Here is a 122,746-nt window from a genome sequence, read left to right as displayed (position 1 = left end):
ACTCTATATAATATATGCGTTTCACTTTTGTATTGAATTACTGAAATTAACTTTTTGAGGATATTCTAATTCATTAAGATGCACTTAGTCATTTTTAATCATGATTAAAATTTGAAGCTCCTAGACCTGTCTTACAGTTATGAAAAAATATGTATGTTCTTTCTCTGGGAATCCCAAAGGTAAAAATGTATTTCCCATCAATATTCGATCTCTACAATCCCCAATATTTATAAATTGTCTACCTGTGCCAAAAAGCCTGACAAGATCTTTTGACGTGAACATGCTGGTTCCCTTTTCAAGGCTAGTACTCCGCCCTTAAATATACACAATCCAGGCTTCATGTCTTGCACTGGTACAGCTGCTGGATAGCAATTACCTGTCCACACCAGGAGGTCCTGCTTCAAAGGAGTTGGAAGTGTCAGTTCTCCCTCTCTCTTGTCGTAATTAGTTTCTAACTTAGCTATAATTATGAGGCGTCCTATAGATGTGTAATTTCTCTATGACATGCAGCATATTAATTTATGATGTGGATATTATTGCGGATTTCACCTTTTGTGATACAAAATTTGAAAACCAATTTTTTTTTGTTTGCTACTAAAACGATAGAACAAATTTAAAGTATACATGTTTGATATTAATGTGATCATACTAACCTGAAGAATCACGCTGCAAAGTCATTTTTACCATACAACTGACGTTGTAAAGACCAAAACCAAACAACGGTGTAAGTGTGTGTGGATATTTTGTCATCTTACTACACTTGGAATTTTTTCCCCATTTTCACACTACATTATTATTGTAAAATAATGGCGTCACTCAAAATGATAGCTCATCCCACAAAAAACCCCTGAATCCTTAAATGCCTATATTGTATGAAATATAAAAGAAATGACTTGGAAAAAGGAAAGGAGAAAACTAAACTACAAAACTGAAAATTGGCTATGGCAGGAAGGGGGATTAGAGAAATTACAACTTCAGGAATAGAAGGTTGACTACTGCCAGTCATTGTTAGACACCAGCCTTCCGCATTCCTCTTCACCCGACCTCTTACAGATTTATTCTAATTACTTGCTAGAGAAATATCTGAAGTAAATCCCAGCTTTTGTCTAAAGGATTAGAGTCATACAAAAATAAACTGAACGAGAAGCTGCACATGACAGTGTCTGAACATCTGCCTTGCCCATATAGCGATACATCACCCGTGATTGCCTCTTTCTATAAGCAGATACGCTGTTCTCTGCCAGCTGCACAGAATGACCCACTTGCTGACTTGTTTCCATCTCCTTTCCCTGGATTCATTACTCACACTTGCAAAAATTATCTTTACGATATAAGACTGTTGGAGATCCGGTGCCCCCTCCTGATCCACTCCCCAGCTGTTAACTCCAGAAGCCAGTTGTAAACTGTGTATGTGTCACGCACGTGACTAGCAGGCTTTATCCAGTACCAGGTAAACCCCCAGAAGATGTAACGACACACAGGAAACACAGGGGTCACAATACAACGGAGGTCCCTGCCGCTAGGGAGAGGGGTGAGGGCACATCTCCTGAACTCACCTCAAGCTAATTCCTGTGCTCCCTATCATCACAATACAGGTTCTTGCAACCTGTCGCTGAGTCAGATATTTTACGCCTTCAGCTAGCCCTGCTGGCTAGTGAGCAGGCTGACAAAATCACAAGACTCGCCACTACAATACAGAAACACAAGGGTAAGAATACAAACAGGGGAAATAAACATGCAAAGGAAAAACACTCCAGGTGCCTTCAATGCAGGAAACACCACTGCTGAACTCAACACGACAGACTTCTTCCAGAGCAGGTCCTTCCACAGTGGACCACATCGAAATGAGGGATTCAGTTTCTATCACAGACATCATGTGATCAGATCACATGACTTAAATAGGAAAGGGGAGTGATTTCAAAGAGACACATCTGAGATTGGAAGCTACAGCCAGCAGCCTGTCAGGAAAGGGTGCTTAACCCTTACAGCAACACAAGCAATGAGATGTTATCAAATAACAGTAGTGAACCTGACAGTGGCAAGGCGTTGTGACCTTCTGACACCAAATTCACCCAGGGTCTCCCATAGCATAAGTGGTGATGCAGTCTATAGGAATAGTAAAGAATAACTGATTGCATTAATATTTTGTGGCTTCTGTTTAAAAATGCATAATGCTTAACCATTTCCTATCCAATACAATTTCCTGTTTCGCCCATTGAAAACCTATTATAGGTCGTCATCGGTTATATTTATTCCAGCGTTCAGTAGTGAAAACGGAATCTGCTCAAACCCATTGGCAGAAGACAACATTCGTTGCCACCCATCGGCGTGATGTCCCCTGCCTGGGGACAAAGGAGCTTAACGGATTATTTTGAATATCCCTCCTGGGGGGACTCAGGAAAGGAAACAGTTAATTGGCCGCCATAATTGGTCACTGGAGCTGACGTAATATAAGCAATATGATTTCTATTTTACATTCATGCTGACATCTGCATTTACGTCTATATTTTTGGAAAATATGTAGATTCTGTCATCTCTATCTTGGTCTATTTAGCACAACGTCTGCTATACTGTAATGAACTTGGAGCATAATACCCATTATCCCATAAAAAGCAATATATGAGCTCTAACCAGTAAAAAAGTGATTACTGAGGTAACTATGGCTCATTACAGAATAGAGGGTGATATAATCCATGACAATAACGCCATTGTCAGCTAAAGGTAATAATATCTTGTTTCAATGGCCTCTGGTCTAGTACTAGGATACATCAGGCCGCAGGTGACCCGTCACTTCTTGAGACTGATGTGCTGGTCTGGGCTCACAACGGCATTTGGGAGTTTTGTTGGTCTGTTCTGCTTTAGGAAAAAAGAAATTTAAGTCCTAAACTGATCCATGGAATAAATTATTCAAAGCGAAGCATATTAGCCCATTGATTACTATGGGGTCAATTTCAGTTTTCTTATGTGTTATTTTTTAAAATAGAAAAAAAGTTGAATGTGCTATGGAACAGACAAATGATATTTCTGACTGCATGTCTGAACACAGCCTAAAGGCCGCTTTACACCCAACAGCATCGCTAACGCGATGTCGTTGGGGTCATGGAACTCGTGATGCATATCTGGCCTTGGTAGCAACGTCGTTGCGTGTGAAACGTACGAGCGACCGCTAACGAGCAAAAATACTCACCTTATCGTTGCTCGTTGACACGCTCCTCCATTCCCAAATATCGTTGCTGCTGCAGGTACGATGTTGTTCGTCGTTCCTGCGGCAGCACACATCGCTATGTGTGACACTGCAGGAACGAGGAACCTCACCTTACCTGCGGCCGCCAGCAATGAGGAAGGAAGGAGGTGGGCGGGATGTTCTTCCCGCTCATCTCCGCCCCTCCGCTTCGATTGGGCGCCTTCTTAGTGACGTTGCTGTGACGCCGAATGAACCGCCCCCTTAGAAAGGAGGCGGTTCGTCGGCAACAGCGACGTCGCTAGGCAGGTAAGTACATGTGACAGGTTCGAGCGATGTTGTGCGGCTGTGCGCCACATGCAGCGATTTGCCCGTGACGCACAACCGACGGGGCGGTTACGCACGTTAGCGATCTCGCTAGCGAGATCGCAGTGTGTAAAGCGGCCTTAAGGCTAGAGTCACACATACAGGTAATGTCCGTTATTTTCTGTGACAGTACAGAGACCCATAGAGTAACGTTAATCTGTACACTTACTGGTTTTAAAGACAGGCTCATGTTTCCGGTCCGTGAGACTCAGAACAAGTCCTATTCTCATCTGTTTTCCAAACAGATTCAGGCATTAAAGTTTCCAAGCTTATCTAAGCGCTATCCATTTTGTTCTCTGAACTATTTAAGTGTATGTGTGAGTTTGACCTGCAAATTGGATCAAAAATGGACACATGAACGTGTCCATAGTTCTTACTGTATACGTGTTCTGTCCATGAAAAAAATCACCATCGGAGTGACTTGGAGATGGCTGAAATGACTGGTTCAGAGCATCTCAAACTAAGCAGCTCTTGTCGAGTGTTGTTCCTGTTATGAAGTTGTTAGTACCTTCCAAAATTGGTCTAAGGAAGGACACACTGAGAATTGGAGACTGTTTTTATGTGGGTATTGAAGGCTAGCCATTTTAGTACAATTTGTTGAAAAAGGTAACACTGTCTATGACAGACGTGTTGCAAGACACACCACACATCTCAGCCTACTGTGTAGCCATAGTCCAGGCAGTACCCATGCTGACGATCGTCCACTGCTTAAAGTACCTACCATAGGCGTTTGAGCTCTCGGCAAGGTTCTGTTGGGAAACCTTGGGTCCTGGCATTCATGTGGATGTAACTCTGACACGTTCCACGTACTTAAATATGGCGGCTATACTCTTTTCGCAAGAAAATACTCCCTACAATCCTATAAAGATTTTGAGATGTGTCCTGAGAAATAAGTTTGTTATACTTTGAAGTGCGTTGACCAACTGCATTCCTTTATCTGAGTTTCTGGTATCTACATCAGCAATTTTGGGAACGCAAAACATCAACCCCTTTCTTCCTCCTATTTTTTTGTGGACATCTTTGTGGGTCTGCAGCAGTCATATCATACTATCTTCATGTTGTGTTATAACAGGCTAACTAATCGCGCAAGTCCCTGTATACCTATACACTGACATCTTGTGTTATTGGATTAGACACTATTGTGTCATTATATCCTTATACTAAAGAATACCAGTCACCAGTGTGGGGGTGACCTTTTTATATAATATAATAGTAGGCAACCTCAGATTGTTGATTTTTCTAGTGGTCACAATTGCCCCTAATGACCCAACTTTTTAGCAAAAGTCAGGTCCGAACTTCCGAGTTGTTGGATATAGCCCTCGTCTCTGTGATAGAGCTAAATCTCGTGTTATCTCGAAATCTTTCTCCTGGCTCCAACCCTTCATGCCGAATCCTTTACTAGGCGATGTTACAGTTCAGTAACCACTTATGCAAAGAGGGAGATCTCGTGATCTAGGTGCGAATATTTAGAGAAATCACTAGTCTGAGGCTGCCCACTCTATAAAAAGGGCAATCACAGACTGGTGGATCTATGCAATATGACGCAAGTGCTAGCAGATCAGTGTACGTTCTCGTCATTTATTACCAAGCTGCCTAAAGAGAAAACAAGCATCCACAAGTACATGGTAATGGTGACTTACAATTGTATTGATCTAAGTTTATGGCTGTTAAACAGGAAATCTTGTAGATAAGAGGTCAGTACCCTGGAATTTACGATTTCCGTATAAAAATAACACTAAAGCTTGTGATATACAAGAAAACAACAGGCCGCAGGTGCTGCTCCACATATGTGATACTTTGTGGGGAGGTAAGGAGACAAAACACAATGTAAAAACTACTCTGAAAGGTTTAAAGGGATTGTCCCGGTTTGGCATGAAGGTCTGCAGTCACTCTATGTGACTGCAGACTTGTGAGTCCTCACAGCATACACTGTCAAGATCCACCAGTGCCAATATGCATACTCCCAGCCACAGTCCGACAAAACGTAGGTGACCTTACTTAGTACTAGTGAATTGAGCAAGGCCATGCACATGTAATTTGAATGTGGCCGGAGTTTGAGCATTGTGTGCGCTGTCAGGATTCTCTATGTGAAGATTCACAAGTTTGCAGTCACACAGAGTGACTGTAGACTTTTGGGCCAAACCTGCACAACCCTTTCAAGAAGAAATTCATATCTTAGGCCTAATACACATTACTCCATACTAATATGTATCTGATTTCATAGAAGGATTTTTCTTTAGGATTTTACATGAATTCAGAATCTGCTTTAAAGAGGACTTTGTTGGTGTAAGGAGACTTATAGGCCATACAATGCTCTTGTAGGAAATGTAATATGCAAATAATCTGTTCAGAAGCAAGGATACTTAATTTCTGGCACTACCTATTGGATATAGTTATCGTAAAAGTCAATATCAACCCTTTAACAAGCTTTTCATGTTGCTCTCCACAAGAAGAAACATACCTCCTTAGATACTCATTTAGAGGCCTTTAACTATCATGAGTGTGTCACATTTGGCTGAGATCTTTGCGGTATCTGGGATTAGAAGATCATGGCGATGAGCGGATCGAAGGTCCTCTTTAACATAAGTGAAGCGGATTTATTTTCATTTGGTGTTCAAGAAGTTATGAGTTATGAGTTCCTTTTTGATCCTGCTGAGATTCCAGATAGCTCTAAACTCAGCTGCTGCACCTTGCTGCTACTGCCTTTCATTATTTAAACTCACTCTTTACTCTCACATGCCAGTTATAGTTCTTCTATGCTGACCTCCCAGGAGAAGATGTCCTTGTGGAGACTGTGGCGTTCCGTTTGTTGTTTTATTCCCATTTGTTTGTCTCTCTTCCACTGTTGTGTGATTGTAGTAGTAAGACTAGTGTCTTGGTGCCCAACTCACTAGCCAGGGCTTAGTCACGAAATCGAGCACAAATCTCAAATGAATGTTTAGCGGTCACAATTACCCCCGCTCCCTATCATCAGGGCACCTGTGCACCTTTTTCCCTTATTTTGCGCTGCACACTGGGCATCAATTCACCCATTCATGACACTAACCTAGCCAAATCAAATCCCCTGCTTTCCATGGAGTTTCTAGTTTAGATTCTTATCCTATATCATGTGGCAAGGCTTGGTAAGTCATTGATTTTGACTTTTAGGATTATTATTGTATCGTGATACAGGATGGTAGTCATGGGAAAGGTATTTGTCTACTGTACCCCGGCACGTTACATGAAGATGGAGGTCTTAGCTGGGTGTACGGTCTTGCACTACGGAGGTGATACGCTTTTGCAGGCCTCATATTACCAATGGATTCAGCCGGCCATGATCAGATGGTATACAGTTCATTGAGGGAGACCACAAGTTCATAGAAAACACAGTTTTACTGAACACAAACTTGAATACAAAAATGTACATTGGATACCGGACACAAATAGTCTCATAGGTTTCATTGTCACAGAGTATCACTTTAGTAAATCCAACCTCCATAAGTTGTTTATTGCCCAACACTACCCAGCCTAATACTATATCACAATCCTTGAAAATCATTCTCCTCAAGCGGTTCTTTTCCCTCATAGAGGGATGTTGCCAATATGGCTGGACTGAGCTATAAGCTACTGGAGATGCCTAGAGGATACCTACTCAAGACACTCAGTTCCTAGTCCTGCTCTCTCTGTCAGTCCCTTCAGTAAGTCTGCTGCCAAAGTCAACTCTTTCTCTTTTTCAATTGTTCTCTCTTTTCCTCAGTCATACTATACTCTGTAATGGTATCCATGTTGCACAACACCTAGCTTTCCAGTTGCAGAAGAAAATTCACAGAGCAGATTACATGGGATAACAAGCCTTTACTTGTTAGGATAAGGTAAAATATGCACAGTCATACAGCATTGTATCAGGAAGAGAAAACAAAACCAGAAAGAAAAAACAAGAGACTTTTTACAATACAGTGAGTAAGGAAACTACACAACATCGCCATCTACTGTTAGATCAGCATAAAGTCCTTCACACAAATAAATTGTTGTATATACCAACACCCTTTCTCAACAGTAAGGACTTATTCAGTTAAGCCTAATTTCTTCATTAGTCTCTGATGTCTTTCAGCATTCAATGCCTTTGTGAAAATATCTGCTGTCATATTTTTAGTTAGACAATATTCTAATTTCAGGATTCCTTGTTCCTTGTGATCCCTCAAGAAATGATACTTCACATCAATTTGCTTGGTTCCTGGGTTAACTCTTTCCACCTAAGGAAGAACAAGACATCCTTGATTGTCCTCATTTATTTTTGTTGGTTCCAACTGTGGTTGTCCTAGGTCTGTTAGCAATTGTCTTAACCACAGAATTTCTTGACTCGCATGTGCTGCTGCAACATATTCTGCTTCTGTTGATGACAGCGTTACTATAGATTGCTTTTTAGTAGTCCAACTAATTGGTTCACCTGAGAGAAAGAAAAGATAGCCAATTGTAGCTTTCCTGTCAGTTGGATCTCCAGCCCAATCTGCATCAACGTATCCAGTTAAAGTGCATTTATCACTTGTAGGTAGTTTCAGTTTAACGTTGCTAGTTCCTTTCAAATAACGTATTACTCTCTTCACGGCATTCTAATCCTTTTTATTTGGCTTTGACACTTTTCTACTCAGAATTCCCACTGCTGCTGTGATGTCTGGCCTTGTAACAGTTATTAGATACAATAATTTTCCCATTGCCGTTCTGTAGTCTTCATTATTTGGTTCACACATTTTGCTTGCTGTCCATCTCTGTAAGATAATTGGTTTCCATTGGAGACTTTACTGTTTATGCATCCTTCAATCCAAATGTTTCGATTATGTCTTGAATCATGGGATTTTGATTAAGTAGGAAACTTCCATCTTCTTCTCTTTCTATCTGTATTCCTATGTACTGTTTCATATTTCCCAAGTCTTTGATATCGAAATGTTGATTCAGAATTTTTAGTATGTCCTCTATATCCCTTTCTTTTTCAAAACAAACTAAAATATCATCAACATATATGAGTACATAGATCCATCTGTCCATCAGTCTTTTTGTGTATAGGCAAGGATCATTTGTGAGCACTTCTGTGATTTTATCATTCCATGCTTTAGCAGCTTGTTTTAAACCATACATACTTTTCTGTAGTTTACAATCCATGTTATGGTTACTTTTATCTTTGAATCCTGGAGGTTGTTCCATGTAAATATCTTCTGTTAAATCTCCATTCAAAACTGCTGTCTTTACGTCCAGATGCTTCAACTCCATTTGTTTCATTGCTGCAACTGCAAATAAAGTTCTTATTGTAGTATGTTTGACAACTGGAGCAAATGTTTCATCATAGTCTTCTCCATATTTTTGAAAATAACCTTTAGCTACGGGTCTTGCTTTGTATCGTTCGGCTGTGCCATCGGTTTGGTATTTTACTTTAAAAACCTATTTACATCCTATAGCTTTTCTTCCTTCTGGTAATTCTGTCAGTGTCCATGTCTTTGAGTCAGGGATGGATTTTATTTCTGTTTCTGTTGCCTTTATCCATTTAATAGCTTCTTCTTCGAGAAGTCGAGATATGTCTTCCCAAGAGGTAGGCTCATAAATTTTGCTTGTACTTTACTTGTATAAAAGACGTAAGGGTGGTTTTCCTTTGTTTTCTCTTATTGAACGTCTTGGTTCTGTGTCTGTTTGTAGTTGTATCTCTTCATTTTCAGTATTCTGTTTTTATCAATTTCAACTTCTTTTTCATCAGATGTTCTTTCAGCTACAGTTAGGTCCAGAAATATTTGGACAGTGACACAAGTTTTGTTATTTTAGCTGTTTACAAAAACATGTTCAGAAATACAATTATATATATAATATGGGCTGATCTCCAAATCGGAGAAAGGGTTTTGGAATCATAGCTCTGTAATGCATAGCCTCCTCTTTTTCAAGGGACCAAAAGTAATTGGACAAGGGACTCTAAGGGCTGCAATTAACTCTGAAGGCGTCTCCCTCGTTAACCTGTAATCAATGAAGTAGTTAAAAGGTCTGGGGTTGATTACAGGTGTGTGGTTTTGCATTTGGAAGCTGTTGCTGTGACCAGACAACATGCGGTCTAAGGAACTCTCAATTGAGGTGAAGCAGAACATCCTGAGGCTGAAAAAAAAGAAAAAATCCATCAGAGAGATAGCAGACATGCTTGGAGTAGCAAAATCAACAGTCGGGTACATTCTGAGAAAAAAGGAATTGACTGGTGAGCTTGGGAACTCAAAAAGGCCTGGGCGTCCACGGATGACAACAGTGGTGGATGATCGCCGCATACTTTCTTTGGTGAAGAAGAACCCGTTCACAACATCAACTGAAGTCCAGAACACTCTCAGTGAAGTAGGTGTATCTGTCTCTAAGTCAACAGTAAAGAGAAGACTCCATGAAAGTAAATACAAAGGGTTCACATCTAGATGCAAACCATTCATCAATTCCAAAAATAGACAGGCCAGAGTTAAATTTGCTGAAAAACACCTCATGAAGCCAGCTCAGTTCTGGAAAAGTATTCTATGGACAGATGAGACCAAGATCAACCTGTACCAGAATGATGGGAAGAAAAAAGTTTGGAGAAGAAAGGGAACGGCACATGATCCAAGGCACACCACATCCTCTGTAAAACATGGTGGAGGCAACGTGATGGCATGGGCATGCATGGCTTTCAATGGCACTGGGTCACTTGTGTTTATTGATGACATAACATCAGACAAGAGTAGCCGGATGAATTCTGAAGTGTACCAGGATATACTTTCAGCCCAGATTCAGCCAAATGCCGCAAAGATGATCGGACGGCGCTTCATAGTACAGATGGACAATGACCCCAAGCATACAGCCAAAGCTACCCAGGAGTTCATGAGTGCAAAAAAGTGGAACATTCTGCAATGGCCAAGTCAATCACCAGATCTTAACCCAATTGAGCATGCATTTCACTTGCTCAAATCCAGACTTAAGACGGAAAGACCCACAAACAAGCAAGACCTGAAGGCTGCGGCTGTAAAGGCCTGGCAAAGCATTAAGAAGGAGGAAACCCAGCGTTTGGTGATGTCCATGGGTTCCAGACTTAAGGCAGTGATTGCCTCCAAAGGATTCGCAACAAAATATTGAAAATAAAAATATTTTTTTTGGGTTTGGTTTATTTGTCCAATTACTTTTGACCTCCTAAAATGTGGAGTGTTTGTAAAGAAATGTGTACAATTCCTACAATTTCTATCAGATATTTTTGTTCAAACCTTCAAATTAAACGTTACAATCTGCACTTGAATTCTGTTGTAGAGGTTTCATTTCAAATCCAAATGTGGTGGCATACAGAGCCCAACTCGCGAAAATTGTGTCACTGTCCAAATATTTCTGGACCTAACTGTATATCACTGCTGTTTTTCTCATTTTTTGTTTCTAGTGAAATCATAGTGTCTTCATTTAGATCAGAGGTCTCAAACATGCAGCCCGAGGGCCGCATGCGGCCCCTAAGGCTGCTTGTTGTGGCCCCCAGACCTCCTGTCAATCGTGGCCCTATGCCTGGGGCCAGCAGGACGTTACTACAGTTAAATAATTTGCGGTGCCGTGCAGGGGAGAAGTCCGTGTTATACCAATGGCCGCTGCTGCCCGCCAATCAGATGCAAGGAAGTGACATCGCTATATGATGTCACCTCCTTGTGTCTGATTGGCGGGCAGCAGCCATCTCCTCTGTGCGGCACTGCAAATGATTTAATTGTAGTAAAGTCCTGCCGGCACCGGCCCCGGGCATACAGCTGCGATCGTCACGGGCCCTGACAAGCAGGTAAGTGTTCACGATCAGGACCCGATGCATCCTGGACGCGACGGGTCCTGACCTGCGGGGTCGCATGTCTCCTCAGCAGGAGACCGCAGCTGCCCGTGTCCACGATCAGGATTCGGGGTGCTCCGGTCTCCTTGCTGTGTGTGTGTTACTACAAGGAAGGCACAAAACTACTGGGCACACTACTGGGCACACTACAAGAATGGCACAAAACTACTGGGCACACTACTACAAGGATGGCACAAAACTACTGGGCACACTACTACAAGGATGGCACAAAGCTACTGGGCACACTACTACAAGGATGGCACAAAGCTACTGGGCACACTACTACAAGGATGGGCACAAAGGTACAGGGCACAATACTACAAGGATGGGCACAAAGGTACTGGGCACAATATTACAAAAATGGGTACAAAACTACTGGGCACAATACTACAAGGATGGCAGAAAACTACTGGGCACAATTCTACAAGGATGGCACAAAACTACTGGGCACGATATTATAGGGCACAAGGATGAGCACAATAGTACAAGGATGGGCACAATACTACTGGGCACAATATCACAAGGATGAGCCAAATACTACAGGACACAATACTACTGGGCACAATATCACAAGGTGGGGCACAATACTACAGGGCACATGGATGGGCACAATACTACTGGGCACAATACCACAAGGATGAGCACAACACTACAGGGCACAAGGATGAGCACAATACTACTGGGCACGATACCACAAGGATGGGCACAATATTACAGGGCACACAGATGAGCACAATACTACAGGGCACAAGGATGGGCACAATACTACTGGGTACAATACCACAACGATGAGCACAATACTACAGGGCACAAGGATGAGCACAATATCACAAGGATGAGAACACTACTACTGTGCACAATACTACAGGGCACACGGATGGGGGATATTACTGCAGCATGGGGACATTACTACAAGATGTTAGCTGAGATTACTATATGATGCTGCTAATTGTAAAAACATTACAAGAAGGTGATAAAATGTAAAAAAAAATCAAAATAAAGCATGATTTTTTTTTTTCCATTAAAAATGCTTTTTTATATTTAAACTTAACTAAACAAAAAAGTTCAGGTTTGTTATAATAACCAAGCAAAAAATTTCAAAAAAGTAATCCAAAAGGTGTATAGAAAAAAAAACAAAAAAACAGGAAATCATTAAAAATGGCACTCTGTCCTGCAAAGAATGCGGCCCCTCTCAATTTTTTTTTCTATATGCGGCCCATACACCCAGCTGAGTTTGAGACCCCTGATTTAGATCCTCAATGAATGTCACACTGTTACTCACCGTAACTGTCTGTTTTCAGATCTGGGATTTTATATCCTTTGCAATTTTCCCTATATCCAACAAATATTCCTGCTATGGATCTGTTTTGAAGTTTGGAACATTTTTCTGTTGGAATAAATACAAATACTTTACATCCACACACTTTTAAATGATTCACATTTGCTTTCTTACCCTGCCACAATTCATAGGGGTTTTTTTTTCAATTTTCTAGAAAAAAAAGTCAGTTTTGTAGGTAAGAAGCTGTCATTGCTGCCTCACCCCAATATTTCTCTGGTAGTTTGGAATCTGTTAGCATACATGTTATCATGTCAGTCAGCGTTCTGTTTTTCCTGTCTGCTACCCCATTTTGTTCAGGTGTGTATGGAATAGCCTTGTGATGCTCTATACCATTTTGTCTTAGGCCTAAAACACACTTCCGCATAAAAAAACGTCCGTGTGACACGGTCCGTTTTTCGGGTCCGTGTTCCGTTTTTTTGTGGCGTTTCTCCGGTACGTATGGCATCCGTGTGTTGGCGTATGCGAGCCGTGTGTACGTGTAAAATGCCCGTGTATGTGTACGTGGAATGTCCGTGTGGAATGTCCGTTTGTGTGTTGCACAATGTCGTTGATACATGTCGGCTGACAGCAGACAGATTTGCGCGATGAGAATGAACTCGGGTGAACTTTACCCGACTTCATTGTCATGCCGCGGCTCTGTCTATGTGCCGCGTACTGATTAGCGGTCACCTGTGAAGGATTCACCAGTGACCGCTAATCCCCCGAGTGACTGAAGTGATCAGCCCTCTCTCATACTTACCGCTCCCCGATCACCAGCGCGGCGAGGAACAGCTGTGCAGAGAATACCCGTTTTTTTTTAATTATTTATTTTATTTTACTGCACAGGATAGACACGCCCACCGGCTGCTGTGATTGGGTGCAGTGAGACACCTGTCACTCAGCGTGGGGGGCGTGTCTGACTGCAACCATTCACAGGCGTCTGTGGGTGGGGAAAGCAGGGAATACGAGATTGATTAATGAGCGGCCGGCATATTCAAAGTAATTGTTGCCGCGTATTCTCTGCACAGCTGTTCCTCGCCGCGCTGGTGATCGGGGAGCGGTATGAGCCGGGGGAAGAAAAAAAAAACGAGCGCCAATGTAAGTATGACTGAGAACAGCAGAAAAAAAGATAAGTATACTGAATTTAATTTAAAAAAAAAATAAAAATAAGATCGCTAGTGTAAAACGTGCTGAACACGGACATACTCCGTGTGCGGTCTGTGCAGGCACGGACCCATAGACTTTAGCGGGTCCGTGCCTGCGTGCTGCCGGCCAAAAACGGACATGTCGTCCGTGCAGAAAAGCGCACACACATGCTTATCACACGGACACACGTTCCGTGTGATTTTACGTGTGTGTGCCATCTACCATTGAATAACATGTGTCTCCGTGTGTACGTGTCTCCGGTACGTGCAAATACGTACCGCACACGTACAAAAAAAACGGATGTGTGTTGCGGGTCTTAAGGAGTTTTCTATTTTTATACTGTGAATTCACCTCCATTATCACTTCTAATGACAATTGGCTTTCTCTGAAACTTGTTATTCGACTTTGTCACATCGTCTACTAATTTATTGAACACTTCACTTTTGTTCTTGATAAAGTATGTGACTGTGTATCTTGAGTAGTCATCTAAAAAAGTCACTATCTACCGTATTTTTCGGACTATAAGACGCACCGGACCATAAGACACACCCTGGTTTTAGAGCAGCAAAATAGGAAAATAAAATTTTAAGCAAAAAATGTGGTCATGACACACTGTTATGGGGCGAGGATCTGCTGCTGACACCGTTATGGGGGTGATGTCCCCAAATTCTCTAACTAAGGTACCCCATCCTGGTAATGATCCTCCTGCCTTGTATATGATCCCCATCCTTGTATATCTGTATCCCATCCTGGTATATATTCCCATCCTGCTATATACCACCATCATGGTATATATTCCCATCCTGCTATATACCGCCATCGTGGTATAGCCCCCATCCTGCTACATAGCGCCATCCTGGTATATGCCCTTATCCTTCTATATACTGCCATCCTGCTATATACCCCTATACATCCTGCTTTATACCCCCATCCATCCTGCTATATACGCCCATCCATCCTGCTATATACCCCCATCCTGCTATATGGCCTGTATCCTGTGGCACACAAAAAAAATAAACGTTTATACTCACCTTTCCTTGCTCCATGCAGTATCGCTCCTCCTCCTGTCTGTGCCGGCAGCAGCGCCGCTGGAGTGTGGAGCCGTCACCATTGTCTGCAGCATCGCTCGTCCTCCTGTCTGCCTGTCAGCTGACCTGTGTGGAAACTAGCGGTGCGCACAGCGATGACGTCATCGCTGTGCTCACCGCTCTATACACACAGATCAGCTGGCCGGCAGACAGGTGAACATCGCAATGCTGCAGACAACGGTGATGGGTGAGTATACTGATTCACTGCACCCTGCGCTGATGATGATGCGCGGGGGCAGTGAATATAGCCGCACATGATCACTCCAGGCTGTAGTTGCCAGGGGTTATCATGCGGGCCGACTGTTAATTATGCACGCACCCCCCGCCCATCATCCCGCCCACCTGTCATCGCTGGCTTCAGCGCTGAGCGATGATGGGCGGGAGGATGGGCGTGCATATCAAATGAGCGGGCCCATGTGGTCACGGCAGGCTGCTACAGCCTGCTCGTGCCGCCGATGATCCGCTCCACCGCAGCACTCTCATTCCCCACAGCCACATTCAGACTATAAGACGCACCCCCCACTCTCCTGCAACATTTTTGGGGAAAAAAGTGCGTCTTATAGTCCGAAAAATACGGTATCTATTGCCTCCTGATGTTGTCACTTTCATGGGTCCACATACGTCAGTATGCACCAAATCAAGTGGTCTTGTGCTTTTCGTCTCACTTTCTTTAGGTATAGATATTCTTGTAGCTTTAGATTTTATACAACATTCACATCTTACGGTAATTGAGTAAACAGATATCAATAGATCCTTCGTCAATTCTTTCTTTTGTAGCTCCATTATACTTTCAGGATGTCTGTCTCCTAGACGTCTATGCCAGTTATTTTGCTCCCATCTGCAAGATAAATGGCTTCCTTCTTATTTAAATCAAGTTCAGTAAAGACACTTTTATTACTTGTCATATGAGTTGTTGCTCCTGAGTCAAAGCAACCTGATGATGATTTCTTATCAGTTACTTTAAATGTGCCATTCCAATTTTGTACACACTAGAAGGTGGCCCGATTCTAACGCATCGGGTATTCTAGAATTTACGTATTGTGTAGTTAATGTATGATTTTTGTTATATATATAGATGTTGTTGTGTGTAGTTACCAAGTGTTTGTGTAGGGCGCTGTAAATATTCTGGGTGTTGTCTGGGTGGGGGGTGTGTGAGAGCGGTGTTGTATGTGTGTTGCGTTGTGTGTGTTGCGTTGTTTGTGGAGCGCTGTGTGTCTGCAGCATTCTGTGTGTGGTGTGCTGTCTGTGTTGCGCGGTTTGTGTGGGTGTGGAGTGCTTGTGTGTGTTTTGGGGGGAGGTATGTTTTGTGCAGTGTGTGTGTTGCGCGGTATGTGCGTATATTTATGTATGCCGCGGTGTTTGTGTGTTGGGTGTTGTGTGTGTGCGGCGTTGTCTGTGTGTGTGTGCGTGTCTGTGTAGGGCGGTGTTTGTGGTTCCCAGTGTGTGTGTGGTGTGTTGTGTGGGTGTGGCGGTGTGTGTGTGTGTGTTTTGGGGGAGGTGTGCACCCCTCATCGTGCTCCATCCCCCATGCTGTGCACCCCTCATCGTGCTCCATCCCCCATGCTATGCACCTCCCATCGTGTTCCATCCCCCATGCTGCGCACCCCCCATCGTGCTCCATCCTCCATGCTGCACACCCCTCATCGTGCTCCATCCTCCATGCTGCACACCCCTCATCGTGCTTCATCCCCCATGCTGCGCACCCCCCATCGTGCTCCATCCCCCATGCTGCGCACCCCCCATCGTGCTCCATCTCCCATGCTGCGCACCCCTCATCGTGCTCCATCTCCCATGCTGCGCACCCCCTATTGTACTCCATCCCCATGCTGCGCACCCCCCATTGTGCTCCATCCCCCATGCTGCGCACCACCCATCGTGCTCCATCCGACATGCTGCGCACCCCCCATCGTGCTCCATCTCCCCCGCTGCGCACCCCCCATCGTGCTCCATCCCCCATGCTGCGCACCCCTCATCGTGCTCCATCCCCCATGCTGCACACCCCCCATCGTGCTCCATCCTCCATGCTGCACCCCCCCATTGTGCTCCATCCTCCGTGCTGCGCACCCCCCATCGTGCTCCATCCCCCATGCTGCGCACCCCTCATCGTGCTCCATCCCCCATGCTGCGCACCCCCCATCGTGCTCCATCTCCCATGCTGCACACCCCCCATCGTGCTCCATCCCCCATGCTGCGCACCCCCTATTGTACTCCATCCCCCATGCTGCGCACCCCCCATTGTGCTCCATCCCCCATGCTGCGCACCACCCATCGTGCTCCATCCGACATGCTGCACACCCCCCATCGTGCTCCATCCCCCCCGCTGCGCACCCCCCATCGTGCTCCATCCCCCATGCTGCGCACACCCCATCGTGCTCCATCCCCCATGCTGCACACCCCCCATCGTGCTCCATCCTCCATGCTGCACCCCCCCCATTGTGCTCCATCCTCCATGCTGCGCACCCCCCATCGTGCTCCATCCCCCATGCTGCGCACCCCCCATCGTGCTCCATCCCCCATGCTGCGCACCCCCCATCGTGCTCCATCCCCCATGCTGCGCACCCCCCATCGTGCTCCATCCTCCATGCTGCACCCCCCCATCGTGCTCCATCTTCCATGCTGCACCCCCCCATCGTGCTCCATCCCCCATCCTGGGGCCGCCGGGGGCGGGTCCGACCGTGGCAACGTGTGCCGGGGGCGGGGCTGAGCGGGCGAGGCATCAGCGTATGCCGGCTCCCTGCACATGTGTACCGGGAGCCGCTGTACACTGGTAACCATGATACACATCGGGTAACTAAGGGAACCGCTTCCTATAGTTACGCGGTTACCAGCGTGTCCGCCGGGGGCGGGGCCGAGTGTGCCAACGTGTGGCGGGGCGAGCGGGCGAGGCGTCAGCGTATGCCGGCTCCCTGCACATGTGTACCGGGAGCCGGTGTACGCTGGAGCGGGGCTGAGCGGGCGAGGCGTCAGCATATGCCGGCTCCCTGCACATGTGTACCGGGAGCCGGTGAGGCGTGCGGAGGTCCGGGGCGAGCGGCTAATCCATGCGGGGGGGCGGGGCCAGGCCGAGGCGAGCGGCCAATCCGTGGGGGGCGGGGCCAGGCGGAGGCGAGCGGCCAATTTGTGGGGGGGGGGTGGGGCCAGGCCGAGCCCAGCGGCCATTGCGACAGTTGTCACTTTTATGACACTGTCACGGTGACACTGTCACGGTGACACAATTTTGGAGCAAGACAGACAGACAGAATAAGGCAATTATATATATAGATGAATCAGAAATTGTGTTTTTCTCCTTCTGTGTGTTCTCTCTATGGTGTAATTTCTGTTGTTCTGCTTTCCATATAGTACAGTCTTTCTTTAAATGTCCTTTTTTCTTACATCTGAAACATTCTCTTGTCTCTTTATTGTAATGTATCTTTGATTCTGTAGCTTTAAGAGCATTTCCACCATCTTTTTCAGTAGAATCATTTGTTTGCTCTTTCCTTCTCTGATATTTATCTATGAGTCTGGTCTTCACAAACTCTAATGTGATATCTGTTTCAGGTCTTGTCTCTAGTCCTTTTATTAAAGCAGTGTATGAATCCGGTAAACTGCACAATAATATTACTGCTATGTGGCTATCCTTAATATCTGCACCAATTGATCTCAGCTGTGAGATCACTTCCATCATAGACAATATATGCTTCTGCATTTCATTGTCTCCATTTAGTCTCATACTGTAAAGCTTTCTTAGCAGAAATAACTTGTGATTTAAGCTGGGTCTTTCATGTTGCATTCTTAATGCCTCCCACATTCCCTGTGCTGTATCATGTCTGATTATTATCACTGGGTCTATCTGTAGTGATTACTTCCCATAAATCATCTTTAGACAATAACATCTCCACTTTGAACTTCCATAACTGATAGTTCTCATTGTTCAGCTTAGCTACTGTGAGTTTTAGCTCTGTGCTACTCATTATCTTTAACTTGTCTTACTTGTTTGGAGAGAACTGTTCTTAAAAATTCTTCTGCATTCACCAGGGTCTCGCTGAGCTTTCTGGTGTCCTGGATGTCTGGGATCTTGGGTGCCTTCGAATCTTGGATGCCTGGGATCTTGGGTGCCTGGGATCTTGGGTGCCTGGCATCTTGGGTGCATGGCATCTTGGGTGCATGGCATCTTGGGTGCATGGGATCATGGGTGCCTGGGTGCCAGGGATATTGGGTGCCTGGGCCCATAACCTGTTGCACAGCTTCTAGCTTCCCAATTGCATAAGAAAGTTCACAGAGCAGATTACATGAGATAACAAGCTCTTTACATCTCAGAACATGAGGTAAACAATAAATATGCACAGTCATACAGCACTGCATCAGGAAGAAAAACAAAACCAGGAAGAACAAGAGACTTTTTACAATACAGTGAGTAAGGAAACTTTACACAACATTGCCATCTACTGTTAGATCAGCATAAAGTCCTCCGTCACACAAATAAAGAAGTCCTTATCTGTTTCATATACCAACAATATCACGGGCCCTGCTCATCCTGAGCCACTCGCTTTGTGAAACAGACCGCTCAAGGTGAGCAGAGGAGGACACATCATGGGCACAGCTCATCCTGATCCGCCAACTTCATGAAGTTGTCCGTTCAGGCTGAGCAGACGAGGACACATCACGAGCGCAGCTCATCCTGAGCCGCCGGCTTCCTGAAGCAGGACGCTCATGCTGAGTAGAGGAGGACACATTGAGGCCAGCTTGTGAAGCAGCCCGCTCAGGCTGAGCAGAGGAGGACATATGATGGGCGCAGAGATCTGAGTACCGGTTTCCAGACCAGAGCTGGATTTTTTTTAAAAAAATGAGCATGTTTTCTACGAGTCCGCCCAGCTCTAGTTGCTGATATACCACAAAAAATGCTGTAACAAATTAATAAAATGTCATATGTATCCTAAAATGATATCAATTAAAATGCCGTCTCCCCCTACAAACATAAGCCATCATTGTATTTGTATCTTTTAGTTTATGTAGGAATTGTATTTTTTTCTCACAATTCCTCCCCTTTTAAATTTCTTCCCCCTCGCTTTATAGTACACTATGTGATCAAATGAATAGTGTCATTCAACAGTATATCTGGTCCTGCAAAAACAAGCCCTCATATGTCTGAGGACAGAAAAATAAAAAAGTTATGGCTCTGGGAAAAAGAGGAGAAAATAAAAAAAAAAACGCAAAACCAAACATGGCCACGTTACAAAGGGGTTAAGGCTTTAGTCAGACAAACCTATACTGGTGTCTTGGAAATTCTGTTTTTTGTAACACATCTTGTATTGTACCCGAATAGCAGAAAATCGATACGAAGTTTATTCAGTCAGTATTTATAGGGTTTGTTGATGAGGATTTTAGGGCAGAATCTGCTCCAAAATTCTTGTCCCAAAAAGATTGTGTGCACATATTTTTATGGTGTTCCTCCATTACAGAATAGCTTACTCGCACAATTGCTAAATGGTGGAACGAGTGGGAGAAGAAGACAATGTTGCTGCATATTTCATTACTTGGATGGCATTTCAGTTCAACCCACTACCATACTGGTAAATAAACATAGCAGCTTAGGTATCCATGGTTACTACCATTCATATAGTGACAGTTAGTTAGTTGCTCATGGTAATAACCATGGATACCTAAGCAGCAATGCCCTGCACATGAGGTAAGAGGCATGGCTATATTTTCTATTACTATTATTATTACACTTACTACATATTGGGATAGGATATTGCAGATGGGAATACCCCTTTAACATACAGTCCATATGTGTTAATAATATGAGCAATTGGCAGTTTATATAAGGATATAAGGACATAGAGCCCTATAGAGGATATTAAAGGGAACGGGGCGGCATGATATCGTAACTGCAGGTAATACTAGCTACTGCGGGCTTCAGAAACATGGCGCCGGAGATAAGCGCTATGCGCAGGTGCCAACTTCGGCGACATGTTTCTGTAGAGAGAAATTTGAATACAACCAGAGAGAGGGAGGAACAGGCAGCGGGGGGCGGGGATACACGTGCATAACCCGCCCGGACATTAGGAGAGTGGTGCACACGTCAATCAAAAAGTGCTTGATTTTTCAAACTTTATAAAGTTGAATTTCACAGTCTAAACACCCGAGCTGCCCTCTGATGGTCTGTACACACTGTGCATGATAGTGCCAGCACTGCACTGGCTGCACCTTATACACGAAAATCCTGATGTTTGGTTCCCTTTAAAGCAGTTGTCTAGCTCCACTGGCTCTTGTACCAGGTTAAGAGCAGTGCTGATGACGTTGCATCTGTATATAACTGCTTGGATATATGAAAAAATAGGCAGTTATAGTACATAATGCTATTCTAACTAATAGGAGAAATACATGATACCTGCCGATTAAGCACTCGTGCTGATGTGAGGTTATCAGCGCCGTTCACCTCCCAATGTGGAAGTCAGAGGCACTGTACTCATATAACGGACGTCATCTAAATCTAAACAACTCCCAAAAGTCTGGTGTTACCAATGCACCCCAAACAATGCTGATTGATTATACTATAGTGCCACCACCCCCTCAACTCCAGTGAACTGCAAAGTGGGATATTTTTCATTTTTCCATCAATATACCCATGTGAGGTCTTGTTTTTTTTGTAAGATGAGTTTTACATTTTATGATATGACGTAATGGTAAACTGGAAACAAATCCCAATTGTGGCCCTGTGGGCATGATAACCTGCTTTATAACAGCCAGCGTTATGGCAGCGCAATACATACCTGTTAGATTTGAGCTTCTTTGATGTCTGGTGTATGCATCCCAGCTTCAAAAGAGGCTCATTGCCCATGATTGGACATCGTCCGCACTTCCGGTCATGCTCACCACTCGTTTCTAAAGCCGGGACACATACACCTGGCTTCTGAATAGTGCCCATGATTGGAAGTGCAGATGTCTTCCAATCTTGGACAGTAAAGGCCCCGTTACACGCAACGACATCGCTAACGAGATGTCGCTGGGGTCACGGAATTCGTGATGCACATCCGGCGTCGTTAGTGACGTCGTTGCGTGTGACACTTATCAGCGACCGCTAACAATCTGAAAAGTGCCCAAAATCGTTGGTTGTTGACACGTCGTTCGTTTCCCAAAAATTGTTGCTCATTTGGTACGCAGGTTGTTCGTCGTTCCTGAGGCAGCACACATCGCTACGTGTGACACCCCAGGAACGACGAACAACACCGTACCTGCGTACGCCGGCAACGAGGTGGGAGTGACGTTTATGCGGCTGCTCTCCGCCCCTCCGCTTCTATTGGTGGCCCGCTGTGTGACGTCAATGTGACGCCGCACGAACCACCCCCTTAATAAAAGAGTTTGTTCGGCGGCCACAGCGACGTCGTTAGGAAGGTAAGTTGGTGTGACGCGTACCGGCGATACTGTTCGCCACAAGCAGCGATTTGCCTGTGACGCATGAACGACGGGGGCGGGTGCTATCGCTAGCGACATCAATAGCGATGTCTCTGCATGTAAAGTAGCCTTTAGACTCTTTCAAGCCGGGATGCATACACCATGCACCAATGAAGCTTAAAGCTGACAGATACAAAGCCACGCATGCGCAAGGTTTTCTATCACATTGCCATGGTTCTGTGCATTGGAAGTGATAACATGCTAAGTGGGCTGACTAGTCAGGAAACTAACACCTCTACATCTAGTCACTGCCCTAATTAGCATCTCATAAAGATCTTTTCTAAAGATCTGTTCATGTAGGCTACTAGGTGTAGGGACTGTTAGAGAGGGATTATAGATAACTGGAGAACTGCTTGTGGTTCTGAGTGCATAGAGAACCTGGCAGGTTTCCTTTAAGTAGTGAAAAAAGATTCAGAAATTTTGAAAAAAAGAATCTTGTTTGTGTATTGCGACTTTCCATGAACCATAACATTTTACATTTTTGGGAAATGGAGCTGTGTTAGAGCTTGTTTTCTGAGCTGATGTTTTTATTGATATTATTTTGGGGTATATACACAATGTTTTGATCACCTGTTATTCCATTTTTGTTGTTGCAGGGGTTGAAAAACTGCAATTCTGGCAGTTCAATTTTTTTTAATCGTTCTCTATTTACCAATCAGATTGTTATGTTATATTTTGATAGCTCCGACCTTTCTGAACACAGTGATACAAATGTGTTTTTTTATTGTTTTATTTTCAATGGGGAAAAAAAGGGGTGATTTAAACTTTTATTTTTTTTATTTTTTCATATTTTTTAAACCTGCTTTTTACTTTTGACAGTTTTTACTAGTCTGCTTAGGGGACTTGAAGCTACAATCATACAACTGCTTGTGCTGTAAAAAGTAGTGCATCAGTACCGTTGTGTACCATAGAAATAGTGACTTCCTATGAATGCCGGCTCGTAGCCAGTGTTTACAGGTACTTCATCATGACAGACAAAGGGAACATCACCTGAGCCCCACCTGTCATGACAACCCATCGGCATCCTGCGATCACATCACGGGAGCGCCAATGTGCGCGGGTAATGGCGCGTTTTCCCACTTACGTTTGTTAAATTCCGCTGTCAAAGATTGACAGCAGGATTTAACTGGTTAACAGCCGCAGACGCATCTCCGATCCACATCCACGGGCATCTGTTAGAGGCACATGTCATTTTAGAGGCTGATCAGATGCGCGATCCCGCATCAAAGCAAGAGACACAACACTTACGGATATAGCATGTCATGGGTTTTTAAGGGGTTAAACAAGGACGACAATGCAGGCCTTTTTAAAGCAAAAGCGCTTTAAAAGACAAAACTTTCAAAAACTTGCCTGAGAATCTTTTTTGCCATCTCTTCTGTCCTACAGTATGTAGTGTCTTCCTAGTGAAAAACATCTGATGAATCTGTAGCGCCCCTGAACCCCTCAGGGCACTACTAGGTAATGCATCCTGACAAAGATGCAGGGCCTACCCCCAGGGACCTGGAAGCCCAGTGAAAGTACCAACAACACACATAACATCCCCAGTTTCCCACTCCCCATTAGGGATGACTGACTAGTCCGGAACCCAATGGACGGCCACCTAGAGGCGGAGCCAGTCCAGTCCACTAGCCGACAGCCAGGTGGGAGAGGATAGACACAGACAGACACTCAAAGAGGGGAGTCCCGTAGTGACAGTTGAAGGGGACGGAAGTGTCTTCAGACGGGTTCATGTAACGGTGACCCAGGTGGCAAGGAGAGTGGTTGCCAGGGACGGTACGGACAGGTACTTCTGGAACCAGAGCACTGACTGGGCACAGGGCCCTAGGTCAGGCGACAGCTTCACGCAACCTGGCAAATACCTGCACAGTGAGGGAACCTTCATGGACCTCGCTGACCCAAAGAATCCGGGGGCACCAGCAGTAAAGATTGAGCCATGGACCGGTACAGAACACCAACCCTACAGGGTTCACACTGCCCGTCGTATGGACGACAGACTACCGACAGACAGTAAGGGACCCACAAACACTCCAGGCTACAGGGTCCCACCAGCAAGTGAGAGGTGCCGGGGAAAGAGACTACCAGGTCACCACACTGGCACTGGGACAAAAGGGACCAGGGGGCCGTCCTTGAGTCCATCTGTCAGTGAGTAAACAGAAGTTGCACTGCATCCCCACTGTGTGGTCTCCCTTCTTTCTGCGAAGGACCTCTTCATCAATTCCATGGGGCCCACCCCTACTTGCGGAGGGCCTACCATCTTGGCTGCCACCATCAGCCCAAGAGATAATAGACTGTTCAGCGGCGTGCAGTTCCATCACTATAACCGGAACCCGCAAGTGGCGTCATAATACAAACTCTTTTACTCCCCTATATATATACCCCTTTTAAAAAGTGTCCCCAGGTGGTCACGGAAACGGGCATCGGCCATTATACAACTGTGACACAGCATCCCCGTACATATACGGCCCGGGACAGAGTACCCCATAGCCCTGGGCGACACAAATCTTCATGTTACTTTTTTAATCACTAGACGTCTTTGAAAGCCTGAAGTGTTTAAAAGAAGTCAACAAGGATTAAAGAAGTTCAAAATCCTATTCCAACAGTCAAGTTGCTTTTCCATACAATTAATTGAACCATTCTTTTGATAATGTTTTAACACTTTTTTCTGACATTTTTAAAATTGGACCTGCTGAAAAAGCGATGGATAAAGATGAAGCAATAACATACTTGTGAGAGAATTATCCGATAATCGTATCCCACTAATGTATTTTCTCCCTTTATTCTAGTTCGTTAGGATTGACAACTTTCCCACCTTTTTCCCTGTATTAAACTATTTCTGTTACCTTGCACTTTCTGAATTTATATGTGCATAACGTTGACTATAATAATAAACTATAGCAACATTATTGGCTAACAACAAATCATAAATATGACATATAATGCTAGCACGTCAAACATATAAGAATGAATATGAAATCTATATACTAAATTAAACCCGATTGCAATATACACTACTCACAAAAATTGGCTTTCAGGTGAAAGTTATGTTAAACGAAAATAGTTCATGCTACATTGATATTTTATCATAAAAGTAGGGAATGTAAGTAGAAGCATGCAATGGTGATTTCCTCTTCTCAAACAAATTATTGGATCAAAAGTGTCACAAGTGTGAGTCCTCGGAGGGATCTGGGATCAGAAGGTCACAGCGTCATAGTTGATCACAGATCTTCTTTAACCCCTTCAGCCCCCAGCCTGTTTTCACCTTAAAGACCCGGCCATTTTTTACATTTCTGACCAGTGTCACTTTGACAGGTTATAACTCTGGAACGCTTCAACGGATCCTGGCGATTCTGAGATTGTTTTTTCGTGACATATTGTACTTCATGTCAATGGTAAATTTAGGCCGATATTTTTTGCGTTTATGTGTGAAAAGTTTGGCGAACATTTTGAAAATTTCGCAATTTTCAAAATTTGAAATTTTATGCCCATAAATCTGTGAGATATGTCACACAAAATAGTTACTATGTAACATTTACCACTTGTCTACTTTACACCAGCGCAATTTTCGAAACAAATTTTTTTTCCGTTAGGAAGTTAGAAGGGTTCAAAGTTCATCAGCAATTTTTCATTTTTCCAACAAAATTTACAAAAAAAATTTTTTAGGTACCACATCACATTTGGAGTGACTTTGAGAGGCCTAGGTGACAGAAAATACCCAAAAGTGACCCCATTCTAAAATCTGCACCCCTCACACTGCTCAAAACTACATCCAAGAAGTTTATTAACCCTTTAGGAGCTTTACAGCAACCAAAGCAATGTGGAAGGAAAAAAATGAAAATTTTACTTTTTTACACAAAAATGTTACTTTAGCCATAAAATTTAGCATTTTCACAAGGGTATCAGGAAAAATGCACCATAAAATTAATTGTGCAATTTCTCCTGAGTACACCGATATCTCATATGTGGGGGAAATCAATTGTTTTGGCGCACGGCAAGGCTCGGAAGAGAAGGAGCATCATTTGAATTTTTGAAAGCAAAATTGTCTGGAATAATTAGCAGATGTGATGTTGCGTTTGGAGACCCCCTGAGGTTCCTAAACAATGGAGCTCCCCCACAAGTGACCCCATTTTGGAAACTAGACCCCTCATGGAATTTATCTAGATGTTTATTGAGCACTTTGAACCTCTGGGGGCTTCACAAAAGTTAATAACTTTGAGCAATGAAAATAAAAAAAAAAAATTACCACGAAATTGTTACTTCAACCAGGTAGCTTTTTTTTTCACAAGGGTATCAGGAAAAATTGCAACATAAAATGTATTGTGCATTTTCTCCTGAGTACACAGATACCTCATATGTGGTGGAAATCAAATGTTTGGGCGCACAGCAGGGCTCGGAAGGCAAGGTGCGACAATTGACTTTTCAAACGCAAAATTGTCTGGAATCGTTAGTGGATGCCATGTAGTGTTTGGAGACCCCCTGAGGTGCCTAAACAATGGAGCTCCCCCACAAGTGACCCCATTTTGGAAACTAGACCCCTCATTGAATTTATCTAGATGTTTACTGAACACTTTGAACCCCTGGAGGCTTCACAAAAGTTAAGAACGTTCAGCCGTGAAAATATATATATATTTTTTTTTACCATGAAATTGTTATTTCAACCAAGTAGCTTTTTTTTCCACAAGGGTATCAGGAAAAAATGCACCATACAATGTATTGTGCAATTTCTCCTGAGTACACAGATACCTCACATGTGGTGGAAAGTAATTGTCTGGGCACACAGCGGGGCTCAGAAGAGAAGGAGGGCCATTTCACAGCAAAATTGGTTGGAATTATTAGCGTACGCCATGTTGCGTTTGGAGACCCCCTGAGGTGCCTAAACAATGGAGCTCCCCCACAAGTGACCTCATTTTGGAAACTAAACCCCCATGGCATAAATCTACATGGGTAATGAGCACTTTGAACCCTCACGTGCTTCATACATTGAGGCATAAAAACAAAAAAGTACTTTTTTTTTCCACAAAATGTTATTTTAGGCTCCATTTTTTAATTTGTACAGGGGTAACAGGATAAAGTGGACCGCAAAATTTGTTGGGCAATTTGTTCTGAGTACGCTGATACCTCATATGTGGCAGAAAAACACTGTTTGGGCGCACGGCAGAGCTCCAGAGGAAAGGAGCGTCATTTGACTTTTTAAATGGAAAATTAGCTGGAATCGTTAGCCGCACCATGTCGCGTTTGGAGATCCCCCTGATATGCCCAAACAGTGGAGCTCCCCCACATGTGACCCCATGTTGGAAACTAGACCCCCCCAATACAAAGAAATATTAGTTTGGCATAATAAAAAATACAGACGTCAGTAAAAAAAAAAAAATATATGCACCTGCAACTGACACTAAGGCAAGTGCCACACGTGAGAGCAATGCACAAATCTCGCATCGCATCACCCGACACAGCCGCACACTCCTGTCTGGAAGAGAGCGACCGTGCCGGATGATGCGGTGTGAGACTCGAGCATCGCTCTCATGTGTGGCACTGGGCTGACCCTTACAATATTCAGTAAAAAATACTGTAGTTGATGATTACTACAGTATAATTTTACTGGCCCTAAACTAAGTTTATTTGTATTTCTTTCTTAGTTTACAGAAAAAAAAATTAGGACGAACGCACAGATGTACTGCAAAAAGGGGGGGACTAGGTGGGATGGAAAAAAGATGGATGGAGGATAGAAGAGGGCGCAACGGATGCAGGAGCGGCGGAGGATGGGTGAGGGGGCACGGCGGAGGATGGGTGAGGGGGCACGGCGGAGGATGGGAGGGCGTGGCGAATGGAGGAGCGGTGGAGGATGGGTGAGGGCACAACGGATGCAGGAGTGGCGGAGGAAGGGGGGGCGAGGGAGGGTGGAAGGGGAGTGGGAGGTGAGATTGGGGATAGCTACCTTACAGAATGGATCTAGGCAGCAGGATTGCAGCAGATCCGGGAGGGGGGGAGGGGGCAGAGGATTAAGGGGATGAGAGAGAGCAGGCAGCAGATCAGGGAGGGGGCAGAGGCTGATGGGGGAGTGAGGTGGCAGATGCAAGGGCGCAGAGGCTGATGGGGGAGTGAGGTGGAAGATGCAGGGGTGCAGCGGCAGATGGGGAGAGAACTGTGGCTGATTGGGAGAGTGCGGCGGCAGATGGGGAGAGTGCGGCGGCAGATGCAGGGGCGGTGGAGCAGCTGATGGGGAGAGTGCGGCGGCTGATGCAGGGGCGGTGGAGCGGCTGATGGGGAGAGTGCGGCGGCTGATGGGGAGAGTGTGGCGGCTTATGCAGGGGCGGTGGAGCGGCTGATGGGGAGAGAGCAGTGACTGATGGGGAGAGGGGAGCGGCAGATGCTGGGGCTGTGGAGCGGCAGATGCTGGGGCGGTGGAGCGGCAGATGCTGGGGCGGTGGAGCAGCAGATGCGGCGAGAGCAGTGACTGATGGGGAGAGGGGAGCGGCAGATGCTGGGGCGGTGGAGCAGCAGATGGGGCGAGAGCAGTGACTGATGGGGAGAGGGGAGCGGCAGATGCTGGGGCGGTGGAGCAGCAGATGGGGCGAGAGCAGTGACTGATGGGGAGAGGGGAGCGGCAGATGCTGGGCGGTGGAGCAGCAGATGGGGCGAGAGCAGTGACTGATGGGGAGAGGGGAGCGGCAGATGCTGGGGCGGTGGAGCAGCAGATGGGGCGAGAGCAGTGACTGATGGGGAGAGGGGAGCGGCAGATGCTGGGCGGTGGAGCAGCAGATGGGGCGAGAGCAGTGACTGATGGGGAGAGGGGAGCGGCAGATGCTGGGGCGGTGGAGCAGCAGATGGGGCGACAGCAGTGACTGATGGGGAGAGGGGAGCGGCAGATGCTGGGGCGGTGGAGCAGCAGATGGGGCGAGAGCAGTGACTGATGGGGAGAGGGGAGCGGCAGATGCTGGGGCGGTGGAGCAGCAGATGGGGCGAGAGCAGTGACTGATGGGGAGAGGGGAGCGGCAGATGCTGGGCGGTGGAGCAGCAGATGGGGCGAGAGCAGTGACTGATGGGGAGAGGGGAGCGGCAGATGCTGGGGCGGTGGAGCAGCAGATGGGGCGAGAGCAGTGACTGATGGGGAGAGGGGAGCGGCAGATGCTGGGGCGGTGGAGCAGCAGATGGGGCGAGAGCAGTGACTGATGGGGAGAGGGGAGCGGCAGATGCTGGGCGGTGGAGCAGCAGATGGGGCGAGAGCAGTGACTGATGGGGAGAGGGGAGCGGCAGATGCTGGGGCGGTGGAGCAGCAGATGGGGCGAGAGCAGTGACTGATGGGGAGAGGGGAGCGGCAGATGCTGGGCGGTGGAGCAGCAAATGGGCCGAGAGCAGTGACTGATGGGGAGAGGGGAGCGGCAGATGCTGGGCGGTGGAGCAGCAGATGGGGCGAGAGCAGTGACTGATGGGGAGAGGGGAGCGGCAGATGCTGGGGCGGTGGAGCGGCTGATGGGGAGAGTGCAGCGGCCGCCGTGACGCTCTCCTCCCGCTGCGCCACCCCCTGCATCTGACGCCGCTTGCTCTTACTGCTGAGTAGCGGCGTCACATGCAGGGGGAGAGTAGCGGCGTCAGATGCAGGGGCGCAGCGGGAGAGCAGGGGCGAAGCACATGGAGCAGGGCAGCGGTGGATCGGGGGCTGTGACTCACAGATGGGCGCCCGCAGGGATCGCTCTCCTCAGATTCCATGGAGGGAGAAGCTAAGGAGAGCGATCTCCTACAGCGAGCTCACCCGGTTCCAGAGGCACGGTGCTGCTTGGAGAAATCGGTCACAAGGCCGATCTCTCCAATCAGAGCTGGGGGCGGCTGCAGTAAAGCTCACTGAGCTCCAGCCAATGGCCAGTGCTGCAGCTGCACTGACATAGCTGGATTTCAATGCTTCAGCCATTTTCAATGGCTGAAACATAACACTGGCTGTGATTGTCTGACGAACGCCGTTCAGCCAATCACAGCCTCCGTAGGTCCGGGAAGGAGACACCACCCCTCCTGAGGTCAGGTACAAGTCCTCTCCTTCCCGAATCTACAGTTTTTTAAAACCGATCGCGGTGCCCGGTGCTCCGGGGCCGCGATTTCGCCATGACGGATCTAGCCGTCATGGGTCTTTAAGTACCAGGGCACCATGACGGCTAGATCCGTCAAAGGTCGTGAAGGGGTTAAAGCCCGCTCATCGTTTATCTTGAGCAGGAGCATATTTAATTCCATTTGGTGCTCAAGGAGGATAAGGTTTTTTTTCTATCCTGCTAAGATTGACTTGTACCTATTAATCTCAGCTGCAGCCACACCCTTCTATATAAACGCATTCCTTACTCTCTCCTATGTTGGCTATAGTTCATTCTATACTGACCACTTTGAATGTGCCTGTCTTTGGAGAAGCTGAGGTGTTAGTTACAGTTGCAGCTGTGAAGTTTCCTGCTGGAGAAGCCGAGGAGAGATATTTGTTGTGTCTTTCCCTACCTGTTTGTCATACGTTCCTCATGTTGAGTAAGTAAGACTAGTGGTTTGCTGGCCTCCTCACTAGTCAAGGGTCAGCCAGGGCCTATGCATGTGATAGCGCATAGGGGTGGGGTAAGGACCCATCTACGGACAATAGGGATCTCAGGAATCCGCCACAGGTGAAGTAGGCGGTGACCTCTCTCCCCTCTACCTATTGTTAGGACCTTCTTTTTCATTTTCCTTGGTTTTCCCTTGATGTTACACCACTCACCAGGTGTCCTCTTGTACCGGGCGTGACAAAAAGATAGCAACATTAGTGGTGGGCATACCCCCTAAAATGGCACTCTCAATAACTTGTCATATGGCCTTGAGCATAATATACAGCTTGACAACAACATTTCATGCTTTTCATAAGTCGAGTTATTGTTTGGGAAGGCAAGACATCCCATTCTTCTTGAAAGGTGTCCCACATGTCATTGAGGTTTTGGGGTACAGAGTTATGAGCCTCTACATGGCAAATCCGCTGATCCCATAGGTTTTCTCTGAAAATTAGGTCTGGAGAAAGCTCAAGCCACTCCATTTGAGGTACCTCAGTCTCCAGTAGCCATTGCCTAATGATACAACTGCGATGAACTGGAGCATTGTTGTCTATAAAGATAAAATTAGGCCTATGTTGCTCATTCAGAGCCACAATGACTGGATTAATGATTTTATTCTAGTAGTAGGGGCTTGTAACTGTACCATTCACAAAGTGTAGGACAGTTCTGTATTAACTAGACACACCTGCCCACACTGTAACCCCACCACCAAAGTCTCATCTGGTAGCAACAGTGGTTGATACATAGCGCTCTCCTTGACGCCTCCAACATCATGTGTGGCTATCATTTATACGCAGCGTGAATCAACTTTCATCAGTGAACAACACTGAGGCCCACTGGTGTGGTCAGGTACCCTTGCAGGTCATCTAGCACTCAGACCACACTGAAGTAAATAGTTTTGAATGATCTGATGTGACACTTGGGTGCCTCTCACCTCCATTAAATGAGTCTGGAGTTGTGTGTCAATCATCATTTGGTTTGAATGGCATTGTTCTCAATGAAGTGGTCATTGGTGTGGGATGTGGTCAAAGGATGTCCACTCCTTTTGCCTGTCTGTGTCTCTTTCAGTTTCTCTGTATCTGTGCTGCAACCTGCTGATGACACTCTGTGACACTCTAAGCTCAGTGGCCACTTCTGTCTGAGAACATCCTGCTTGAAGCCTCACAATGTTGAGGTACTGTTGCTGAATTATTAGGTCTCGTTTTGGTCTCATGATGTCAAAATGTGAGCAGCATGATGAGGAGGACTGTTTAAATACCAATTCTAATTGAATCCAGAAAATGTATTGGGCGATTCATGGATCAAACACCTGTTGTGAATTTTGCTCCTTGTTAGAGAACAGAAAGTTGTGCAACTAGTACTGAAACACTGGTCAGTTGGACACGTGCATCCAAGAGTTTACAGAAGGTCACATTAACTTCACCTGAAAAGGTTATAGCGCATTTAAGGATCATTCTGACACTTCACCTGAAAGTCAAATATCCCTAACCTTTTGTGAGTAGTGCTTATGAAAACACCAATAAAAATACCTTCACCCACCCATTTCACCCATAAAGACTCACACACTTACAAACACAGGCAGCCTCCCCTCACTTGACAATAGTAACTGTCCCTGCTCCTAAGGGAATATCACACAAAGAGGGTTAGGGGCATAAGAAAGGGGTAAGTGTAAAGTATAGGAAAAGGGCTTGATACCTATGATGATCTGGGTCTACATTATAATAATTAAGGTCCAGTAGGTGGTTCTGGTGGGGGGCAGCACGGTGGCTCAGTGGTTGGCACTGTTGTTTTGCAGCACTGGAGTCCTTAGTGCAAATCCTACTAAAGACAACATCTGCATACATCTGTATGTTCTCCCCGTGTTGAGTTTCCTTTGGGTGCTCCAGTTTCCTCCCACACTCCATAGACATAGAGAATTTAGATTGTGAGCTCCAATGGGGACAGTGACTTTCACATCTGTAAAGCGCTGTGGAATTAATAGCGCTATATAAGTGAGTAAAATAAATAAATACATTTTTTTTTTCTGTGTCTGTTCTTGAGGTCTGTCGGTGACCTAAGCTCCATAGGTGTCCTGTACGCCGTCCAGTTCTCGAGCTCCTGCCTATCTCGTGGTCTATCTTTTTATCTACAGTATATTTCAGTCATTGACTATAATGTGTCCTGTCCGGATTTGTTCCCATGGAATGTATTTGCCTACAGTATTTCTGCTGTAATCCCCCATCATTGTATTCTGCCATTTATGGTTGTCCTCAGGTCGCTTCTACAGGTGGGATATCGGCACACAAAAGAGCTGGTTTTGGGAATGATAACGATCATCTCTCTCTGTATAAGTCATTACAACTTCCTGGCAGCTTTACCTACCTAACTGTGTCATTCCAGTATTACTTGATCATCCTTCTTCCTGGGGCAAATGTAGGAATGTCACTGGAATTCCCGGGAGAGTGGTGGACCAGTAAGAAACAAAGTGACTTTATCCAGGTGGGATGAAAAGGTGACATCATGGACATGAGAACAAATATCTACACACTTTTAAAATAGATCGATGTATTGTACATACATATCAAATTTATATAGAGATATCCCGACCTACATATAAATATTGCAGGCTTCTACACTTTGCCTTACAATACCCTAAAACTGGCCCTACCAGTGACGCACCCTCTAGTCATTGGTGAGGTGCCTCCGAGGAGGCAGTTTTTATAGAAGTGATTATAAGCTGTCCAGTTTCTATAAGTGCAGAAATATTTAGTTTAGCAACATAATTGACTCATTGTGTAATAGTTTATTGGGTTCAGAAAACAAAGGAAAATTTAGAGATATTTTCTAGTATCTATCACAAAGGGTGCGGCCCAGAAATCATCTTTGTCTAGTGAAGCCCCAGTAGAAATCTTTTGAAATGCCCTGCTTTTAGGCATCTGAACACGAGAATTCTTTAATAACTGTCAGCCACCACTTATCTGTGCTTATAATTTGCCCGTTATGGTGACTTCTTGTCCAAAGATATCAAGGAACCACACAGCTGGAAAGCAGAGATACTAAGGGGTACTTTGCACGTTGCAACATCGCTGTGATCTCGTCAGGGTCAAATCGAAAGTGACGCACATCCGGCGCTGGTAACGACATCGCAACATGTAAAGCCTAGAAGCACCGATAAACGATCGCAAAAGCGTCGAAAATCGGTGATCTGTGTAGTGTCGGTCATTTCCATAATTTCGCTGCAGTGACAGGTACGATGTTGTTCCTCGTTCCTGCGGCAGCACACATCGCTGTGTATGAAGCCGCAGGAGCGAGGAACATCTCCTTACCTGCGTCCCACCTACAATGAGGAAGGAAAGAGGTGGGCGGGATGTTTATGTCCCGCTTATCTGCGCCCCTCTGCTTCTATTGGCCGCCTGCCGTGTGACGTCGCTGTGATGCCGCACGACCTGCCCCCTTAGGAAGGAGGCGGGTCGCCGGCCAGAGCTACGTCGCAGGGCAGGTAAGTGCGTGTGAAGTTGCAGTAGCGATAATGTTCTCTATGGCAGCTATCACAAAATATCGCATGTGCGACGGGTGCAGGGACTATCGTGCTCTGCATCGCTACAATTGGCTATCGATGTCGCAGCGTGCAAAGTACCCCTTAGTCTGTCTGGTGAAGCCCCAGTAGAAATCTTTTGAGACGCCCTGCTTTTAGGCATCTGAAAACAAGAATTCTTTAATAAATGTCAGCCTCCACTTATCTGAGCTTAAAATTTGCCGGTTATGATGACTTCTTCTCCAAAGATATCAAAGCGAACACAGCTGGGAAGCAGAAATCGAACCATCTAAAATTTAAATTCGCCGCTTTGACAATTTTTCCCAAAATATTTGATGGCCCACATATCTCAATACTCTAAAGGCCGCTTTACACGCTGCAACATCGCTCACGCGATCTCGTTGGGGTCACGGATTTTGTGACGCACATCCGGCCGCTTTAGCGATGTCGTTGTGTGTGACACCTATGAGCGATTTTGAATCGTCGCAAAAACGTTCAAAATCGCTCATCGGTGACATGCCCCCTTCTTCCCAATTATCATTGCTGCTGCAGTAAATATGTAGTTTGTCGTTCCTGCGATAGCACACATCGCTACGTGTGACACCGCAGGAACGAGGAACCTCTCCTTACCTGCGGCCGCCCGCAATGAGTAATGAAGGAGGTGGGCGGGATGTTACGTCCCGCTCATCTCCGCCCCTCCGCTTTGATTGGGCTGCCGCTTAGTGACATCGCTGTGACGTTGCAGTGATGCCGAACGCACCTCCCCCTTGAAGGAAGGATCGTTCGGCAGTCACAGCGACGTCGCAGAGCAGGTATGTGCATGTGACGCTGCCGTAGCGATAATGTTTGCTACGGCAGCAATCACCACATATCGTTACAATGACGGGGGGGTGCTATCGCGCTCAACATCGCTAGCAATTGCTAGCGATGTTGCAGCGTGTAAAGTACCCCTTAGCCTCTGATTCCCCTGAAAATAGGTGTCTAATACTCGGAAGTCTCCTAGGACTGTATTGAACTGATTTTGAGGGTTATAAAACAAACACAGCCTTATTAATGTCTAAGTGACCTCAACCTATTTGGCTAGGTGAAAATAGATGGTAACCAGTGTTAAATAGTAGGCTATGTAACAACACACAGCCGTATCAAACTTGTTGGATTTCTTACATTGTAGAAACTATATATATATATATATATATATATACACACATACACACATACATACATACATACATACATACATACTGTATAAATTATCCCTTTTTTTTTAGCAGATGCCTGTATTGCTGGTGCAAGTGGAAAAAGCATGGCTTTTTCACATTGGGTGATTTTTGGGAAGGAGAAGTAAAAGGGCTAAATTCTTTTTTATTGTATAGTGATAACTAGCTCAATTTTTTTTAAAAGGAATGGTAACATCCATGGCTTCTAACCAGTGGAATTTAGAAATGAAGCAGCTAATATGGAGGGCAGGATATTTTTGACTTGCACTGAAGCACAGTACATTTCCCAAGCCTAGAATGGCCGATAAGGAACAACAGAATTACTGGTCATCTTTACAAGTGTTCTGCTGAGGAAACTTAAGGCCCCGTCACACTAAGCAACATCGGTAGCAACATCGCTGCTAACGAACAACTTTTGTGACGTTGCTAGTGATGTTGCTGTGTGTGACATCCAGCAACAACCTGGCCCCTGCTGTGAGGTCGCTGGTTGTTGCTGAATGTCCTGGGCCATTTTTTAGTTGTTGCTGTCCCGCTGTGAAGCGCAGATCGCTGTGTGTGACAGCAACAACTGAATGTGCAGGCAGCAGGAGCCGGCTTCTGCGGACGCTGGTAACCACGGTAAACATCGGGTAACCAAGAAGCCCTGTCCTTGGTTACCCGATATTTACCTTTGTTACCAGCCTCCGCCGCTCTCACTGTCAGTGCCGGCTCCTGCTCTGTGCACATGTAGCTGCAGTACGCATCGGGTAATTAACCCCATGTGTGCTGTACTAGGAGAGCAGGGAGCCAGCGCTCAGTGTGCGCTGCTCCCTGCTCTCTGCACGTGTAGCTGCGTGAGCTGGTAACCAAGGTAAATATCGGGTTGGTTACCCGATATTTACCTTAGTTACCAAGCGCAGCATCTTCCACGCGGCGCTGGGGGCTGGTCACTGGTTGCTGGTGAGCTCACCAGCAACTCGTGTAGCGACGCTCCAGCGATCCCTGCCAGGTCAGGTTGCTGGTGGGATCGCTGGAGCGTCGCAGTGTGACATCTCACCAGCAACCTCCTAGCAACTTACCAGCGATCCCTATCGTTGTTGGGATCGCTGGTAAGTTGTTTAGTGTGACTGGACCTTTATACCCACTGACAAACACTAATTAAGTGAACTGGATTACAAAAATAACACCCAATGGAGTGAGGGGTGGAGAATGCACATGATACATGTACCATCTTGGGAGTACCTGTGACCTTGGGCAAAATATTCTGCACACATTACGGCAGGCTTGAGGTGGAAGCTATGACACTGAGTATATTCCTAATTACCAGGCTGAGATCTGTTTATTCTCAGGCTGGTAACTCTAGAACAGCAAAAGGAAGTACCCAAATATAAAAGCTATCAATTTTATTGAATGTGCAGAAGTCATTCTGATAAATGAAAAGAGGCCTAATGGGAACTTGTCATGTTGTACATGCAGTCCGATCTGTAGACAGCATGGTATGCAGAGGGAAAAACTGAGCAGAATTATACAGTGCCTACAAGTAGTATTCAACCCCCTGCAGATTTAGCAGGTTTGATAAGATGCAAATAAGTTAGAGCCTGCAAACTTCAAACAAGAGTAGGATTTATTAACAGATGCATAAATCTTACAAACCAACAAGTTATGTTGCTCAGTTAAATTTTAATAAATTTTCAACATAAAAGTGTGGGTCAATTATTATTCAACCCCTAGGTTTAATATTTTGTGGAATAACCCTTGTTTGCAATTACAGCTAATAATCGTCTTTTATAAGACCTGATCAGGCCGGCACAGGTCTCTGGAGTTATCTTGGCCCACTCCTCCATGCAGATCTTCTCCAAGTTATCTAGGTTCTTTGGGTGTCTCATGTGGACTTTAATCTTGAGCTCCTTCCACAAGTTTTCAATTGGGTTAAGGTCAGGAGACTGACTAGGCCACTGCAACACCTTGATTTTTTCCCTCTTGAACCAGGCCTTGGTTTTCTTGGCTGTGTGCTTTGGGTCGTTGTCTTGTTGGAAGATGAAATGACGACCCATCTTAAGATCCTTGATGGAGGAGCGGAGGTTCTTGGCCAAAATCTCCATGTAGGCCGTGCTATCCATCTTCCCATGGATGCGGAGCAGATGGCCAGGCCCCTTGGCTGAGAAACAGCCCCACAGCATGATGCTGCCACCACCATGCTTGACTGTAGGGATGGTATTCTTGGGGTCGTATGCAGTGCCATCCAGTCTCCAAACGTCACGTGTGTGGTTGGCACCAAAGATCTCGATCTTGGTCTCATCAGACCAGAGAACCTTGAACCAGTCTGTCTCAGAGTCCTCCAAGTGATCATGAGCAAACTGTAGACGAGCCTTGACATGACGCTTTGAAAGTAAAGGTACCTTACGGGCTCGTCTGGAACGGAGACCATTGCGGTGGAGTACGTTACTTATGGTATTGACTGAAACCAATGTCCCCACTGCCATGAGATCTTCCCGGAGCTCCTTCCTTGTTGTCCTTGGGTTAGCTTTGACTCTTTGGACAAGCCTGGCCTCGGCACGGGTGGAAACTTTCAAAGGCTGTCCAGGCCGTGGAAGGCTAACAGTAGTTCCATAAGCCTTCCACTTCCGGATGATGCTCCCAACAGTGGAGACAGGTAGGCCCAACTCCTTGAAAAGGGTTTTGTACCCCTTGCCAGCCTTGTGACCCTCCACGATCTTGTCTCCGATGGCCTTGGAATGCTCCTTTGTCTTTCCCATGTTGACCAAGTATGAGTGCTGTTCACAAGTTTGGGGAGGGTCTTAATTAGTCAGAAAAGGCTGGAAAAAGAGATAATTAATCCAAACATGTGAAGCTCATTGTTTTTTGTGCCTGAAATACTTCTTAATACTTTAGGGGAACCAAACAGAATTCTGGTGGTTTGAGGGGTTGAATAATAAATGACCCTCTGAATAAACTTTTCTCGATTTAAAAAAAAAAAAAATAAAAAAAAAAATGAAATAACATTCTTTTTTGCTGCAGTGCATTTCACACATCCAGGCTGATCTACAGTCCAAATGTCACAATGCCAAGTTAATTCAGAGTGTGTAAACCTGCTAAATCTGCAAGGGGTTGAATACTACTTGTAGGCACTGTATATAGCTTTGTGGGAAAAGATGCAATATAAATTGTATTATATTCATTGACATCCCTGTTGTTTGTATACATGAGTCCAGAGGGCGGTCCTACTAATGATTGACAGCTGTCTCTACATGCACGGTCATATAAGGAAGATAGTCGGTCACTGAATAGGACTATCCAGTGGACATACATACATTATATATATATATATATATATATATATGCACCAGGGACTTCAATGAACAAAATGAAGTTTTTACTGAATCTTTTCCTTCAAGGCCCCCTTCACACACATGTGAAAAAAAACTAACCATTTTTTCACGGACGTATTAAAGGGGTGGTTTGCTCCCCATGTGCCGTGTGTGTGGCACATGCGTGTTCTCCGTGTGTTATACGTAATAACACACGGATAACGGAAAGCCCCGCCTTACCTGTTTCTTCCAGAGTTGTCTGTGGTGCTGAATGACAGCGTCTGGCACAGGCCACGTCCCGCTGACGCTGCTTCCGGCCCCCAGTGAAGAAGATGCGTTGTTCAAATTCACTGGGGGATGGATGCAGGTGACAGCCGCGGCAGAGACTGCAGGGCTGGTGGGGGTATGTGTTTTTTTTATTTTTACAATGACACGTGTCTTTCTCCGGCGCGTGTCACGTGGGACCGCATCCACACTACATCCGTGTGGTACAGGTGCGGGCCGCGTGACACCTGTGTTGCCGGAGAAAAACGGACATGCCTCCATATGGAGCACACGGGCTCACGTCTGCTCCACACAGAGTCACGGGCCATTGGCTGAACACGTGCATGCACATAAACCAATTGATTTTAATGGGTATATGTGTGCCCGTGTGTCCGGTACATGCGGAAATGGACCTAGCACGTACCGGAGACATGTGCGTGGGAAGGGGGCCTAAGGATGTATATCAGCCTGATCAACTCTTCCTGCTCTGTATAGTGGCATGCAAAATTTTAGCACCCCTGGTCAAAATGACTGTTATTGTGAACATTTAGGCGGGCTTTGCACACTACGATATCGCAGGTGCGATGTCGGTGGGGTCAAATTGAAAGTGACGCACATTCGGCATTGCATGCGACATCGTACTGTATAAAGCCTAGATGATACGATTAACGAGCGCAAAATCGTCGTAATCGTATCATCGGTGCAGCGTCGGCGTAATCCATAATTACGCTGACGCGACAGTCCGATGTTGTTCCTTGCTCCTGCGGCAGCACACATCGCTGTGTGTGAAGCCGCAGGAGCGAGGAACATCTCCTACCGGCCTCACTGCGGCTTCCGTAGGATATGCGGAAGGAAGGAGGTGGGCGGGATGTTTACATCCTGCCTATCTCCGCCCCTCCGCCGCTATTGGCCGCCTGCCGTGTGACGTCGCTATGACGCCGCACGACCCGCCCCCTTAGGAAGGAGGCGGGTCGTGCGGCCACAGCGACGGTCGCAGGGCAGGTGAGTGCGTGTGAAGCTGGTGTAGCGATAATGTTCGCTACGCCAGCTATCACACAATATCGTACCTGCGACGGGGGCGGGGACAATCGCGTGCGACATCGCAGCATCGGCTTGCGATGTCGCAACGTGCAAAGCCGCCCTTAAGCAAATTGAAGATGAAGTGATTTTTGAAAAGCATAAAGTTAAAGATGACACATTTCCTTTATATTTTGGGCAAAAAAAAAATATATATATATATATATTTATTTTTTCATATTTGAAATTTTAAAAAGTACAAAAAGCAAAATGGGCCAATGAAAAGTTTAGACAACATTTGAGATTTGCATGCTCAGATAACTTTGACCAAGGTTTCAGACCTTAATTAGCTACTTAAGGTTTTGGCTTCTTCACTATTGTTGTTAGGAAATGTCAGGTGATGCAAATTCCACAGCTTTATAAAAACCCAGCCTTCTCTAATCTTGTGCCAAAAACAGCAGCCATGCGTTTTTCTAAGCAGCTGCCTAGCACTCTGAAAATGGTGGAGGCCCACAAAGCAGAAGGCGGCTATAAGAAGATGGCAAAGTATTTTCAAGTTGTCCTTTCCTCAGTTCAAAATGTAATTAAGAAATGACAGTTAACAGGAACAGTGGAGGTCAAGATAAGGTCTGAAAGACCAAGCTAAGTTTCTGTGAGAGATGCTCGTAGGATTGCTAGAGAGGCAAATTAGAATCCCTGCTTCACTGCAAAAGATTTAGCAGACTCTGGAGTACATTGTTCTACTGTTCAGAGCTATGGCCTTCATGGAAGAGTCATCAGAAGAAGACCTCTCCTGCGTCTTCACCATAAAATTCAGCGCAAGAAGTATGCAACAGAACATCTAAACAAGTCTGATGCATTTTGGAAACAAATCCTGTGGACTGAGGTTAAAATAGGATTTTTTGGGCACAATGATCAAAGGTATGAGTTGAGAAAGAAGGGCACAGAATTTCAGAAAAAGAATATATTGCCAACTATTAAGAATGGAGGTGGATCAATCATGCTTTGGAATTGTGTTACAGCTAATGGCACAGGGAACATTTTACAGCTAGAGGGAAGGGAACGAAATTTCAACAAATTTTTGGTGGAAACATAACATCATGTGTAAAAAAGCTGAAGTTGAAAAGCGGATGGCTTCTTCAAATGGATAATGATTCTAAACACACGTCAAAAAACAAGTTGAAGGTTTTACAATGGCTCTCACAGTCCCCTGATCTGAACATCATTGGAAATCTGTGACTAGACCTCAAAAAAGCAGTGCATGCAAGACGACCCAGGAATCTCACAGAACTGGAAGACTTTTCCAGGGAACAATGGATGAAAATCCCTCAAACCAGAATTGTTTACAAGCTGTGATACTTGCTAAAGGGGATGCTACTGGGTCAGATACCATATTTAACATAACAGGTTCAGTGGGCAGTCCTAATCAGTGATTGACATTTATCTCTGTAATGCACACATACACATGGAAAGCTGTCAATCACTGGTTAGGACCGCCCACTGGACTCATTGCATAAAATACAAGTTACAATGAGTCTTTTCCCTTCCCACAGAACTATATATCAACCTGTTCATCTGCTCCTGCTGTCTATCATGCTGTTGGTAGACTGCACTGTATTTCCAGCTGACAGGTTTCCTTCAATTGTGGCTGTCACTCATAGGCATGTTATGGATGTGGCGTGTAGCCATCCCTCTCCCAAATCTTCACAAGCAGAGCAGGCAGTTGGTAAACATATAACCCACTATAGCAGAAAATATTGAAATCTATAGAATGAAGATACCCCCTGCGTATCCAGGATTGCCTATACCTCAGGACTGGATGTTCTGTAACCTCCAGGTCAAGTTCGTACCTAGTAAACAAATGCAGGTAAATGTAGGGCAGAGGTGGGCAGCTGTCCCGGCTTATGCAGCAGATAGCTTGTAAGGAGTGCTAGTGCTTGTAGTTCTACCATCACTAGTAGTTTACCTAGGTTGATTATATTTACAGAGGAGGCACCATTTAATTATTGTGGCTTTAGGCACCCCGGTGGGCAAATCATTCGATAACTATGCGTTCCTGACTGAAGCGTATAGGCTGCACCCATCACTACTTTATTGAAGGGGATGATCTAACCTTATGTTGGAACTCACCTACCTTCTGGTTTCTAGTTTGCCAGGTGCTGTGCTCCCTTATTGACAATTCTGGAACCAACAGTATTGTCATACTCTGGCCCAAACTGTACATTTGCCCATGCTACCAGTACTGAACATGGCCGCATCCAGTGTTCTGGCCACCTTTAGCTCTAAAAGTAACTTGCAAAGGGGCTTGTTTTACAAGAACTTTGCTATTTTACGGTATATGATGAGAATAACCCTGTAAACATAAAACTGTCACCCTAAATTTGATTTTGAGGACGCAATAACTAAGAAGAAGCAGAGATGCACTTCAATACTATTATATATATATATATATATATATATATATATATATATATATACACATACACAGTGCTGACCAAAAGTATTGGCACCCCTGCAATTCTGTCAGATAATACTCAGTTTCTTCTTGAAAATGATTGCAATCACAAATTCTTTCGTATTATTCTCTTCATTTATTTTGCTTGCATTGAAAAAACACAAGAGAATGAAACAAAAATCAAATCATTGATCATTTCACACAAAACTCCAAACATGGGCCAGACAAAAGTATTGACACCCTTAAGGGTGCTTTACACGAGACGATCTATCGTGCGATAGATCGTCGGGGTCACGGTTTTTGTGACGCACATCCGGCATAGCTTGCGACGTCGAGCTGTGTGACACCTCCTAGCGACGCAGTATCGCTCACAAATCGTGACTCGTGTACTCGTCGCTAGGTTTCATAATCTCGTTTATGAAACATGGCGCCGGTTGTTCATCGTTTCCGTGGAATCACACGTTGCTCCGTGTGACACCATGGGAACGATGAACATCGCTTACCTGCATCACGTGGCTCCCGCCGGCTATGTGGCAAAAAGGAGGTGGGCGGGATGTTTACATCCCGCTCATCTCCGCTTCTATTGGCCGGCGGCCGTGTGAAGTCGCTGTGATGCCGAACATCCCTCCCACTCCAGGAAGTGGATGTTCACCGCACACAGCGACGTCGCACGGAAGGTAAGTACGTGTGACGGGGGTTTACGACTTTGTGCGCCACGGGCAATCAATTGCCCATGATGCACAAACGACGGGGGCGGGTACGATCAATTGTGAAATTGCACAATCGGTCGTCCCGTGTAAAGCAGGCTTTAGCCTAATACTTGGTTGCACAACCTTTAGCCAAAATAACTGCGAACAACCGCTTCCGGTAACCATCAATGAGTTTCTTACAATGCTCTGCTGGAATTTTAGACCATTCTTCTTTGGCAAACTGCTCCAGGTCCCAGGGGTGCCTTCTCCAAACTGCCATTTTGAGATCTCTCCACAGGTGTTCTATGGGATTCAGGTCTGGACTCATTGCTGGCCACTTTAGTAGTTTCCAGTGTTTTCTTTCAAACCATTTTCTAGTGCTTTTTGAAGTGTGTTTTGGGTCATTGTCCTGCTGGAAGACCCATGACCTCTGAGGAAGACCCAGCTTTCTCACACAGGGCCCTACATTATGCTGCAAAATTTGTTGGTAGTCTTCAGATTTCATAATGCCATGCACACTGTCAAGCAGTCCAGTTCCAGAAGCAGCAAACCAACCCCAAAACATCAGGGAACCTCCGCCATGTTTGACTGTGGGGACCGAGTTCTTTTCTTTGAATGCCTCTTTTTTTTTTCCTGTAAACTCTATGTTGATGGCTTTTCCCAAAAAGCTCTACTTTTGTCTCATCTGACCACAGAACATTCTTACAAAACGTTTTAGGCTTTCTCAGGTAAGTTTTGGCAAACTCCAGCCTGGCTTTTTTATGTCTCGGGGTAAGAAGTGGGGTCTTCCTGTGTATCAAATCATACAGTCCCTTTTCATTCAGACGCCGACGGATAGTACGGGTTGACACTGTTGTACCCTCGGACTGCAGGGCAGCTTGAACTTGTTTGGATAACAGAGAACAAATGAGGAAAAAGGGTTTTCATATGCCACGCCAAATGATCACTGGTTCAAGTAGTCCGATTAATGAATCTTTATTTTGCACAGGTCTACGCGTTTCTGGAGGCTCAGCTCCTTTCCTCAGGACCATCAGGCATAAGAAAACATCAAAGATTGAGATTTGATGTTTTCTTGGTCCTGAGGAAGGGAGCAGAATTTCCAGAAACGCGTAGACCTGTGCAAGAGCTGATCCTGTGATCCAGTGATCATTTGGCGCGGCATATGAAAACCCTTTTTCCTCATTTGTTCTCTGTTATCTGCCACGTGGGTTGCTGCTGCCGTGATCCAATATATCCATGCTTGTACAGTAGTTGTGACTTTCACAACTATATCTGGTGAGTACAATTGCTCCCTGTTCCCTTCCCGCACATTATTGGGGTAAGACCCTATTGCACTTGTTTTTCCACAGCTCTTCACTGATTGAACTTGTTTGGATGTTAGTCGAGGTTCTTTATCCACCATCCGCACAATCTTGCGTTGAAATCTCTCGTCAATTTTTCTTTTCCTTCCACATCTAGGGAGGTTAGCCACAGTGCCATGGGCTTTAAACTTCTTGATGACACTGCGCACCGTAGACACAGGTACTTTCAGGTCTTTGGAGATGGACTTGTAGCCTTGAGATTGCTCATGCTTCCTCACAATTTGGATTCTCAAGTCCTCAGACAGTTCTTTGGTCTTCTTTCTTTTCTCTTTTATCTGACAGAATTGCAAGGGTGTCAATACTTTTGGCCAGCACTGTATACCGGTACTTAAGAAAAAGTGGTGCTCAATAGCTGGTCGCTTTTTCTTAAGTATATATATATTGTATTGTAGTGCATCTCTCCTTCTTAATTATGTTCTTTTCCCATATGATTTTGAGGACGCTACACCATAAAAAATAGCTACTGGGCAAAATTTGGTTTTCCCTCAAAATTACTTTCATTTTCTTCTCTTTTAAAAATAAAGTTCATTTTCTTTCACATACTGGTTCACACAACGAGTGCGCTCCACTATGTCATTAAACCAATACGTATGCAGAACTCAGCGGGAAAACCATCACTGTTCCATTCTGCAAACTTATTGAGCTCAGCTTTGTTAGCTCAATTGCTGCCTCTGCAGAGCAAAGCAAAGGAGCTGACTGTTATTGACTGCTGCTCTCTGCACATTGAAAATGAATGTGTAGAGTGCAGCAGCTGGTGATTTGACAGTACTACTGCAGAATAGGACTTCTCCATGAGTGGCCCCAGGATGGCCACCCTCTTTTACTGCATTCGGGCAGAATTATTACCAAAAAATGGAGCACAATTCCAGTGTACATGCTGGTTGAACTTTTGGGGCCAAGACTATTTGCTGTAAAATCTAAATATGGATTTGTAGAAGGTACAACATTTCCTGATGGTCTAAAACAAGGATCGCAAAAAGAAACAGAAGGATTTGAATGATGAGCTGACAGTCCGTCATATCAGTGGAGAAATACCATTTTGACGTACAGTACAACAACTGGATTTTACGACATGGACAGTGTTTTTATTTATCATTTAGTTGTTCCATATTTTGCCACAAAACCTGTTGAAAAATAAACCAATCTGCTAGATATATATAGAAGCTCAATACACAAACGACATTTAAAAGTGGTGGTTGGCGCTAATGAAAATCTATGCGTGTACTCTAAATATAGGAAATTCACAACAAACGGGGGATTTTTTTGTGTCACTTTATCCAGATTTTTCTGTTTTTAATTAATTGCAGCATGCTTTAGGTACAGTCATATGAAAAAGTTTGGGCACCCCTATTAATGTTAACCTTTTTTCTTTATAACAATTTGGGTTTTTGCAACAGCTATTTCAGTTTCGTATATCTAATAACTGATGGACTCAGTAATATTTCTGGATTGAAATGAGGTTTATTGTACTAACAGAAAATGTGCAAATGCCCAAACTTTTTCATATGACTGTATGTGGTTGTTCTCATGTGCTTCTATATTTGATAAAAAATAAATAAATAAAAATACATCTAGAAAAATGAACACTTGTGAAAAGTTCATGAAAATTCAAGGCATTTTTTAAAAATAAACAAATAATGAGTGTAAATGAAGCCAAAGGCGTTTTTCATACATCAGGATTTAGATCCTTTTAGATCCTTTTCTTACATCAGTATTTCTAAGCCAAAACGGGAGTGGGTCAAAAATTTGAAAACGGTGTGTCGGGGTACTATGGCGCATATCTGGTATAGCTGCAGAAAGATGGGGTAATTATGAAACCACAGAAAACTCCTGTTTTCCCGCCTTTACGAGGTCCAATTTCTTTAGACTACTGAGATGGCCCTTCTCTCTAGGCTTCCAGGTGGAATTACATCATATGTTCATGTTTAAACACCTATGAAAAAAAATGGTTCCAGTGTCAGCAGTGTGTCAGTGTTTTTCAAGGATGGATCATTGACTAAATAAATTACAAAGCTTCTCCTATCTTTTGCAATGTTAAACACATACAACACACTGATGACATCCATGTGCTGCATGTGTATTTCACGTACCTATAGATTTGTATTGCCCCTTTTTGTCTATGCTGCTGGAAAAAAAAAGTACGTTTCCATTTGGTTTGCACTAACACATGATCCATGTAAAGGCACGGATATGTGAATAGCACCATATGTTATATAGTGTGGTATCCTTGGAAACCCCCCCTCCATATACTACAAGTACATGCCACATGCACGTTTGAATGAGGCCTAAAGGCTGCTTTACACGATGTCGCTAGCGATAGCACCCGCCCCCGTCGTTTGTGCGTCACGGGCAAATCGCTGCCCGTGGCGAACAACATCGCCGGTACACGTCACACATACTTTCCTTCCTAACAACATCGCTGTGGCCGCCGAACAACCTCTTTTTTAAGGGGGCGGTTCGTTCGGCGTCACAGCAACGTCACTCAGCGGGCCACCAATAGAAGCGGAGGGGGGGGGGAAGAGCAGCCGCATTAACGTCACTCCCACCTCGTTGCTGGAGGACGCAGGTACGGTGTTGTTCGTCGTTCCTGGGGTGTCACACGTAGCGATGTGTGCTGCCTCAGAACGACGAACAACCTGCGTCCAGCACGAGCAACGATGTTTTGAAAATGAACGACGTGTCAACGATCCACGATTTAGTATTTGTGATCATTAGCGGTCGCTCGTAGTGTCACATACATGCAAAGACGTCGCTAACGAGGCCGGATGTGCGTCACGAATTCCGTGAGCCTGACGACATATCGTTAGATACGTTGTTGCGTGTAAAGCAGCCTTTAGGCTAAGTCGATACAGAATCTTTTAGACATTGGTGGCTATTTTTTTTAAAAAGCTTCACTGGTGGTTTTCCAGTTCCTCTGCTGCCGGTGTCTTTCACCCTTTACTTTCAAGAGCCACCTGAACAATGAGTATGTTACTTTCAACCATTTCATGGTTTTCAAACACTGAAAAGGTTAGAAGTGAAATAAGGTGGAACATGTGCACAGCAATGTCGATTTGACACTTCTGTGCATTATGTTCATAACTAGACATAGGCCCATTGCTATCGCATCGGGAGTGCGGTGAAATGAACATCTATGCTTAGTGGTACTGACAGGAGCAGTGGCGAGTAGGACTGGAGGCATACAGATCTGCTGGTGTGGCGGGAGGCATACAGCTCTGGTGCGGGGGGGGGCTGGAGGCATACCGTTCTGGTGAGGGGGGCTGGGGGCATACAGATCTGGTGAGGGGGGCTGGGGGCATACAGATTTGGTGAGGGGTCTGGGGGCATACAGATCTGGCGGGGGGCTGAAATCTGGCGGGGGGCTGAAATCTGGCGAGGGGCTGGAGGCATACAGATCTAGTGGGGGGGGATGGGGGCATACAGATCTGGTGGGGGGGGCTGATATCCCCTGCAGTATTGAGCGCATTGTTTAGTAATGTGCTCCTGCTGGTTTCCCTTCTGTCACCTATTATGCCATGTCTCACTTTTCCTCCGTATCTGCAGTGCCTCCAGCTGCAGCACACAGACCCCTCCGTGATAGCGTACGTTGTACGGAGCGGCTGCTGCAGGATGTTATGGCTTTACTGCAGTTAAATGCTTTACGGCGCCACAAAGCATTCAACTGCAGTAAAGCGCTGACAGCAGAAGCGGCGGTGGCCCCGGACTGGTGAGTATACAGCTGTGTGTCTGTGTTCAGTGTATACATGCATGTGTGCTATGTGTGTGTACGTGCTGTATGTATGTATGTATGTATGTATGTGTGTATGTGTGTGTGTGTGTGTGTGTGTATGTGTGTATGTATGTATGTGGTGAGGACCTGGAAGCTGGAGCATCGTTCGAACTGCGGCTGCTCCACCAGCAGTGGCGCAGTGCACTGAAAAATAAAGATAATGCACAGGAATGTAAAAACAACATTGTTGTGTACATGTTCAGTCTTATGTCATGTCTTTGAGCCTCTTTAGCATTCAGAAACCATGAAGCGGTGATGAAGCAATATATTCATTCTTTGGGTGGACTTCTTCAGAAATCACCTTTTTATAATTGGAATTATAGGGAAAAGAGGCAGACGGCGCCGCTGTTAAAAACCAAAGCACAACCGCCAGCGAAGCCATTCCTGGAAAAAGACCATCTTTGGCTTTGCCATGGAAAGCGGCATGTTAAAGATGAGCAAAGCCAAAAGTAAAAGACCACCTGAAGCGGCATTGAATAAGAAAACCTCCGGGGTCCGCCGATGTCTGAAATATGTTGTGGCACATACCCTAAGTGTATTTACAAACATACATCTCTGAAAAATTTCGTACCTCTAGTTCCTGACTGCTTGCATAACATATAGCCTCAGTAGCCCTCAAGAAAGTGTACAGAATCTCAAATACAGTTAGGGACAGAAGTATTTGGACGGTGACAGGATCTTTGTGATTTTAGCTCTGGAGGCCACTATTTTTGGTTTAAAATGAAACAAGGGGCGTACTAACATGCTATTCAATGCCCATTGACCAGTGTCATCATCAGCAGTGACACGCGTACCTGTGTCTGTTGTACTGCCTCAGAACGCCGGTCTTCGTATCAGTGCGCATGATCAGAAGTCCCTAGACTTCCAGTCATGCACACTACACTAGTTTGAAGCCGTGATGCGTACACCCGGCTTCATAGTGCACATGACTGGAAGTCTGGGGACTTCATGCGCACTGAGACGAAAACCAGTGTCGGCCGCGGTGACAACAGAGAAGTGAGCGACCATGCCTCTGACACTGCGCATTCACTAGCATTTTAGCATGCCCACAATGGAGTGCTTACATGCTAAGGGGGCCGACTAGCCATGGGAAGTAACGCCCTTGCGACTAGTCCCTGGCCTCATTAGCATGTCATATGGGATCTTTAGAAATCCTTTTTCTAAAGATCCCTTTATCTATGCTACTATAGGCTGGGACTGCTAAGGAGGGATTAGAAATAAACACCCAGAACTGCTCGTGGTTCTGGGTGCATACAGGACCTGACAGGTTCCCTTTACATTTTGCATTACGTATGTGAAATGCATTCTCTATGGGGTTGAGATCTGATGATTGACTCGACCATTGTACAATATTCCACTTCTTTCCCTTAAAAAAACCCCCAAAACTCCTGGATTGCTTTCGCAGTATTTTTTGGGACATTGTCCATCTGTACTATGAAGTACCATCCAATCTACCTTACTGCATTTGGTTGAATTTGAGCAGAAAGCATAGCTCTGAACACTTCAGAATTCATCCAATTGCTTATGTCTTAAGTCACATCATCAATAAACACTAGTGACCCAGTGCCATTGGAAGCCATACATGCCCATGCCATCACACTGCCTCCACCATGCTTTATTGAGGTGTGCTTTGGATCATGAGCTGTTCCAAGCCTTCTGCATACCTTCTACTTCACATCATTCTGGTACAGGTTGATCTTTTTTTCATCTGTCCATACAATGCTTTTCCAAAACTGGGCTGCTTTCTTTAGATGCTTTTTGCAAAGTCTAATCTGGCTTTCTACTTTTAAGGCTGATTAATGGTTTGCACCTTGTGGTGAACTCGCTGTATTTGCTCTCATGAAGTCTTCTCTTTATGGTAGACTTAGACACTGAAACACCTACTTTCTTGAAAGTGTTTTCACTTGGGTGGATGCTGTGAAGGGGTTTTCCTTCACTAAGGAAAGGACTCTTATCATCCACCACTATTGTCTTCCTTGGACATCCAGGCCTCTTTGAGTTCCCATGCTCTCCAGTGTGCTCATTTTTTTTTTAGAATATACCAAACTCTTCATTTGGCCACCCATAACATTTCTGCTATCTCTCGGATGGATTTCTTCTTTTTTTCAGCCCAATGATGTTCTGTTTCTTGTCCATTTAGAACTCTTTTGACTGCATGTTGTGGATTTACAACAACAGCTTCTAAAATCAAATTCCACATCTGGAATCAGCTCCAGACCTTTTAACAGCTTAACCCCTTAACGACCCATGACGTACTAGATACGTCATGGATCGTGTTCCGGTAAGCCCCGCCCCCTGCCGCCGGCAGGCGGCGGCGAGACGCGCACATATCAGCTGTTATCAACAGCTGATATGTGTGCCTGCTAGCCGCGGGTGGAATCGCTTCCACCCGCGGCCATTAACCCCTTACATTTCGCTGCCAAAGTCTTGGCAGCGATATGTATATGGGCGCCGCCATGACAGTGACTTACCCCGTCCCCGCCGGAAGTCACGTGACATGATCACGTGACTTTCGGCGGTTGCCATGGTAGCACAGGGTCATGTGATGACGCCTGTGGCTAACATGAGTCACTTCCTCTCAATGCCGGAATACAGCCGGCATTGAAAGTGAAGCAGCAAATCTGCAGTTCTCAGCTCTGTAGCTGAGATCTGCAGATTGTGCAAAGCGATCGGATTGCTGATCGCAATAGCCCCCTAGGGGGACTAGTAAAATAAAAAAAAAAGTAAAAAAAAAAGTTTTAAAAAATTTAAAAAAAATAAAAAAACCTAAAAGTTCACATCACCCCCCTTTCACCCCATTGAAAATTAAAGGGTTAAAAAAATAAAAAATGCACACATATTTGGTATCGCTGCGTTCAGAAATGCCCGATCAAAATATAAAATCAATGAATCTGATCAGTAAACGGCGTAGCGGCAAAAAAATTCCAAACGCCAAAATTACGTTTTTTGGTCGCCGCAAATTTTGCGCAAAATGCAATAACAGGCGATCAAAACGTAGCATCTGCGCAAAAATGGTACCGTTAAGAACGTCAGGTCAAGCCGCAAAAAATAAGCCATCACTGAGCCTCAGATCCTGAAAAATGAGAACGCTATGGGTTTTGGAAAATGGCGCAAAACGTGCGCCACGTTTTTCGGACAAGCTTGTGAATTTTTTTTAACCCCTTAGATACAAGTAAACCTATACATGTTTGGTGTCTATAAACTCGCACCGACCTGAGGCATCATACCCACACATCAGTTTTACCATATAGTGAACACGGTGAATAAAATATCCCAAAAACTATTGAACAATCCAACTTTTTTTGCAATTTTTCCGCACTTGGAATTTTTTTGCCGTTTTCCAGTACACTATATGGTAAAACTTATGGTTTCATTTAAAAGTACAACTCGTCTCGCAAAAAACAAGCCCTCATATGGCAAGATTGATGGAAAAATAAAAAAGTTACGCCTCTCGGAAGAAGGGGAGCAAAAAACAAAAACGCAAAAACGGAAAGTGCCCGGGGGCTGAAGGGGTTAAAGGAAAAGTGTCATCCATAAAAAAAAAATTAAATAACTGAAAAAATGTAAAGTATTGTTTTAATGTTTTGTTTAAATATTATTTGTTTTTAATTAAGCAAAATATAAAAAAATTAAAAAGTTTGATATTTTCCACTGTTAAACACTAAGGGGAGCAGCTTCTGAAATCATACAGAAATCCTACTGTAGAAATAGCCTGGATTACAGCTGCAGTAAAGTGGGCAGAATCTGCTCTCCTGTGTGCGATGTCACCTCCCCCTCCCAACTTGGGTGTTTCCAAGGGATAACAGAGAATGAACTGTAGGGATACAGTGCGGAGCCATTTTGTTGGTGACCAGAAATTTCTAACGTGTCACCAAGGACAGCTGGAGTGTTACACAGGATAGGATTAGATACACAGCTCTGCAGACAGTATCCCACAGGACAGGATTAGATACACAGCTCTGCAGACAGTATCCCACAGGACAGGATTAAATATACATAGCTCTGCAGACAGTATCACACAGGACAGGATTAGATACACAGCTCAGCAGACAGTATCACAGGATAGGTTTAGATACACAGCTCTGCAGACAGTATCACACAGGATAAAATTAGATACACAGCTCAGCAGACAGTATCACACAGGAGAGGATTAGATACAAAGCTCAGCAGACAGTATCACACAGAATAGGATTAGATACACGGCTCAGCAGACTATCACACAGGACAGGATTAGATACACAGCTCTGCAGACAGTATCCCACAGGACAGGATTAGATACACAGCTCTGCAGACAGTATCCCACAGGACAGGATTAAATATACATAGCTCTGCAGACAGTATCACACAGGACAGGATTAGATACACAGCTCAGCAGACAGTATCACAGGATAGGTTTAGATACACAGCTCTGCACACAGTATCACACAGGATAGAATTAGATACACAGCTCAGCAGACAGTATCACACAGGAGAGGATTAGATACAAAGCTCAGCAGACAGTATCACACAGAATAGGATTAGATACACGGCTCAGCAGACTATCACACAGGACAGGATTAGATACACAGCTCTGCAGACAGTATCACACAGGACAGGATTAGATACATAGCTCAGCAGACAGTATCACACAGGACAGGATTAGATACACAGCTCAGCAGACAGTATCACACAGGATAGGATTAGACACCGCTCTGCAGACAGTATCACACAGGATAGGATTAGATACATAGCTCAGCAGACAGTATCACAGAGGATAGGATTAGACACAGCTCTGCAGACAGTATCACACAGGATAAGATTAGATACACAGCTCTGCAGCAGACAGTATCACATAGGAGAGGATTAGATACACAGCTCTGCAGACAGTATCACACAGGAGAGGATTAGATACAAAGCTCTGCAGACAGTATCACCGGTACACACACAGGCCGACAGGTGGCAAGCAGAAGTGGGGGGGATAGCGGGGGGGTGTTATTGGAGACGGTAGCAGCGGCGCTGGTGAGGGGAGGGGCGCCGGTACTCACATGCAGAGGCACCCAAACACACACAGCAGCGGCGGCGGCGGGGGGCAGAGCGGGGGCTGGGTAGAGCGGAGGGAGGGGGTGTCATTGGAGACAGTAACAGCGGGGGGAGGGGAGGCGGCGGCAGCGGTGTGAGGGGGTGTCTTTGGAGACAGACGATCAAGGCGGGGGAGGGGAGGCGGCGGCGGCAGCAGTAGCGGGGGGAGAGCGAGGCTGGGTATAGCGGAGGGAGGGGGTGTCATTGGAGACGGAAACGGTAATGGCGGGGCGGCCCGGTGCCCCGTACTCTCACATCCCGGTGGTTGACAGAAGTAAAGTGGAGCAAACAGCATACGCAATGATGGCGCTGATCTCCTCCCTCTGCTGTGATCTGGATAGCCCAGGGGGTGCGTCCAGGTCACAGCAGATGCCCACTGTAACGTTACTGATGGGGTCGGATCCCGACCACTGTTCTTTATGCACAGGGGCTGCCATAAAGGAGTGAGTAACTGTCGTTTCACACACAGCAAATCCAAGATGGCAGCCCCCAGTGCCTTCAGTAAAATTAGAAATAAATAACTAAATAAGCAGTGATTTTAATTTTGTATTAAAAATACTTGTTTTCATAATCACTATTTTTAATACAAAAATCCACGACACCCTACCTTTAATTGATGATGACTTAATGCGGGAATTGCCCATGTAGCCCATTAAAGAGCTTCTGAGATAATTTCCAATTACTTTTGGCACCTTTAAAAAGAGGCAGCTTCAAGTTAAAGAGCTGTTATTCCTGCACCCTTACTCCAATTAAGATGTGAATACCCTCAACGTAAGGGCTCTTGTTCACTTGTGATTTCCATGTGCGAGTGCGATCCGATAAAAAAAAAAAAAAAAAAACCGGATCGCACTCGCATCAGTGTTAAGCTATGAGGCCGTGTCCTCTTGCTAAATTTTTAACGGCACGACTCGTGCTCTCGGTGAAATCGCAGCATGCTGCGATTTACACCGAGTCTCAGCTCTCGCAAGCCTATGGGAGCGAGAAAAAAAAAAAAAAATCAGAATGCGGGTGGCATACGCATGTCACACAGATCCTTGACACTTGCATACCGCGTCGGACTGGCGACTGGAGGAATCTCCAGTAATACCAGTCCTGGCCGCAGTTGCATGCACTGAACTCCGGAGCTGTCACTTGAGCTCCGGAGTGCAGCCAGGACTGAACCGCGAGCGCCGAGTGATTGATTCCCCGGCGATTGCTGTTCAGTTCAGCACAGCTGCAGACAGACCGGGCTGAACTCCGGAGCTCAGGTGACAGCTCCGGAGTTCAGTGCAGGTAACCGCGGCCAGGACTGGTATTACTGGAGATTCCTCCGGTAGCCAGTCCTACGCTGCTTGCATAAACACTCACATAGCACTTGCATGACGCTCGCATGTCATACGGATGCTCTGAGAAAAAAAACAAACATCATACACAGATCACACGAAGGACACTTGACTCACATTTGTAGCCGAGTATCGCAGTGATTTTTTAACGCAAGTGGACAAGAGCCCTAAAGCTGAGAATATGCACTTACAAACACATTTATTACATAACTGTATGTTGAAAATGTTTTGGTAAAATGTCAAAATTTGTGTCACTGCCCAAATATTTCTGGACCTAACTGTATATATTGGTTAGCGCTCATTCATATGTTCATGTTTCACAAACAGTGACATGTAAAAGTTTGAGCACCCCATGTCAAAATTACTGTTATTGGGAACAGTTAATCAAGTTAAAAATTAAATGATCTTTAAAAAGGCATAAATCAAAAGATTTCCTTCATATTTTAAGCAATAAAAAGGAAAAATGTAAAAGATGAGAATAATTTAACAAAAAAGGTTAATGGCCAATGAAAATTTGGCACCCTGCATGGGTAGTACCTAGTAGAACCCCCTTTAGCAAGTATCTCAACTTGTAAACACTTTTTGAAGCCAGCCAATAGTCTTTCACATCTCGTTGAGGGATTTTCAGCCATTTTTTCTTGGAAAAGTTTTCCTGCAGGTCTTTTACAGTCAAACAGAGGTTCTGATTTTCCTCTCTTCCAGACGTTATCTTGACCTCCACTGTTCCTGTTAATTTCGAACTGAGGAAAGGGTAACTTGAAAACGCTTTTCTATCTTCTTATAGCCTTCTCCTGCTTTGTAGGCCTCCACGATTTTCATTTTCAGAGTGCCAGGCAGCTGCTTAGAAGAACCCATGGCAGCTGTTTTTTGGCACAAGGTTAGAGAAGGCTGAGTTTTTATAAAGCTGTGGAATTTGCATCACCTGGCATTTCCTAACGATGATAGTGAACAAGCCATAACCCTAACTGCCTAATTAAGGTCTGAAACCTTGGTCAAAGTTATCTCAGCACACAAATCTCCAAGGGTGCCCAAACTTATATATATATATATATATATATATATATATATATATATATATATATATATATATATATGTATATATATATATATATAAATCTTTTTTGCATAAAATACTTAGGAAATGTGTCATCTTTAACTTTATACCTTTTAGAGATCATTTAATCTTCAGCTTGTTTAACTGTTCACAATAACAGTCATTTTGACCAGGGGGGCCCAAACTTATACATGTCCTCTTTGTACTTTTCATAGATAGAAAATATACATCACATCTTTTAGCCTTTCAATGCAATTGTTCCGATAAAGGATTTATTTTGAGCTTGCTCTGCTGCCCTGATTACATTTCTTTGCAGATGTTTTGGCATCTAGGTGAGACGTTGCCTCTAGGAAGTGTCGAGCCAATGGTGCGGTAGATGAAAGGACTACCAGGATTACTCATTAAAAAAAGGTAGGAGCAAAAAGGACAGATCTATTGCAGACACTTCTGTGACTTAACTTTTTTTTTTTAACTACAATACACATACAGCTGCACGCTAAAAGTCTAACAATGAATAAGGGTACTCTGGTATTGCATTACTGCTATAGCAGGGGTCAGGAACCTATGGCTCGCGAACCAGATGTGGCTCTTTTGATGGCCGCATCTGGTTCGCAGACAAATCTTCCAGTTTGTAAGAGGCACTTTTTTTCCCCCAAAACTGGGGGAAAAATAAGAATTATTCTTACCGATAATTCGGTTTCTAGGATCTTCCACGACAGCATAGGAGGTTGTCTCTCCACGCCCTAATTGGGACAGGAAGTTCAAGAGGTTTAAAAGGACCCTCCCACCTCCCACAGCCAGTGTCTTACAAAGAATCCATAGCATATGAGAAGTACCACACATTCAGGAATATATGAATACAAAGGGGAGGGAATTACCTGCTGTCGTGGAAGGTCCTAGAAACCGAATTATCGGTAAGAATAATTCTTATTTCTCTAGTCCCTTCCACGACAGCATAGGAGGAATACCAAAGAATTGATACCTAGGGGGGGACCATAGCCTGCAGGACCTTCCTGCCAAAGGCCAAATCCCTGTTGGAATCCAGATCCAACCGATAATGCTTCGTGAAAGTATGGAGCGAAGACCACGTAGCCGCCTTGCAGATCTGCTCAGGGGAAGCCCCTACCCGTTCAGCCCAGGAGACAGAGGTAGCTCTGGTGGAGTGTGCCGTAAATCCGGTAGGTGGAGAGAGATGCTGAGCGAGGTAGGCGTCTCTAATTGCCCGCACAATCCAGTTGGAGACAGTACGTTTAGCTACCTTCCTGCCCTTATTTCGACCAAAGGGCTGGATAAACAGGTTACTATCAAGGCGCCAAGAAGCAGTAACCTCTAGGTAGTGCAACACAGTCCTACGGACGTCCAAAGAATGAAACACTTCCTCACCGGGAGTCCGAGGATTCTGACAGAAGGAAGGCAGGATGATGGACTGAGAACGGTGAAAATCCGAAACCACTTTGGGAAGGAAGGAAGGGTCCAGCCGAAAAACAATGCTGTCAACTCTGACGGTCAGGTAAGGTTCCTGAATAGACAAAGCCTGAAGTTCTCCAACTCTGCGAGCAGACGTAAGAGCCACAAGAAAGCAGTCTTGTGAGAAAGAGAACGAATGGTACAAGAGCACAGTGGCTCAAGTGGTGACTGAGACAGTCCGGTAAGGACCACCTTGAGATCCCAGCGAGGTATCAGGAACCTCCGACGTGGACAGAGTCTACTAGTGGACTCAAAGAACCGACGGATCCAACGATGATCTGCCAGAGCCGTGTTAAAGACTGCACTGAGGGCTGACACCTGGACTGGCAGGGCGCTAGGCCTAAGGCCTAAGGCCAAGCCCCACTGGATGAAGTCCAGGATCTGTGCAATATTAGGCCGAAGTGGGTCAGGAGGCCGAGAACCACACCAGGAGGAAAATCTCTTCCAGATGGTGTTTGTAAATACTATTAGTCACTGGTTTACGGTTCTTCTGTAGGGTAGCCACAACATTGTCAGAAAGCTCTTGGGCCTTCAGTGCCCGGGCCTCAGAAGCCAGGCAGCCAAGGTGAGTTTCTGGGGAGCCGGATGGAAAATCGGACCCTGGGACAGTAAGCTGGGGACCGAACCCAAGAGGACTGGGCAGTCTATTCCTAGAGTCATGACCAGGCTGTACCAACGCCTCCGAGGCCACAGCGGGGCTACCAGTATAGTTGGGACCCCCTCGTCTCTGACCTTCCTCAGGGCCCTTGCGAGAAGAGGAAGAGGGGGGGAACGCGTAAGCGAGGCAAGGACCAAGTGTGGCAGAAAGCGTCTACCCCTAACGCCTAATCCCGCGGGTTCAGGGAGACAAATGTTGCGACCCGAATTTCCTGCCGAAGCAAAGAGGTCTACCTCTGGAGTACCCCACCTTGCCACTAGAGAGCAGAACACCGCTTGGGCCAGACTCCACTCCCCTGGGTGAACATCCGGATGACTCAGGAAGTCTGCTTGAAGGCGTAGGGATCCTTGTAGATGGACTGCAGAAAGGGATAGCAGGGACTGTCCTGCCCAGTGGAAGATCCGGGAGGACACAGACTTCAGGGCGCTGATCTAGTACTGCCCTGATGGCGGAGATGTGCCACTGTGGAGCCATTGTCCCAGTAGACTTGGACGTGAGTGTCCCAGAAGGGATCCTGGGCAGCTAGGAGGCTTCTCCGACCCCCCGAGTTCCCGGCAGTTGGAGGACTGGGCGCCGACCTAAGGGCTCCAGCCCCCCTGAACTGAGAGTTTTCCACCATAGCCCCCCCCGCCCCTCTGGCTGGCATCGGCTGCCAGTGAAACCAGGGGTGATCGGGTCCAGGCAACCCCAACCATCAGGTTGTAGGGACACACCAGAGGAGGGACAAGGAGACGGGTGCCGACAGGCGAACTGGTGTTCAGGGAGGAAGGGAGCCCGACCCAATGAACCAGGACACGATCCCATAGACAACGAGAGTGGGCCGGAGCCCACAAGACTGAGGGATTGCAGGACGTCATAAAACCCAGGGCCGATATAGCGCCTCGAAGGGTCGGGCGCGCCTGTCCATGAACCTCGAGAGTTTGTCCCGCAGCGTCAATCTGTGATCCTCTGGGGGAGGATGCCCGTCAGGGTGAGGCCAACTCCGCAACGGAGGAAGGTGACCACCTCAGCCCTGATCTTTGAAAAGAGTCTTGGAGCCGAAAGAAGCCGAAGGGAAGTACCTGTAAGTGGAAATGAAGCATGGCCCCTCCGTGCAGAACCGCAATTTTGAGGTACTGCCTGAGACAAGGATGGAAGGGCACATGGAACTAGGCGCCCCCAGGGCAATCGAGGCCAACAGGTGGTGGAGACTGAGCAGGGGAACAACAGAGTTCACAGATTCCATTCCGGAACGTCGGTATCAGACCCGCTGGTTGGAGACGCTTCAGAAAGATGAAAAACCGGACGTCTCCAGATGGTGTTTTGACAAGGCAGAAACGGAGTAGCGACCTACCCCTACTTCCTGACTAGGGACAGAGAAACGACCCCCGAATGGATTAACACCCGAATCATCGAGCACAGGAGATCCTGAGAACCCTGGGACGACAGGGCCGTGACGCGGAGACCGGGGGGGGGGGGGGGGGTCTACCAACAGACCCTCTGAGATGAGCTCGTAGGACCCCTGGCAAGGTGGAGAAGGCCCGCCACTGGGGAAGAAAGCAGAGAGCCGTCCCCCCACCCGAGCCGACTCACTGTTCGTCATGCTGAGGACTTTGTGGATGGGAAGGGATGAGAAAGTACTCCCCGCACCCTAAAGGGTAGCTCCCACGGTCAGACTCACCCCTCCCCTTGGGCTGGGAGGCCCGAGGCATCGAGGGACGAAAGGACCGTTGCCCGGAGGGTGTATCCGGTAGGCCTGACGATCAGTCGCCCTTTCCAGAATATCATCCAGGGCAGACCCAACCCTTAAGCACCCCTTAACGGACGGGAGCAAGCCGCAATGTGGAAGTAGAGTCCCCACTCCAAGCCTTAGCCTAGAGCTCGTCTGTCCGAGTTAGACAAGACTGAGGTCCTGGCAGTCAGGCGGACCGACCACACAGAGGTACCTGCCAAACTAGTAGCCTTCCTAAGTAAGGGAAGGGATTCCAGAACTCATCCCTAGGCCCCAGGAAATTGAGCCTCCACTGGTCGAGCCTCCAAAGGAGGGACAGGGGGACCTAAGAGGAGGCAGTATGGGCCCGATGGGAGATGACGAAGCCTCCCAGGACTTCTTCATGAGACTTCTGACCTACCCAACTATCAGATTCCTAAGCTGGTAATCGGCCGCAAGGGGGAGCGCTGTTAGTATAGCGACCTTGGCCACCTGCATGGGAATCTCCCAAAGCAACCCAGAACTCTCCAGGGGAACCGTGCCAGAGGACACTCCAGAAGCTCCTCAAGGAAATCCCATTCTAGAGAGAAGATCCAGGACAGTAGCATGGACAAGAAACCCCCTTGCCCAGTGGTTTTCAGGCCCGCGAACATTTCGCCCTTAACGTAGGGGAGGACTCATCCTCCAACCCTACAGTGCACCCAACTGCTCCATTAAGATCCCCCAATCATCTCAGGGAAAGAAAAGACCGGTCAGGCCCGGAGAAAAACCTATATCGGGACCCACCGAGCCGGAATCAGCCTCAGGAACAGACGACTGGAGGTAACTTTTTCGTGGCAGAAGGGTCAGCAGCAGGGAGGGAGGCTAGCGAGGCCTGAAGCTCCTGTATCATCATGGACCGCAGCTTGGCACAAGGGACGGGCTATACACACGATGCCTGCCCTCTCCACGCAATGGAACAGAGAAGCGTCATCAGACCAGGCAGCCAGCCCATGTCCTGATACAGCAATATCCAGGAGCGTCCCCTGGGATTCAACTCCCAAGCTCACATACCCAAGGCCATAGGCCACCAGTAGCCCATGGAATGGACAGACGTATACTGCTGGCAAGGTTCCTTAGCCTTGCACACTTGTCAGACGCGACACAAATACCAGCAGGAACATCCTCCTGGAAACCACTCACCATGTCAGCCTGAAACCAGGCATAAGGGACCGTCCCTCAGCCTCTTACTGAAGCAGGGGGCAACGCTGGGCTCTGCAGAAGCAGAGGAAGACCTGGCAGTGCACACAGAAGAATCCTTACCGTGGGTCTGATGCCTTCAGGGCAGCCTTCCTGTGGAAAGGCCTGCCCCCCCCAGTGACTGGTGATGTTCCCCGCCTCCTGCAGCAGGTCCCGGACAGGCCGTGTCAGCGTCGGCGTGTCCTCCACGCTGCCTCCGCAAACCGGAAGCGCTCAACCGGAAGTCCGCAAGACCGGAAGTCCCGCCCCCGGGAGCACTTCCGGATCGCTCCGGCAGCGTGCATGCAGGAAGCGGCCGGCGGCTCAGGGAGGACGCCGGCCGGGGAGCTCAACAGCCTGCATCACCCCATAGGAGGCTCCGGAAGGCTGGAGCAGCGGTCCCCCACAGCGTGAGGGAACAGCAAGGGAGGAGCGGTGAAGGCCCGACCGATGCTGTCCGGCTTAAGGTAACAGGGGAAAGAGAAAAAAAAATAAAAATATTATACTGTAGTTCGCCGGCCACCACAGCATAGGAGAAAAATAAAAAACCTCTCCATGCCCCATGGGGACAGGAAAGACACTGGCTGTGGGAGGTGGGAGGGTCCTTTTAAACCTCTTGAACTTCCTGTCCCAATTAGGGCGTGGAGAGACAACCTCCTATGCTGTCGTGGAAGGGACTAGAGAAATGGGGGTACGTCTTACAAACCGCATATGGCTTGCCGGGGTGGCAGTGGTGGTGCAGGGTCAGCGATACTGCAGGCTCGTGGGGTGTCGTGGCAGCGAGCCCACAGTAGCCGATGGGCTGCTTTGAATCTCCCGCAGTTGATGAGATCGACTTCAAGAAAATGGGCGTGGAGGCAGCGCGTGCGCAGATAGGACTCCACATTCACTGCAGTCCTTTTCTTGAAGTCAATCTCATCAACTGTGGTAGATTTAAGGCAGCACGCCAGCAGGTCAATGCCGCCCTCCGCTGTGACACTCCACGAGCCCGCAGCAGTATCGCTGACCCCCGCACACTGACCCTCCTGAGTCGCAACACCCCCTCCTCCGTGCCTGCAGCATCGCCTACCCTTCCTTGTAGGACCTTCTAAGCCGCTCCACCACTGCTACTCCCCCCTGGTAGTATGGCTCTCACGGAATTATATTTTAAAATATGTGACGTTCATGGCTCTCTCACCCAAAAAGGTTCCCGACCCCTGTGATATAGAAATATTTGAAAAAAGAGATACTTAGCTTATGAATTGGCTAATGCATTCGAGCTCAGTAACCAGCGACAAGGTAATCTCTGTATACTGGGAACCTAACTTAAAATGCCTCTATCTGGGTTAAGAACCTACTTGTCTAGGCAGCTAGGCTCCAGCTTAAAGGGGAATGAACACAGCCTTGTTACAGGACAGAGTGCTCAATCAGAAAGAAATGCACTACAAATATACAAAAAAACTGAGCCGTACATCCAACAGGTGTGAACAGGTGCTAGCTGAAAACACATAACTACAAAAATATACCGCTGCACACTAAAATGCTAACAATGAATAAGGGAACTCTGGTATTACATTACTGCTATAGAAATATTTGAAAAAACAAAATTAGATATTTAGCTTATGAATTGGCCAATGCATGTGAGCCCGGTCACCATGGCAAGGTAATCTCTATATACTGGGAACCTAACTTGAAATGCCTATATCTGGGTTAAAAACCTACATTTCTGGGCTGCTAGGCTTTAGCTCTAAAGTAGAATGAACACAACCTGGTTACAGGGCAGAGTGCTCAATCACAAGGAAATGCACTAACTTTTTTTTACTTAGATATACTCACAAAATGTTGGGTATATTTATGCCCCACCCCCGATGTTGCACAGGATTGCCCCCAAAATGCAAATCACAGGGTGTGGTTTAGCTAAACTGGTTGGAAAAACACTGTCCCTGTGAAATTGCGATAATTGGCAAGTGCGTCCTATTTAACTGAAAGGGGCTACCAAAAATCCATGCGCACGGCACAGAAACAGCTTTATTCTCACCATGGAAATGAGTCTCACATACCTGGATTTTAGACAGAAAAATAGGAAGTCCAATGGCCTCATCTGATTAAAACCACTTTTATTGCTGGTGAGTTAAAGTCAGGAGAAAAACTTAATAATGTACAAAAACAATAAAATGGTTACCATAGGCTAAACAAACAGGGCTTCAGTCTGGTAGCAGGACACTCCTTAGGATTATAGGTCATAGTCGTGGTTGAGCGGCCTTGTTTAAATACAGTGTATTTGGCAGTCATCACAAGTCACAGGTCAGGGGCTCGCAAGACGTGGACATGGAACTGGGGAGAAATATAATATAGCTCATTTATTAATCATAGACATAAGTAATAACAAACATATATACTAAAGAAATGGAGACATACAATGCACGTGTACTGCTGAAGCCCGATTACACCATTGGCCTGACAGTCGTTACAATGCACCCTATAGGACTTATGTTGGCCTGTAAGTCGCTCAGGTGTATGGTTAATAGATGCACATTCACACTCAGTATAATACAAAATCATGCGGTGGACAGATAATGCACAGATATAGGCAATATTATATGTAAATACACACACATATACGTGTCACAATCTATACCACACTGACACACTGTCCAACCACAGACACACAAGCAGGATGTTGGGAAATAATATCATTTATAAACACACTTAGGTTTCACCTCTAGGAGAGAATATCTGCACATCGGAGTGTATCATCTGCATGAGCGAGGAACTCATCTCTATTATCAGTGGACACAGGAGGATATTATCTCTATCATCTGTGCATGTGCATCTCTATTATCAGGGGATACAGGGGGATATGTTGTCAGTGCACACAAGAGATACATTACCAGTGCACACAGGAGGTTATCTCTGTCATCTGTGCACACAGGAGGATATTATCTCTATCATCTGTGCACACGGGAGGATATTATCTCTATCATCTGTGCACACGGGAGGATATTATCTCTATCATCCGTGCACACGGGAGGATATCTCTATCATCTGTGCACATAGGGGGATATTATCTCTATCATCTGTGCACACGGGAGGATATTATCTCTATCATCTGTGCACACGGGAGGATATCTCTATCATCTGTGCACACGGGAGGGTATTATCTCTATCATCTGTGCACACGGGAGGGTATTATCTCTATCATCTGTGAACACGGGAGGAAATTATCTCTATCATCTGTGCACACGGGAGGGTATTATCTCTATCATCTGTGCACACGGGAGGAAATTATCTCTAGCATCTGTGCACACGGGAGGATATTATCTCTATCATCTGTGCACACGGGAGGATATTATCTCTATCATCTGTGCACACGGGAGGATATTATCTCTATCATCTGTGCACACGGGAGGATATTATCTCTATCATCTGTGCACATAGGGGGATATTATCTCTATCATCTGTGCACACGGGAGGATATTATCTCTATCATCTGTGCACACGGGAGGATATTATCTCTATCATCTGTGCACACGGGAGGATATTATCTCTATCTGTGCACACGGGAGGATATTATCTCTATCATCTGTGCACACGGGAGGATATTATCTCTATCATCTGTGCACACGGGAGGATATCTCTATCATCTGTGCACACAGGGGGATATTATCTCTATCATCTGTGCACACGGGAGGATATTATCTCTATCATCTGTGCACACGGGAGGATATTATCTCTATCATCTGTGCACACAGGGGGATATTATCTCTATCATCTGTGCATACAGGGGGATATTATCTCTATCATCTGTGCACACGGGAGGATATTATCTCTATCATCTGTGCACATAGGGGGATATTATCTCTATCATCTGTGCACACGGGAGGATATTATCTCTATCATCTGTGCACACGGGAGGATATCTCTATCATCTGTGCACACGGGAGGGTATTATCTCTATCATCTGTGCACACGGGAGGGTATTATCTCTATCATCTGTGCACACGGGAGGGTATTATCTCTATCATCTGTGCACACGGGAGGAAATTATCTCTAGCATCTGTGCACACGGGAGGATATTATCTCTATCATCTGTGCACACAGGAGGTTATTATCTCTATCATCTGTGCACACGGTAGGATATTATCTCTATCATCTGTGCACACGGAAGGATATTATCTCTATCATCTGTGCACACAAAAGGATATTATCTATCATCTGTGCACACGGGAGGATATTATCGCTATCATCTGTGCACACGGGAGGATATTATCGCTATCATCTGTGCACACGGGAGGATATTATCGCTATCATCTGTGCACACGGGAGGTTATTATCTCTATCATCTCTGCACACGGGAGGATATTATCTCTATCATCTGTGCACACGGGAGGATATTATCTCTATCATCTGTGCACACGGGAGGATATTATCTCTATCATCCGTGCACACGGGAGGATATCTCTATCATCTGTGCACATAGGGGGATATTATCTCTATCATCTGTGCACACGGGAGGATATTATCTCTATCATCTGTGCACACGGGAGGATATCTCTATCATCTGTGCACACGGGAGGGTATTATCTCTATCATCTGTGCACACGGGAGGGTATTATCTCTATCATCTGTGCACACGGGAGGAAATTATCTCTATCATCTGTGCACACGGGAGGAAATTATCTCTAGCATCTGTGCACACGGGAGGATATTATCTCTATCATCTGTGCACACGGGAGGATATTATCTCTATCATCTGTGCACACGGGAGGATATTATCTCTATCATCTGTGCACACGGGAGGATATTATCTCTATCATCTGTGCACATAGGGGGATATTATCTCTATCATCTGTGCACACGGGAGGATATTATCTCTATCATCTGTGCACACGGGAGGATATTATCTCTATCATCTCTGCACACGGGAGGATATTATCTCTATCATCTGTGCACACGGGAGGATATTATCTCTATCATCTGTGCACACGGGAGGATATTATCTCTATCATCCGTGCACACGGGAGGATATCTCTATCATCTGTGCACATAGGGGGATATTATCTCTATCATCTGTGCACACGGGAGGATATTATCTCTATCATCTGTGCACACGGGAGGATATCTCTATCATCTGTGCACACGGGAGGGTATTATCTCTATCATCTGTGCACACGGGAGGGTATTATCTCTATCATCTGTGCACACGGGAGGAAATTATCTCTATCATCTGTGCACACGGGAGGAAATTATCTCTAGCATCTGTGCACACGGGAGGATATTATCTCTATCATCTGTGCACACGGGAGGATATTATCTCTATCATCTGTGCACACGGGAGGATATTATCTCTATCATCTGTGCACACGGGAGGATATTATCTCTATCATCTGTGCACATAGGGGGATATTATCTCTATCATCTGTGCACACGGGAGGATATTATCTCTATCATCTGTGCACACGGGAGGATATTATCTCTATCATCTGTGCACACGGGAGGATATTATCTCTATCTGTGCACACGGGAGGATATTATCTCTATCATCTGTGCACACGGGAGGATATTATCTCTATCATCTGTGCACACGGGAGGATATCTCTATCATCTGTGCACACAGGAGGGTATTATCTCTATCATCTGTGCACACGGGAGGGTATTATCTCTATCATCTGTGCACACGGGAGGATATTATCTCTATCATCTGTGCACATAGGGGGATATTATCTCTATCATCTGTGCACACAGGGGGATATTATCTCTATCATCTGTGCAGACGGGAGGATATTATCTCTATCATCTGTGCACATAGGTGGATATTATCTCTATCATCTGTGCACACGGGAGGATATTATCTCTATCATCTGTGCACACGGGAGGATATCTCTATCATCTGTGCACACGGGAGGGTATTATCTCTATCATCTGTGCACACGGGAGGGTATTATCTCTATCATCTGTGCACACGGGAGGAAATTATCTCTAGCATCTGTGCACACGGGAGGATATTATCTCTATCATCTGTGCACACAGGAGGTTATTATCTCTATCATCTGTGCACACGGTAGGATATTATCTCTATCATCTGTGCACACGGTAGGATATTATCTCTATCATGTGTGCACACGGAAGGATATTATCTCTATCATCTGTGCACACGGGAGGATATTATCGCTATCATCTGTGCACACGGGAGGATATTATCGCTATCATCTGTGCACACGGGAGGATATTATTGCTATCATCTGTGCACACGGGAGGATATTATCGCTATCATCTGTGCACACGGGAGGTTATTATCTCTATCATCTCTGCACACGGGAGGATATTATCTCTATCATCTGTGCACACGGGAGGATATTATCTCTATCATCTGTGCACACGGGAGGATATTATCTCTATCATCCGTGCACACGGGAGGATATCTCTATCATCTGTGCACATAGGGGGATATTATCTCTATCATCTGTGCACACGGGAGGATATTATCTCTATCATCTGTGCACACGGGAGGATATCTCTATCATCTGTGCACACGGGAGGGTATTATCTCTATCATCTGTGCACACGGGAGGGTATTATCTCTATCATCTGTGCACACGGGAGGAAATTATCTCTATCATCTGTGCACACGGGAGGAAATTATCTCTAGCATCTGTGCACACGGGAGGATATTATCTCTATCATCTGTGCACACGGGAGGATATTATCTCTATCATCTGTGCACACGGGAGGATATTATCTCTATCATCTGTGCACACGGGAGGATATTATCTCTATCATCTGTGCACATAGGGGGATATTATCTCTATCATCTGTGCACACGGGAGGATATTATCTCTATCATCTGTACACACGGGAGGATATTATCTCTATCATCTGTGCACACGGGAGGATATTATCTCTATCTGTGCACACGGGAGGATATTATCTCTATCATCTGTGCACACAGGAGGTTATTATCTCTATCATCTGTGCACACGGTAGGATATTATCTCTATCATCTGTGCACATAGGGGGATATTATCTCTATCATCTGTGCACACGGGAGGATATTATCTCTATCATCTGTGCACACAAAAGGATATTATCTATCATCTGTGCACATGGGAGGATATTATCTCTATCATCTGTGCACACGGGAGGATATTATCTCTATCATCTGTGCACACGGGAGGATATTATCTCTATCATCTGTGCACACAAAAGGATATCTCTATCATCTGTGCACACGGGAGGATATTATCTCTATCATCTGTGCACACGGGAGGATATCTCTATCATCTGTGCACACAGGAGGGTATTATCTCTATCATCTGTGCACACAGGAGGATATTATCTCTATCATCTGTGCACATAGGGGGATATTATCTCTATCATCTGTGCACACAGGGGGATATTATCTCTATCATCTGTGCACACGGGAGGATATTATCTCTATCATCTGTGCACATAGGGGGATATTATCTCTATCATCTGTGCACACGGGAGGATATTATCTCTATCATCTGTGCACACGGGAGGATATCTTTATCATCTGTGCACACAGGAGGGTATTATCTCTATCATCTGTGCACACGGGAGGGTATTATCTCTATCATCTGTGCACACGGGAAGGTATTATCTCTATCATCTGTGCACACGGGAGGAAATTATCTCTAGCATCTGTGCACACGGGAGGATATTATCTCTATCATCTGTGCACACAGGAGGTTATTATCTCTATCATCTGTGCACACGGTAGGATATTATCTCTATCATCTGTGCACACGGTAGGATATTATCTCTATCATCTGTGCACACGGAAGGATATTATCTCTATCATCTGTGCACACAAAAGGATATTATCTATCATCTGTGCACATGGGAGGATATTATCTCTATCATCTGTGCACACGGGAGGATATTATCTCTATCATCTGTGCACACAAAAGGATATCTCTATCATCTGTGCACACGGGAGGATATTATCTCTATCATCTGTGCACACGGGAGGATATTATCTCTATCATCTGTGCACACGGGAGGATATTATCTCTATCATCTGTGCACACGGGAGGATATCTCTATCATCTGTGCACACGGGAGGGTATTATCTCTATCATCTGTGCACACGGGAGGATATTATCTCTATCATCTGTGCACACGGGAGGATATTATCTCTATCATCTGTGCACACGGGAGGATATTATCTCTATCATCTGTGCACACGGGAGGATATTATCTCTATCATCTGTGCACATAGGGGGATATTATCTCTATCATCTGTGCACATAGGGGGATATTATCTCTATCATCTGTGCACACGGGAGGATATTATCTCTAGCATCTGTGCACACGGGAGGATATTTCTATCATCTGTGCACATAGGGGGATATTATCTCTATCATCTGTGCACACGGGAGGATATTATCTCTATCATCTGTGCACACGGGAGGATATCTCTATCATCTGTGCACACGGGAGGGTATTATCTCTATCATCTGTGCACACGGGAGGGTATTATCTCTATCATCTGTGCACACGGGAGGAAATTATCTCTAGCATCTGTGCACACGGGAGGATATTATCTCTATCATCTGTGCACATAGGGGGATATTATCTCTATCATCCGTGCACACGGGAGGATATTATCTCTATCATCTGTGCACACGGGAGGATATTATCTCTATCATCTGTGCACACGGGAGTATATATCTCTATCATCTGTGCACACGGGAGGATATTATCTCTATCATCTGTGCACACGGGAGGATATTATCTCTATCATCTGTGCACATAGGGGGATATTATCTCTATCATCTGTGCACATAGGGGGATATTATCTCTATCATTTGTGCACACGGGAGGATATTATCTCTAGCATCTGTGCACACGGGAGGATATCTCTATCATCTGTGCACATAGGGGGATATTATCTCTATCATCTGTGCACACGGGAGGATATTATCTCTATCATCTGTGCACACAGGAGGATATCTCTATCATCTGTGCACACGGGAGGGTATTATCTCTATCATCTGTGCACACGGGAGGGTATTATCTCTATCATCTGTGCACACGGGAGGAAATTATCTCTAGCATCTGTGCACACGGGAGGATATTATCTCTATCATCTGTGCACATAGGGGGATATTATCTCTATCATCTGTGCACACGGGAGGATATTATCTCTATCATCTGTGCACACGGGAGGATATCTCTATCATCTGTGCACACGGGAGGGTATTATCTCTATCATCTGTGCACACGGGAGGGTATTATCTCTATCATCTGTGCACACGGGAGGAAATTATCTCTAGCATCTGTGCACACGGGAGGATATTATCTCTATCATCTGTGCACATAGGGGGATATTATCTCTATCATCCGTGCACACGGGAGGATATTATCTCTATCATCTGTGCACACGGGAGGATATTATCTCTATCATCTGTGCACACGGGAGTATATATCTCTATCATCTGTGCACACGGGAGGATATTATCTCTATCATCTGTGCACACGGGAGGATATTATCTCTATCATCTGTGCACATAGGGGGATATTATCTCTATCATCTGTGCACACGGGAGGATATTATCTCTATAGTGTCTGCACACAGGATAGGGGCTCATATGGTAGAATTGTGTGTACCGGGGGGAGCAGACGTGCGCCCTGTGTAGTGTACCGGGGGGAGCAGACGTGCGCCCTGTGTAGTGTACCGGGGGGAGCAGACGTGCGCCCTGTGTAGTGTACCGGGGGGAGCAGACGTGCGCCCTGTGTAGTGTACCGGGGGGAGCAGACGTGCGCCCTGTGTAGTGTACCGGGGGGAGCAGACGTGCGCCCTGTGTAGTGTACCGGGGGGAGCAGACGTGCGCCCTGTGTAGTGTACCGGGGGGAGCAGACGTGCGCCCTGTGTAGTGTACCGGGGGGAGCAGACGTGCGCCCTGTGTAGTGTACCGGGGGGAGCAGACGTGCGCCCTGTGTAGTGTACCGGGGGGAGCAGACGTGCGCCCTGTGTAGTGTACCGGGGGGAGCAGACGTGCGCCCTGTGTAGTGTACCGGGGGGAGCAGACGTGCGCCCTGTGTAGTGTACCGGGGGGAGCATACGTGCGCCCTGTGTAGTGTACCGGGGGGAGCAGACGTGCGCCCTGTGTAGTGTACCGGGGGGAGCAGACGTGCGCCCTGTGTAGTGTACCGGGGGGAGCAGACGTGCGCCCTGTGTAGTGTACCGGGGGGAGCAGACGTGCGCCCTGTGTAGTGTACCGGGGGGAGCAGACGTGCGCCCTGTGTAGTGTACCGGGGGGAGCAGACGTGCGCCCTGTGTAGTGTACGGGGGGGAGCAGACGTGCGCCCTGTGTAGTGTACCGGGGGGAGCAGACGTGCGCCCTGTGTAGTGTACCGGGGGGGAAGCAGACGTGCGCCCTGTGTAGTGTACCGGGGGGAGCAGACGTGCGCCCTGTGTAGTGTACCGGGGGGAGCAGACGTGCGCCCTGTGTAGTGTACCGGGGGGAGCAGACGTGCGCCCTGTGTAGTGTACCGGGGGGAGCAGACGTGCGCCCTGTGTAGTGTACCGGGGGGAGCAGACGTGCGCCCTGTGTAGTGTACCGGGGGGAGCAGACGTGCGCCCTGTGTAGTGTACCGGGGGGAGCAGACGTGCGCCCTGTGTAGTGTACCGGGGGGAGCAGACGTGCGCCCTGTGTAGTGTACCGGGGGGAGCAGACGTGCGCCCTGTGTAGTGTACCGGGGGGAGCAGACGTGCGCCCTGTGTAGTGTACCGGGGGGAGCAGACGTGCGCCCTGTGTAGTGTACGGGGGGGAGCAGACGTGCGCCCTGTGTAGTGTACCGGGGGGAGCAGACGTGCGCCCTGTGTAGTGTACCGGGGGGGAGCAGACGTGCGCCCTGTGTAGTGTACCGGGGGGAGCAGACGTGCGCCCTGTGTAGTGTACCGGGGGGAGCAGACGTGCGCCCTGTGTAGTGTACCGGGGGGAGCAGACGTGCGCCCTGTGTAGTGTACCGGGGGGAGCAGACGTGCGCCCTGTGTAGTGTACCGGGGGGAGCAGACGTGCGCCCTGTGTAGTGTACCGGGGGGAGCAGACGTGCGCCCTGTGTAGTGTACCGGGGGGAGCAGACGTGCGCACTGTGTAGTGTACCGGGGGGAGCAGACGTGCGCCCTGTGTAGTGTACCGGGGGGAGCAGACGTGCGCCCTGTGTAGTGTACCGGGGGGAGCAGACGTGCGCCCTGTGTAGTGTACCGGGGGGAGCAGACGTGCGCCCTGTGTAGTGTACCGGGCGGAGCAGACGTGCGCCCTGTGTAGTGTACCGGGGGGAGCAGACGTGCGCCCTGTGTAGTGTACCGGGGGGAGCAGACGTGCGCCCTGTGTAGTGTACCAGGGGGAGCAGACGTGCGCCCTGTGTAGTGTACCGGGGGGAGCAGACGTGCGCCCTGTGTAGTGTACCGGGGGGAGCAGACGTGCGCCCTGTGTAGTGGACCGGGGGAGCAGACGTGCGCCGTGTGTAGTGGACCGGGGGAGCAGACGTGCGCTGCTGCAGGTCACACGTAGCCCGGACTAACCCCCACAATCCATTGCACGTACAAGGGGTGACAGGAGAAGCACAATACTTGCAGTTTGTGATCTGGGAGTTTCAGATGCAGCACCTATGCGCACCCGCTGTACGGGAATGCTGACGATGCTGAAGTTGGTTTCTTATTCGTCCAGTTTCTTATTCGGGGCTGAAGTTGGTTTCTTATTCGTCCAGTTTCTTATTCGGCAATTTAGTTTTTTCAGTTTTTTATGCATTTATCAACAAAAATAACACATCACAATAATAAAATACAATGCACTGATGAGCCCTAATATAAATACACTCAAAACCAGCTGCGAAAATTATAAAACTGGCAAAAAAATGGGCATCAAAGTGGGCACTAAAGTATGTAAGTGAAAGGGTTAAATGGCTTTGGGCCACTGATCTAACACCACAATTGCATATCTAGGGATGCCTCTAATCAAACTCAAGTGTCTCCAGCCTGGCCCAAAGGGGTTCTGGGCATCAAAACTGGCATCAAAATAGGCACACAGCCAATTTTCACAGATTTGAATAAGTAACTGGTGTTTTTGAGGGGTTAAATGGCTTTGGGCCACTGATCTCCCACCACATTTACATACCTAGTGATGTCGCACATCAAATTCAGATCACTCCAGCCTGGCCCAAACAGGTTCTGGGCATCAGAACTGGCATCAATGTGGGCAAAACCCCAGTTTTCACAGATTTGAATAAGTAACCAGTGTTTTTGAGAAGTTAAATGGCTTTGGGCCACTGATCTCACACCACATTTACATACCTAGTGATGCCACACATCAAATTCAGATCACTCCAGCCTGGCCCAAACAGGTTCTGGGCATCAGAACTGGCATCAAAGTGGGAAAAACCCCAGTTTTCACAGATTTGAATAAGTAACCAGTGTTTTTGAAGGGTTAAATGGCTTTGGGCCACTGATCTCACACCACATTTACATATCTAGTGATGCCACACATCAAATTCTGATCACTCCAGCCTCGCCCAAACAGGTTCTGGGCATCAGAACTGGCATCAAAGTGGGCAAAACCCCAGTTTTCACAGATTTGAATAAGTAACCAGTGTTTTTGAGGGGTTAAATGGCTTTGGGCCACTAATCTCACACCACATATACATACCCAGTGATGCCACACATCAAATTCAGATCACTCCAGCCTGGCACAAACAGGTTCTGGGCATCAGAACTGGCATCAAAGTGGGCAAAACCCCAGTTTTCACAGATTTGAATAAGTAACTAGTGATTTTGAGGGGTTAAATGGCTTTGGGCCACTGATCTCACACCACATTTACATACCTAGTGATGCCACACATCAAATTCTGATCACTCCAGCCTGGCCCAAACAGGTTCTGGGCATCAGAACTGGCATCAAAGTGGGCAAAACCCCAGTTTTCACAGATTTGAATAAGTAACTGGTGTTTTTGAGGGGTTAAATGGCTTTGGGCCACTGATCTCACACCCCATTTACATACCTAGTGATGCCACACATCAAATTCTGATCACTCCAGCCTGGCCCAAACAGGTTCTGGGCATCAGAACTGGCATCAAAGTGGGCAAAACCCCAGTTTTCACAGATTTGAATAAGTAACCAGTGTTTTTGAGGGGTTAAATGGCTTTATGCCACTGATCTCACACCACATTTACATACCTAGTGATGCCACACATCAAATTCTGATCACTCCAGCCTGGCCCAAACAGGTTCTGGGCATCAGAACTGGCATCAAAGTGGGCAAAACCCCAGTTTTCACAGATTTGAATAAGTAACCAGTGTTTTTGAGGGGTTAAATGGCTTTGGGCCACTGATCTAACACCACATTTACATACCTAGTGATGCCACACATCAAATTCAGATCACTCCAGCCTGGCCCAAACAGGTTCTGGGCATCAGAACTGGCATCAAAGTGGGCAAAACCCCAGTTTTCACAGATTTGAATAAGTAACTGGTATTTTTGAGGGGTTAAATGGCTTTGGGCCACTGATCTCACACCACATTTACATACCTAGTGATGCCTCACATCAAACTCTGATCACTCCAGCCTGGCCCAAACAGGTTCTGGGCATCAGAACTGGCATCAAAGTGGGCAAAATCCCAGTTTTCACAGATTTGAATAAGTAACTGGTGTTTTTGAGGGGTTAAATGGCTTTGGGCCACTGATCTCACACCACATATTCATACCTAGTGATGCCACACATCAAATTCAGATCACCCCAGCCTGGCCCAAATAGGTTCTGGGCATCAGAACTGGCATCAAAGTGGGCAAAACCCCAGTTTTCACAGATTTGAATAAGTAACCAGTGTTTTTGAGGGGTTAAATGGCTTTGGGCCACTGATCTCACACCACATTTACATACCTAGTGATGCCACACATCAAATTCAGATCACTCCAGACTGGCCCAAACAGGTTCTGGGCATCAGAACTGGCATCAAAGTGGGCAAAATCCCAGTTTTCACAGATTTGAATAAGTAACTGGTGTTTTTGAGGGGTTAAATGGCTTTGGGCCACTGATCTCACACCACATATACATACCTAGTGATGCCACACATCAAATTCAGATCACTCCAGCCTGGCCCAAACAGGTTCTGGGCTTTAGAACTGGCATCAAAGTGGGCAAAAATCCCAGTTTTCACAGATTTGAATAAGTAACTGGTGTATTTGAGGGGTTAAATGGCTTTGGGCCACTGATCTCACACCACATATACATACCTAGTGATGCCACACATCAAATTCAGATCACTCCAGCCTGGCCCAAACAGGTTCTGGGCATCAGAACTGGCATCAAAGTGGGCAAAAATCCCAGTTTTCACAGATTTGAATAAGTAACTGGTGTTTTTGAGGGGTTAAATGGCTTTGGGACACTGATCTCACACCACATTTACATACCTAGTGATGTCACACATCAAATTCAGATCACTCCAGCCTGGCCCAAACAGGTTCTGGGCAACAGAACTGGCATCAAAGTGGGCAAAACCCCAGTTTTCACAGATTTGAATAAGTAACCAGTGTTTTTGAGGGGTTAAATGGCTTTGGGCCACTGATCTAACACCACATTTACATACCTAGTGATGCCACACATCAAATTCAGATCACTCCAGCCTGGCCCAAACAGGTTCTGGGCATCAGAACTGGCATCAAAGTGGGCAAAACCCCAGTTTTCACAGATTTGAATAAGTAACTGGTATTTTTGAGGGGTTAAATGGCTTTGGGCCACTGATCTCACACCACATTTACATACCTAGTGATGCCTCACATCAAACTCTGATCACTCCAGCCTGGCCCAAACAGGTTCTGGGCATCAGAACTGGCATCAAAGTGGGCAAAATCCCAGTTTTCACAGATTTGAATAAGTAACTGGTGTTTTTGAGGGGTTAAATGGCTTTGGGCCACTGATCTCACACCACATATTCATACCTAGTGATGCCACACATCAAATTCAGATCACCCCAGCCTGGCCCAAATAGGTTCTGGGCATCAGAACTGGCATCAAAGTGGGCAAAACCCCAGTTTTCACAGATTTGAATAAGTAACCAGTGTTTTTGAGGGGTTAAATGGCTTTGGGCCACTGATCTCACACCACATTTACATACCTAGTGATGCCACACATCAAATTCAGATCACTCTAGCCTGGCCCAAACAGGTTCTGGGCATCAGAACTGGCATCAAAGTGGGCAAAATCCCAGTTTTCACAGATTTGAATAAGTAACTGGTGTTTTTGAGGGGTTAAATGGCTTTGGGCCACTGATCTCACACCACATATACATACCTAGTGATGCCACACATCAAATTCAGATCACTCCAGCCTGGCCCAAACAGGTTCTGGGCTTTAGAACTGGCATCAAAGTGGGCAAAAATCCCAGTTTTCACAGATTTGAATAAGTTACTGGTGTATTTGAGGGGTTAAATGGCTTTGGGCCACTGATCTCACACCACATATACATACCTAGTGATGCCACACATCAAATTCAGATCACTCCAGCCTGGCCCAAACAGGTTCTGGGCATCAGAACTGGCATCAAAGTGGGCAAAAATCCCAGTTTTCACAGATTTGAATAAGTAACTGGTGTTTTTGAGGGGTTAAATGGCTTTGGGACACTGATCTCACACCACATTTACATACCTAGTGATGTCGCACATCAAATTCAGATCACTCCAGCCTGGCCCAAACAGGTTCTGGGCAACAGAACTGGCATCAAAGTGGGCAAAACCCCAGTTTTCACAGATTTGAATAAGTAACCAGTGTTTTTGAGGGGTTAAATGGCTTTGGGCCACTGATCTAACACCACATTTACATACCTAGTGATGCCACACATCAAATTCAGATCACTCCAGCCTGGCCCAAACAGGTTCTGGGCATCAGAACTGGCATCAAAGTGGGCAAAACCCCAGTTTTCACAGATTTGAATAAGTAACTGGTATTTTTGAGGGGTTAAATGGCTTTGGGCCACTGATCTCACACCACATTTACATACCTAGTGATGCCTCACATCAAACTCTGATCACTCCAGCCTGGCCCAAACAGGTTCTGGGCATCAGAACTGGCATCAAAGTGGGCAAAATCCCAGTTTTCACAGATTTGAATAAGTAACTGGTGTTTTTGAGGGGTTAAATGGCTTTGGGCCACTGATCTCACACCACATATTTGTGGCGCCCCTGACCTGGTCAGGCACCACTGAGTACTGCACCCATGTTGGGGACAGTACAATACAGGTAATCCAGAAGGCTGACCGAGGTGTGACTACACAGGCGCATAGTGATCAGGTCTCACACATGTACCTTTGGGAGGACCCCTGGGGATCCCAGGAGGGGGCAAAGCCTTCACCTCCAGTTGAGGAGTGGAGGGGGCGAAGCCTCCATCTCCACTCAAGGGGTGTGGTAGAGAGCCTGGTTGCTAGGTGGCGTAGGCAGGCACAAGGGGAAAAGAGAAGGAGGAGTAAAGAGTCTGAAGCAGAGTGTGGAGGAGTGAGGAGCATGGAAGTGGAGCTCAGACAGGAGCAGCAGTGCAGGTCCCACGAGTGAGCCAGTTTAGTGCAGCAGCCCAGGAAGAGCAGAAGCAGACCCTGGAGCTGTTGCAGTCTAACAGCGTCCGCGCAGTGACTACCGACGGGGGAGAACGGTCACCTGGTAGTGCTGCCCGAACACCACACACAGCTGGAGAGAGAGCAGTGTAGTGGAAAGTAAGGAGACTGTCAGGGAGTACCAGGCCCAAACGGGCGGCAGATCCCGGTGCGGGGATAGATCCACCTTTCCTCGCTAAACCTGCCGGTGTGGGGCCCTTAAAGCCCACGCCACAACACCACAAAAGCCGCAGCCACGTAGCCACAGTTAGGGCCCATAGTTCACAGGAGGCAAGCAGCTGGAGTGATCTGGTCCAGGCGACAAGCAAACGGCAAACAAACGAGGGGAGCAGCTACTTCCCTGGGTGACCCCCATAGGGACTAAAAGTCGGGGTTACCACAAACCACAGAAGGGCTAAGGAAGGCGAGTCGGTAGCCACCCTCATCAGTCAGCCTGAAGGATACCTGGTTCCAGCCTGGTTCATCCCAGCTACGCCCGGGTTACTCACCCTGCCACCTTCTGTGAGTAAAACCCCTGAAAGACATTCTGCTTGTGTGGAGTTATTCTGCGCCTTGTGGTTCTACACATCTACACAGGGCCCTGGGGCTTGCCTCACTCTCAGGAGGCTATTACAACTGACTGCACCCACCATCAGCCCCAGGCATCCCTTAATCTGCAGTGGCGGTCCCCACTGACCGCAATTCTGAGAGTGGCGTCACGACAATCCTAAAAGAAGATCTCCTACCTGTGACAGGATCCAGCCGAGTGGAGTCCCTGAAGGTAATGCACCGACACTGCACTTGCGGGGCTTCACATCTGGCGTCACGAACAGGATAAGGACTAGACCTGTTCAGACAGGTGACCATGTGCCTGGGCGGTCCGCTTGGAAAATTTGAAGCGCCGCCATATTGCCACCATGAAAAGCGCGCTGAAAAACAACAGCAGCCCGCGCTGGGAGAAGTTACCGCTCACGAAGAGGTGTGGCTACCCAGAGATCCCCTGCAGAGTCCTGACCTCGCAAGTGAAGAGAGCGGAGGCGTTCAGAGACGTCGGGACAGAAAGGGAGCCAGAAGCCTGCTGCTGGAAGAGGCAGAGCAGAAACTGAAGAGCCTGCTACTGGAGGCAGCGACGAGTCCACTGCTGGGAAATCGTGCAGAAGAAGGCGCAGAGGAAATGGCGTCTGAACGCAGAAACCCAGAACCAGGCTCCGCTGCCTGGTGGTATCGGGAGCTTGCCCAGTTCTGCGACCGACTGGAGACCCGGGTCGTGGAGCAGATCAGAGAGGAACGCATGGAGCTTCTGGAGATGGCTGCCGCGGTGCAGGCCTATGAGGAAAAAGCTGCGCGACGAGTGCCAGACCGAGCGGCGACGACTCAGACCCCGATGGTGCCACCGATGGGTGAGTTCAGTGTTGCCCCTGCCAGCGCGAGTGCCCCGACCCCTGCTGCCACGCCCGCGGTCCCTGAAGAGGCGCCCGGCGCGGCGACGCTGAACCAGGCCGCAGCAGCGATGCCCTGCCCGGCCCGCCAAGCCCAGGCCGCCGCAGCGATGCCCTGCCCGGCCCGCAAAGATCCGGCTGCCACCGCGACCCTCATCCATGCCGCAGGTGTGACGCTGACCCAGTCCGCCGCCTTGCTAGGCCCGGCCCGCCAAGACCCCACCGCAGCAGCGACGCTCATCCACACCGCAGGCGAGGTGCTGAACCAGGCCGCAGCCACGCCAGGTGCGGCCCGCCAAGCTCCGATCGCTGCAGCGACGCCCAGCCCAGCCTGCACAGATCCCATCGTAGCTGCAATGCCAATTCAGGCCGCCGCAGCGATGCCCTGCCCGGCCCGCCAAGACCAGGCCGCCGCCATGTCAGGCGCGGCCCGCCAAGACCAGGCCGCCGCCATGTCGGGCGCGGCCCGCCAAGACCAGGCCGCCGCCATGTCGGGCGCGGCCCGCCAAGACCAGGCCGCCGCCATGCAGGGCGCGGCCCAACAAGACCAGGCCGCCGCCATGTCAGGCACGGCCCGCCAAGACAAGAATGTACCTCTGTTTACCCCGGCCTGCAAGGCCAGAGCAGACACCGCTCCCCAGTCTAAGGAAGTCCCTGCTAGGAGGTCCCTGATAGGAGAGGACCCCGAATACTGGAAGCTGAAGGCTGACCTAGAGGCCCAGTTCCCACAGGAGATGGTGGATCGGTATCTACTCCCTCCGCACACCCCCAAGGCGACTTCTGCAGCAACCACGCCAAAGAGTCCCCCGCCCGGGCCTGCTGGTGACCACCCATCCCCGGCGCTGCCACAACAGGAGTGCTCGGAAGAACTAAGGGGGAGAGGAGGCCAGGAAGCTGAGGAGCTGACCCCGGAGCCATCAGCAGTGGATCCATGCCCAGAGCCAGAGATGCTGCCGTATTCCCGCTGGGATGAAGAGGAAGAGTTGCCTAGATACCTCACCTGGGGGCCTGCAGGCAGTGAAGTAACAGCCCAGCAGAATCCAGCCCGTAGGACACGGCGCCGTAGCAGAACCAAGCTTTCCCCTGCACCGCAGTCTCCAGAGCAGAAAGACGAAGTCATGGCCAGAGACTTGGAAGAGAAACAGTTCCTGAGAAGGGCCAAATCCCAGGTCAGAGGCCCACTTTGTCGTGGAGTTGTGGAAGACTTCAGCTTGAAGAGTGGATATGGTTTCATAGTAGCTCCTGGTATGAAAGAAGGCATCTTTGTTAATAGAAGGGATGTTAGAGCCCATTTGCCCAGAGGACATCCAGGAAGAAACTTACAGATGGGAGATTCAGTGGAATTCACCATGCACCAAGGAGAAAGAGGATGGTATGCATTGGATGTTACACCATGTCCCAGAAATCCCTACAGTGAACCTGCTGTCTCAACAGAAAAAGAAACAGATACAGAAAAAGAAACAGATACAGAAGAAGAAGGAAAAGACAGAGATGGAGAAAGCAACAGGTGCCGCAGCCCTACAGGCCCAAGCCCTGGTAAGGAGGAATCTATGTAAAGTAAAGAAAGAAGTACAGCAAGTTACAGTTTTGACCAGTTTGCAACGTTTATAAGTTTAAGAAATGCGCCCACATGAACTAATGTGAGAAACCCATGAACCTTAAGGCTATGAACTGGCTATAGCCACAAACTCTCGCAGTGTAAATAGTTACCCCAGAGGTACCACCACCAGAGCCAGCCTGTTTAGGGGCTTGGCTCACCTGCAACCAGGGAGCACGTCCGTTTATGGGGCCTTGGCTCGCCTGCAACCAGGGAGCATGCCTGTTTATGGGGCCTGGCTCTCCACCACAAAGAGGGTACCTGGTCAGCACCAACTGTGAAGGCCGCCTCTGGATCCTGCCAGAAGTGGCTGAAGGCGCGGCTTCACCAGGCCAGGTATGCCCTGAAGACCACCAGCCCATGAAAGCCGCCTCTACATCCTGCCAGAAGTGGCTGAAGGCGCGGCCAACGTGAGAGGGTTTAGGGTGGGTTAACGGACTTGTGGGTGGAGGGTGGTGATGTATGGTACCTGGTGGTTTTAAAAGTTTTACCATGTTTTAATGTTTTATGCATTTTAAAATGTTGTCTTGCAGCCCGAGGACGTGCTGGTGATAACTAAGGGGGAATGTGGCGCCCCTGACCTGGTCAGGCACCACTGAGTACTGCACCCATGCTGGGGACAGTACAATACAGGTAATCCAGAAGGCTGACCGAGGTGTGACTACACAGGCGCATAGTGATCAGGTCTCACACATGTACCTTTGGGAGGACCCCTGGGGATCCCAGGAGGGGGCAAAGCCTTCACCTCCACTTGAGGAGTGGAGGGGGCGAAGCCTCCATCTCCACTCAAGGGGTGTGGTAGAGAGCCTGGTTGCTAGGTGGCGTAGGCAGGCACAAGGGGAAAAGAGAAGGAGGAGTAAAGAGTCTGAAGCAGAGTGTGGAGGAGTGAGGAGCATGGAAGTGGAGCTCAGACAGGAGCAGCAGTGCAGGTCCCACGAGTGAGCCAGTTTAGTGCAGCAGCCCAGGAAGAGCAGAAGCAGACCCTGGAGCTGTTGCAGTCTAACAGCGTCCGCGCAGTGACTACCGACGGGGGAGAACGGTCACCTGGTAGTGCTGCCCGAACACCACACACAGCTGGAGAGAGAGCAGTGTAGTGGAAAGTAAGGAGACTGTCAGGGAGTACCAGGCCCAAACGGGCGGCAGATCCCGGTGCGGGGATAGATCCACCTTTCCTCGCTAAACCTGCCGGTGTGGGGCCCTTAAAGCCCACGCCACAACACCACAAAAGCCGCAGCCACGTAGCCACAGTTAGGGCCCATAGTTCACAGGAGGCAAGCAGCTGGAGTGATCTGGTCCAGGCGACAAGCAAACGGCAAACAAACGAGGGGAGCAGCTACTTCCCTGGGTGACCCCCATAGGGACTAAAAGTCGGGGTTACCACAAACCACAGAAGGGCTAAGGAAGGCGAGTCGGTAGCCACCCTCATCAGTCAGCCTGAAGGATACCTGGTTCCAGCCTGGTTCATCCCAGCTACGCCCGGGTTACTCACCCTGCCACCTTCTGTGAGTAAAACCCCTGAAAGACATTCTGCTTGTGTGGAGTTATTCTGCGCCTTGTGGTTCTACACATCTACACAGGGCCCTGGGGCTTGCCTCACTCTCAGGAGGCTATTACAACTGACTGCACCCACCATCAGCCCCAGGCATCCCTTAATCTGCAGTGGCGGTCCCCACTGACCGCAATTCTGAGAGTGGCGTCACGACAATCCTAAAAGAAGATCTCCTACCTGTGACAGGATCCAGCCGAGTGGAGTCCCTGAAGGTAATGCACCGACACTGCACTTGCGGGGCTTCACATATTCATACCTAGTGATGCCACACATCAAATTCAGATCACCCCAGCCTGGCCCAAATAGGTTCTGGGCATCAGAACTGGCATCAAAGTGGGCAAAACCCCAGTTTTCACAGATTTGAATAAGTAACCAGTGTTTTTGAGGGGTTAAATGGCTTTGGGCCACTGATCTCACACCACATTTACATACCTAGTGATGCCACACATCAAATTCAGATCACTCCAGCCTGTTTCAAATCTGTGAAAACTGGGGTTTTGCCCACTTTGATGCCAGTTCTGATGCCCAGAACCTGTTTGGGCCAGGCTGGAGTGATCTGAATTTGATGTGAGGCATCACTAGGTATGTAAATGTGGTGTGAGATCAGTGGCCCAAAGCCATTTAACCCCTCAAAAACACTGGTTACTTATTCAAATCTGTGAAAAGTGGGGTTTTGCCCACTTTGATGCCAGTTCTGATGCCCAGAACCTGTTTGGGCCAGGCTGGAGTGATCTGAATTTGATGTGAGGCATCACTAGGTATGTAAATGTGGTGTGAGATCAGTGGCCCAAAGCCATTTAACCCCTCAAAAATACCAGTTACTTATTCAAATCTGTGAAAACTGGGGTTTTGCCCACTTTGATGCCAGTTCTGATGCCCAGAACCTGTTTGGGCCAGGCTGGAGTGATCTGAATTTGATGTGTGGCATCACTGGGTATGTAAATGTGGTGTGAGATCAGTGGCCCAAAGCCATTTAACCCCTCAAAAACACTGGTTACTTATTCAAATCTGTGAAAACTGGGGTTTTGCCCACTTTGATGCCAGTTCTGATGCCCAGAACCTGTTTGGGCCAGGCTGGAGTGATCTGAATTTGATGTGTGTCATCACTAGGTATGTAAATGTGGTGTAAGATCAGTGGCCCAAAGCCATTTAACCCCTCAAAAACACTGGTTACTTATTCAAATCTGTGAAAACTGGGGTTTTGCCCACTTTGATGCCAGTTCTGATGCCCAGAACCTGTTTGGGCCAGGCTGGAGTGATCTGAATTTGATGTGCGACATCACTGGGTATGTAAATGTGGTGTGAGATCAGTGGCCCAAAGCCATTTAACCCCTCAAAAACACTGGTTACTTATTCAAATCTGTGAAAACTGGGGTTTTGCCCACTTTGATGCCAGTTCTGATGCCCAGAACCTGTTTGAGCCAGGCTGGAGTGATCTGAATTTGATGTGAGGCATCACTAGGTATGTAAATGTGGTGTGAGATCAGTGGCCCAAAGCCATTTAACCCCTCAAAAATACCAGTTACTTATTCAAATCTGTGAAAACTGGGGTTTTGCCCACTTTGATGCCAGTTCTGATGCCCAGAACCTGTTTGGGCCAGGCTGGAGTGATCTGAATTTGATGTGTGGCATCACTAGGTATGTAAATGTGGTGTGAGATCAGTGGCCCAAAGCCATTTAACCCCTCAAAAACACTGGTTACTTATTCAAATCTGTGAAAAGTGGGGTTTTGCCCACTTTGATGCCAGTTCTGATGCCCAGAACCTGTTTGGGCCAGGCTGGAGTGATCTGAATTTGATGTGCGACATCACTAGGTATGTAAATGTGGTGTGAGATCAGTGTCCCAAAGCCATTTAACCCCTCAAAAACACCAGTTACTTATACAAATCTGTGAAAATTGGCTGTGTGCCCACTTTAATGCCACTTTTGATGCCCAGAACCTGTTTGGGCCAGGCTGGAGTGATCTGAATTTGATGTGTGGCATCACTGGGTATGTAAATGCGGTGTGAGATCAGTGGCCCAAAGCCATTTAACCCCTCAAAAACACTGGTTACTTATTCAAATCTGTGAAAACTGGGGTTTTGCCCACTTTGATGCCAGTTCTGATGCCCAGAACCTGTTTGGGCCAGGCTGGAGTGATCTGAATTTGATGTGTGGCATCACCAGGTATGTAAATGTGGTGTGAGATCAGTGGCCCAAAGCCATTTAACTCCTCAAAAACACTGGTTACTTATTCAAATCTGTGAAAACTGGGGTTTTGCCCACTTTGATGCCAGTTCTGATGCCCAGAACCTGTTTGGGCCAGGCTGGAGTGATCTGAATTTGATGTGTGGCATCACCAGGTATGTAAATGTGGTGTGAGATCAGTGGTCCAAAGCCATTTAACCCCTCAAAAACACCAGTTACTTATTCAAATCTGTGAAAACTGGGGTTTTGCCCACTTTGATGCCAGTTCTGATGCCCAGAACCTGTTTGGGCCAGGCTAAAGTGATCTGAATTTGATGTGTGGCATCACTAGATATGTAAATGTGGCGTGAGATCAGTGGCCCAAAGCCATTTAACCCCTCAAAAACACTGGTTACTTATTCAAATCTGTGAAAAGTGGGATTTTTCCCACTTTGATGCCAGTTCTGATGCCCAGAACCTATTTGGGCCAGGCTGGAGTGATCTGAATTTGATGTGTGGCATCACCAGGTATGTAAATGTGGTGTGAGATCAGTGGCCCAAAGCCATTTAACCCCTCAAAAACACCAGTTACTTATTCAAATCTGTGAAAACTGGGGTTTTGCCCACTTTGATGCCAGTTCTGATGCCCAGAACCTGTTTGGGCCAGGCTAAAGTGATCTGAATTTGATGTGTGGCATCACTAGATATGTAAATGTGGTGTGAGATCAGTGGCCCAAAGCCATTTAACCCCTCAAAAACACTGGTTACTTATTCAAATCTGTGAAAAGTGGGGTTTTGCCCACTTTGATGCCAGTTCTGATGCCCAGAACCTGTTTGGGCCAGGCTAAAGTGATCTGAATTTGATGTGTGGCATCACTAGGTATGTAAATGTGGTGTGAGATCAGTGGCCCAAAGCCATTTAACCCCTCAAAAACACCAGTTACTTATTCAAATCTGTGAAAACTGGGATTTTTCCCACTTTGATGCCAGTTCTGATGCCCAGAACCTATTTGGGCCAGGCTGGAGTGATCTGAATTTGATGTGTGGCATCACCAGGTATGTAAATGTGGTGTGAGAGCAGTGGCCCAAAGCCATTTAACCCCTCAACAATACCAGTTACTTATTCAAATCTGTGAAAACTGGGGTTTTGCCCACTTTGATGCCAGTTCTGATGCCCAGAACCTGTTTGGGCCAGGCTAAAGTGATCTGAATTTGATGTGCGATATCACTAGGTATGTAAATGTGGTGTGAGATCAGTGGCCCAAAGCCATTTAACCCCTCAAAAACACTGGTTACTTATTCAAATCTGTGAAAACTGGGGTTTTGCCCACTTTGATGCCAGTTCTGATGCCCAGAACCTGTTTGGGCCAGGCTGGAGTGATCAGAATTTGATGTGTGGCATCACTAGGTATGTAAATGTGGTGTGAGATCAGTGGCCCAAAGCCATTTAACCCCTCAAAAACACCAGTTACTTATTCAAATCTGTGAAAACTGGGATTTTTCCCACTTTGATGCCAGTTCTGATGCCCAGAACCTATTTGGGCCAGGCTGGAGTGATCTGAATTTGATGTGTGGCATCACCAGGTATGTAAATGTGGTGTGAGAGCAGTGGCCCAAAGCCATTTAACCCCTCAACAATACCAGTTACTTATTCAAATCTGTGAAAACTGGGGTTTTGCCCACTTTGATGCCAGTTCTGATGCCCAGAACCTGTTTGGGCCAGGCTAAAGTGATCTGAATTTGATGTGCGATATCACTAGGTATGTAAATGTGGTGTGAGATCAGTGGCCCAAAGCCATTTAACCCCTCAAAAACACTGGTTACTTATTCAAATCTGTGAAAACTGGGGTTTTGCCCACTTTGATGCCAGTTCTGATGCCCAGAACCTGTTTGGGCCAGGCTGGAGTGATCTGAATTTGATGTGTGGCATCACTGGGTATGTATATGTGGTGTGAGATCAGTGGCCCAAAGCCATTTAACCCCTCAAAAATACCAGTTACTTATTCAAATCTGTGAAAACTGGGGTTTTGCCCACTTTGATGCCAGTTCTGATGCCCAGAACCTGTTTGGGCCAGGCTGGAGTGATCTGAATTTGATGTGTGGCATCACTGGGTATGTAAATGTGGTGTGAGATCAGTGGCCCAAAGCCATTTAACCCCTCAAAAACACTGGTTACTTATTCAAATCTGTGAAAACTGGGGTTTTGCCCACTTTGATGCCAGTTCTGATGCCCAGAACCTGTTTGGGCCAGGCTGGAGTGATCTGAATTTGATGTGTGTCATCACTAGGTATGTAAATGTGGTGTAAGATCAGTGGCCCAAAGCCATTTAACCCCTCAAAAACACTGGTTACTTATTCAAATCTGTGAAAACTGGGGTTTTGCCCACTTTGATGCCAGTTCTGATGCCCAGAACCTGTTTGGGCCAGGCTGGAGTGATCTGAATTTGATGTGCGACATCACTGGGTATGTAAATGTGGTGTGAGATCAGTGGCCCAAAGCCATTTAACCCCTCAAAAACACTGGTTACTTATTCAAATCTGTGAAAACTGGGGTTTTGCCCACTTTGATGCCAGTTCTGATGCCCAGAACCTGTTTGAGCCAGGCTGGAGTGATCTGAATTTGATGTGAGGCATCACTAGGTATGTAAATGTGGTGTGAGATCAGTGGCCCAAAGCCATTTAACCCCTCAAAAATACCAGTTACTTATTCAAATCTGTGAAAACTGGGGTTTTGCCCACTTTGATGCCAGTTCTGATGCCCAGAACCTGTTTGGGCCAGGCTGGAGTGATCTGAATTTGATGTGTGGCATCACTAGGTATGTAAATGTGGTGTGAGATCAGTGGCCCAAAGCCATTTAACCCCTCAAAAACACTGGTTACTTATTCAAATCTGTGAAAACTGGGGTTTTGCCCACTTTGATGCCAGTTCTGATGCCCAGAACCTGTTTGGGCCAGGCTGGAGTGATCTGAATTTGATGTGCGACATCACTAGGTATGTAAATGTGGTGTGAGATCAGTGTCCCAAAGCCATTTAACCCCTCAAAAACACCAGTTACTTATACAAATCTGTGAAAATTGGCTGTGTGCCCACTTTAATGCCACTTTTGATGCCCAGAACCTGTTTGGGCCAGGCTGGAGTGATCTGAATTTGATGTGTGGCATCACTGGGTATGTAAATGCGGTGTGAGATCAGTGGCCCAAAGCCATTTAACCCCTCAAAAACACTGGTTACTTATTCAAATCTGTGAAAACTGGGGTTTTGCCCACTTTGATGCCAGTTCTGATGCCCAGAACCTGTTTGGGCCAGGCTGGAGTGATCTGAATTTGATGTGTGGCATCACCAGGTATGTAAATGTGGTGTGAGATCAGTGGCCCAAAGCCATTTAACTCCTCAAAAACACTGGTTACTTATTCAAATCTGTGAAAACTGGGGTTTTGCCCACTTTGATGCCAGTTCTGATGCCCAGAACCTGTTTGGGCCAGGCTGGAGTGATCTGAATTTGATGTGTGGCATCACCAGGTATGTAAATGTGGTGTGAGATCAGTGGTCCAAAGCCATTTAACCCCTCAAAAACACCAGTTACTTATTCAAATCTGTGAAAACTGGGGTTTTGCCCACTTTGATGCCAGTTCTGATGCCCAGAACCTGTTTGGGCCAGGCTAAAGTGATCTGAATTTGATGTGTGGCATCACTAGATATGTAAATGTGGTGTGAGATCAGTGGCCCAAAGCCATTTAACCCCTCAAAAACACTGGTTACTTATTCAAATCTGTGAAAAGTGGGGTTTTGCCCACTTTGATGCCAGTTCTGATGCCCAGAACCTGTTTGGGCCAGGCTAAAGTGATCTGAATTTGATGTGCGATATCACTAGGTATGTAAATGTGGTGTGAGATCAGTGGCCCAAAGCCATTTAACCCCTCAAAAACACCGGTTACTTATTCAAATCTGTGAAAAGTGGGGTTTTGCCCACTTTGATGCCAGTTCTGATGCCCAGAACCTGTTTGGGCCAGGCTGAAGTGATCTGAATTTGATGTGTGGCATCACTAGGTATGTAAATGTGGTGTGAGATCAGTGGCCCAAAGCCATTTAACCCCTCAAAAACACTGGTTACTTATTCAAATCTGTGAAAACTGGGGTTTTGCCCACTTTGATGTCAGTTCTGATGCCCAGAACCTGTTTGGGCCAGGCTGGAGTGATCTGAATTTGATGTGCGACATCACTGGGTATGTAAATGTGGTGTGAGATCAGTGGCCCAAAGCCATTTAACCCCTCAAAAACACTGGTTACTTATTCAAATCTGTGAAAACTGGGGTTTTGCCCACTTTGATGTCAGTTCTGATGCCCAGAACCTGTTTGGGCCAGGCTGGAGTGATCTGAATTTGATGTGCGACATCACTGGGTATGTAAATGTGGTGTGAGATCAGTGGCCCAAAGCCATTTAACCCCTCAAAAACACTGGTTACTTATTCAAATCTGTGAAAACTGGGGTTTTGCCCACTTTGATGTCAGTTCTGATGCCCAGAACCTGTTTGGGCCAGGCTGGAGTGATCTGAATTTGATGTGCGACATCACTGGGTATGTAAATGTGGTGTGAGATCAGTGGCCCAAAGCCATTTAACCCCTCAAAAACACTGGTTACTTATTCAAATCTGTGAAAACTGGGGTTTTGCCCACTTTGATGTCAGTTCTGATGCCCAGAACCTGTTTGGGCCAGGCTGGAGTGATCTGAATTTGATGTGCGACATCACTGGGTATGTAAATGTGGTGTGAGATCAGTGGCCCAAAGCCATTTAACCCCTCAAAAACACTGGTTACTTATTCAAATCTGTGAAAACTGGGGTTTTGCCCACTTTGATGTCAGTTCTGATGCCCAGAACCTGTTTGGGCCAGGCTGGAGTGATCTGAATTTGATGTGCGGCATCACTAGGTATGTAAATGTGGTGTGAGATCAGTGGCCCAAAGCCATTTAACCCCTCAAAAACACCAGTTACTTATTCAAATCTGTGAAAATTTGTGAAAATTGGCTGTGTGCCCACTTTGATGCCAGTTTTGATGCCCAGAACCCCTTTGGGCCAGGCTGGAGACACTTGGGTTTGATTAGGGGCATCCCTAGATATGCATTTATGGTGTTAGATCAGTGGCCCAAAGCCATTTAATCCTTTCACTAACATACTTTGGTGCCCACTTTGATGCCCATTTTTTGCCAGTTTTATAATTTTCGCAGCTGGTTTTGAGTGTATTTATATTAGGGCTCATCAGTGAATTGTATTTTATTATTGTGATGTGTTATTTTTGTTTATAAATGCATAAAAAACTGAAAAAACTAAATTGCCGAATAAGAAACTGGACGAATAAGAAACCAACTTCAGCATCGTGGAATGCTGGGAGTTGTAGTTTCCCAGCAGCCGCATGTGGCAGAGCCCGGCTGCACTGCTCACACTGCATTGGCCATAGATGACACGTGGTAGTCAGGACTCGGTCCACCTCACACACCGCTAACTGTCCCAAGAGAGACACGTCTAACGATGCTGGGACCCAGTGACCTTTCACCAACTTCGACACCATGTGTTCCCCGGTGGGCCCCACCTCCTGGCAGCGCCACTTTAACATGCTGAGTCTTGTGGTTTGACAGTAACATGGGCGGGGCCTTGGACTCGTCTCCGTCCTATTGGTCCCGGCGCAGCAGCCCGGTACCCGCCCCTGGCCCTTGGACTGTCCGGCGCGGCCGGATCTGGGGGAGAAGATTGAGGGATGGCGGAGCGAAGGATCTCCCGCTGGTACTTCGGGGGCCTGGCATCCTGCGGGGCGGCGTGCTGCACCCACCCGCTGGACCTCATCAAGGTGAGCCCGGCATCTGGAAGATGGCTCCTACGTGTGCGGCGTGCATCTGTGTGTCACCTGCTAGGGTCGTGTGTGCAGCGTGATACCCGGTGCCATCCGCATAGTCCTGTGTGTTACTGTACTACTACTACTGCGTGGATGACACTGGCCACACACATCTGTATATACACACTACATGGACAACACTATCCATATCTATGTATACACAGTACACTGGTGGCATCCGGATAGTCCTGTGTGTTAGTGTACACTAGAGATGTGACACTGGGCATATATATCTCTATATACTGTACAGACTACATGTATGACACGGTCCAGCTTTCTCTCTCTTTCTCTCTCTTTCTCTCTCTTTCTCTCTCTTTCTCTCTCTTTCTCTCTCTTCTCTCTCTCTTCTCTCTCTTCTCTCTCTCTCTCTTCTCTCTCTTTCTCTCTCTTTCTCTCTCTTTCTCTCTCTTTCTCTCTCTTTCTCTCTCTTTCTCTCTCTTTCTCTCTCTTTCTCTCTCTTTCTCTCTCTCTCTCTTCTCTCTTTCTCTCTCTTTCTCTCTCTCTCTTTCTCTCTCATATATATATATATATATATATATATATATATATATATATATATATATATATATATATATATATATATATATAATACACACACACACTACACGAGTGACACTCGCCATATACAGTATATCTGTATATACACACTACATGGATGGCACTACTATCCATATCTATGTAGACATACACACTACACTGGTGGCATCCGGATAGTCCTGTGTGTTAGTGTACACAGAGATGTAACACTGGCCATATACTGTATATACACACTGCATGGATGACACTGGCCATACATATGTATATATGCGTATTATATGGATGACACTATCTTTATATATATTTATATATATATATATATATATATATTACATGGACGGCACCCGTATGTGTGCACTGTAGCTGTGACACTGTCCATATATATCTATATATACACACTACATTGGGCCCCATGTATGCACACAGTTGCTGTATGATCCCTGCGGAGCTCCGCTGCCCCCCTGTGTGTAGTGTGTGGACTGCTGCCGTGTGCTGCCGGGCCCTGTGCGGGGTCATACTACACTCATTAGTCCATATAACGTGTGAACATTTGCTTATTGAGCCATGTAATTGTGTAGTGCGGGGGGTGAATACGTGCTTTGTACATGGGGGAGGATATAATGAGTCTGCGCTCACTGACATCTGTGCACTCGATGAATGACTTTGACGTATATGCAGCAGCCGTGAGCCTGCTTGTGTGTGTAGTGAGTATTTTTGTGTGCAGTGTACCAGTCAGGGTCAGAAGCTCAACATGGTGTCACCTCCAGGTTCTTGGGAAAGAGGATTTGTCATCTATGTTGTTTCTTTGCAGATGTAGCAGAGCTCAGTTTGGCATAAGTGCATTATCTAACCTCAACGGGTTCCTAATACTCAAAAGGAACTGTTTAATCACGCAACAAGCTCTGCTACATCACATGAAGAGGCACAACGCATGTGTCATAAGGGGGCTGGGCCTATGGAATCTAGTTGTGTGTATGTATGAGAGAGCTGGGGTGTGAAGATCCCAAATAGTAGAGGTGTGTGTGTGTGTGTGTGTGTATGTATGTATATATATGTATGTGTATATATATATATTATATATATATATATATATATATATATGGGCATGGATGTACAGCTGTGTGTGTACAGTCATGCTGTATATAAGAGCCCAGCCGCTGTGTATAACGTAAAAATCACTTTATAATACTCACCTGGGGGGGGGGGGCAGTGCGGACTGGTCGAATGGGTGTCTCCGTTCTACAATACATTGATCTATCCTGCATAGGGCAGATCAAAGTGCGCCTGCGCAGGACCTCAATGCTGGCCTGCGTGCATGATGTAGGACACATCATGCACCCCGGCTTCAGAAGGAGGAGGACAAAGATGGCCGAAAGAGAAAGCACCAGCCCCGGAGAACGGAGACACTCATCCGACAAGTCTGCACCGCACCGACCCTTAGGTGAGTATCATAAAGAGATTTTTACGTTCTATAGAGCATGTTAGAATGCTGTATACAAGAGCCCACTGGTGGTGGCCGCAGCTTAGGCCGAGGCCACACGGGGACTACTACGATCTTCGCATGACACTTGGCACACGCTCGCAGCACAGCGGGATCCGAGTGTCATGCGTCTGTGGCCCGATTGTGCGATCAGACCACAGCTGTGGAGGGGAGGGAGGGATTTTTCTCCCTATCTCCTCCATTGCTGGCTATTGCCATTCTCGCTCTGCACTCGTGGTACACCGGTGTAATGCGAGCACAGTGAGATGTTTCTCTCACCCCATAGACTTGAATGGGTGCGAGGGAAACACGATCGCATTGTACCTGTAGCATACTGAGACTGTTTTATTGGTTGATTAAGGCTGAGAAAATAATCGCTCACGGGAGCGGCCCCATAGACTAATATTGGTCCGAGTGGAATGCGTTTTTTTTTTTGTTATAATCTCATTCCACTCGCGCCGGTTATCTTGCCTTGTGTCCTAGGCCTTATAGTCATTAAATCTAGTGACAGGTTCCCTTTAAATTGAAGGTGCCAAGAATTTTATCCAACCCATTTTTCAGGTTTTGTGTAAAATAATATTCAATTTGCCTTTTTCTATTTTTTTTTTGTGTTGTTCCAATATACACACAACCATGCATAACTACAATAATTTTCTGGGAGAATACTATACTTCATTTTCCGCAAAAATGTCAAGGGTACCCACACTTTCAACCATGACTGTGCACAAATGCAGAGGTGTGTGAATGGGTGGCAGAGTTATGTAGATGTGTGTACGTACGAATGTGGATTTGTGTGCGTGTATATGGATGGATGCGGACTCGTGTGTGTGTGTGTGTACGGATGTGGATTTGTGTGCGTGTATATGGATTGATGCGGAGTCGTGTGTGTGTGTGTGTGTGTGTGTGTGTACGGATGTGGATTTGTGTGCGTGTATATGGATTGATGCGGAGTCGTGTGTGTGTGTGTGTACGGATGTGGATTTGTGTGCGTGTATATGGATGGATGCGGAGTCGTGTGTGTGTGTGTACGGATGTGGATTTGTGTGCGTGTATTTGGATGGATGCGGACTCGTGTGTGTGTGTGTGTGTACGGATGTGGATTTGTGTGCGTGTATATGGATGATGCGGAGTCGTGCGTGTGTGTGTGTACGGATGTGGATTTGTGTGCGTGTATATGGATGGATGCGGACTCGTGTGTGTGTGTGTGTGTGTGTGTGTGTGTGTGTGTGTGTGTGTGTGTACGGATGTGGATTTGTGTGCGTGTATATGGATTGATGCGGAGTCGTGTGTGTGTGTGTGTACGGATGTGGATTTGTGTGCGTGTATATGGATGGATGCGGAGTCGTGTGTGTGTGTGTACGGATGTGGATTTGTGTGCGTGTATTTGGATGGATGCGGACTCGTGTGTGTGTGTGTGTGTGTGTGTACGGATGTGGATTTGTGTGCGTGTATATGGATGGATGCGGAGTCGTGCGTGTGTGTGTGTACGGATGTGGATTTGTGTGCGTGTATATGGATGGATGCGGAGTCGTGTGTGTGTGTGTGTGTGTGTGTGTGTGTGTGTGTGTACGGATGTGGATTTGTGTGCGTGTATATGGATTGATGCGGAGTCGTGTGTGTACGGATGTGGATTTGTGTGCGTGTATATGGATGGATGCGGAGTCGTGTGCGTGTGTGTGTGTGTGTGTGTACGGATGTGGATTTGTGTGCGTGTATATGGATTGATGCGGAGTCGTGTGTGTGTGTGTGTGTACGGATGTGGATTTGTGTACGTGTATATGGATGGATGCAGAGTCGTGTGTGTGTGTGTGTGTGTGTGTGTGTACGGATGTGGATTTGTGTACGTGTATATGGATGGATGCGGAGTCGTGTGTGTGTGTGTGTGTGTGTGTACGGATGTGGATTTGTGTGCGTGGATTTGTATGGATGCGGAGTCGTGCGTGTGTGTACGGATGTGGATTTGTGTGCGTGTATTTGGATGGATGCGGAGTCGTGTGTGTGTGTGTGCACGGATGTGGATTTGTGTACGTGTATTTGGATGGATGCAGAGTCGTGTGTGTCTATATATATATAATATATATATATATATAAATTATATATGCAGAGTTGTGTGGGTGTGTGAGCCTGTGGTGGGGTGACATGTTTTGTGTTCTTTGTAAGGAGCTGTTCTGGTGCTGTGTTATTGTAGTTGCTGCATACAGGAATAATCAAGGTATCAGGTTTGGCCTCCGCTTATCTGCAGGACACAGCTATAAGGGCACGTTACTGTATGTGGCTCCGTGCCCATCTGACTACTCGCAGATTACTTCTTCCACTTTTCTCACTTTGGTCTTAGCCATCACATAACATGAACTGACTTCATGTTAGTGGATCAGTGGTCTCACGTGCCAGTAACTCTTCATTCCCCCAGGGATATCTCTTCTTGTGATCAGTAGGAGTCCCAGTGTTCGGACCCCCAGTGATCATTCACTTACTATCTGTTATGTGCGTAGTTTATGAGGATGTGCCGTGATTGGCTGGTGGTGGGCAGCTGTGTGGCAGTGCTGTGGTATAATGAGGGACGGCGCCCTGTTCGTGGCTTCTATAATGACCTTTGTGCTGTTCTCTCAGGAAGAAGAATGCTGTTGTGTTTTATTACCCTGTGTCACCTGTCTGCCTTTGTCTTACTTCTAGGTTCATCTGCAGACACAGCAGGAGGTGAAGATGAGGATGACTGGCATGGCCATCACTGTGGTTAAGAATGATGGCTTCTTAGCTCTGTATAACGGCCTGAGTGCATCACTGTTCAGACAGGTAAGAGGATCTGGAGAGTCCATCTATCACCACCAGGTCCTGGATCTACTGAGCACCACATCCTGACAACCACACTATTCTATGTGCTCCATAATTTAAGATCTGTAATTGCCAATGTTAAAGCTGACAAATTATCCTTATATATGTCTACATCTTATAATTATGAACAGATAAAACCTAAGATAGAAACAATATGAGCATAGTCCCTGCAGTGAGTACTAGTAATAGTACATATACAAAGACAAAGAGACAGACAGGGAAAGAGACAGACAGGGAAAGAGACAGACAGGGAAAGAGACAGACAGGGAAAGAGACAGACAGGGAAAGAGACAGACACTATCCCGGCAACGCCAGGTACTACAGCTAGTAGTACGTATAATCAGCATAGGGTACTTATTAAACACTGTTTTGCTTATCAGAAAAGTGTAAAAGTCATCCCAATGCGACAAGGTGTACCCCAAATGGGATGGTCCTATCCTGTAGAATTAACTTCATCTTGTGTCAACCAACCTCAGTGTAGATGGAGCAGAGCAGGACCAGGGCCAACTGTTCAGACACCTGCGCATGAGAATCTGTATACAGTCATGGTTGAAAGTGTTGGTACTCTTGAGATGATTCCAGAAAATGAAGTATTTCTCCCAGAAAATGATTGCATTTACACATTTTGTCATACACATGTTTATTTCCTTCGTGTGTAGTGGAACAACACAAAAAACAAAGAATGAAAAGGCAAATTGGACCTAATTTCACACACAACTCCAAAAATTGTCCAGACAAAATTATTGACACCCTTTGGAATAAATAATTGCAATCAATCACTTCCTATAACCATCCACAGCTTCTTCCACCTCTCAACTGGAAATTAGAATCACTCTTCTTTTGCAAACTGCTCCAGGTCTCCCATATGTGAAGGGCGCCTTCTCCCAACAGCAATTTTAAGATCTCTCCATAGATGTTCAATGGGATTTAGATCTGGATTCATTGCTGACACTTGAGAACTCTCCAGCGCTTTGTTTCCATCCATTTTTGAGGGCTTCTTGAACTTTGTTTTGGATCATTGTCCTGCTGGAAGACCCATAACATAGGACACAAACCCACCTTTCTGACACTGGGCAATACATTGCTAAACAAAATTCTTTCATAATCTTCAGATTTCCTGATGCCTTACACACAGTCAAGGCACCTAGTGCCAGAGGCAGGAAAACGAGCCCAAAATATCTTTGAACCTCCACCATTTTTGACTGTAGGTACTTTTCTTTTCTTTGTAGGCCTCATACCATTTTCAATAAACTCTAGAATGATGTGCTTTACCAAAACGCTCTTTGTCTTACTTGTCCACAAGATGCTTTTCCAGAGGGATTTTATCTTACCTACATTTTGGCAAACTGCAGTCTAGCTTTTTTATGTCTGTGTCAGCAGTGTTGTTCTCCTGAGTCTCCTGCTATAGTGTTTCATTTTATTCAAATATCGACATATAGTTCAGGCTGACAGTGATAGACCTGCAGGACAGCTTAGATTTCTTTGGAACTTGTTTGGGGCTGCCTATCCACCATCTGGACTATCTTGCTTTTGAACCTTTCATCAATTTTTCTCTGCCATCCATGTTCAGGGAGATTAGTTACAGTGCCATGGATCGTAAAGTTCTTAATTATGTTGCGCACAGTGGACAAATGAACATCAAGATCTCTGGAGATGGACTTGTAACCTTGAGATTGTTGATATTTTTCATCAGTTTTGGTTATCAAGTCCTCACAGTTCTCTTTTTGTTCTCCATGCTTAGTGTGAAACACGCAAACACACAATGCAAAAAATTGAGTCAACCTCTCCCCTTTTTATCTGGTCTCGGGTGTGATTTTCATATTTCCCACAGCTGTTACTTGCCACAGGTGAGTTTGAATGAGCATCACATGCTTGAAACAAAGATGTTTCCCAACGATTTTTGCACACCACGGGCCCAATTCATCATTCCATTTCTGCTAGTGTTTTAATGTGAATATCTCTGTTATGACTTTATGATCAGCAACAAATTAATCAAATACATAAGGTTTTTTCAGGTTGTTTTTCATGGTTTAGTTACCGTATTTTTCGGACTATAAGACACACCGGACCATAAGATGCACCCCTGGTTTTAGAGAAGGAAAATAAAATTTTAAGCAATAAATATTGTCATGACACACTGTTATGGGGTGAGGATTTGCTGCTGACACTGTTGTGGGGGTAATGTCCCCAACTTCTCTATTAAGGTACCCCAGATCCTCGTGCCTTGTGTGTGTGTATAATATATCATCCTGGTATATACCCCCATCCTGGCATATGGCCGCATCCTGCTATATACCCCCATCCTGGTATATGGCCGCATCCTGCTATATACCCCCATCCTGGTTTATGGCCACATCCTTCTATATACCCCATCCTGGCATATGGTCGCGTCATGCTATATACCCCATCTTGGCATATGGCGGCATCCTGCTATATACCCCATCTTCGTGTATGGCCGCATCCTGCTATATACCCCCATCCTGCTATGTGCTTCCATCCTGCTATATACCCCTATCCTGGTATATACTGCCATTATGGTATGTGCTTCCAACTTGCTATATACCCCCATCCTGCTATATACCCCCATCCTGCTATATATACCCCTATCCTGCTATATATACCCCTATCCTGCTATATATACCCCTATCCTGCTATATATACCCCTATCCTGCTATATATACCCCCATCCTGCTATATATACCTTCATCCTGCTATATATACCCCCATCCTGCTATATATACCCCCCATCCTGCTATATATACCCCCCATCCTGCTATATATACCCCCCATCCTGCTATATATACCCCCCATCCTGCTATATATACCCCCCATCCTGCTATATATACCCCCCTTCCTGCTATATATACCCCCCATCCTGCTATATATACCCCCCATCCTGCTATATACCCCTATCCTGCTATATACCCAATCCTGGTGTATGGCCGCATCCTGTGGCACTCAAAAAAAAAAAAAAAAAAAAAACATTCTTACTCACCTTTCCTCACTCCAGCAGCATCACTCGTCCTCCCATCTGTGCCAGTAGCAGCGCCGCTGACCTGTGTTGAGCCGGCCATGCTCCCTGCAGCATCGCGATGTCCTCCTGTCTGTGCCGGCGGCTGCGTGTGGACACGTGTGCATAGGGATGACGTCATCGCTGTGCGCACCACTAGTCTTCACAAAGCCATGGCCGGCACAGACAGGAGGACATCGCGATTCTGCAGGGATCGTAGCCGGTGAGTGTACTGATTCACTGCACCCCGTGCTGATGATGATGCGCTGGGAGCAGTGAATCCAGCCGCACATGATCACTCCAGGATGTAGTTGCCAGGGGTGATCACGCGGGTCGGCTATTTAGTATGCACGCATCCCCCGCCCATCACCCCGCCCACCTGTCAGCAGTCCTACATTCAGACTATAAGACGCACCCCCCACTTTCCTCCAACATTTGGGGGAAAAAAGTGCGTCTTATAGTCCGAAAAATACGGTAGTTTTCTGTTTTGTTTTTCTTTGTTTTTTTTTTCATCATTGTGGCTTTTCCAGATGTTCTTGAAAACAGATTCATGAAATGCATTTTTTTTTTAAAGTCGCAAAATTTTGCACAACTTTACTCCAGTCCCCCCTCAATTGATTTTATGTACGCCAATCAAAAAGTTGGATTTTGAGATATTTTGCAAAATCGGTGACTAAAAAGTTGTAAACACCTCCCCCACATTGTGCAAAACTCATGAATCACGTTGTGCCATCTTTATGAGTTCAGTGCATGGAACGTCAGCGAAAAATCAAGCAAAACATGAGAAGTCACTACAATATAAGCACAAATTATTAATCAGGCCCCATATGTTTCAGTTTTCATCCACAAAAGTGTAGTCAAACAGATATCTCTCCATTTTTATTTTGGGGACAACTGATCCTCAAAAAAAACAAGCCGCTGTGAATATGCCCATAGATTGTGATTTGTATGCATGCTGTACGTGAAAAACATTGTTAGAGTATGTACTTGAAAAATGTACGTCGACATGAGCCCTAAGTGTGATTGATACCTAGTCCACGGTGTGCATATGTACCACGTATGAGCATCTTACAGTGTAGGGAAGGGGGCTCACTGAAGATAAGCCTGTGATCTGGCTGCACTATTTGACTGTTATGGTGGGTTCTCTTGGCAGTTCTGCCCTTGTGGCACAATGTTGGCTGCTGCTCCTCAAAATTGGAGTAAATAATTTTCTTTTTTCTTATTGTGACTTTTGTGAAATATACTGGGAGGCCCTAAAAACCTCAGAACACAGTAAGTCCAACTATTGGACTGTGGCTACATGGCAACATGTTCTTCATAAAGGTGGTGCCAATAAATGTCGTCTGACCAAAGAAACTTGGCTCCGACCTGCTGTTGCGCAACTATTTTAAATCCGACAAATGGCAAACAGGTCGCAGTCCCAAGACAATGAAACATTTACAGCTCCGTGTTGTAGACGTGGTAGGTCACACAATGTAACACCACAGAAGCTCAATAGATCCTAGTGACACACGTCTCCGTTTAGCCATAGCTTAAGAAGAAACCATGAGGTCCATCTCCTGTAATCAAGTCACTAAATTCTTCATAAAATCCAGTCCCCATGGCGTTTCCTCTCCGATCATTAGACAGAACTCTGTACTGACCCTTTGATATGTGTATAACTAGTTATTAGGTCAGGTTTAAACTAAATTATTACTTTGGTTCCCCACTTTAAACCCTCTGCTGCGAGTTCTTTCTTGTACATTGGTGCCCAAAGCCGAGCACAGTATTCTATTAGTGGCGGGACTAAAGCTTTAAGATAGAAGGACATTCTTGTCATGTGCCTCGTTTGATGCCTCTCGTTATCTTATTTGCCTTGGCAGCAGCTGCCTGGCACTGGTTACAACACTTAGGTTTCACTAATCTACAGTACCGAAGTGCTTTTCCATGCCAGCTTTATCCATTGATTTCCTATTTAGTATGTAACGGTAACGTGTTTTTTTTCTCTCTTTTACTGTATATTTATCAGTGTCAACGCTCAGTTGCCATTTCTCAGCCCAAACCTCCATCCAACCCCATCAGTAGTGGAATATTATACTTTTCTGTGTAAATTATTTTACATATTTACCTTACCCTGCCTCTCCTGGGATTTTTACTCTATTTTTATAATTATTACTGATCCCCAGAAGGCCGTGTATAAGTCTTATCCACCAGGACAGCAGCTCTATAGATAATTATAGTGTGTGTGTGCGTGTGTGCGTGTGTGCGTGTGTGCGTGTGTGCGTGTGTGCGTGTGTGCGTGTGTGCGTGTGTGCGTGTGTGCGTGTGTGCGTGTGTGCGTGTGTGCGTGTGTGCGTGCGTGTGTGCGTGCGTGCGTGTGTGTGTGTGTGTGTGTGTGTGTGTGATCACAAGAGCTGGGTACACACTAATAATTTTCACTTTCACCTCCCTGCCCCTATAGATCACTTACTCCCTTACCCGTTTTGCCATCTATGAGACAGTAAGAGACCGCCTGGCACAGGATAACAAAGGCCCACTTCCATTCTACCAGAAGGTGTTGCTGGGGGCATTTGGGGGTAAGTCCATTCACTGTTATGGATGACATAAATTTGTGAAACAGTCAATCAAATTTTGGGTTGTCTGGATAACTCTGTTGCCATAAATTTACTAAAAAGAAGAGAAGGACCAGGAAGTTGTGGAGTTACCCTTTAACTTTAAAGGGGAAGTCCTCTGTAAGTTGTTTCATAGGAAGAAATACTACTGTTTTCTTGCCTCCTCTGTTTCCTTGCTTGCAGGGGTTAAGGTGGACATCTGACTTTTTTATATTGGACTTATATCATTATACTTACCATTAGAAGGAATTCTAGAATCAATATAAACTCACAACACGTAGAAGGGATTATAATTCTAAATGCTGATGTTAATGTTACCACGATGATGTATAGCAACCCAGATTCTGTAGCAAATGATTTTATAATTATCCAGGAAGCCAAGTGCAGCAGGAAATCCTTAATGATTATAAGACCTTGCACTGAAATTGCAACACCAAGAAGGAAAAATTTCGTAATAATGGAAAACACAAGCTGGATAGACCTGTTAAAACTTTTAAACCAAATTTCCACACTTACACACCTTGGCTGCTATCATTGAGGATACTAATTGTTGTCTGAGGAATGTTTGGCCACACTGAATGCACTTAGGCACACAAATCATCACGATCCACACCCTTTGCAATTGCTGACCAATGACATCCCGGATGTGCTCGTATGGAGACAAGCCCGGAGATGCTGAAGGCCATGGTGTTTTAGGCCCCATAGGCTGCTCATTGTAACACGAGCAATATTTTGGAGAAATGGCCATATCACTGGTTACACAATCTAATCAATGTAACACCGATTTATTAGTATATGTGGGATAAAGAGTAGAGGGGTCCGCCCACCATAAATTATGACACCCCACATAATTATTTTGTCAGTAGAACTGTTCTGATGTTCCCTGATTATTTCCTCATGAAGACATCTTCATGGTGTTCCCCACATTGTCTCTAGACCAGTGTTTCTCAACTACAGTCCTCAAAACCCAACAACAGATCATGTTTTCAGGTTTTCCTCAATATTAGACAGGGGATAATTCCATCACCTGTGCAACATTAAGGAATTCTTGAATACCTGATTGAGGACAACTTGAAAACATGATCTGTTGGTGGGTCCTGAGGACAGGAGTTGAGAAACACTGCTCTAGACCAATCTCCAGCTATAGTTATGTCCAAAACAAAGGTTTGACTCCTTCCTGAATCGGATAGTACTCCGTTCCAACCTATATTGCCGTACTGCTCTGCACCATGATAGCCATTGAGAGCAGTGGCATGAGGTCAATGAAGAAGCCTTCATGAGGAAACACCTTACCGGTTCTACTTGCTCCCTGGATTTTGCTGTGGGGTGGTATAATGCAGCTGTTGGACCCCTCTAATCTTCATTACAGGTAGACTAACAGCTCAGCGTTATGTTACGTTGATTTTGTGGTTGAACCAAAGGTACTTCCATATATGCAAAGTGACTCGGGAGTCATTTTTCAGCATGACAGCAGCAGGTTGCATGTTGCTGGTGCTACTGTGACCAGCCGGTGTGGCCTAAGCGTACTACCATGGCCTGCAGTGTCTTCGAATTTGTCTCTCATTCAGCAATCTGGGACATTATTGTTTGGCAATTGCAGAAGCAGATCTTGATGATTTGCATACCCACAGAGAAGTAGTGTAAAATTGCCATGAAAAATCGTAGTGTTTAAAGCCAGCTATAAACTCTGGATTATATCTCTGGCTGGTCAGCAGCAGGACGAACATTGATATTGAACACCTATTGTCACATCATGATTTGGCTTTGTTTGGATCACATTATCGCTATGTGGTGCTCGCTCCTGTTGCTGCTCATCTAGCCTTCAGCTTAGACTATTTTTACACTAAGATCCCACCCTTTCTCTTTGGACAGTTCTTGATACTGTGTATTTTTGTTGTGAAAAATCTGCAGCATCCTACAGTTCCAGGAAAGTGGATGGGATTTATAGTGTTTCTCTGTGTGTGTGTGTGTGTGTGTGTGTGTATATATATATATATATATATATATATATATATATATATATATATATATATATATATATATATATATATAATATATATACCGTATTTTTCGGACCATAAGACGCACTTTTTTCCCCCCAAATGTTGGGGGAAAGTTGGGGGTGCGTCTTATGGTCTGACTATAGGGCTGCGGCTGGGAATGAGGGTGCTGCGGGTCATCGGGGGCACGAGCAGGCAGCAGCAGCGCCTGCCGTGACCACGTGGGCCCGCTCATTACATATGCACGCCCATCCTCCCGCCCATCTCTCAGTGCAGAAGCCGGTGCTGACAGGTGGGCGGGAGGACGAGCGGGGACGCGCGCATAGCAAAGAGCCGGCCGCATGATCACCCCTGGCAATTACAGCCTGGAGTGATCATGTGCGGCTGTATTCACTGCCCCCCGCACGTCATTACCAGCGCGGGGTGCAGTGAATCAGTACACTCACCCGTCCCCGTGTGTGGAGCCGTCCCCCTGCTGCACGCGATGTCTTCCTGTCTGTGCCGGTCAGCTGATCTGTGCTGAGCTGGTCAGCTGATCGGCACAGACAGGAAGACATCGCGATGCAGCAGGGGAACGGCTCCACACACACAGGTCAGCGGCGCAGAGAGGAAGATGATCGGTGCTGGAGGGAGTGAGGAAAAGGTGAGTATAAACGTTTATTTTTTTCTCTGTGCTATAGGATACAGGCCATATACCAGGATGGTATATGAGCACGATGGGGGCATATAGCAGGATGGGAGTATATGAGCAGGCAGGATGGGGGTATGTGAACAGGATGGGGGTATATGAACAGGATGGGGGTATATGAACAGGATGGGAGTATATGAGCAGGCAGGATGGGGGTATATGAACAGGATGGGAGTATATGAGCAGGCAGGATGGGGGTATATGAACAGGATGGGGGTATATGAACAGGATGGATGGGGGGTATACCAATAGGATGGGGGTATATCAATAGGATGGGGGTATATCAATAGGATGGGGGTATATCAATAGGATCGGGGTATATGAACAGGATGGGGTATATGAACAGGATGGGAGTATATGAGCAGGATGCTGGTATAGGAGCAGGATGGGGGTTTATAGCAGGATCATATACAAGGCAGGAGGATCATTACCAGGATGGGGTACCTTAGTAGAGAATTTGGGGACATTACCCCCATAACAGTGTCAGCAGCAGATCCTCGCCCCATAACAGTGTGTCATGACCACATTTTTTGCTTAAAGTTTTATTTTCCCATTTTCCTCCTCTAAAACCAGGGTGCGTCTTATAGTCCGGTGCGTCTTATAGTCCGAAAAATACGGTATATATATATATATATATATATATATATATATATATATATATATATATATATATATATATATATATATATATATATATATATATATATATTAATATAATATAATTATAAATAAATAGTGTATATGTGTATACATGCAACGATGCTTCCTCCACGAAGGGGCACCTTTGACAGTACTGGATTTTGCACAGATTCTGGGCATGCATGAATGACCGGCTGGTAAGCCCTCCCTGTACTGCCATCCGTGACATGTCCTTGTGCCCGTTGATCAACCTGCCCTATGACGTGTTTCTCCAAATGGTTTCCAGTGTATCCTAAATGTTCTCTACTTTGTCCTTGGCTCGGATGAGTTTGTGTGGTTTCCACAAATTGGGCATAACTCCCTCCAACTGATATTCCCCCACAAACTGGACAATGCCTTTGTTGAACCTTGCATCAATCATTTGTAGAGGTAGAAGCTGTGCCACTTATCCCAGCCCAGTCTCCTCCAAAAAGGAAGCAGGAAGAAGCTTGACATGGTCTTGCCCGCAGAGCCTCTTTTGACTTGCAGAGTCCTGTGAAAGCAGTCGCAGACAAAGAAGGACTGCAAGAGGATGGGGATATCTGGAACACCCTTCCCACCCTTGCGAGGCTCCTTGTACATGATGATCTGCATCATTATGTCCATTTTGGAACCCCAGACAAAGCAAAACACAGTCCTGGTAATGGCTCTGCACACCGTGACAAGGGAGAAGAGGCCTGGCCTGAGTCATGTACTGCAGCACGGGCAATAGCCCGTTATGCAGGACCAGTGCTCTGCACTCACAAGTGAGGAGTCTGAGGCTCCACCGTCTAATCCTGTGGTTCACTTTGGTCAAGTGTTCCTCCCAAGACTTGAGGGCTGCTCATTCCTTCCCGAAACAAACTCTAAGAACCTTGATGAAATTCCAGCTGGCAGTCTCCGAAGAGTATGTCTTCCAACTTCCCGCAGTTGACTTTAGCCCCTGAAGCTTGTCCAAGGATCTCACTCGTCTGGACAAGGGCATTGACTGAGCTGCGGTCTGCACAGGAAATGGTCACGTCGTCCACGTAGAGCAAACACTTGACCTCAAAGCATTCTGGTCCCTGTGCAGTGATCCCTGTGCTCTTTCCATCCTGCCACCACCATCTCCTCGTACAGTTTCAATAGACCCAGACTGCGGTCTCCCAGTGCTATATAGAGCACCACTGGAAGACTCTAACTGCCCGAGGTCCTGCTTGTCCTAATGGATTTAGTGGCAGAGAGCAATATGTTGACAGTGGGACATCCAAGGCTATCGAGCCTGCAAGGTGAAGATGGTTAGTGATACCTGACAGGAACTTATCTGCAGATTTTTGGGTTTAACGGTCTTGTGGGAGTAGAGGTTGCTGTAGAAGTCGCTGATGACCTTCATCACATCTTCCTTCCTACATCGTATGCTTCTGCTCTCATCTCGCAGTTAATTCAGGGGCATGTTGCCAGCGTAGAATTCACTGAAAAAGAATGCGTTACATTTCTCGCTCTTCTCCAGGTTCACCACTTTGGAACAGAAGATGATTCTCTTGTACTCCTCCTCAAAGTTCCTTTTCAGGCTCTCCTTTGCCTCCTCCACCTCCTCCCTCACTTCCCAGCTGCAGTGAAGTAGGTCCTGCAGCGATCACAGCTAGTGCTGAAATTCTCTGAAGTCCCTCTTCTCTTACAACTTTTGTCGACTCTTGGACTGAAAGTAACAGCAAAATGTGAGTTTCACATACTCTTACCAGTCAAAAACAATTTGGAAACCTGCCTTGTAGGACCGCCATGTAGAGTAGGTGACTCTCTTCACCTTGTTCCAACAGAGAACAATTCAGCTTACCCGAAAAGCGAATGATCAGAGAAGAAGCAGGGGACCATCAAGTGCCCACTCTACCTCATTGCCTGAGAGGTGAACACAAAGTCAATTCTGGAGGGCAGCGAGCCATCACACACAGCGTACTGGCCATTTTTGTAATGGATCCATATGTCTGCTCTGCTTCAGTCAGAGCTTGTCCTATTCTCAACCATTTTATGGCTTCATAGCCATTTAAGTTTATGGAGATCCATTAAGTAGAATAAATATTAGAAGCTATCCTTTTTATACATTCATTTCTAACTTCAGTCTTTAAAAATGGATGAGAAAAAAAATGGATGCAAAATGGATGATACTTAAAGGGAATCTGTCAGCAGGTTTTTGCTAACCTCATGTGAGAGCAGCATAATGTTGGGAAAGAGACTGTGATTCTCCAACAATGTATCAATTAGTTTATTGGGTTCAGTAGTTGTGATAGAGTTTTTAGATGTACCAGAGCTCAGAAAGCTAACTCCGCCCCACCCCTTATTAGCAGCTTTTTTTTTTTACAATGTCTATTGACAGATACTAATCAGTGTTGAGGCTTGTTAAACCAGGCTGCATGTGACCAGCTAGTCAAGCAGTGGTTATCTCCTGTTGATAAAACACTCATTGCATTGAAACAGCACAGCACCTAATAAAGGACACATCCCTGAAATCGGTGTCTCGGCCCCTATCTGATGCTGCCTCCAGATTACATAGCTTGAATCTGCTGACCTGATTCCCTTTAAGATAAATAGCCCATTTTTTGGAGGTAAAAATAAAATAGATGGGTCAATGTAGCTTAATTGGTCAGATTTGCTTAGCAATGATAGTTTGTTCCTACCTCGAATCCTCTGTTGAATTTTACATACAAGGAATGAGCATACACCTGTTTACATGGAGGGATGTACTGATTACACCTTATAGTTTTTCTTAGCATATAAAATGCGATAAATGACAAAAAAATGCAGTGAATATTCACAATCGAACTAAGTGATTTCCAATTCAAGCGCCCTACAGATCAGCATTATGTCACTGTATTATCTTCCTGTTTCTTAAGGAATGTTTCATAGATTTTCGAGCTCTGACTTGCAGGATTAGCACTCGCCTTTTGAGCAGCAGACTTCTGGGTGTACAGCGTATAATTATATGGGTGTGTAAGATGCTCTTCGTGATCCCTTGTATTTGTAGACCCTGGCCTCAACGCCTCTACACCAGACTCCATCTGTGAGCCATTCAGTGGCAATAGTAGCCTCATGGAGCCTCGTTATTAAAAGGCTCTGATGATACAGGTTCCAAGACTCGTTCTAGGACCATATAATGGTCAGATATTATGGATCCATCTTAAAGGGCTTCTCCAATTCGTGGTCAACACCTTCTTAAATGAAACCATGTCCACTTGTATGATTTAAAATCAGCCTATACTCACCTCCTGGTCCGCTGCTGTTCTAGAGATGTTGGGGCTGTGTTTACAAGTGCACACATGACATTGTCACTTGACCACTGTAGCCTATCAACAAATGCTGATAGGCTGCAGAGCTTACACTTCCCTTGGACAGTTGTGATCAAGGGAAGTGTGATCTGAGCAATTCAGCCCGTCAGTGATTGTCATGTGAACATTGGAGCTAATATCCCGTAAACACCTGCAGACACAGCACTAACCAGGAGGTGAGTATAGGCTGCTTTTATTGGGTGTGGGAAACTGGTTTATTAAAGCATTGGTTGTTCAAATAGCGGACAACCTCTCTAAAGTTCCTGTTTGGTACATTGAGTAGTGAACCAAATGCTGCAACTTATGGGTCCATCCTTTGAGCAACTACAGAGATGAATGAATGAAGGTGCAATTCTTGTCTTGATGTATGTCTTAGAGTAGGAGTAAAGAGGGTGCTGAGTGGTAAGACCAGCTGAACGTTTTTAGTTCCTCTTCTGAAAGTGATTTCACCCAAAAAGTTCCTTTTCAAAAATTTTTTTTTTTCTCCTATAAGCGGAGTGATTAGTAAAATAAAACAAACTGTTTACTTATTCGGCCCTAGTCCAGTGCTGAATCTGTGCCACTGTTTCGGTGACTGTTGTTGACGGCAACTGTAACGATTTGGCAGTGCTGCCGCCATTCAGTAAGCTGAGCGGCTCATGCCATCTGCATCGACAAAGCCAACCATAAAATGGTTGTCCGTAATTAAAAGCCCTGTAATTTCTCTGGGGAATGGTGGTACTGGCTCTTTAAAGGGACCCACCATTTATTTACCACAGATTAAATGTTCAGTTCGGGACCCAAACTTTACCAGAAGCATATAAGTCAATGGGGACCCAAACCTTGTTGCTGTAAAATGGTGTGTAGTAAGGGGGCTGCAAAAGGAAGCAATTTCCCTGCAAACAAATGTGGATAGGCAATAATAATAAAAAAAAATTATGTGGGGTCCCCTCTATTTTTGATAACCAGTGCAGGTAAAGCAAGCAGCTATGGGCTGCAACCCTCAGCTGACTGGTTTACCTTGCCTGGTTATCAAAAATAGGGGGGAATCCCATGTCGTGTTGTTTTTATGTTTGTTTTTTTTTAATTATTTAAAAAAAACAAAAAAAAAAAAACCGATGTGGGGTCCCCCCTATTTTTGATAATCGGCCAAGGTTAAGCAGACAGCTGAGGCCCCGTATTATCAGGCAGAGAAGGCCTGTGGTTATTTGGTCCTACCCAGCCTAAATAATATCCATTAGATGTGCCATTTCTGGAGCTTTTACTGGCTCTTCCAGATTGCTTTGGTGCAGTGGCAGTCTGGGTAATACTTACACAACTCCATGCCTTATTTATGGTTTTAATTTTTATTTTCATAATTCAATAGTACAAGTGAAAATTGGAAACTTTGTAATATATCTATCAGAGAAATCTGCTTCTTTCTCCTCCTAGACTGATCTTTCACTGTCAATTAATGGATAAAATCTGTATTCAGTGAAGACAGCTCATTCCATTACTGAGATATGAGATGAGAGTTGCTGCTCGTAAAAGTGTATGGAGAGGTGCAGACTTTAAAAGGGTTATGTGAGGTTAAAAAAGAAGTAGCTGCTTTCTTCCTGATATGGTGCCATTCTTATCCATTGGCTGTGTCAGAAAAATCTGATGAGCAAAAGTGGCATACTTTCGGGAAAAGTTTTTCTAAATATAGCCGCAGTAATTGAGCTACTTACAGGACAGAAGAAAATGCCAAGACATTGGTTCCAACAGTTATGGGTCAGAATGGTAGGTCAATCAACACAATGCGAGCTGCTGATAAATGGCAGGACAATGGTGGGAAATATTACCAGCTTGGCACCGGAGCACAGCTAAAAGACTTGATTCCGGTAACTGGTATATTCGTCTTTTACCTGTCATGGCATCAGTGTTATCTTATGTCATTGTAGTTCTTTATGACATTGGCTATATCATAATTTATCATGGAACACAGATTCTTACCATGTGCTAAATGTTTGTTAATGTTGAACATCGCAGTGTCCTCTTCAGTAATATCACCGAGCTGTATTCTATTCCCAGGACGCTCCCATTTGCCATCTTCTCGTCCTGGGCTTCCTGCCTTTGGGACTTGTCAGCTTTATGTATGTTCAGTGTAACTTTTAGCAGCCGTCTTGTCTCTGGATCACAGGGTTGGACGTGCTGGTGGGATCACAGGGTTGGACGTGCTGGTGGGATCCCAGGGTTGGACGTGCTGGTGGGATCCCAGGGTTGGACGTGCTGGTGGGATCCCAGGGTTGGACGTGCTGGTGGGATCCCAGGGTTGGACGTGCTGGTGGGATCCCAGGGTTGGACGTGCTGGTGGGATCCCAGGGTTGGACGTGCTGGTGGGATCCCAGGGTTGGACGTGCTGGTGGGATCCCAGGGTTGGACGTGCTGGTGGGATCCCAGGGTTGGACGTGCTGGTGGGATCCCAGGGTTGGACGTGCTGGTGGGATCCCAGGGTTGGACGTGCTGGTGGGATCCCAGGGTTGGACGTGCTGGTGGGATCCCAGGGTTGGACGTGCTGGTGGGATCCCAGGGTTGGACGTGCTGGTGGGATCCCAGGGTTGGACGTGCTGGTGGGATCCCAGGGTTGGACGTGCTGGTGGGATCGCAGGGTTGGACTTGCTGGTGGGAATGGTATTTGCTTCCTTTTTCACATTTTGTTTCCCCTCTTATGTTTAGGCTTCACTGGAGGATTTGTCGGGACCCCAGCAGATATGGTAAATGTCAGGTGAGTGCCCTCCGAATTAGTAATCCGTTGGCAGAGAGTCCTACATGTATGTACATATGATTGCAGTGAAAATTATTCAATCCGCCACTGCAAATTTTATTAGTAAAATGTACAAACTTTCTGCTGTTTGCAATTAATGAATGAAACAATAACCGTTTAAATGCCCCTTCTCAAGGACTATAAGTGGTTTCTCCAAATTCAGCACAAAATGTCACTTTACTGACTACTGCAGCCTCAGAATTATTCCCCCCTTCATGGCAAGCATGTTTAGCACTTAGTAGAGCTGCCTTTGGCTGTTACGACCTGTTGTAAATATGATACATAGCCAGACACCAGCTTCTGGCAGCCACCCTGAGGAAGCTTGGCCTATTCCTTATGTGCAATAGTCTCACGTTCACTAATATTCTTGGGCTCTCAAGGGAGAGGCCCAAAAAGTTAAAGGGGTTATGTGGGACTATTATTTTTTTCTCACGGGGTTAAGTACTTACAGGCAGGTAGGAATTCAAGGGACCCCAGAGCATTTTAATTTGGGGGCACACATGGTTTCATATGCCCAAAATAATTCCAGTCTTTTATGTATTCAGCTCTGTGCCCCTAACTTTATACCCCCCATTCCACCCCTTTTAGTGGTACTTAACATTTTGAGGTATAAAATCTTTTTTTCATTTGAGCTTGAAGGGATTTTTTAATCCAATTGGTCATTTGGTCCAATTACTGCAAAGATTTTTCCAAAAAGGCCCAGGCTGATCCTGGCAGTTGCGTGAAGACCAGAAGAAATAGCATTTTGCCCTTCCCTCCCCCTATATTATTCTTAATTCTGTTGCAGTGTTTATTAAGCCGGGCATAGTCAATCAGCTAATAATAACAATAATAATATTGCAATTTTTGTAGTGATTATTGATTTTTATAACCCCTTAATTAACATTGCATTCTATGTTATCCAAAGTCAGCATATTGTTTTTATTTTAGATACCAAAAGTTATATTGGTTATTAAAATTAGTAATGGGCATTGTGCTACCATGAATCAAATGCTGAAAAGAACACCCTGCCTACGGTGAAGCATGGCGGGGGCTTGGTTATCCTCTGAGGCTGCTGGGGTCCCTCTGGCACTGTGGAAACCTGCAGCATTTGGAGGGAAAGATGGATTAAATCTAATATCAGGACTTCCTAGAAGACATCATGACTTCTGTGAGGAAGTTGAAACATGTTGGAGATTGAAATCTGCAGGGACAAAAAATAGCAATGTGTGCATGAGACTTCTGGGGTTTGTCACCTTGCTGGTACTATATCATTCACCTTTTGTGACAAAACTGAGCAAAAAAAATGCAATGTGTGCACAGATCATCAGGTGGGATTTGGAGAAGGCGGTTGTAACACACAAAACTAAGAATATTAGTGAACTGTATATAAATTGTGTTGATCTATTTAAATTGTACTTGTTAGAAAAGTTTAATGCAAACAGAAGAATGGTACGATCCTTCATCGTGGATGGACCAGCTAAGTCTTTACTCCTGTGTCTGGAATCCTCAGCCGGACATTATCAGCGCTTCATGGCGCGAGTTGTGCTTCAACAGCATGATATTGCAGGGCGCAGTGAATACCAGCGGCAACCAGGATGCCAGCCACAGTAGTGAAGACACAGCCACAGAGGGCCAGCCTGTATACTGGACCAGGGCAATGCAAATGTATTTTCTCAACTCCAGTTATCTGTACTAGATTATTCAAGATAGGTAATTTAAAGGAATCTGTCACCAGGTTTTTGATAACCCATTTGAGAGCAGTGTAATATAGGAAAAGAGACCCTGATTCCAAGGATGTGTCACTTAGTCTCCTGGGGGAAGCAGTTGTGACACAGAGTTTTTAGATGTAGCAGAGCTCCGAAAACTAACCCTGCCCACACCACAGGCAGCTTTCTGTGTACTTTGTAGTGATAGTGAGCTGCTGATCAGTGTTGGAGGCGGGGTTGGACCAGGTCTCACATGCCATGTAGTCCAGGCAGAGATAATCTCCTGCTGTTATGACACTCATTGTATTGAAACTACTAATAAGTGACACATTCTTGAAATCTGTATCAAAGCCCTTACCTCATGCTGTCCTCAGATTACATAACAAAAACCTGCTGATAGATTCCCTCTAATCCTGATTGTGGTATATGCTGTACTGGAGGATAGTGTACTAAACTATAAGGAATGCTTTTCAGTTCATTTTTTTTCATATATTTGTTTTTTTTCCCCTCAGGATGCAGAATGATGTGAAACTGCCTGCACACCTGAGACGCAAGTAAGAAGCAATTCAAGAATTGTTGAGTAGATATAGATGCGTAAATCATGGCTGCCTTTTTCAGCCTACCCGCTGGTATCTTTTATTCCATTGGTTTAAATCTAGAATAATGATGGGTGTGGGAAAAATGGAAGATCTGCCTTTTCCATCTCTCCATCCTAATATCCCACTGACTTTAAAATCTAGTAATAGAAGAGACGATCAATCTCTTTTGAGTTACACAGGAAATTTGTGCATGTGTAATCCTGTCTGTCTATAGACTGTAATGGCAACTCCAAAAGAAAAGAAACGATCAAATGCCAAGTTGATGCATAGAATATAAAGTTTGACAAAGCATTACATTTTAAATGACAAGGACTGGGTAAATGTGCATACACCTTACCGAAACGCGCGTCGGTGCTGTGCTTCTGGACTCACTTTGCTTACACCGCTACTCCTTGATGTCTCTTCTCCATTGTAAGTTAGTTTTTTATATCTTATGTGCTGCTATGTAGTCTTCAATTTATGATTATCGAACTTTGCTTTGCTTTATTTATTATCTGACTCTTGCAGCGTCATGGCTATCTCAATGGGACACTAGTGACCCCTAATGGCGGTTTTTGAATAAAACATCCTGAATTTTTTCTAATTACATATCAATATCTACTTTTGGTATATGGGTCCTGGTCTTTTCTTTTCATTTACAAACTGCTATATGTATGCACATTCCTCCGGTCCTTATCATTTACAATTTAATGCTTGGTCAATAAACTTTATATTCTATGCATCAATTGGGTATTTGATCATGCCTTTTCTTTTGAAGTTGTACTGCCTTTTCAGTGATTAGTCCATTATATAGGTCCACCCCCTATAAGCTACATGTGATATATAATTCTTTTTGGTCAGTAAATATGTTCTGACATTGATCATACATCAAATATGCATGGGTTTTTACTGCTTTTGTAACTTATATGGAGTATAATGGGTACATGTTCATTTTGGAAAGAAAGGGCTAGAACAGGCGCATGAATTTGGGGTCTTGATGTCCGAGCATGCATTGGAGACTATTGTTTTCAAAATTAAATCAGTGGGATCCTTTTGGACGAGTGCTTGTGAAGCGTTGGACATTGTTCAGGGTTTAACCTCCTCTTTTATACATTAGGGTCTGTTCACACTGCAGATTTGCATTGTGGAATTTACAGAGCAGATCTGTTGTCATTTCCACTACAATACTGGATGGGGTTTTAAAAAAAAAAAAAAACATGGCAGAAAAAAATCCACACACAAATGAGAGCCTGTTAAGGATTTTCTAATCTGCCTGCCACAAAATTCACCCATGCTTTATAATATTGTAGTATGAAATCTGCAGCCAAATGTGCACAAAATGTGTACTGCGGAATATGTTTGTGCTATAGAAATAAAACTTATTATTATTATAAGGAACACTTTAGGTTTTAGATTTGTTGTGGATTTATGACCAAATTCACAAACCTTTCTGCACCATGTGAACTTGGCCTTAGAACAGCAACATATGCAGCCAAAATAGTGAGATTTGTCTGTGCTGTTGATGACTGATCATCACCCGCCTATTTCTTCATGTTTCTTCAGTTACGCCCATGCACTGGACGGCATGTACCGAGTCATCCAAGAAGGTAAGTCCGCTATATCTCTGATGGACCCAGAATACTCCCTGCACTGTGAATGTCTTGGATAACTCCTCGTTATTGTTTATTTAGAGGGGTTCAGGAAGCTTTTCGCGGGGGCCACCATGGCGTCCAGTAGAGGAGCTCTAGTAACAGTCGGACAGGTGAGGACAATTATTTTTTATGCTTTTTACAAATTATGTAGAACAGCTCTCCTAAAGAACTGAAACTGCGCCTCTTGCAGGGAACCTGACAGTAGATACTTGCTGCTCGATCCACGAGACGCATGTATCACCCGATATACCTAGCTGAAGTCATGTAGCTATTTCACTCTAAAACGCGATGTGGTGTTTAAAAAAATAAATAAATAAATAAACATACTTTAAAAGCCGTGAGGTAGCGAGCTGCACAGGAGACTAGTCAGACTGGTGGCTCTTTGGTAGTTCCTTCCCTGCCCACTTTCCTGGAGTATAACTATATCAGAAAACTGACAAGCACCTTCAATAAGTGTGAACAGGCGCCAAACGAAAAAAAAACAACATAACTACAAAAGCATATCCAGTGGCATTCGATAATATAAGGATACTTTGCAGTGCATTACTGCTGTAAGCATACTAGCAAAGGAATGAATGCATAGCTAATGTGAATATGAGTCAAAAGACATACGCATTGTGTTACTGCTTTAAAAATATTTGTAAAGACAGATTCTTAGCTTATGTATTGGCCAATCCATGTGAGCCCAATAACCTCGACAAGGTGTACTGCATTTGTTCTGACCTGCCACTCCGCCCCATAGCCAGGGTGTGTCCACAATCTTATTTAGCCAGGAACCTATATGCCTAAACACGCAGATCTTTAATCACACAGAGGCATTTTAGGTTCGGTTTCCGATATATAAATCAATTCACCTTGTCGAGGTTATCGGGCTCACATAGATTGGCCAATACATAAGCTAAGAATCTCTTTACAAATATTTCTAAAGCAGTACTGCAATGCCTATATCCTTTGGCTCATATTCACATTAGCTATGTATTTATTCCCTTTTATGTAGTATTCTTACTTTGTTCTGGCATTAGTGCTGTATCTTTATATTATTGAGTGCCACTGAATAGGCTTTTGTAGCACTTTCCTGGAGTAACAGGTGTCTTCCTATACATGTACACAGGCAGAGACGTGTCAGTCATTGGCAGCGAGTGGGTAGAAACCACAAAAACATCACCTTAAACGGTTTATTCTCAACTTTGGAATTTATATAAATAAATCACCAGGGTATGTGAACTTTTGATCAGGGTCATTTTGATGTTTTTGGTTGTCATTATGATTTTAAAAGCAGAAAACACAGTAGTTAGACAATAAACGGCTTCACCCTACCACTAACCATGAGTGGAAAAAAAATGATTTTGTGTCATCATTCATATTCTCTGAAAAAAGGCCAAGAAAGCAAAAAATCTGCTGGGGTATGTAAACTTTTGCGCACAACTGTACGCTCCCCTCAGTGGATGAAATGGGGCGTGTAATGACTGCTGCTGCAGATCCACAGGCTCAAAAGCGAATGAAGAGGAAAGGACGACCGTTAAAGTTTGTTCTGCTTTGCCGGTCAAAGATGATGTTGTGGTTTATTTCATCGTGTTTTGAAGCTGCCTTTCTTCATCAGGAGTTTTTTTTTCCTGATGAAGAAGCAAGGCAGCTTTGAAACATGTTGAACTAAACCATGTTTTTTTTTTTTTAGAATAACTCACATCATCATTTTTGACTCTTAGCACAAAACAACCACTAACCCTCCTTCTTTCCTGGATATCTCTGCGGGTAGACCTCCAGCGATAGAGAAGTTGTCTGCTATCCCCTATAACTTACATACCGCTATTCAATACCATAGGTAGATATTAATGCCAAAACCAATGTATAGGCTACCTTATTAAAATTATAAATTTTATTAAACATATATGCCACAATATAAATTACATACACCACACAAAATAAAAACACAGTTTTTTAGGAAGAAAAAGGAGAGGGAACGTAATAGATGCTATCCCTATCCTTTCCCTTCCTGACATACGGAGGTCGGCGTCCTGCAGATAATGACGCCACCGTTCAACGACGACTATTTCCTAATGGTTCCCTCCCTTATTCTAGACACCAGTGCTCCTTCACAATAGTTAGAAGGTTCATGTTTCACCAATAGAGCCCAAAGATATAGTGCACAGTCTAGAGAAGGTAAGTATGTAATACAACCGTCTCATATATTTTGAGAGATAGGAACCTACTTTTTATGTCAAATACATGTCAGTCCAAATGTCTGTGTAAGATAATGAAGGATTTAGTAAGGAAAAATCCACAGTTTGTTTCAAGAATCGCCCAAATAGTCGTCGTTGAACAGGGGCTTCATCATCTGCAGGACGCCGACCTAGTATGTCAGGAAGGGAAAGGGTAGGGATTGTATCTATTACGTTCCCTCTCCTTTCTACCTAAAATACTGTGATTTTATATTGCGTGGTGTATGTAAGTTATGTTGTGGCATATATGTTTAATAAAATGTTATAATTTTAATAAGGTAGTCTATAGATTGGTTTTGGTATCCCCTATAACTTCCAAACTTGAGAAGTACAGTTTAATGTTTGGAATGCACAATTCTAAAAATGTTTTTTCAATATTGTAACCTACCCCTGTTCTGTGCGAAACCAATGGATGCTTAATAAGTGCAGTGTTCAGGGATTTTCTGCCATTGCTGATGATTTCAGTTCCCCATCTCAAAACACTATTGGGCTGTTAGTATGATAGCTCGATTTTTCTCATATCAGTGCAGAACAATTATGTCTATAGTCTATTGATCAATATGGGGGGGGCTTGAAAGGGTTAAATTCCCCTACCGCTTTCTGTCTCTCTCCAAAAAAAAGATTGTCCCTTTCAGTAAGTTCCTCCAAACATCTGATTCCGTCTATGTATGTTTCCTTGAGGATACTTGCTTTCTCCTCCCTTACAGCTGGCGTGCTATGATCAGGCGAAGCAGCTGGTCCTCAACACTGGATTCCTGTCTGACAACATTTTAACTCACTTTTTGGCCAGTTCTATTGCAGTAAGTTTTTCTTTCTTCCACTCTAATGTACATTGATCTTTATTGTCTATATGTAATAGGTAGGTAAGAATTATTTCTTTATTTTATGGCATTCTCTAATCTTGGGCCACTTTTTTAAAATCATGAAAGACCATAGGTGTATACAACTCAGCTTACTTCTCTTTATGTGATCACCTTTGTGTGCCTGGAAGGCTCCTTGCTCATACGCCAAACCTAGCCATAAGCTGATGGAGGCCAAAAGAGTGGGAAATAAAAAAGTGATAGTAAAGTCCTTATCCCATAACTTTTACCACCACAATATCCTCTATGGATAACCTTCGATGCAAATAAAAGGGACCCCATTATTCCATTGAGAATAGTCATCTAAATTATTCTAAGGCCAATGCATGTGGTCACTGGGTCCAATCGGCTCCCAACGCCTATGGGTTATCATGGCAGTCTGTGGCCTGCTGTCATCTTTGTCCTCCAATGAAGCTCAAGTGCAGGATGAGCTCCATAGGAGAACCGTGATCGCAAAAATATACTGTAATACTTCTGTGGTGGCAGTATACAGTATAAGGGAGCAAATGACCGAAGTTTAAAAAATAAATAAATAAATAAATAAAATGTACATAATAAAAAAAGTTTAATAAACATATACCGTATTTTTCACTTTATAAGACGCATCTGATTATAAGACGCACCCCCAAATTTGGTGAAGGAAAAGAGAATTTTTTTTTAATGTTAAATGGGGTCCGTCTTATAATGCCAGTGTCCATCTAACAAATCATATAGGGTATATGTCCCTCATAGCCCCCCATCCTAAAATTAGCCCCCTTAATCTGGATATGGCCCCCTTATATTGAATATAGCCCCCTTGTGCTGGCACACGTCCCCCTTGTGCTGGCACACGTCCCCCTTGTGCTGGCACACGTCCCCCTTGTGCTGGCACACGTCCCCTATTGCTGGCACACGTCCCCGATTGCTGGCACACGTCCCCCTGTGCTGCCCATGGCCCCCTGTGGATGGCACATGTCCCCCTGGGCTGCCCATGGCCCCCTATGGATGGCACACATCCCCCTGTGCTTGATATGGCCCCCTATGGATTGCACACATCCCCCTGTGTTTGATATGGCCCCCTATGGATGGCACACATCCCCCTGTGTTTGATATGGCCCCCTATGGATGGCACACCTCCCCCTGTGTTTGATATGGACCCCTATGGATGGAACACCTTCCCCTGTGTTAGATATGGCCCCCATGCTGCTGCCCATAGTAAAATAAAACACTCTTTCCTTACCTTCTCCAGTGCTGCCCTCCCTCGTGACTACCTCCGTGCTGCTGAGCTCCTGCACTTCCTGGTTCTCGGTGGCGGTCATGTGATCGGCACAGCAGAGTGATATCATCTTTGCGTGCTTGATCACAGCGGCAGCAGAGAGACCGGGAGATCAGCGCTGGAGGAGGTAAATAGAGTTTTTTATTTTACTATGGGCAGCAGCATGGGGGCCATATCTAACACGGCGGGGACATGTGCCATCAAAGGGGGGACGCAGGCATATATAATATGCGCCACTGCCCCAGCCCATCACCGCGGTGTGGTTTCAGCACCACGGTGATGGACAGCGGCAGTGCATATTATATGAGCGGGAGCAGGAGATCTAACGCTCCCTCCTGCAGCTTTCACCAGCCCCAGCAGCACTCCACACCTCTCCCTGGACTCTGTGTGTATGTATATGTGTGTGTGTGTATATATATATATATATATATATATAGATAGATAGAGTAGATAGATAGATAGATAGATAGATAGATAGATAGATAGATGTGTGTGTGTATGTATATGTGTGTGTATATAATATATATAGATATATATATATATATAATGTATGTATATGTGTGTATGTGTAATATATATATATATATATATGTATGTATGTATGTATGTATGTATGTATGTGTATGTTGTATATATATATAAAATGTATGCATATAATATAGAATATTATACCCCCCTCCCCCATATATTTGGATTATAAGATGCACCCCCTACTTCCCCCAAAAGTTGGGGGAGCAAAAGTGTGGTCTTGATAAAGCGAAAAATACGGTAATTTGAATTTTTTTTCTTATGTTTCAATAAATTGTATAGTAGGATAAATGATGACATTTGAAGCTACATATTGTCACTTAAAAAAGACGCCCTCGTGGATGGCTATGTCAACGAGACACTAAAAGTGTTGTGGCCCTTGGAAGAAGAGGAAGAAAATAACAGCGCAATAATGAGAAATTCACTGGATCTTTAAAGGGGTTAAATAACTATGGAAATGTAGATGTAGAAACCCAATGACATTCATTCAGTTACAAGACTAGAAACTGTCCAGAAGGAAGCTGATCCGCCTTTTGTCCCTTGTAGGGTGGATGTGCGACATTCCTATGTCAGCCCCTGGACGTCCTGAAAACACGACTAATGAATTCCAAGGGGGAGTACAGGGTAAGACCTGTGTCTTTGTACAGGCAATTGGCGTATACCTTGTGTCGCTTACTTTTAACCATTTCTCTTTACTTTCTTCATCTTTTAGGGGGTTGTACACTGCGCAATGGAGACTGCAAAGCTGGGACCACTGGCCTTTTATAAGGTGATAAAAAGTCTGGGGAGAATTGATTGTGAGATGTGATATCGTGTTCACTGTTTTCTAACTAGCTCAATTTTGGTCTCAGGGTCTTGTTCCAGCCGGCATCAGACTTGTCCCTCACACAGTTTTGACGTTCGTGTTCTTGGAGCAGCTGCGGAAATATTTTGGAGTCCGTGTTCCTGCATAATATTGGTTGTGGGGTCGTGACTGATCCTACGTGCGTACCATCCTGCAGCCACTACTGAGCAGGACATGTGGACCAACAATGTCCCCCTGTATCATTGTTTCTATGTGGACAGATGGGATCTGTGTCCGTGAAGACGATCCCTAAGAAATAGGACAGATGGGTTTATAACAGGACTGTTCGTGTGAAGAAGACTTCTCCAACCAACTAGAGCTTAGATTAACAATGTGATAATACCTGTAGATCTGCTGATTATCATGGAGAACATGATTCCTTCCAAGATACCACTACTAAAACTTTCCAGTAACCTTTCTATGTGACCACAAGGTTGACATGAGCCATAGACAAACCAGTCATGGTTACTAGACTTTTAGTTTGGTGCCGTAGACACACAAAGCCGCCAGCAGTCAATAATCAGTTAACTTGTATCTGTCCAGGAGACTTGAAACAATGGGAGCAAATATGGAATATGCTTCCCTGGATCAATTCCGTAATTTGTGATGTATTTTATATTGTCCTGACCTGCTGAATCGGATTTACTGGATACATACGTTGGCTGTGTAATTGTCTCCTCCGTAATTTTGTGTTTTATAAGTGGAATAATGAATGTTTTAATTCGAAGCACTTGTGATTTGGTAAAGATGGTTAATATTGCCAAAGTTGGAAAAAATAGTGTTATTCAATCCGTATCTGTATTTTACCTTTAAAATAATAAAATGACTGATCTTACTACCGAACATATGTGAAATGCAAAATTATGGATCAATGGGGTGTCCAGGAGGAGGTGTGGTGTGTTCGTGTATGATTATTATATATATTATATATATATATATATATATATATATATATATATATATATATATGTATGTATGTATGTATGTATGTATGTATGTATATGTATGTGTGTGTGTCTATATATATATATATATATATATATATATATATATATTATATTATATTATATTATATTATATTATATTATATTTACACAGTGTGTTCACCAATATCCTGTTCACCGCCATTAACTTGAGAACGGCGGCAGCTATAGGCAAAGAAGTGGTGTCTAGGTATAGTAAAGTAGCCATAAGCTATGCAATGAAACCATCTATAGCACCACCTGGTGGTGAACAATGGAGTTAGCATTTTTATCTCGAAAACGGAACGAGATAGAGGAAAAAAAATGAATTACAAAGTTGTAGGGCATCATCAATGCAATATGAATCGACACCTTGCATACAGAAATGCTATGATTAGAACGTGTAAAACTCACAAGGCTGCGGACGTGAAGCGATATCTCATGATGGACCTTCCTACAAGTCATTGGTCACCTGACCTGACCCCATTGGACTTCTTTCTGTGAGGTCACATCAAACAGCAGGTGTATGCGGCCCCCTCCACAACATTGCAGGACCTATGACGATGTATCACAGATGCTTGTGCAAACGTGGTCACTTTGAGCATCAAAGTTAAATGAGCGCCATATGCATGACCAGCATTCAATGTTGTGGGGGTCATGGGTTTCATATCATAGCATTTCTTTATGCAAGGTGTCGATTCATATTGAATTGGTGAGGCCCTACAAGTTTTTAATTCACTTTTTTTCCTCTATCTCGTTCCGTTTTCGAGATAAAAATGCTAACTCCGTTGTTTTCCACCAGGTGGCACTATAGGTGGTTTCATTGCGTAGCGCATGGCTACTTTACTATACATAGACACCACTTCTATGCCTATAGCTGCCGCCATTCTCAAGTTAATGGAGGTGGACACACTGTATTAAAAAAACATTTTTTACTAGTATAAAGCTTTGGTTAACTGATAAATATTCAGTTCTATACACATAGCCGGTTTTAGGGAAAGTGGGGGCCTCTGCAGGAATTAAACCAGGGCCCAAGTGCATTATCACTGAGAAACATTTCGGGTGCATTGACATGATTTCAGACTGTTAAAGGAGCACAGATTAACTATGTTCAAGTTGTTTAGGGTTAGTTTAGCTGCCTCTCTTCACAGCTTGACGAAGAATAATGGGGACAGAGCAATCGCTAATATGCTTGTTCAGTCTCCATACAGTATTATGCTATGGGCAGCACATATTCTGTTTACACCAGGAGATGGTGATGTGCTGCAAAGAGCAAAGTTTTTTGTTCTGGCGTAAATTACACAACCACCCAATGAATGAGCGTTTTCATTGAGTTTATACCTACAAACTCTCACCTATGCTGTTGGTATTTTTAAATGTGGATACTACACAGACTCATACACCCCATGCAACACACAATTTGGTACACATGCTGTACTTTGCATACTGCATGTTACGCACACACTCCACGCTAAGCACACTCCATGTCACATCTCATGCTACATACACTAGCACATACAATATTACACACACTCCATCATACACCCATCCCATTTCACACACAAACACTCATGAGATACACGGACACAGACAGACAGACAGACAGACAGACAGACAGCCACACAGCCAGCCACACAGCCAGCCACACAGACAGCCACACAGACAGCCACACAGACAGCCACACAGACAGCCACACAGACAGCCACACAGCCAGCCACACAGCCAGCCACACAGCCAGCCACACAGCCAGCCACACAGCCAGCCACACAGCCAGCCACACAGACAGACACACAGACAGACACACAGACAGACACACAGACAGACACACAGACAGACACACAGACAGACACACAGACAGACACACAGACAGACACACAGACAGACACACAGACAGACACACAGACAGACACACAGACAGACACACAGACAGACACACAGACAGACACACAGACAGACACACAGACAGACACACAGACAGACACACAGACAGACACACAGACAGACACACAGACAGACACACAGACAGACACACAGACAGACACACAGACAGACACACAGACAGACACACAGACACACAGACACACAGACAGACAGACAGACAGACAGACAGACAGACAGACAGACAGACAGACAGACAGACACA

The 122,746-nt window shown here is 45.8% G+C and overlaps 1 protein-coding gene across 2 annotated transcripts; it reads left to right on the top strand.

Moving 5' to 3' along the window:
• The first annotated feature begins 56,218 nt into the window (after positions 1–56,218).
• On the top strand, positions 56,219–120,476 carry SLC25A10 (solute carrier family 25 member 10). 2 transcript variants are annotated; one of them, XM_075347454.1, is made up of 11 exons: positions 56,219–56,313; positions 94,850–94,969; positions 100,459–100,573; positions 109,930–109,978; positions 112,218–112,259; positions 113,847–113,890; positions 113,975–114,045; positions 116,862–116,954; positions 119,344–119,421; positions 119,510–119,566; positions 119,649–120,476. In XM_075347454.1, the coding sequence occupies exons 2-11, from the start codon at positions 94,880–94,882 to the stop codon at positions 119,748–119,750; spliced, it is 741 nt and encodes a 246-aa protein (XP_075203569.1). In that variant the 5' UTR covers positions 56,219–56,313; positions 94,850–94,879; the 3' UTR covers positions 119,751–120,476. The 2 variants fall into 2 exon arrangements, with proteins under 2 accessions (XP_075203569.1, XP_075203568.1); XM_075347453.1 differs by lacking the exon at positions 56,219–56,313 and adding an exon at positions 89,788–90,114.
• Positions 120,477–122,746: the final 2,270 nt, after the last annotated feature.

Source organism: Anomaloglossus baeobatrachus, chromosome 5, assembly GCF_048569485.1.
Source record: "Anomaloglossus baeobatrachus isolate aAnoBae1 chromosome 5, aAnoBae1.hap1, whole genome shotgun sequence".
Lineage (NCBI taxonomy): Eukaryota > Metazoa > Chordata > Amphibia > Anura > Aromobatidae > Anomaloglossus > Anomaloglossus baeobatrachus.
This window is presented reverse-complemented; position numbering and strand designations above follow the sequence as displayed.

Bases quoted from the DNA above. Each gene is read 5' to 3' on its own strand.
- SLC25A10 (XM_075347453.1), top strand. From the start codon at position 90,025: ATGGCGGAGCGAAGGATCTCCCGCTGGTACTTCGGGGGCCTGGCATCC. The intron at 113,891-113,974 runs GTAAGTCCGCTA...TTGTTTATTTAG, and splicing joins GTACCGAGTCATCCAAGAAG to AGGGGTTCAGGAAGCTTTTC. The intron at 119,567-119,648 runs GTGATAAAAAGT...TTTTGGTCTCAG, and splicing joins GACCACTGGCCTTTTATAAG to GGTCTTGTTCCAGCCGGCAT.